The sequence below is a fragment of the Astyanax mexicanus genome, chromosome 10, assembly GCF_023375975.1.
Source record: "Astyanax mexicanus isolate ESR-SI-001 chromosome 10, AstMex3_surface, whole genome shotgun sequence".
Lineage (NCBI taxonomy): Eukaryota > Metazoa > Chordata > Actinopteri > Characiformes > Acestrorhamphidae > Astyanax > Astyanax mexicanus.
This window is the reverse complement of record NC_064417.1, coordinates 7863916-8003013: the sequence shown is the minus strand read 5'-3', so window position 1 is coordinate 8003013 and position 139098 is coordinate 7863916. Positions and strand designations below refer to the sequence as shown.

General features: G+C 37.0%; 8 protein-coding genes across 10 annotated transcripts; 4 read left to right on the top strand and 4 right to left on the bottom strand.

Annotated features, from left to right (window-relative positions):
* Window positions 1-9034: 9034 nt before the first annotated feature.
* On the top strand, window positions 9035-11579 carry LOC111195835 (C-C motif chemokine 14). The gene is made up of 3 exons (XM_022684342.2): window positions 9035-9271; window positions 10728-10845; window positions 11326-11579. Exons 1-3 carry the CDS (start codon window positions 9202-9204, stop codon window positions 11378-11380), a joined length of 243 nt encoding a protein of 80 aa, XP_022540063.2. The 5' UTR covers window positions 9035-9201; the 3' UTR covers window positions 11381-11579.
* A 3710-nt stretch (window positions 11580-15289) lies between these two features.
* LOC111195834 (C-C motif chemokine 4 homolog) lies at window positions 15290-18114 on the top strand. The gene is made up of 3 exons (XM_022684340.2): window positions 15290-15428; window positions 17374-17491; window positions 17661-18114. Exons 1-3 carry the CDS (start codon window positions 15350-15352, stop codon window positions 17716-17718), a joined length of 255 nt encoding a protein of 84 aa, XP_022540061.1. The 5' UTR covers window positions 15290-15349; the 3' UTR covers window positions 17719-18114.
* Window positions 18115-29605: 11491 nt separating this feature from the next.
* LOC111195762 (C-C motif chemokine 18) lies at window positions 29606-30650 on the top strand. Its single transcript, XM_022683900.2, has 3 exons — window positions 29606-29944; window positions 30198-30315; window positions 30539-30650. Exons 1-3 carry the CDS (start codon window positions 29872-29874, stop codon window positions 30591-30593), a joined length of 246 nt encoding a protein of 81 aa, XP_022539621.2. The 5' UTR covers window positions 29606-29871; the 3' UTR covers window positions 30594-30650.
* Window positions 30651-32375: 1725 nt separating this feature from the next.
* septin15 (septin 15) lies at window positions 32376-97984 on the bottom strand. Of its 3 annotated transcripts, none has more exons than XM_049483871.1 (13): window positions 97707-97984; window positions 79632-79731; window positions 64888-64994; window positions 57638-57738; window positions 56492-56626; window positions 50102-50219; window positions 49926-50018; window positions 48289-48385; window positions 41480-41531; window positions 40089-40214; window positions 38407-38542; window positions 37854-37999; window positions 32376-35541 (listed from the first exon to the last, which is right to left on the bottom strand). In XM_049483871.1, exons 1-13 carry the CDS (start codon window positions 97743-97745, stop codon window positions 35502-35504), a joined length of 1290 nt encoding a protein of 429 aa, XP_049339828.1. In that variant the 5' UTR covers window positions 97746-97984; the 3' UTR covers window positions 32376-35501. The 3 variants fall into 3 exon arrangements, with proteins under 3 accessions (XP_049339828.1, XP_049339829.1, XP_022539617.2); XM_049483872.1 differs by having other exon boundaries at window positions 79632-79728; XM_022683896.2 differs by lacking the exon at window positions 97707-97984 and adding an exon at window positions 84548-84739.
* Window positions 97985-105351: 7367 nt separating this feature from the next.
* On the bottom strand, window positions 105352-108228 carry LOC125804751 (regakine-1-like). Its single transcript, XM_049484152.1, has 3 exons — window positions 108029-108228; window positions 106700-106832; window positions 105352-106253 (listed from the first exon to the last, which is right to left on the bottom strand). The coding sequence occupies exons 1-3, from the start codon at window positions 108090-108092 to the stop codon at window positions 106103-106105; spliced, it is 348 nt and encodes a 115-aa protein (XP_049340109.1). The 5' UTR covers window positions 108093-108228; the 3' UTR covers window positions 105352-106102.
* An 8604-nt stretch (window positions 108229-116832) lies between these two features.
* Window positions 116833-118689, bottom strand: LOC111195854 (monocyte chemotactic protein 1B-like). The gene is made up of 3 exons (XM_022684350.2): window positions 118486-118689; window positions 118207-118327; window positions 116833-117093 (listed from the first exon to the last, which is right to left on the bottom strand). Exons 1-3 carry the CDS (start codon window positions 118547-118549, stop codon window positions 116967-116969), a joined length of 312 nt encoding a protein of 103 aa, XP_022540071.2. The 5' UTR covers window positions 118550-118689; the 3' UTR covers window positions 116833-116966.
* A 2089-nt stretch (window positions 118690-120778) lies between these two features.
* On the top strand, window positions 120779-123693 carry LOC111195825 (monocyte chemotactic protein 1B-like). Its single transcript, XM_022684337.2, has 3 exons — window positions 120779-121022; window positions 122111-122234; window positions 123415-123693. The coding sequence occupies exons 1-3, from the start codon at window positions 120959-120961 to the stop codon at window positions 123536-123538; spliced, it is 312 nt and encodes a 103-aa protein (XP_022540058.2). The 5' UTR covers window positions 120779-120958; the 3' UTR covers window positions 123539-123693.
* Window positions 123694-130400: 6707 nt separating this feature from the next.
* Window positions 130401-131564, bottom strand: LOC111195824 (C-C motif chemokine 13-like). Its single transcript, XM_049484231.1, has 3 exons — window positions 131410-131564; window positions 131144-131252; window positions 130401-130509 (listed from the first exon to the last, which is right to left on the bottom strand). Exons 1-3 carry the CDS (start codon window positions 131471-131473, stop codon window positions 130416-130418), a joined length of 267 nt encoding a protein of 88 aa, XP_049340188.1. The 5' UTR covers window positions 131474-131564; the 3' UTR covers window positions 130401-130415.
* Window positions 131565-139098: the final 7534 nt, after the last annotated feature.

Genomic DNA, 139098 nt, shown 5'->3' with positions numbered 1-139098 from the left:
AATATTTGCACCAGGAGTGGTAAAAGTTATAAAGTTAGCCAAAAGCAGCGTGTAAGACTGGTGGAGAAGAACATACCAAGATGCATTTTACTCAAACATATACCTATAAATAGGTACCTATAAACCTATAAATACCTATATTTTTTCCAGAACTATATATCAAGCAAAAATAAAACAAATATTATAATATACAGTAGCAGTCAATAGTTTGGACACACTTTCTTATTTAATGTTTTGTATTTTCCCCCTCTACGTTGTAAATGATTGCTAAAGTCATCCAGGCCACGAAGGAACATATAAGAAATCATATAGTAAACAGCCTGTGCAACAGTTTTGAATGCACTTGAGGATACTTTTAAAGTTCTTGAGTTTGTATTTGGATCGACTAACCTTCTTTAAATGATTTTTTCACTAATTAGTTCAGTAGTTCTTGCTATAATATGGATTAGAACATTACTCAAAAAGGGCCATTCATTGAATACCAACTCTACCTCTTCACAACTTTACAACTGATGCTCAACTGATTCAAGTAATTAACTCTTGACAAGGCACAGCTGTTAACTGAAAGCCATTCCAGGTGACTCTACCTCATTAAGCGTTTTTCCTTCACAGTTCGGATGACTTTAGTATCTTCTATCCATAAATAAATGAATAATGAAAAAAAATTGTAAATGACTGTATTTCTTTATATCCCAGAACAGCAAAACATGGCAATGTAAGTTCTTTCCAATTCTGGGAATTGTAAAACATATTTATTTGATTCAAATTGTGTTAAACTCTACAAAAATATCTACTATTATGCATTAGTAACATACACTTCTGTTTTTATTCCACATGATGTCAGTGTTTCTTTAGGTCGGTACTAAAAGTCTTCTATCACTGAAATTATCATCATGAACCAGTTCTCCACTCAAGCAGAATTCAGACTCATCTCTCCAACAACAATCATTCCCAAGATTACATAAAACCAAGGTTTCCTGGTAGAGCATCACCAGAGCATCACACTCCATCACGTCTCCATCTGGGTGTTTTCCTACCATAGTGCATCCTAGTGTCATCTCCTCTATGAGATAAGGGGGCAGTGGTGGCTCAGTGTTTAGAGCATTGGGTTATTTATTACAGGGCTGTGAGTTCAGTACCAGGGTCAGGAAGCTTCTGTAGGATCAGACCAAAAGGTCTAGCCTTTGACCCTCATGTACATCAATCCTCGACCATCCAGTGACACTGCCATTTCACCAGTTGTTCACTTTTGGTAGATACTGACCACTGTATACCAGGGATACCCCATAAGACATGTCTAAACTTTTAGAGATGTTCTCACACAGTTCTCTATTCCAAAAAAGTTTTATTCTTACGTTTGCCAATTTTCCCTGATTCAACACATCAACCTCAAAAATTGTCTTTTCACTTTATTAGGTAAAATAAAGTGGTAAATAATAAATATAATTTGTTACTTTATGTAAGTAGCTTTTTCTTGTATCTGTAGTTACTAAAATATTTCATTTGAGGGGATTTTTTATATCTACTACATTATGTAAAAGTCATTACCTTTGGCCCATGTGTGGCCCATATATATATATATATATATATATATATATATATATATATATATATATATATATATATATATATATATATATATATATATATGTGTGTGTGTGTGTGTGTGTGTATGTGTGTTTCAGCACAGCTGTTAACTGAAAGCCTTTTCAGGTGACTACCTCTAAAATTGAAAGAGAAAATGCCAAGATGTGAAAATCTGTAATTTAAGCAAGAGGTGCTACATTAAAGAATCTAAAATATAAGACACATTCTGTTTAACACTTTTTTGTTTACCAAATAATTCCATATGTTACAATTTATAGTTTGGATGACTTTAATATTAATCCACAATGCAAAAGAAATTGACTGGTACTGTATGTCTTTTTTGTTATTGTGTTTGTGCAATAGCATGTTAGAGAAGTACGCCACAGTTCTTTATGTGGTTAGAATAAAGGGCGTAAGCATCACAGCTTTTTATTCTTGCAAGCTAATCTGATCTTATTCTGCCCGCAAAAGCTTTCATACACATTTTTATTTCACATCATTTAGCCCAGGCTAAGTGAACCTTTGAACTATCAAAGTCTGACTTAGGAATAATTGTAAGCTTTTTTAAAGTTTGTGGATACCCCTGCTAATGAATGCATTCAGCTACTTTATAATGCATCCACTGCTGCCAGAGGTGTGCAAATGTACATAAACAGCTAGTCTGTGTCCCTGTAGAAATGTCCTGCCAAAAGATTAGTACTCTCTTATGCCCATATGCCAGGTGTGGGCCACAGCAGGGGTAGAGCTGTGGAGCAGTGGAGCTGAGTTTTACTGGAATGATAGTGGGTGCTCCATCTAATTCTTTCAGATATTGAGGCTCTTTGCCACTAAATGCAATTAAATCCTCAAATGAATGTTTCAAAATGTAATAGAAAGCATTCCCTGGACAGTAGGGACAGTTACTAAAACACAAATCAGGATTAATAATTTTATATTCCAGTAGTTTTGATTATCAGCGTATTAATAAAAGGGACAGAAAGGTAGATAGAGATATTGGATTATATGGCAGTGCTGTACATGATTATACATATTATATATCAATTATATAATAAAGCAATGATTATGATACTTATAATTACTGGAATGTAGCTTCATGTGTACTCATTATGATGATTCATACATTAATTTTTATTGTTGAATATTTTATATTTGTAATATTATTTAGAAATAATTTATTGTTAATATATTGTAAATATATTGTTACACTGTTAGATAAAGATGTTATTACATTATCCATACATGAGTTACTTTTACATTATAAACTTTTACTTAATTTTTGTTATTATAATGATTTGATTCTGTCCATCCAATACTTTTGTATGAGTTTGAGAGTTGGGCCGAGTAAACACGAGGTAACCGCATGGCATTCATCCACATGGTTGGGCACGTGCTTGTAAACACATGTATTGAAAGCTGTGCACCTCAGTCTAGCACAGTTTTGCACAGATATTTCCAGTTATAGCTGAATTCACACTTTTAATCCCAAAAAAACATCTTATTTACCTTTTAAAAAGCCATGTCGGATTACATGTTTAAATACCCTTTTTTAATGTGAAAAGCTACGATATGTAGCTTTGAATAAAAGTATACATTATTAAAACAGCTCTAAAACATATTATTTTAAAATCATATTCTTAAAAAAAGTTGTTATTTAACCACTTAAAAGCATTCAACTTAACCAGTCATCACTGCAGACGTGCAGCCAATGCCATGGCTGAAAAGTACAGAAAACCTCAACACAACAAACACTGAGATGATCAAAGATCTACGAAGCTGATAACGAGTATCAGTAAAACAGACAGGCTGTTTTCTAAGAAACAGAATGGGCCCTTTCTTACACCCCCCAACAGTCTATTTTCAAAATGTAATAGAAATCATTCCCTGGACAGTAGGGATAGTTACTAAAACACAAATCAGGATTGATTATTTTATGTCCCAATACCTTTGTTCATCAGCTTATTAATAAGAGACAATGGGGGACAGAAGGGAAGATAGAGATCCTGGATTATATAGCAGTGTTGTACATGATTATAAAATCAATTATATATGATTGTATAATGATTGTGATACTTATAATTATTGAAATGTAGCTTCATTTGTACTCATTATGAAGATTTATACATTATTTTTTATTGCTGTTTATTTAATTATTTATTTAATTATATTATTTAGAAATATTTTATGTAATAAAACCTTTATCTAACAGTGTAACAATATATTTATAATGATTTGCTTCTGTCCATCCAATACTTTTGGATGAGTTTGAGAGTTGGACCGAGTAAACACGAGGTAACCGCATGGCCTTCATCTGACATGCTTGTAAACACATGTGTTGAAAGCTGTGCACCTCAGTCCAGCACAGTTTTGCACAGATATTTCCAGTTTTAGCTGAATTCATGCTTTTAATCCCACAAAAAATCTCGTATTTACCTTTTAAAAAGCCATTTATATGTCGGATTAAAGGGCCGATTACTGTTGTTTTGCTGTTTTTTCTCTGCGCTGACTCAGTTCTGGATTGGTTGGGGGCGGGGCTGGTGACGTCGTGGGCCCTGCATTGTTTAATATCTCAATATATACAGCCGAAAAAAAGAACATTTGCAATGTAAAATTGTTCTAATGTAGTGCAGCTCTACTAGGCAGTAGAGACAGTTACTTCAATGAAGCAGGATACAAATCAGGTGTCTCAATACTTTTGTCTATATGGTGGATGTTTTGAACATTGCTCTGTGGTTAACATTAAAACTGTTTCCACAGTGCAGTTTCCTTTCACATGTGCCTGCAGAGTTACCTAGTCATCAGATCTGAGTGTATTTTTAAACCCTCACAGATCTAATCAGTCTACATGTACCACAGTGTCTGCCGTGCCGTGCCGCTGCTTGCCGTGCCGCTGGTCTAACAAGCCCACTTCCCTCGTTGCTCTGTGGGTGAGGGGACGATCACTTCTTCTACCAGAACATTCTGAATGTTCCATTAAAATAGAGCAAATGAACAGCGTGTGCTTATTGATATTTTTAATAATGCAGATTCTTAAATGTAGTTGAAAAATAATCTAATCTAATCTAATCTAATCTATTACATTAATAGCAGTGGGGGATGTTTCTGCAAAACAAATCATATTCATGTATGTAAATGTCATGTGAAATTAGAGAATTAGAATACCCCATGAAATGCTTTGTATTTTTTTCTACATTGTAGATTAATATTAAAGACATAAAAACAATTAAGGGACACATATAGAATTATATAGTAAACAAATAAAGTGTTTGTCCGCCCCTGATCTAAGCCTGATGAACTGAGATGGTGATTTGAGGTGATTTGAGATGAGCTGGAGCTTCACAGAGTGAAGGAAAAGCAGAAGCTTTTATTGTTTAGCACCTCCAGGAACTCCTTCAAGAAGCTGAGAAAACTATTCCAGGTGACTCTCCTTCATAAAGAGACTCTGATTAAAATATCAAGAGTGTTCAGATCTGTCCTCAAGATAAATGTGTTACTTAGAAGAATCTAAAGTATAACACATATTCTGGTTTGTTTAACGCTTTTTGTTTACTAAATAATTCCATGTGTTCCTGTATAGCTTTAATATAGTCTTCAATATTAAATTCAAAAAATCATTAAAAAAATCATAAAAAGAATTAAAACACATGCACATTACAATTTTATGTTGTTCATAATAAGTTTGTCCTGTATCACAGATACATTTTGGTTTTCTATCAAATAGTTTGAATCATGTAAAATTAATATTAATATCATTAATTGCTTTTAAAAGTGTGTTTTTAAAAATACAACACTATATAAGTTGTGATTTCACTGTTGTCAAAGGTTACTTTCTTAAAAAGGGTATTTAAGATTACAGGGTGGGCATTCTCTCAAAACATTCTTATATATGTTTAAATATCTTATATATTTTTTTATGTGTAAAGCTATGAAAATGAATAAAAGTATACATTATCAATTTAAAACATCCCTAAAACATATTATTTTAAAATCATATTCTTAAAAAAAGTTGTTATTTAACCACTTAAAAGCATTCAACTTAACCAGTCATCACTGCAGACGTGCAGCCAATGCCATGGCCGACAAGTACTGAAAACCTCAACACAACAAACACTGAGATGATCAAAGATCTACGAAGCTGATAACGAGTATCAGTATGACAGACAGGCTGTTTTCTAAGAAACAGAACGGGCCCTTTCTTACACCCCCCAACAGTCTTTTTTCATGCCTTCCTCCTCCGTTCTTGCTTATTCATGAGTGGAATTCAGACTGCATCACCTCTTTGGTGAATTCCTGCTGCTCCCACAGCGTGAATGAGCAGGTCAGTTACCTCTGCTGAGAAGCGTTGGTCATGTCCAGGTAGCTGCGCCATAGAAATAGCAATTCGGCTCTAAAAGGGAATACGCTGATTGTTTTTTTGCATGTTACACCAAAACAACACACTCAATATTAATTAACAGAATTAGTACGTGCCTTTTGTGTGTTGTATTTTTGACGCCTTGCTTATAGATTGCAGAAATAGGGCCTAGTGTAACTTCACATGTGTATGTGGGGGGTTCAGTACGCGTCATTTTACTGTGTTGACTTCCCACACAGAGTTCATTTGGATTAGTAATGAAGTTAAAGTCGAGTTGGTGACTCTGGGTTTTATTTTTACTGTTATTGAAGCTGATCATTTGTACTGTTTGAAGTGTTACTTAGAGTAGGTTTATTAAACAGTATGAATGAATCTTTTTGTAGACATCCTCTGCAAGAAAAAAAAATCCCCTGTTTTTTGAGCACTAGTTGGACCCTGTGTTGTGTACTGTTTTTCTTTTTTTTCCTTTTTTCTTTTCTACCTTCGAGCAGCCTGAGCTGGCAAAAAATAAGGTCAACAATATTGCTCACAGCTTAGAAATGAATGTACAGTTGAGTGTGCACTTGAAAATATTTAACCCCATCTGCAATTTAAGCTCATAAGCACAGTTGAGATAAAGCAATAAAACATAAACTGTTTAAATAGATCAGCATAACTAATATAACAAGATAGACCCGGGCAACATGATATTTTATCCCAATTACGAATAATGAATGATTAAATTAAAGGCAGACACTATAATATAATGGCAAATATGCATTTTTGTCTTTATTACAAGCTTCTCTGATTAAAGGTATAGCTGTGATTGAGAGAAAAACAAATGATCCATTACCTTATTTAAGTACAGATGTTGGTTTTATATAATTTACTGGAGTAATTATATTTTAGACGACTTTTTACTTCTACTCCTTACATTTTTACACAATTATCTAAACTTTCTACTCCTTTTATTTTAAAAATAGCCTTCTTCATTCCAGCTCCTCATCAAAAAAAAATCTCTCCATTTAGGGAGAGATTGTGGTTGGATTGTGGTTGGATGAGAAGCAAAAACATATATCATTTCATTACCTAGGGTGACCATATTTTCGTGCGGTGTGCGGTGTAGCGGTGTATGTGTGTGCTCTTACTGTGAGACTGCACTTGGGGGGGGGGGGGGGGGGGGGGTTTGGCTAGCGCCCGCTGCAGAGCGAAGGACAGTAACTGCAGAGCTTGTGTTCATCTCGGTGTCCAAAAGTCTCCAATAACACCACAAAAACTCGTTGTCGCATTTTTTAACAAAAAAAAAATTGGCAGCACTGACTGACAGTTACGCTGTCTACTGCTCTCACTGACGCGACTCAGGGATTATGTCACACGCAGCACCGTGCGCAGTGCCCTAGTGCCTGTAAATGTAATGGTCCAATGAAGGTAATTTAAAAACCAGGACATTTCCTCACTTTTTGAAAAAAAAAAACCGGGACGCCCAAGACAGGACGTGAAATACGGACATGTCCCAGGAAATAAGGACGTTAGGTCACCCTACATTACCCTGTTGGTTTATACTGTGATCCATCACACCTGCACACGTCATCCCCCCCACACACACACTCCAGCAAGAACATAGCAGATGTATGTAGTCTAGTATGAAGATGATCCGTGCAGAGACTCAAGAGAACTCGAGACAAACACATGTCCAACTAAGTTTCTTTAATATATTTTTACATTCTACTAAAATACATTCATTTTCAATGTGCATAAATGCAGCTGAAACATGGAACAGCCTAGTGCACCCCAAATTTAACAACATTAACATTTTAATAATATAACATTATGGTTATTAAAGCTTTTAGAAAAATCTGTTTTGGGGATGAGGGTAGTGCACTATTGGACTCTGTAGTGTGGCCTAAGTTTTTATCCTTAATTACTTTTTCCCCCTTATACTGCTTTTACTTAAGGGACTTATACTTATGCTTATACATTAAGTAGTTTTAAAACCAGTACTTTTACTTAAACAGTAAAAGCTTGAGTTGATACTTTAACTTTTATAGAAGTATTTTTAAACACTAGTATCTATACGTCTACCTACAGAGTAATAAGTGAGTACTTAATGAATACTTTTGACACCTTTGGCAGTACTACACTCTAAGAAATATAAGTACAGATTTGTACTTAAAAGAGTACAAAGCTTGTCGCTGGGGCTGTACCTTATATTGAGGCACAAAAAAGTACCTTTCAGTGAAAGTCCTTTTTTGTACCCATGGTTTTTGTGGCAGTAAAGATCATAAAGATTATAAACATTATCATCAACTAAATATGGCTCAAAAACTTGATGATACAAAATTGTCTGGCTTTCAAATAAAAAATGTGCAATTAAAATATATATAATTCATTAGTACAGTGATGCAGAATACTGAATGTACCCTTTGGCTGGTTAAATGGTACAAATTTGTACTTATTGCTGTTAGAAATGACTTTGTACTTCAGAGGGAACAAATCTGACCCCGTAAAGACCAATATTGTACCTTTGAGGGTACAATTATAAAGAGTGTACCTTCGAGTACAAAAAAGTACTCATATCGTACCTCTGTTTTTTAGAGTGTACTTACTTCAGCAGCCAACAGCAAACTCATGTCTGAGGTTTAAATAAAGGACATGCTTTCTTCTCTTTCTTGTTTTCTGTTAAGAGTATAGACAGGAATGTATTGCTTATGTGGTAACACAAAAATAAACACTCCACGACAAATAACTAAAGATACATTATTGCAGGATTCTACTACTAATGAATGTAGATTAATATTCATAATATGCTTTGGCACCTTTAGCAAAACCACTCACTTCAGCAAACCAAACAGCAAACTCATCTTAAGTTTAAATAAAGGACATGCTTTCTTCTCCTTCTTGTTTTCTATTAGTTGTGCAGACAGGGACATATTGATTATGTGGAAACACACAAAGACACACCCCAGGACAAATATTTAAAGATACATTTTAGCAGGAATCTTCTATTAATGGATGTACAGTAATATTTTTTTTTTATTCTCTTACTGTAAAGTAACAAGACAGGACATTCAGTAATTCACACCTTACTTACCAGATACAGTAGATGCGCTTATATTTTCACACTGCCCCACACTCTGGGAGGAAGAGGTGGTGAACACATGAGGCTTGGGTTGGGTACTGTGACAACCATCTTAAAATAAATGTTAGAGAAAAAAGTCATTTAAGTAAAGACAGAGAGCAGAAGAGAGAGAGAGACAGTCCAAGCTTCAGATTCCTCTGCAGAGATGAAGATGAGCAGTGTGTGGTGTTTGGCCCTGGGGCTTGTCCTGCTGACAGTGTCCTGTGGTGCAGAGCGTAAGTTTATAACTGTTTCTGTCTTTAAAAGCAGAGAGAGAGATAAAAAGACTGTTTAGAGCACAGGAACAATGACATCCATTAATTTATTAAATATCAGAATCAATATAATGTGCCAGTTGTTTAAATGTCATAAAATCACTGTTACAATACATTTTTAAAGATTTAATTTAAACAAACATAATTACATATATAAGAATGTTTAACCTAATTTTAAAGTATTTTAGTACAGTTTGTACAGTTTAGAACAGTTTTCATTGATGTACGGGGGTGGTTATTTTCCACAGTATAGCCTGATTAAGTTGATTGGGGTTAAATAGCACAGTTAAAATGTTTGAGAATAATTTAGGCATTTAAATTATTAATTTAGCTTTTTTCGTAAAAAAAAAAATCATATCAAATACCAATTCCCTGTAACTCTGACATCTTGGGATAAGAAATTAAACTTTAACATCAGTGACATCACAACCTTCTTACTAAATTCTATTTACAGGGGACTGAAGACACCGGCTACAAATAGAAATAATAATAATATTAAATTAATTAACATTTCTCATATTTTCTTAGCTGAGGTAAAGCTTAAGCTGTCAACTCTGTTGTGTTCGAATATTACAGAAAATGTGGCTTCGAAACAAAATAAGGTCACCAGGAACAATATAAAATATCTGTATATGTCAACCATGTTTTCAATAAATTCTAATCTTCGCTAAAATTTTCCACTCCATCACTTTCCACCCTTTTATGAAGCTGGCCATGCCAGGGTGGAGGCACGCATGACAGGAAATGAACAGTGATTAAAGGAAAATATTAGTGTTTTTGACAGAGCATTTTGGCCCGACAAATATATAATAAATATATAAATATTTCACATTATGTGGAATGTGCACAACATGGACACAAGTATTGGAAAAAACTCATTTCCTAAAATCAATAATAATAATCAGTAATAATAAATAATCCTGCCTTTGCTCTTCATTCTGACCAGGGAGAGGCTTTCCACTTGATTTTTTTTGAGCATTGCTTTTGGGGTTCTTGATTACATTTATGGACAAGAATATTAATGTAGTCAGGATGTTGGATGATCACCAGTCCACTTCACCTCCCACTCCCCATTTCATCCCAAAAATACTGGATAAAACACCATCAACCATCATTCCAGAGAACACAGTTCTAATGCTCCACAGCTCGATGCTGAGGGCTTTAAACCCCTCTAACCCAATGCAGAAATGAATAAGAGTCCTAATCTATTGGCAAAACGTTTCTACAGAGACTAGACAAGCTGTTTGTGTGTTCTTGGATATTTGTGTCAGTGTATTCACTAAAAGAGGTGTTCACAAACATTTGAACATATAGTGTACCATGTTTCCATGTTTTTGCTGTTGTAAACATAAAACAATTTAGTTTTTTTGCATACATTAAAATATAATCTAAAATATTTTGATTTCCTCTTCCTCAGCTCATGGCATTGGTCATCCTGATCAGTGCTGTTTCAAATACACCACTGTTAAAATTCCACCTAAGCAGATCGATAAAGTTGAGAAAACAAGCCTCCAGTGCCCAATGCCTGCTTTTGTGTGAGTATCTTGTTTACTCAATGGAACAGTGATGATTACGTATATATATATATATATATATATATATATATATATATATATATATATATATATATATATATATATATATATATATATATAAAATTATAGTCTGGAAGTGAGGTGTGTTCAGGTAAGATTCTGGCGTATTGCTATCTTGGCCTGGAAAACACAGGTGCACCACTGACTTAACACAGTTCGGAAAACCGTCAACAATCAGACATTCATTGCTATCTTTTCAACGCAGTTGCTCGCATCCCTGCTCATTACACATACAAGAACTCGCAGCAGTGCACAAACCCAACATTTACATCAGCAATAAACAGAATACACAATACAATAACATTACAATATCATTGCCCTATGTGTGTGTGTGCGTGTGTAGACAGGACCAGAACTATGTAAAATTAGGGCCAGTTCAAAGCCCCTATAGTGTCTAACTGTGCTATGTGTATTTTCCAGGGTTACAACAGCAGCTGGGAGAAAGTTCTGCGTGCAAGAATTCCCAAAGATCTAAAAAAGTCTGCTGATTATTTGTGTTACAGCTTTTATACAACCCAACAGCACAACTTTGTGTCTAACAAGCATTTCATCATGTTTAATTCAGCTTTTCTTTAATCAGTCAGTGTGTTGCTTTCTGTCAGTGCTAAAAGTAAGTTTTACACCTTTTAAAATTTGATGCTCATAACTTTTTTCAATACTTGAATAATAAAATTAATGACAAAAATGTGTGTGTGAATTGTGAATTATTTATATAGCGTTGAACAGTAACAAAATGTTTATCCCACCTGCGTCACTGACTCGATCACTCTCACAATCCACCTCTCATAGAGGAAAGCTTGCATATGATTATATTTGACCAAGATCGAAGCCCAGTGTACTCATTGTGTCTCTCCCAAGCAAGTTTGGTCCACCTTCACCCAAGAGGAAGAATCAGCCACAGGAGTCACACTGCTGCAGGGTTGCAGGGGTGGCAGGCTTTGTCCCTGTATGAATTATCATAGCCTTAGTCAAATTATCAAGGCTTATTCATATCCTCTACTCTAGTTCAAGTAGCCCTAGAACAGCCTTGTATTGCTACTAAGTTCACCAAATGTGGCTTCCATAGTGCACTCTAAGAAAAGTAAGTACAGATTTGTACTTAAAAGAGTACAAAGCTTGTCGCTGGGGATGTACCTTTTATTGAGGTACAAAAAAGTACCTTTCAGTGAAAGTCCTTTTTTGTACCCATGGTTTTTGTGCCAGTAAAGATTATAAAGATTATAAACATTATCATCAACTAAATATGGCTCAAAAACCTGATGATCGAAATTTGTCTGGCTTTGAAATAAAAAATGTGCAATTTAAATATATATTGTTTATTAGTACAGTGATACAGAATACTGAATGTACCCTTTGGCTGGTTAAATGGTACAAGTTTGTACTTATTGCTGTTAGGAATTACTTTGTACTTCAGAGGGAACAAATCTGACCCTGTAAAGACCAATATTTTATAATAATTATGAAGAGTGTACCTCTGAGTACAAAAAAGTGCTCATATCGTACCTCTGTTTTTTAGAGTGTGCATATAACCTAATTCAAATCAGGGAAGAAAAAAATATATATACTGAGGGGCATTATGAGGACTTGGTGATGCTGGTCTTGTTGCAAAGTGTGCCACTCATCTTCTAACCCTGCAGGCACATAACACTATAAGACAGTATCCTGTTGTACATTTTGGTCATCTGACATCATGACCAACATTAAACCTGAAATGAATGTCTATTGACATCGGTGGACAAATTGGAAAGCTTTCATAAAGTGAGGTAAGATAAAAGATAAGAAGCAGAGTAAAAGGCTTGTATAATGCTCTCACATTTTAGCTATGAGCATTCGCAAGAAAGAAGCTATAATAATCTGGCCAGTCCATGAAAGACTTTTCTAGATGTTACTAACTTTTACTAGAGACTTATTAGAAACTTCCGCTCTATGGCGGCACCCCTTACTGCTCTCCCTAAGAGAGGGGTCAAGAAACTTTAATGGACCCCACAGGTTGACCCCTTTTAGCAACATCAAAGAGAAATTCAGAAATTAAAACAGCCGGAGCCCTGAGAGAGCACAATTGGCCTTGCTCTCTCTGGGTGGGTATATGATCAGTCTTAAGGTGATATCAGTCAGTACAAGGCGTCTGTGAGCTGATGTATCAGAACCAAGTTGCTGCACTATTTTTCTCCGAGTGTGCTGTGATGCTACTCAGCAATGCTGCATCAGCAGCAGCTTAAAAAGAGGTGTTGGCTGACTTGGCTGACACATGTATCGGAGGAGGCCTTGTGTTGTGGCATCAATAGTGATGGGAAATATACACAGACATCCCAAGTTGCAAAAGTTGATTTAACCCCCCCCCCCCCCCCCCCCAAAAAAAAAAAAAATTGCACATAAACCAAAGGATAACAAAACTTTACTTTTATAGTAATTACTTTTCCTTTTTTTTTATTAAATTTAGAGTATTCAGAGGTGAAATTAGTTTTATCTTTTTTCTTTTTGGAAGGCCCTGCCTTTCCTTTTTTTTTTTGGAAAAAAATATTTATATTTGACAAAAATTGACAAATACAATATCACAAAAAATTGCACAACATCAAAAACATTTCATATCATGTTACAATAATTATTAATATTGCCTCCGCCATGATCTGCTTTCTCTCAACAAATCCCGTACGGGAGGGGGGAAAAACACTGCCCGCCCACACTAAAAACTGATTGGCTGTCTCACAGACTCTTTGCAGAGAACAGGCCAATCAGATCCCTCTCTGTTTTCTCTCTCTCCTTCCCACACGCGATTAGAGAATAAAAGTCTGTGGCCTGTGTGCACGTTTGGGGCACTCGTTCTGAATTCCGGGAGATTATATGTGACTCGCAGGCATCAGGGAGCCGCTACCGAAATGCGGGAGACTCCCGCAGCTTCAGGGAGACTTGGTTTGTCTGTATACAGCTGACTAGCAGCAACAATTTGCCTAGCTAAACTGAGCAAAAGTAATATGCGGCATTATATATTAAAAAGACACATTGTTATGGTTTTCTGCATAAATTTGTCATAAAATGTGATTTAACCTTCATCCAAGTCAAGCATTGACCAATATAATTTACCTAAATAATAACACAAAAAAATATGATCTTACAAATTGTGGAGTGTTAGTGTGGTTTTTTCAGACGTGCAGCAATGTTCTTTTTACTTAGAAGTGCTTTTCTTTGTGGTGTCCTGCCATATACACTCTGCTTGTTCAAGGTTTTATGAACTGTAGACACATTAACACAGACACTAGCCTTCACCAGTGATGCCTTCAGGTTCTTGTCTGTCACTCGGGGTTGTTTCTTTAACTCAGTGACTGGGCCCCCATTTCTTGGCAGCGAAGCCACAATCCCAAATGTCTCCATTTGTAGATTATTTGCTTTACAATGGACTGGTTAATTTCTTAAGTCTTTGAAATCACTTTGTTACCTATTCCAGCTTTGTGTAAATCAACAATTATTGATCACTGATCTTCTGAAAGCTCTTTTTGTTATTATTTTAGGCACATTATTTTTGTCAATACCCTTGACTTGAATAAGAAAAAAATGGTGATCCCCTGAAAGCTCTTTTTGGAGCAGCATGCCTTACACACATACACATATCCTTCTTGAGAGGACTATACTCAAAACACATTTGAGTGGTTTTTAATCAGCCCTGGTTGGTTCTAGATTGATTTGCTTGGGGGCAGTAAAACATAATGGGGGGCATGTTGATATATTTGTCTCTATATTTGTCCAGACCCTTGACTAGATAAAGGTTGGATCACATTTTTGACATTTTAATGCAGAAATGCATAAAATTCCAAAAGGTTCACATACTTCTTTTTCTTGCCACTGTGTATCATCATTACATTCACACACAAAGTTTCATTTAATTCAATACAACTCATTCTTGTTAGAGTTTGTATATTTGGTGGAATTAATGAAGCCTCCATATATTTCAGGCACTGAAATATTCGCAAATGTCAGCATCTAACACTAGCAGAGGCAGCTGGGAGTACTTACTGTTTGATGTATTGATGGTATTGACAAGATTTACCAATAGACCACGATGAGATACAAAGTTGAGATTTCAAAGCCTGACTTCCTACCATTGGGTATTTTTAAGTTTTTTTGTCCATATTTGTATGTAACTAAGCAGTTTATGTTTTAGTTACTGAGTGTAAATAACAATAATTTTACCATTCACTGAACATTAAATATACTGCAACCAATTAGGCCTTCAGTAACGATCTCGTAACTCAAGCACTGAGCTTATCAGGTACATCAGATCTGATATCAAGCATCATCTTCAGCTACGGCTCTGCTCTGAGAGGATGATGGGTTTTGGTGACATGTTTTACATAACTGATAAGAAATACAGTGATTATAAAAAGAGAGAGAGAGAGACAGCAAATCAAACTTGCTCCAGAACTTAAAGAGCGACAGCCAAAGCTTCAGAATGTCTGCGGAGAAGATGCGCTGGATGGGTTTGACCCTGGGGCTGGTCCTGCTGATTGCAGTCTCCTCAGATGCAGCACGTAAGTGTTACAACCTGATAACACATTTTATCATTTTGACAGATAGCCAGAGGTGGAAAACATGTAAATACATTGTTACTGTAATGTAGGATTACTCTGTTAGTACTGTTAATGATGACGAACACCTGAACTCTTAATTAATAATAGTTTCAAATGTATAACTAGAATCAGAACTGTCTTCACAACAATTTACAAAACTATGCTTGTGATAATTCCAGTGGTGTACACTGTTTGAATTTATTTGGGTTTATATAGCCTAAAAACTCTATTTTAATGATGTTATGGCTGCTATTTTTACCAGATCACAAGTGTTTTAGCTTTAAAAAATAATTTAAAATCGTAATATATTATGGACAGTTTTAATACTACAGGTATATTTCAAACTTTGACACAGGACCCATTATGTTACTTACACACTTAAAGGTGCTAAAAAAGTATTTGGTTAAAAAATCTATAAAAATATTTGTAAAAAGGGGCAAATTCAAACTCTTGAAACATCTGGGACCTAAAGCCTAAATCTACAGGCCAATGTTTGCCTCAAAGAATGATATTTTTATTTACAGCTAAATTAACTATTTTAGCCAACTAGTATACAAAATACAATACATTACTAAATGAACTATTTTAGAATAGAACAACAATAGCATACCTAAACAAATCTGAACATCTTATATGGCTCATTCTGAAGAGCAAAAATAAAAATAAAAAAAATAGTGGAGATTACATCATATTTTATATCTAACTTTTCTCCAATTGTCTATCATTCACCAAACCCTTACTCAGCAAATATTCAGGATGACTAATTTTAGTTTCTGACCCCTAAAAACAAACTAGTCTTAGATTTTCAGGTAATGATAAAGTTAGTAGCATTAAAAAAAGTACTGCATCTGACATTTAGTCAGTTCTGCACAGTTATCTGTGTTTAATATTAGATTGCAGTAAAATGTTTACCTGAATAATCAGCTACAGATGTTCTCAAATTCTCTGTTTCTGAGTTTCTGATTGGTTCTGCCTTGGTTCCTACAACTTTTTCACCCAAATAAAAGTTCTTTTATTGCCACTAGTACTGTGCTGTCCACTTTATGACAATATCTTTTTCACAAAACCCCATAGAAATGTTAACATCTTTATTATGTCTATCTATAATAAATCTATTGTTCTTTACCTTAGTATTTCATTTTAACATTCTCTATATTATCTTTATTTAGGCCAAATTTCTTTACTTGTCTCAGTAACTTGGATTGTACAGAGTAACAGCATGTTTCACTGTGTACAGTAACTGTGACAATAAACTCTTCAATCTTTAATCTAAGGATGACAATTACTACTTTTAAAATGAAAAGTGTTTAGAAAAATGAATAATTGATTAATTATAATGATTTAAAAATGATTTACATTTGGCAGATGCTTTTGTCCAACGTGACTTAAAAAAATGATATAATATTAATGATATACACAGAGTAATAGAAGTCCAAGGTAAAAACGTTTTTAGACAGAGCTAATAATTGGATAGAGTAGAAAAAGAGGGGAAGAAGGAAATGAGGTTAGAAATAGTTAGTCTGTTAGAGGTGTTAGGAGAGTAAGTGCTCTTTGAAAAGCTCTGTCTTCAGGAGTTTATTAATGATAGTGAGAGATTCTCCTGATCTGGTAGTAGAAGGTAGTTAGTTAGAGGTGTTAGGAGAGTAAGTGCTCTTTGAAGAGCTCTGTCTTCAGGAGTTTATTAAAGATAGTGAGAGATTCTCCTGATCTGGTAGTGGAAGGTAGTTAGTTAGAGGTGTTAGGAGAGTATGGGCTCTTTATAGAGCTCTGTCTTCAGAAGTTTCTTAAAGATGGACGCTCTTGATCTGGTAGTGAAAGTAGTGGATTGTTGTACAGAGGTGCAATTTAATTATTATTTTTCTTATAATGGAGGTCTAAATTTTTTCTTTTTTTTCTTCTTCTTCAGCTTTAGCTATACAACAGCCTGAGGAGTGCTGCTTCACCTTTGTCAGTTTTACAATCCCCAAACATGCCGTCGAAGAAATAAAAAGACTTTCGGTCCACTGCCCCAAACCAGGCTACATGTGAGTATCCTCCTTTAGAGAATATATACAGTAGCTATGTGACTGATTCTTTTATTAAATATATTAATACATTTGTTTGTATATTAAATCTGTTTTGCTGCTGATTATCAGGAGATGGGACTCCTGACTGAAAGAAAAGTGAGATAACTTTAATAACTGTGTCTTTCAGAGTTACAACTCCTAAAGGCAGGATGTGTCAGAAGACTCTCGACATCTCTAAAGACTGAAAAACTCAGCTTCAGCACGAGACGGATGCAGCACACTCTACATAATACTTTACTCATCGCGTACTTTCAGTATAATCAGAGCTTAATTACTGTCCTGTAATAAGATCAAACAGTGCATGACTTAAAATAACTGCAAATAAACGACTGATACGTCACAGTACTATATGGATATTATATAAGAGAGAGCTTTTATCATCAGCACATGTACCAGTGTTAAATAAACACTGTAATTGATGCTGTATACAGTGTGTATTCACTGTGGTAAAGAAGTCATTGTCACGTTTATGAACTCTGCTGAAGATGCTTTTGCTTTGTGCTTTAGTACATCATCATTTCAATGTACTGCTCTAGATTTAAATAAAACAATGCATGAATTAAAAAGCATGTCTGAGTAAATGGCTGATATTTTCTGAGTATTAGAGGAATTATACATTTTGTATTTAATTAAGATTGTGTGATTTCTGATGAAACACTTGTGAATGTTTTGTGTAGTGGCTGATCATGGCCAACAAGCACATGAATAACATCAACAGTGTATAAAGAGAAGAAGACAAGGATGCCACACACTGTTGTGTTTAGTAGAACCATCTCATCTTTAGACATAATGATTCACAGTTGAGAGTAGACAGATAAAAAAGAAAATTTGTGTAAAATCCTAAATACATCGTTAATCTTTAAAACATGCATAAACGTATCCATAATATATGTGGGCTTAACTCTATAACAACTTAAATTGTTCAGGTAAGGCTTTCCACAAAATTTAGGAGTGTGTTTATGGGAATTATTTCAGAAGGTTCACACTACAAAACTTTTTGAGACAGTCAAAACACACTGTTAACACTACACGACTGGTTGTGCTGTAATTGTGAGTTCTTCAGTTGTTGAGACTTTCACACTACATGACTGACCAGCGTCACAGGGTCACAATTTACACAATTTCTCATCGTGGCCATGCCATAGCGATGCCATGCCAGAAAGTGGCAGGAAGGAAGAATGACAGGAAGAAAACCATTGTTGAAAGAAAGACATTAAAAGTTTAACCATTTGGCCTAAATGCAATACGCTATGCGTGCTGGAAAAGTAACACTGCTCATCACCCTGAACAGACCATACCCACTGTGATACATGGTGGTGGCAGCATCATGCTATGGGGATGCTTTTCTTCAGCAGGGACAGAGAAGTTGGTCAGAGTTGATGGGAAGATGGATGGAGCTAAATAAAGGGCAATCCAGGAAGAAAACCTGTTGGAAGCCGCAAAAGGCTTGAGACTAGGAAGGAGATTCACCTTCCAGCAAGACAATGACCCTAAACATACAGCCAGAGCTACAATGAAGAGAATATTCTGTTTGTGGCTGTACAGTTGAAAAAGGTTGAGTAGTATTATTAGTAGTATTACTTTGAATTGTGATGCAAAGCAATGTTCATGTGTTCTCTAGAATGATGGAGCTCCATTCAGTACTTTTGTAATGAGCCATGGAGTTAGGGATGAGGTGGGGTGGTGTTCATTCAACATCTTATCCTTATCAACGGTCTAGTCACTAAATAAAACTAGATCCTCACAGCAATGCCCCAAAATGTAGTAGAAATTATTCTCTGGACAGTAGAAACAGTTACTTCAACAAAATCAGGATAAACTTTTTTCAATATCCATGAATTCAGAAGAAACATGAATAAGCAGTTGTCGCAAAACTTTTGTCCATATTTGTATGTATTAAAAGAAGCAGTTTGCGTTTTAGTTACTGAGTGTAAGCAACAATATTTTTACCATGCACTGCACTTTACATACACTGCAACCCATTAGGCATTAATTATGATCTTATAACTTAAGCACTGAGCTTATCAGGTACATCAGATCTGATATCAAGCATCATCTTCAGCTACAGCTCTGCTCTGAGAGGAAGATAAGGTTAAAGGAGGGGGCAGTGGAGGGCTGGATGACCAGCTTTACAGTAATTATAAAAGGAGAGAGAGAGGGACAGCAGATCAAATTTGCAACAGAAGTTAAAGAGCGACAGCCAGAGCTTCATAATGTCTGCGGAGAAGATGCGCTGGATGGGTTTGACCCTGGGGCTGGTCCTGCTGATTGCAGTCTCCTCAGATGCAGCACGTAAGTGTTACAGACTGATAACACATTTTCATATATTGATAAGTAGGATTACTCTGGAGTACTGTACTTGAGTAGTACCTATAGTGAAGACTTGAACTCTTACTTAATCATAGAGTAAAATGTACCACAATTAGAATAAGAACGGCCTTCACACCAATCACAAAACTATGCTTGTGGTGATTTCAGTGCTGTGCACTGAATTAGGTAGACATGAATTAGGTAAATACAGCATAAAAACACTATTTTAATTATGTTATTGGTGTATGTGGAGATATTAAGGGGTAGAACCGCTGATGGGTGAATGGCGTCCAATGGCTGGCCAAACTTGGTGAGACAAAAAAGATGAAAATGAACATGCTCAACCTTGGGTAATGGAATGTGCAAACCATCTTCGATTACACCAAGGCAGACAGAAGAACTTGTAGCCGCCTTATTTTAGAGCAGCTGTACCAGCATTGAGCGACGAGAGGCAGATGTTACCTTTGCCATCAAGTCCCATCTTGCCGAAGACTAACCAAGCTCCCAGAGGGTATCAATAATCACCAAATGACAAGTTCTATGAAGAACTGCACATCCGTACTGCAGTAGTCTCACTGACAGAGAAGCTTGCTGTCCTTGGGGATTTCAATGCCAGAGTGGGGTCCGATCATCAGATCTGGGAGGGTGTTCTGGGGCAGCATGGCTTTATCAATTGCAACACCAACAGTCTCCTGTTTCTGAAGCTGTGCACTGCCCATGACCTTATTGTCACTAACACCCTATTCTGACCTCCCTACCCAAAAAATACATCCTGGATATACCCTCACTCTAGGCATTGGCACCTGATAGACTATCTCATCACTAGAGAAAGGAATCGGCAGGATGTGATGAAGGCTGTGTGTGGCGCCGAATGCTGGACCGACCATCGGCTCATAGTGTCCAAGTTTAAGCTTTGCATACTGCCTGCAAGTAGACCTTAAGGTTAAAACACTGCTAAGCAGCTTAATGTCTCCAAGCTGAAGCTCAGCTCAGCTGTAGAAGAGTTCTCCAAAGACCTATGTGCAGTGAGCAACCTTTAGAGATGCTGTCTACTCCACTGCCCTTGAACACCTTGGACCAGCAACCTGCAGGTTTGATGAGCAGGACAAAAACGATCCTGCGTAGTGAGTAAAGAAAGATATCATCGACATTGCAGGGAAAAAGGTTAAGAGGAAACTCTGTAAGATGCAGGATGCTTGGTTTAGCAGAAAGGCTGATAAAAACTAGGGTTATGCTGAAAGTCACAATACCAAGAACTTTTATGATCCCCCGAAGGCAGGAGGCCCCATTATATTGCAGAAGCTGACTGAACATTTCCAGTCTTTGTGGGCCTCGGGAAAAAAGCAAAGCAACACATTAAAGCTTATTATTCTTCTTCTTCTTCTTATTATTATTATTATTAATATTAATGGTCTAAATGTTTTACAATTAGATATTAGACCAAGCTTTGAAATAGAGCTTAGATCGTGCCCAAAATATCCAAGCCGACCCAGCCCGAGCCTGACCCGATCTGTCCCATAAACTGTAATTAGGTTTTCGGGCTGTTTGAATGAGTGAAATCTGTTTAGAATTATGTAAATTAACACTGCAACACTGAAGAAGCATAGACCTAATATTTAAGAAAAATGTTTATCATAAATATTTATTATAAATGTTTTTTTAATCTGAAATACTAAAACACAAACAATGCGAACAATGATCCATAGGCCTACAAGAATGATGTCTGAATGACTTTCCTTTAAGCTATTATAATTGGATGGTTTAATTTTTTTTTAAACACAAAAAACAGCAATAAGGCTATGCACTGCAAGTCAAGTGCGTAATGCGGACAAGTAGAGGAGCTCAATGCTCAGACTGATTGTAACATTTTAACTTATGCAACTCTTTTTTTAAACAATTTGATTTGTTATTTTGCTACATTGCGATTATCATGCCATAGCTTTATATTAAATAAAAATAGCAACAAAAAATCTGACGCCTACGTCACATGGACTCGGGCAAAGATTCTAAACTCTACTTTGAAACCCTCTTTTCTCCTCTTCTTTAGCTTTAGCTATACAACAGCCTGATGAGTGCTGCTTCTTCTTCGTCAGTTTTACAATCCCCAGTCATGCCGTCGAAGGAATAAAAAGACTACCGATCCACTGCCCCAAACCAGGCTACATGTGAGTATCCTCCTTTAGAGAATATATACAGTAGATATGTGACTGACTCTTTTATTAAATGTATGAATACATTTGTTTTGTATATTAAATCTGATTTGCTGCTGATTATCAGGAGATGGGACTCCTGACTGAAAGAAAAGTGAGATAACTGTAATAACTGTGTCTTTCAGAGTTACAACTCCTAAAGGCAGGATGTGTCAGAAGACTCTCGACATCTCTAAAGACTGAAGAAAAACTCAGCTTCAGCACGAGACGGATGCAGCACACTTTACATAATCCGGTACCACTTTAAAATAAGACTACCTTTATAAAGGGCTTATGAACGGTTTCTAAAGGATTTTATTAATGGTTATTAATTAGGCTGTGTCACATGGGTTCCGTGACAAAATGATGACACAGCCAAAAGTTGCAACTCCAAAGCAAGGAAGGTGTTTATTTACAGTCCGAGTGTGCCAAAAGTGAGCAAATGAACACAACAAAAATGAACAAAAATAAAGTTGAAATTTCAAAGTGCTACAAGTAATATAGGCCAATGAAACTAACAAAAGGAAAACAAACATATAACTAACATAAAGTACAAACTTCCCAGTCTGAAAAACAAACTGCACAGCTCAGAACTACAACCCAAACTGCCGTTGCAAAATGGCCACCCCAATCCCCCTTTCTAAGGGCTTAAATACCAACTAGCCCCTCCCCTACAATTAACCCTAAACAGCTGCAGACCTACAAAACCCCATTAATCTCCCAATTTACAAAACAATGGCAAGATTTACAAATAGTCAAATTGTTACACATATTACATACAACACATCCGTTCACATTACAAAACCCTAGTCTCTTCACAACCCTTAATTTACTCTTAATTAACAGCAATTGGATGAGATCATGGATCATAACGAGGCAGGCACTACAAAGCCAGCTGGCTTCCAGAGTTCTGGTCCTTTGGTCACCCGGAAGTGCTGCAGGAGAGAAAAGACAGACAAACAAATGTGGCTCCCCCTCACCACGCTAAGATAAGTTATTAAAAACATTGAAAACCTGTGTGTGTGTGATTATTCAACTATATTGTGGTACTTTTGTTAAACTATTGCTACAAACAATGTGTGTGCACCCACAGAGCTGGTTAGCTTGAAATTAGCAGTAGCTCAACATGAAAGATATGTATGGCATTAACTGTTAGTGTATAGTGTGGTGTATCGGCGCCTGGCGCCGGTATCAAAAGAGCTCCGTGTGACAGGCTGCAAATACTTTAAAACTCATTAATAAACAGTTAATGAATAAATAACAACATGGATAGAAATGACAACAATAATACTTAATAACCTAGTTTATAAACCATTTATAAACTGTTTATAAGGGTAGTCTTATTTTAAAGTGGTACCCATCATCTTTTACTCATCGCGCACTTTCAGAATAATCAGAGCTTTATTACTTTTTGTAATAAGATCAAACAGTGCATGACTTAAAATAACTGAAAATAAACAACTGATATGTCACAGTATTATATGGATATTATATAAGAGAGAGCTTTTATCATCAGCACATGTACCAGTGTTAAATGAAAACTTTGATTGATGCTGTATACAGTGTGTATTCACTGTGGTAAAGAAGTCATTGTCACGTTTATGAACTCTGCTGAAGATGCTTTTGCTTTAAGCTTTAGTACATCATCACTTCAGTGTACTGCTCTAGATTTAAATAAAACAATGCATGACCTAAAAAGCATTTCAGAGAAACTTATCATGATCATCATATGTGCACATGCAGACCAACAAACACAGTGTGTAGAGAGAAGAAGATAAGGATGAGATGCACTGTTGTGTTCGGTAGAACCATCTCATCTTTAGAAGAAATGATTTACAGTTGGTTGTAGACAGCAATACATTTCAATATACACTCACCAGCCACTTTATTAGGAACACCTGTCCAACTGCTCCTTAACAAATATGTCGAATCAACCAATCACATGGCAGAAACTCAATGCAATTAGGCATGTAGAATGTCCAAGATGATCTTCTGCAGTTCAAATCGTGCATCAGAATGGGAAGAAAGGTGATTTAAGTGACTTTGAACGTGGCATGGTTGTCGGTGCCAGACGGGCTGGTCTGAGTATTTCAGAAACTGCTGATCTACTGGGATTTTCACCCACAACCATCTCTAGGGTTTACAGAGAATGATCCAAAAAAGAGAAAATATCCAGTGAGCTGCAGTTCAGTTCTGTGGGCTCAAATGCCCTGTTGATGCCAGAGGTCAGAGGAGAACGGCCAGACTGGTTCCAGCTGATAGAACGGCCACAGTAACTCAAATAACCTCTCGTTACAACCGAGGTCTGCAGAAGAAGAGCATCTCAAGACGTCCAACCTTGAGGTGGATGGGCTAGAGCAGCAGAAGATCACACCGGGTGCAGCTCCTGTAGCTAAGAACAGAAAACTGAGGCTAGAATTTGCACAGGCTCACCTGTAGACAATAGAAGATTGAAAAAACGTAACCTGGTCTGATGAGTCTCGATTTCTGCTGCTACAGTCAGATGGTAGGGTCAGAATTTGGCCTCAACATGAAAGCATGGATCCATCCTGCCTTGTATCAACGGTTCAGGCTGGTGGTGGTGGTGTATATTTTGGTGTATATTGTTGGTGTGGAGGATATTTTCCTGCCACACTTTGGGCTCATTAGTACCAATTGAGCATCATGTCAGTGCCACAGCCTCCCTGAGTATTGTTGCTGACCATGTCCTCCATCCCTTTATGACCACAGTGTACCTGTATTTTCTGATGCTACTTCCAGCAGGATAATGCGCCATGTCATAAAGCGCCAATCATCTGAGACTGGTTTCTTGAACCAGAGAGTTCACTGTACTCAAATGGCCTCCACAGCCACCAGATCTCAATCCAGTAGAGCAGCTTTGGGATGAGTTGGAATGGGAGATTCTCATCATGGATGTGCAGCAGCCAACAAATCTGCAGCAACTTTGTGATGCTATCATGTCAATATGGACCAGAGTCTATGAAGAATGTTTCTAGTACCTTGCTGAATCTATGCCACGAAGGATTAAGGCAGTTCTGAAGGCAAAAGGGGGTCCTACCATGTCCATTCAGCTACTTTATATTGCACCCATTTTTTACACCCACTCACACCTTATTGTCATCCCATTGATTGCTAATCCTGTTGTCAGGATTCTCAAAGTGGGCGTAGAACTTGTTGAGAGCCTCAGGCAGGAAGGGTCTTTGGAGCTTTGTGCAACGTTGGATTTGTAGTCCGTGATGCACTTGATGCCCCTCCACATGCTCTGTGGATACTGGGAGGAAAAGTGTCCCTGGATTTTCTGAGCATATGCAGCTTTTGCCTTCTTAACTCCAACTGTCAGCTCTCTTCTAGCCCTCCTAAGTTCATCTGAGTTACCGGACCTAAAGGCAGCTTCTGGTTCGGGTAGCAAGTCACAGTCTTGGTGGTAGTGACATCCTCCACGCACTTGCTGATGTACCCGAGAACAGCAGATGTGTATTTCTCCAGATCCAGCTCCCCCTCACACTCAGCAGCCTCCCTGAAGACCTGCCAGTCTGTGCAGTCGAAGCAGTCCTGCAGCGATGGGCCACACAGTCAGTGGCGTGCACAGACATTTTGGGGGGCAAGTGCTCAGGGGGGAAAAAGGGCAATTTTTAGCGCACTTTTAATTTTACTGCCCACCCCAAGCAAATCAGTCCAGAACCGGGACTGTATGTGGTCGTCCTCACGTTATCTATCATTGATTTGGGCTAGAGTGGCTAGTTTATCTGGTGACCAGTCAGCTAAAGATGCTTAGTAGTTTGGTGCTGTATGAGACATTTTACTGCACAACAAAATGATTTCACGTTGGGCTTAGAGGGCAAACGGTAGGATTTTACTTGATGTGTATGTTACCTGGCTGGTGGGACACGGGGGAGAAGAAGCCTATCTGTTGCCGTGCGTGCTGTGCTGAAGACTCGCTGAACTGAACGAGTCACGTGGGGTCACGTGACAGAGGAAGAGAGAGGTCGGGTGTGTGCGAGCTGATTTCAGGGCATTCTGTTTTTACTCGTTTTTAATCGCTCAGATTTTCAAAAGACAATTTCAAACCGGCCTCAGTAAAATCTTAATAATAATAATAATTACGACGTTTCAAAAGGGCACTTTGATAAAGGGCAGAGTTGGCGGTGCTTTAGCCTCTGCACACAGTGATGGTCTTCTGTGTGGGTTTGGAGCATCGCAGAGGGGGGTGGTATGTGGGGACCAGCATGATGGAGATGTGGTTGGAGAGCCCAAGGTGGGGGCGGGGGAAGGCCCTGTACGCGTCACTCACGTTGGTGTTAACACAGTCTAGCATGTTATTACCTCGCGTTGGGATGTTTACGTGTTGGTAAAATCTCGGCAGCATGTTCTACAATTCTATGTTGGACGCTGAATATCATCAGTATTTGTGTTTTCATCCATGCAATTGTTCATTAAAGCTTCCTTTAAGCCTAGTGCCATGATGATCTACAGCTAGAGAGTTCAGAGGTAAGATGGGAAAAGCGTTGTTTGATCCCTCACAGTACATTGTGAAAGATGAGCTGTATAAAACCCATGGCGCTTGGGGTGGATAGAAGTAGCTTGGTAAAAATTACAGTTTATTTTTTAAAAAGTTACCACCAGTTAGTGTCTGATGACTCATGCAGGTTCACACATTAGACATGCTATCACGGGCCATCTTCACACTGCAGCCTCTGCTCTGCTCTCTCAGAGGAAGATGTGGGGAACACAGAGGGCGGTAGGGGGCTGAGCGGACCACAATAAAAAAAGAATTACATATGAAGTGATTTTAAAGAGAGATAAGGGACTTCAGCAGACTAGGATAAAGATCAGAGACGAGAACATTCAAGGGTTCAGAGACCTGGAGAGATGAAGAAGATAAGCTGTGTGTGTGCGGCCCTGGGGCTGGTTCTGCTGATAGCAGTCTCCTCAGTATCCAGCAGTGAGTTTATTAATTTTTATTATTCGTATTAATCAATACTGTTATGCTTTATTATAATAATAATAAAAGTTATTTTATTTTAGTAATTCTGTTCAAAATGTGAAACTCATTATTATTTTAATTGGTTGTTTCTTTTCTTGCTGATGATTATGGGTTATAGCCAATAAAAACCCAAAAATTAGTGTCTCAAAAAAAATAAGAATATTATATAAGACCAATTTTTGGCAGCGTGGGGAGTGTGCCAAGTTCTGCTGGAAAATGAAATCCGAATCTCCATTAAAGTTGCCAGCAAGGGGACATTTGGTATAACAAAGTGGACCAACACCAGCAGATGACATGTCTCTCCAAACCATCACTGATCATCAGTAAATTTTACATTTTATTTGTAAATCAAGGGAGCAGAGTCTGGAGGAAGAGTAGAGAGACACACAGTCCAAACTGATTGAGGTCTAGTGTGAAGTTTCCACAATCAGTGATGGTTTGTAGAGAAATTTAATCTGCTGGTGTTGATCCACTGTGTTTTATTATCAAGTCTTAAGTCAGTGCAGTGTTTTCCTAGAAAATCTTACAGCACTTCATGCTTTCCTCTGCTACTGACAACTTTTATGTAGATGCGAATTTCATTTTCCAGCAAGACTTGGCACACTGCCCATACTGCCAAAAGTACCAGTTGGTCTTATATAATTTTCTAATTTTCTAAAAGAGACTGATTTTGTGTTTTCAGCACCATAATCATCAATAATAAAATAAATAAACGCTTAAACTAGATCACTCTGTATGTAATACATCTATATAATATATGAGTTTCACACTTTTGAGCTGAATTACTAAAATAAAGTAACTGTTCAAGGATATTCTAATGTTTTGAGATGCACTAGTAAACAAGTAACAATACGTACATATTGTAGCTATTAGCTAAAACAGAAAAAAATTGAAAATGTGCCTTTACTTAAATATAAGCTGTCGTGGAGATGATTGTCTTATTATGAACACATTTTTGCAATAATAAGCCTTAATTCATGGACTTAAAGGGTCTTTTGCTTCTCTTCTTCAGCTCACGCCGCCAATCAACCGATTATGTGCTGTTTTCACTTTGTGAAATTTAAAATTCCAGTCAAAAATATCCTTACAGTTGAAAAGACAGGTTCCGACTGCCCGATCCCTGGCTATGTGTGAGTACCTTTATAAGATTAATAATGATATGTAATAATTATAATCCTCATATTTATCAATACAATCATAGTCATTTTTTCAAATAAATTCGATTTTTTTTTTTGAATTCCTGATTATTAGCAGATTAAACTGTTCTAACTCACTTAAGTCTCAACTTTAAATTAAAATCAGGTCTTTAATAAGCCCTGAAATCGTAGCTCAACTGTGCTGTCTGTGTTTTCAGGGTTACAACACCTCGGGGCAAGTTCTGCAAGCAGGAAGATGTTCTTCAAGACTAGATTCAGTGCAGCTGCTTCTACACCACTAATCTGCAGCTCAAAGTGCAGCTAAAATACAGCTTAATATGCTTCTTTATATACTCATATATGCAATCTTAATATAATAAAAGCGATTTTCTTTTCTTTTCAGCATGTACCAATGCTTCTTTTATGCTGCAGATAAAAATAAAAATGCATGGCCTGAATCAGAGCTAAAAATTTGTCTTTCTGATTAAATAAAAGCATATTTATGAGAGAGCTGGTTTGCTAAATGTTGGTAAAGGTGTGCATTTACATACAGAACCACAAAACCAGAGGAAATAAAAGCAGACAAGGGATAAGAATGACGCACAAAGTTGTTTTAGCATAACCATCTTTAATCGTAATAATAATGTACAGTTAGGTAGACAGAAGAGTAAAATAATAAAATGCAATATGGCAATATGTTTGCATGTATAAATATTCATGAGCAAGAGCCAAAATCCTGTCTGATTCAGTAAAATAAAGCAGGGCTAAATAAAAATACCTTCTCTAGTGTTCTCTAACAACCCACTGAGGCCTTCACAGAACAGGCGTATTTAAATATTAGACTAAATAACACCTGGAACCTATTAACTAATTAAGTGACTTCTGAAGGCAGTTGACTACCTTGAATTTTATTTAGGGGGTTCAGAGTAAAGGGGAATGAAAACTTTTGTATATTACACTTTTCTAATTTTCATCTTATAAACATTTTGAAAACTATGCATGATATTTATTTCACTTCACATTATGTGCTACCTTGTGTTGGTTTATCACTTAAAATGTATATTAAATACATTTAAGTTTGTGTAAGGTGACAAAATGTTAAAAAGGTTCAAGGGGTGTGAATACATTTGTCAGCCGCTGTATATTTATACTGAGACCAAATCACACACAGCTGCACTCTATTAACTAATTGTTAAGTGACTTATGAGGGCAGTTGATTGCACTGGATTTTATTTAGGGGTTTTAGAGTAAAGGGGCTGAATACTTGAAAAATAAAATTGAAAACCATGTATCATTTTTGTTCCACTTCACACTTATGCAATACTTTGTGTCTATCTATCACTTCAAATCTCGCTAAAATACATTTAGGTTTGTGTTTGTAAGATGACAAAATGTGGAAAAGTTCAAGGGGTATGAATACTTTTGCAAGCCACTGTAAATAAGGTTACTTACCTGGAAAGAAACTGCACTTGCACAGTTGTCCAGCATTACTGACCAAAAGTTTGTGAAATATAGCACGTTTTTGTGTGTGTGTGTAAATAAGCAATCCTTTAAATCCTGTAAATCCTGGACATTTGGGCCACCGTAGGTACGTGATGTTGGACTCACGCGAGACCGGAGTTCCCAGAAAGTTGGTGAAAATAAAGTAAACGGAACAGACGCGGGGCTGAAGTCCGTGACTTTAATAACAAGAGAAGAAAACACTCCAGACCTGAAGAGATGAAGAAGATAAGCTGTGTGTGTGCGGTCCTGGGGCTGGTTCTGCTGATAGCAGTCTCCTCAGTATCCCGCAGTGAGTTTATTCATTCCTATTAATCATTAGAATTAAGCTTTATAACAATAAAATAATACTAACGTTACTTCTAATAACTGTCTATACGAATAACAATACATAATGTAGCTACTAGCTAAAACAATTTCTGTATATTTCAAATAGTGCTTTCTTCCTAAATATAGGCTGTTGTGGATGTGATTGTTTTATTATAAACAATTTGTTTTTTGCAATAATAAGCCTTAATTCATGGACTTCTGCTTCTCTTCCTCAGCTGAAGACTCCAATCACCCGACTCTGTGCTGTTTCAACTTTGTGAAATTTAAAATTCCACTCAAAAATATCCTTACAGTTGAAAAGACTAGTTCCGCCTGCCCGATCCCTGGCTATGTGTGAGTACTTTTACAAGATTAATATGAAATGAAATAATAATATGAAATAATTATAATCCTTATAATATTTGTCAATACAATGTCATTTTCTCAATGCAACATCAAATTCCTGATTATCAGCAGATTAAACTGTTCTAACTCACTTAAGTCTCAACTTAAAATTAAAATCAGGTCTTTAATAAGCCCTGAAATCGTAGCTCAACTGTGCTGTCTGTGTTGTCAGGGTTACAACCCCTCGGGGCAAGTTCTGCAAGCAGGAAGATGTTCTTCTAGATTAGATTCAGTGCAGCTGCTTCTACACCACTAATCTGCAGCTCAAAGTGCAGCTAAAATACAGCTTACCGTATTTTTCGGACTATAAGGCGCACTTAAAAACTTTTAATTTTCACAAAAATTGACAGTGCGTCTTATAATACGGTGCGCCTTTTGTATGGATTTTACTCGTCAGGTTGTAAGGAGCAGTAAACACACACTCCGTGCAGCGTTATAGAGAGTTTCAGTGCTATACAGAGTCCAGAGCCGTGCAGCTCCGAGGCTGAGCAGCAATAGCATTAGCTAGATGCTAACCGCTAAGCTAGCTAGCTTATTCACTGAGATCAGTATTATCTAAATTTTACTCGTCAGGTTGTAAGGAGCAGTAAACACACACTCCGTGCAGCGTTATACAGAGTTTCAGTGCTATACAGAGTCCAGAGCCGTGCAGCTCCGAGGCTGGAGCAGCAAATAGCATAAGCTAGCTTATTCACTGTTCAGAGATCAGTATTATCTAAATTTTACCCGTCAGGTGTAAGGAGCAGTAAACACACACTCCGTGCAGCGTTATACAGAGTTTCAGTGCTATACAGAGTCCAGAGCCGTGCAGCTCCGAGGCTGGAGCAGCAAATAGCATTAGCTAGCTTATTCACTGTTCAGAGATCAGTATTATCTAAATTTTACCCGTCAGGTGTAAGGAGCAGTAAACACACACTCCGTGCAGAGCCGTGCCGCTTCGAGGCTGGAGCAGCAATAAATAGCATTAGCTAGATGCTAACCGCTTAGCTAGCTAGCTTTTTCACTGTTCAGAGATCAGTATTTTCTAAATTTAGCACTTTTAATACTGCTGGAGCAGTATTATTAGAGTTAGATGCTAATCGCTAAGCGTTCACCGTTCAGAGGTGAGTTATCGGCCTGTAAGTCTGTGCTGCTTTGCCTGGCTAGCATTAGCTAGATGCTAAGCGCTAACTCTCTCAGAGGTGAGTTTTATCAGCCTGTAATCTGCTTGTTTAGCGTGTTAAAACAAGCTACGGGAGACGAATCGCTAGCTAATATCTCACTGTCTTACCAGAACACGCAGGATTACTCAGTGTAACGCTGTCGTTTAAGTTTGGGTTAACTTTACTAGTTTAGGTGACTAGCTAGCGTGCTAGCGGATAGCTATGCTAACGCTGGTGCAGCAAGCCTTAGTGGACATCTGGAAATCTAAGCTTACTGTAAATAAACTGAAGCACGTTACTCACCCAAATAAACAGTTTTCAGGAGAGGAATCTGTGTAGATTAATATCCAGCACTCGTTTGACTTTGAAAGAGCTATATTTTGTATACTGAGACGCTCCACCGGCAAGCGACCACCCCCGGTGGGGGAAGGGAAACATGGCGCCACCCCTGTTCACTTTGATATAGGCACCCTTTCTAGTGTCACTTAACGCGCCTTATAATGCGATGCGCCCTATGTACGGAAAAATAGCAGAAAATAGGCGTTCTTTGATAGTGCGTCTTATAATACGGTGCGCCTTATAGTCCGAAAAATACGGTAATATGCTTCTTTATATATTCATACACACAAGCTTAATATAATAAAATTGGAATATTTTTTCAGTATGTACCAATGCTTATTTTATTATGCAGATTAAAATAAAAAAGCATGGCCTGAATAAGAGCTGAAAGATTGTCTTTATGACTAAATAAAATCATATTTTATGAGAGAGCTGGGTTGCAGATGTTGGTAAAGGTGTGCATTTACATACAGAACCACAATACCAGAGGAAATAAAAACAGACATGAGATAAGAATGAAGCACAAAGTTGTTTTAGCATAACCATTTCATCTTTAATCGTAATAATAATGTACAGTTAGGCAGACAGAAGAGACAATAATAAAATGAAGAAAAAAAAAAGCAATACACTGAAAGCCGTATACATATAAAAAAAGTTAAAAAAAACACACACATAAGGGGTGGACTTGGGTTTTGGGCTCAGGCATTATGAAAACGTTATGAAAAAGTTTTAGGAATTGTTAAAGAAAAGTTTTGGAATGGTTTTGCGAGTCATAAGAGAAAGATGAAGGAATATTTTGGGAAGGAATAATGTATCGAAGGGTAAAAAGGATTTCAGAATGGTTTGGGAACATATTGGAAGTTGATAGGAAATGGCTATGGAAAGAACAGAAACGGTTAGAGGTAGACTTGGGGAAAGGTTTGGAAATGATTAGGGAAAGATCTTGGGAAGGTATAGTGGGAGGTTTGGGAATGTTTAGTAAAGTTTGGGAATGATTAGGGGAAGGGATTAGGGAAATTCTGATAAGGGTTATAGAAAGTTACTGAAAGGACTGTGAATATTTAGAGAAACATTTAGGAATATCAAAGGAATGGTTTTGGGAATGGTCAGGGAGTGTGTGGAGAATGATTAGAGTGAAAGGTTAACTCTGAACTCTGCTCTATCCAGAGTTCTGAGCGGTGGCTGTAGTGACTTTATATCACAGCCGGAAGAACGAAAACTTTGAGCTTGCATAGTGAATGACTGTATTTGTGTGTCTGCATTTGTTTTACTTCCTCTTGGTTGTGTTAAGAGTTGATGTTAGTGGCTAAATGTGTATGTGTTTGTGTGTGTGTTTGTGTGTGTGCATGCGTGCTAATATGTCCTAATATGTACTATTTGGCCTGTGGTAGTCTAGTCTTAGGGCCTGTTAGCTGTAAGCTTGGCTTGTAGAAACAAAATGAGCTAAAATATTCAATGTGTTGAGCAGAGTGTGTCCAACAAGTTTAGCAGCCTGGTATTAAATTGAGTGGGATGGACGCTTCCTCCAGTCTCACAAACAGAAAGATTCCTGATCCAGGGTCAGACTGTTACACTACCCACAGTTACCAATACTCAGCATCAGTGCAGTACTCTAATATACTGCACCACTAGCTGGTGTCTGCATAGCAAATAGATACAGGCTACAGAGAAAACTGCACTGAACAAAGTGCTGCACTAGATGAATCTGGATTATGTTTTACTTATAAAACATATTAACTTAACTCCACTAATGACAGTAAGTAAGTAAACGGAAAGGGATGTAAAAATGATGCTGATATAGATCATTCTAGAACATAATCTCTAATTTAATAACTTACTGAAGTTCTTAAAGACTGAATTATTGAATAAAACATGTCTAGCTTACAGTATTTTAGTATACAGTATCTACACTGTATAAGGCGTACAGTAACTAATACTATTATAAATACAAATTTATAGAACATTTATACACAAAGCAGTGGTTTTACATCAGTGTTGTCAACTTGTGACAATCTAGCTGTACTTATATTAAATTAATTTATAGTTATTATATTATAGCTAAATCAGGTGAGCTGATGATCAAATTAATTAAATACATCCAAATGAGTGCTTGCAACATATGAAGTAAGTAATCTTTGTTTCTTTTTCTGCATTTTTCATTATCTTTACCTGCATCTGTTCTGGTTAATGTTAATGTTATGGCTACTGGTAATTTGTATAGATAGTAGTATGCATTAGTGATAAAATCACTAATTAACAACAAACAAGGTATATGTACTGTAGCAATAATAACCTTTAAAGCTTTACTACTTTACTACAAGATCAGCAATCTTCATGTGAGGAGAACCTGGAGGAAACATCTCATCATCCTCAATAATGAGGGTCATGGGGGTTAATGGTAAAATGGGGGCACAGAATAAGAGTAATCACTCTACAGATAAAGAAACATAAATGGGGAAAAACACAAATAGAAAAAAAAAGAATTCATGCCCTTTCAGTTTGTGCTGTTTTGCAACAGAATCAGGGCAAATGGAACCGTTACATAAGTAAGTATCAACAGTACTGTCATCATAACCATCCACATCAGTCATCACTGTTATCATTGAAAACATTTGGACACCCATGCTGATGGTGCATTACACTATGTATTATAGGGACACTAATATTTGAATACATATTATCCAGCCAGGGTTTATTATTATTATTGTTATTATTATTATAAGAACGGCAAAATGAATTTATTACAGTTGAATCAGATGTGCTTTAACTGTACAGAGATGTGTTACTTGGGGAGGATCTTCAGACACTATCTCATGACTATATTCATGACCCCCTATTAAAAAACACACACTCACACATATACACTCAGACACACACACTCACACACACAAACCAGAGACACATGTAACTGTATCATCAATCTCCGATAATACCTCCTCTTACCATCTAACCCTTACATTACAGACCACAGTCCCACTCAGCCCATATTGGGTAAAATTAATACAGCTTTATTCAACCGCACTAAACCCTTTAACTCACGTTCACAGCCACATCCTCTACCTTCTGATTCAAATCATCTCTCAATATGAGCCAAACCCTTGAGAAAAACCTGACGAAAGTGTGTGAAAGCGGCTGTAAACAAGCCTGCTATGGTTAAAGCAGTCGCTCCCACCCAGCAGAGACAGATGAGAACAGATAAATGCCCGTTTTCACTGCAAGTCATCGGAGGGATGTCTATTACTATCCTCTTCGTCATGAGAACATCTACTACCAGACAGACATGCGCTCAGGACAGGAGTGCAGTAGCAGCCACTGTCCACAAAAGAGCGCAACAAACCAAAGATTAACTACGTAAAAAGTGTGTGTTTGTGTGTGCATGAAAAAAATGTAGCTTCATTTAAGCATTTAAAAACGTATGTACAAGAACTTCTGAACTGAATACAGCTAAAAATGATCTACATCTGTCCCGTTTTGGAATGTCAGAATGGAATGTGAGAAGAAAACTATGCAATTACAATGCTGCATGTATGCATGTGTGTGTGTGTGTGTGTGTGTGTTTAACAAGGGGGTCATAAATCAGGAGAGCATCAAAGGGGACGTGGGCTGTAAAAAGGAGTTTGTGTTGTTGGTCTGGAGGAACGGACACCGGCCTCGTTAAAAGATCTTCCCTTTTTTCTTATTCTTTTCCATGGTCCTGAAAGAAAAGAAAAAAAAGATAAAGAAGTACATTAGTTTGTTTGTTATCAGTACAGAAATGTCCTGAAGGAAAAACATACAAAACAGAACGAACCTAACAAAACTGCATTAAATACTGGATCTTGAAGATAAAACAAAGAGGTAGTTTTATAACATTTAAAACTAGAAAAGCTGGATAACTTAATATGTAAACTATAAAAACACGAGCAAAGGTTTTAAATTAAGGCATTTTTATAATACTGCAATTTTTTTATTAGACCATACCTGGTCCTAAATCACACTGTGTTTAAATATTTTTAATATTAAATAATATAAGAATATATTTCACACGGATATGTCTAGATCAGCAATCTTCATGTGAGGAGAACCTGGAGGAAACATCTCATCATCCACAATAATGAGGGTCATGGGGGTTAATGGTAAAATGGGGGCACAGAATAAGAGTAATCACTCTACAGATAAAGAAACATAAATGGGGAAAAACACAAATAGAAAAAAAAGAATACATGCCCTTTCAGTTTGTGCTGTTTTGCAACAGAATCAGGGCAAATGGAACCGTTACATAAGTAAGTATCAACAGTACTGTCATCATAACCATCCACATCAGTCATCACTGTTATCATTGAAGACATTTGGACACCCATGCCGATGGTGCATTACACTATGTATTATAGGGACACTAATATCTGAATACATATTATCCAGCCAGGGTTTATTATTATTATTATTATTAGAACGGCAAAATGAATTTATTACAGTTGAATCAGATGTGCTTTAACTGTACAGAGATGTGTTACTTGGGGAGGATCTTCAGACACTATCTCATGACTATATTCATGACCCCCTATTAAAAAACACACACTCACACATATACACTCAGACACACACACTCACACACACAAACCAGAGACACATGTAACTGTATCATCAATCTCCGATAATACCTCCTCTTACCATCTAACCCTTACATTACAGACCACAGTCCCACTCAGCCCATATTTGGTAAAATTAATACAGCTTTATTCAACCGCACTAAACCCTTTAACTCACGTTCACAGCCACATCCTCTACCTTCTGATTCAAATCATCTCTCAATATGAGCCAAACCCTTGAGAAAAACCTGACGAAAGTGTGTGAAAGCGGCTGTAAACAAGCCTGCTATGGTTAAAGCAGTCGCTCCTATAAAGCTATAAGAATATATTTCACACGGATGTCTTTTTTGTTTTACATAAAATGCAATATACATACATATATATTTTTTCAATTTTACAAATCACATATTCTACCTTTAATAAAATAAAATATGACACATTCACTGTACATTTCACTGCTTTATCACTCACACACTATAGGGCTGTGTACAGTGGTATGAAAAAGTTTGAGCACCCCTGATAATTTTCATGATTTTCCTTTATAAATCATTGGTTGTTTAGAACAATAAGGCAGGTCATAATCAACCCACTCTTCAGAGAAGATGCAAAGAGTAGAAAAACTTGCAATTGGTCACTTTAACTCTTTTTCATAATTGGATTTACCTGTGTATGTAGGTCAAGAGTCAATGAGCTTATCAAACAAATTTTGTGTTTCAATAATTAGGGCTAAAGTTGTTCAAATCAATAAAACGACAAGGGTACACACATTTATGCACCTGCCTAATTTAGTTTAAATAATTATTGCAAACTTTCTGTAAATCCTATGAACTTCATTTTACTTCTGTAACATCACTGTGTTCATCTGCTATATTATATTTTGAACAGAAATTGGTGATCCAAACAACCAATGATTTATAAAGAAAAGTATTGAAAATTATCAGGGTTGCTTAAACTTTTTCATACCACTGTATTATGTTGTGAAAGTAGCACAGGTGTAAAAGTGGAAGTCACTGTAAAAAAATCCCAGTCATGTTGAAGCAATTATATTTGTCTATGCATCCTAAAACAAAATACATACTTACATTTTTACCTTTTTATTAAATTAAACAAAAGAGTTAACAAGTGTGTGTGCAGGAACGTAAAAGTGATAAAAAAAGATAAAGATAAAAGATAAAAAGAAAGAAACAAAGTATCAACAAAAAATAAATAAAAGAAAAGAGCAAACAAACAAGAAAGGCAGTTGAAAACAAAAATAAAGAACAAAGACAACAAATGAGCAAAGAAACAAAGTAAAAAAAAAAAGAAAAGGAAGAAAGAACACAAACACTTGAAGAGAACAGAGAGAACATCTGAGAGAAATCCCTAAGGCAGCTGTGTGTTTGTGTGCTTTTAGTGTGTGTGTTTGTGTGCATGTTGTGTGTGTGTGTGCGTTTCTCACTTGGAGGCGTCAAGTTTCTGCTGCTCCAGTATGCGCTGCTGCATCTCCCAGTTGGCCTTCTCCTCCTCAAACTGCCTCCTCTTCTCCTCCAGCTCTTTATACTGCGCCTCCAGGTTCCTCTTCATCTGCTCATGCCGTCGCTCCAGCTGCACAACACACACAAACACACATACTTTCAGTCACTCTGTTTTACACCTCTTTTTTTTTTTTTACACAATTCCAACAAGATACATCATGGTTTCCAACTGGCATTTTTCAGCAGGACAATGCTTGCCCACAAACAGCAATGTTTACTCAGGAAGGTTTTTCACAGATGGTATCTCTTACTTGTATCAGCCAGTCACCAGATTTATCAGAATCAAATGTTTATGAGACCTCCTAGTGCTACAGGATACCATGTTGAACCTGCATGCGTTCATGCCCAACTGTATACTAGAACCTCCATTCAATTGTGATTTTTTTTTAATCAATATTTTTGTCCATTCTCTAATATTGTAAAAAATAATGTAAGTGACTACATTATTATTACATTTGCACATTTGCACATACACACCTCTGCTTCAGAGTCCTTCAACTTTTGTTTCTTTTCTTTGACCTTCATCTCGAAAACTTGCTCCATCTCGGTTTCCATCTTCTTCATCTTCATCACATGTTCTCTCCGCTCCTCCTCCATCTGAGCCAGAGGGCTCCTGACAAATAATACAGACCATCAGAAACTACCAACATACAAACATTAACAAAAAGAACCATAAATACTTGCATCCATCCATCTCTTGTATCTGTATGCGAACATATTTATCAAACTTCCTGTAGTACCAATGCTGACCCAAGATCAGGTCAAGTTTGCTTAATTCTTTTAGACAGCTGATAAGAAATGATCTTAGATCTTACGCTGAGATTCTTGATAACTGAGACCCACTGAGACCCCCCATTATTTACATTTACAAAAAAAAAGCTAGAATACAAAATAAAAGTCATAAATAAAAATTTGTATGACATTAAAACATATCTATGCAAATACAGAGGTAAGGTATTTGCCTAGGTTTTATTACTCAGGTAAAAGCACAACATTTTTCTAAAAGGCATAATGACTATCATGTTACAGGTGCATGTCAAAAGAAAATGGAATATCATTGAAAAGTTACTTTATTTCTGTAATTCAGTTAAAATATATCATATAGATGTGTTACACACAGAGTTATCTATTTTATTGTTTATTTATTTTATTGCCGATGATTATTATGGCTTACAGCTAATAAAAACCCAAAAATCATTGTCTCAGTAAATTAGATTATTATATAAGACTAATTGATACTTTTGTGCCAAGTCCTGCTGGAAAATAAAGCAATGTCATGTGCTGGTCCACTGTGTTATATTATACAAGTCCAAAGTCAGTGCAGCTTCTCTCTTCAGGAGATTTTACAGCACTTCATGCCTCCCTCTGCTGACAACTTTATAGAGATGCAGTCAGATTTCATTGTCCATCAGGAGTTGGCACACTGCCAAAAGCACCAATTGGTCTTATATAATATTAAAATTTTCACGAGACACTGATTTTTGGTTTTCATTGGCGGTAAGCCAAAATCATCAACAATAAAGTAAATAAAACTAAAATAGATCACTCTGTGTGTAATACATCTATGTAAACATCTATATAAATATGGGATCCACTAGGCTTCCAGTTTCAATTGCATATATTCCTTATTGAAAATTAATGTATTCCAGTAGAATGTAAATATATTAAAGAAGTTTAGTTGGACTGGAGTTTGTCTGGAGTTCTCTTGAGTCTCTGCACGGATCATCTTCATACTAGGCTACATACGTCTGCTATGTTCTTGCTGGAGTGCGTGAAATGTGCAGGTGTGATGGATCACAGTATAAACCAACAGGGCGTCGGAATGGTATATGTTTATACTTCTCTACATCTAATCACAATCAGATTCACTCTATCTGGATAGAGATATTTATCTGGATAGGGGTTTTATTGAACTATGAGAAAGCCAGAATTAAAACAAGCCGAAATGTATCAGGAGTAAAGAGGCTATTTTTAAAATATAACGATAAGAAGTAAAAAAAAAAACAAAAAAAATAATTACTCCAGTAAAGTTTAGAAAATCAAAATTTCTACTGAATTATTTGTACTACATTACTTGATACCTCTGAATACTGCATTACATATACTATACTACTCTATAATATTGCTGCAATAGTCTGAATGGTCAGAGGGTGGCGTACTTGGTCAGTTGACCCTTGCTCTTGCTGGCATCCACTCCGTTGCAGGTAACAGCAGCCAGCTTCTTGCTGCGGTAGTTCTCGTAGTGGACGTTATTGGTCACATCCTTCAGATCCTGCATGTGGGTCCTGAGGAGAAGCAAAGTGTCTCGGGTGAAACATTTACAATTGATAAAAACCAAGATTTGCATCTGCCTTTGTAGACAGTTGTGTTATAGGTGTTATGGGTATTGTACGCAACAAGAACATAAAAAACAAAACAATTAAAGAAATCCATAGTGACAAAAGTATATCTTGTATTTGTTAAGCTAGTTATTGTAAAGCTAAAATGGAATTGTTTGTATAGTTTATTTTTGCAGTTTACATACAGACACTAAATATTTTGCACTTTATGAGTGTGTTTCTTTTATATTTTCTTTTAAAATACAAAAATGATATTTATTTAGTTACATTAGATACAAAATAAACAGACAACAGTTTACAGATTTCCTAACCTGTACTGCATGTTTGAAACATCTATGCAAAATAAAACCTAGAAGTAATATATTCTTAAAATTCAGAAATATATTTTAGTATAAAATACATAGAATATTTTTCAGTGTTTTGTTCTATTGGGAAAAAAATCTTGTTATTGCCAAACTAGAGGAACAGCAGAATTTTTAAACAAATCTTGATAAATCACAAATTTCCGTCATTTTAGGATTAAGCTTTTAATAATGGGTATTTTGATGTACATAAAATTCTGTGTTAGATCAAAAATATTAGTGGTGTCAACCGCTTAAAACATGAATCGTATTAATTACCACATTTTTCTGTAATTAATCATGATAAAAACCATCACTAATCCCATTATTTTTATTGTTGGTATTTCCCTGTATTTTTGAGAGGGACTTTATATATTTTTTTATTTGGGGAGCAAGAAAAGAGGGAAAAAAATATTATTAAAATATATAATAATATAAAATATAATTAATAATAATAATTAATAATTAAACAGGAAGGTAGAAAAACAAGACAAATCCAATAGTGAAAAAAGAAGTGTTAACAAGAGCCAGTATAAAAGCCCAAAAATAATGACTAGAGATTTTTTACTCTAGTATAATACCTCAGGGTATTTTAGATGCTACTGAAATTTTAATCTTTTAATGATTAATTAAAAAAAAAGATATCTACCTTCTGAACTTGACAGTAAGCAACACTTATTGTATCGTTAAATTAAATTGCTATTGTACACCAGGCTCGGTAAACTTGATTAATTATTCAAATGCAAAATTAAAATTTAAAAAATAAAAACACAGCATTAAACTTCCCAAATTAATCCTATGCATTAACACATTATTGTAATATTATTTTAGAACAATATGTGCGATTGTATGTGTGTAGGTGTGTCTTACCTGATGAGCATGTTCCTCAGGACAGTGAAGTCACAGTGCTCTCCATTCTCCACTGAAACAGCACAGAAACACACACACACACATTAGCCTGCTTGTTGGGCATAACCATCATTACAACTATACATTAAACAGTTTTTCTGCATTAATATTCTTCACTGATCTTATATGAGAATATTATTCTGCTTTATGTTGTTGTGTAATATGTTGTGCAATGTCTCATGTGTGACACATGCATCACAACATATAACAATCGACCCTCAGGGATCTGTAAAAGCAGCCTGAGTTTTAAATCTGCTACAGCACTCATCACACACACACACACACCTGAACCAAGCCATCAGTGACTCAATAAATCACTGGCAATGACTATCACCTGGTCCAGGTGTGCCGGTCCTGTCTGAGGGTCAGTTAGAACAGGACTGGAAATGAAAGGTCATATGTCTGGCTTGTTATATCATGCTGCACACAGCAATTAAAGCTCACTCATTATTGATCTCTATCATGCATGTCAATGGTGACCTAAGAAAACACAGCATCTCCATAGTCAGTCATTTCAAAGGAGCCGTCGTGTCTCACTCTGGACTGCCTCTTCTAAATAAATAAATAAATATATATATATATATATTTTTTTTTATCGTGTCTTACTACAGTAAGTCTGTGCCACAGTACAGATAAAAGTACAACTGGAAATGTGGAAATTACATTTCAACACTTATTAACTAATTGTATTATCTACAGTACCCATCAAATGTCTGGACACACCTTCTCATTGAATGCTTGACTTTTTCCTTTTTTTATTACATGGTAAATTAATTCTGAAGTCATGCAGATTATGAAGGAACACATAAGAAATCATGTAGTAAACCTGTGGGCTCTTATTTAAGGTGCTGTTAACTTGAAGTTTCTGTGGCTGGTAACTCTGATGAACTTATCCTGTGTAACAGAGGTAACTCTTGGTCTTCCTTTCCTGCAGCACTCCTGATGAGAGCCAGTTTCATCATCATCGTTTTTGATGGTCTTGTCACTGCATACTTTTTAAATTCTTGACATTTTTCAGATTGACTGACCTTCATTTCTTAAAATACTTTTTTCTTTATTTAGTTGAGTAGTTCCTGTCATAATATGAATTAGAACATTACTCAAATATTCACTATTCACTGTATACCTGTAACCCTACCTCTTCACAACTTTACAACTGATGCTCTCAAACACATTAAGGAGCAAGAAATTCAAGTATTTAACTCTTGATGAGTTCAGCACAGCTGTTAACTGAAAGCCTGAAGGCTGACTGTAAAATCCAGCCAAGATGTGTAAAGCTGTCATCTACACAAGAGTTGCTACTTTGAAGAACCTAAAAAAAATAACTTCTTCTGGTTTGTTTAACACTTTTTAAATTAAATAATTCCATGGGTTTCTTCATAGTTGAATGACTTTAGTATTAATCTGCAATATGTGTTCAGACTTTTGACTGAAATGCACATTTATGTATTCTACAGCTGTTTTTTTTTTATTTTCAATGGTATTTCACGTATATCTTTTCCATTATCAACTGTACATTTGGATTGTCTTTTCCATTTATTGTTTCACCTACATTTCTAGTTCATTATATTTCCCTAAATGTATTTTATTTTTTTGTTCATGTCCAGTGGCACTTACAATACATTACAATACAACACTTTAACTGTACTGTGAAATCTTTGTAAAACATTCTGCGAGTTTAATGTTCGTGTGATCTCTTTAAGACTGGAGTCTGTAGGTTTTCTTAGGACGTTAACTGAAGGGGAAATTATCAGTTAAACTTGACAAAAGGATGAAGACACTGAAGACAAATCTTTAAAAAGACATCACACAAAACAAGAGACAGATCCTCCTTAAAGCAGACAAACATTCCACACACTCAGAGTTTACACAGCAGAAACGATTATTAGCATTTCAGACTAACGCAGGCAGAACCCCGTCCTGGTCAGGTGGTTAACAGGTAAACAAACAAACAATCACACACAGATGTTTACTGATTAAACGTTTAAACAGCTGTCAGCACAGAGAAACACAGTCACGTGGTTAAACGGTCAAACACAGACATCAGGGGCTCGTTAGCAGCAGTCTGGACCGTTAACTGGGAAACCAAAACAAACAGGAGGAAAAAAAGAGCAGATGCTTTCAGTCTTCATCTGGAATTCTGGAAAAGACCACAGATACTGTTTCCTTCAGGATGCTGGTATGAATAAACTGCCAGTGAACACCAACTCCAGAGCTTCTGCACTGATCAGACACTAGAGGGAGCTCATCACACAGTTAAAATAAATGGAGGTCTATGAAGCTTAGGTGCAAAACTGGTGTTTACAAATGGACAATTATTTAGTTTGTATTGACTTATTTTATAGAAAATTCAGTTACAGAGCTGTGTAATTTATATATTTTATGTCAGTGAGTAATATTAGAATTTAGTTGCCCTACTAATTACAGTATAACAATAGGAAGGGATTGATTATTAAAACTACTTTATATATTTTATTTTCATTTATTTAATTATTTGACTATATGATTTGTTTTATAAAATGTTGTGTATATGTAGAGAATGTAGAGAAATGATCTATATGGTTATTTTGCTGGAGGAAAATGTTAATAAATAAAAATGGAATAAAAACAAATATCAGAATTAATTAAATATATTTAATTAATTCTGATATTTGTTTTTATTCCATTTTTATTTATTAACATTTTCCTCCAGCAAAATAACCATATAAATCATTTCTCTGTTTTGGGAGAAATCTTTTTTTTTTTCTTTACTGAAAAATTTACTTGACTTCATTTAATAGATTTTATTTTACTAAACTAGCCTGTGCTTTATTTTGATTTTAATTTCTTCATTCTTTGAAATGGCTTAAAATAAAATAAATTATAGAAACTATTAGATTTCTCTCAAAAGGAAGAAATAGTTGATAAATCATTAATTATTGGACAGGGTTTATTTTTTTACTTTACATTGCTTTGCATTAGAGTTGGGAGATCTAATAAAAAATGATGTGTTATTTCAGGGTACCTCTGTGATAATATTCTTGGCAATATCATAAAACATACTGCAACAAAACATAATGTGACAAAAATGGAATGCAACAAATTTGGTGCATGCATTTAAACTGCACACATACATTATATACAAATTATACAAAAAAATGGTTTCTTTTATGTTTAAAAAATCTATAAAATGCACACCCCTACTTTGCATAATACTGTAAATTAAATTTTAATCAGAATTGTTTTGTGAGAACAACTAGAAACATTTAATATTTCCATCCATGCAGCTCCATTTACTCCTATTTACTTGTATTTACTGTTCAGTTGTTGCTATAATGAGATAATTAAAAAGTGTACAGGCTCCGCCTACACTGGCTCTGTTACACCCTAATCAAACTGCTTTACAGCTACAGTATACCTCCTGATTTACTGAAACTCTAACATGCTTTAAAGCAAGAACCAATCCAAGTGGACCACCTTACCCAGGAGGAGGGACATGTGCTGACTGATCATTCCGCATTACCCGTCCACTACAGCCACCTACCTGTGAAGAAGCAGGTGAAGGGGCGGGGCTGTGGAGCTCAAAGACTCTCCAGCAGGAGACCTGCGACCCTGATTGACTACTAAAGCTAAGAATGGTGGGGTTACATGGCGTGGCGATGACAAGCGGAGAGGAACCAGCCAGACTGATGGAGCCGGAAGGAGGCAGGTCAGGGGAGGGATCACAGGGCCATGAGGGATCATGGAATTTGTAGTTCTACTAAGGGGGTCACATTTGGATGGCACAGCAGCTGCGAACACTTATTTACTACTTGTTTATCCTCAATTATGTATTAAACATAAACAGCTGATTTAAATTAGTATGTGGTCGATTTTATGGTCAAAAAGAAAAGAACCTTGGAGTTTATAAAGGCCTGTTTGCCTATATACTGTTTGAAAAAGATGTTGATAAAAAAAAAAGCTATGTTCACACAGCAGGTAAATGTGGCCCAAATCTGATCTTTTATATCAAAAGTGTGGCTGTGTTAACAGCAAAAAAACCTTATGAATCTGACATTTTTAATTTCAAATCTGGGCCGGTTCAATTTGTGGTATTGATATTCCAATAGATATCTGATTCTCAGCAATGTGACTGTCTGAACGACCAGATCAGAAATTAGACAACGAGTATAGCGGACAATAGCTGTGAGGAGATGGGAAAATGGACAGCAGCGAGATAACAGAGCTAATAAATATTTTGGCAGATATTTCTATTTCAATAATATTCTAAGGCTTGTGTATCAGTCATTTGGTGTTCCTAATGAGCTGGTCGATAAATCTGACGGTGGCCGAATAATGTGTAAGTTTCGGCGAGCTGGAGTAAATTCTCAGTGATAAGCTCAGCTGCAGTCTGAACTCAATTAAGCGCTTGACATTCTGGCTGAGGTTAAAGTGAAACTTAACGTGAAGCATTGCTCTGTCCCGCATGTGTGCCACTTACAAAGCATGAAAAATTGAGAGAGATGTCAGATAAGGGTTACATTAAAAAGATTGTGTAAATCCCGGCTGTGTGAATGTAGCCATAGTGAATTTGCAAAGAGACCTAACATTAGAACCATTCTCTGAAAGATCTACAGTCCTGTGTAAATGTCAGAAAGCACCCCTTGTGTATTTCATTTCTTGACAAAACCATGATTAAGCATTGAAAGAATGACTAACTCCATTATCAGATGTTTGAATGTTAATGTGCCCACCATTACATTTATTATACCTTAAAGTTTCTGCTACATACCACCTCATCTTTTAAACATGGTGGTGGGAGAGTTCTACAATCTACAAGGAGATTATTAAAGACCTCCTTCTCATGATTCCAGTCCTCCCAAACCCTTTCAAAGATGTTGAGCTCTGGACACAAATGGTGGTCAAGTACATTTTGCAGGCTGTTATTGTTCCTCTTTTCTCTGGAACCAAAACAGACTGGTGTGATGATTCACACACACTTTCAAAAGATGTGGAAAGTTCTTCACAGCAAGCATTTAACTCAGAAAGTCCCCAAGTGACACACTGAACATCCTGAACGCAGTCACTGGATAGTATTTTAATGTGGATTTGCAGTCAACGAACCAATGTTAAAAGTGTAAAAGTGTATTTCTGTGTGTAGGAACTTTGTGTTTTCGGTTGCCAAGATGGCAAAAGCCAAAAATGTACTAAACACACCTAATTTCCAGACCACCACGCCCATCAGTGTGAATAAAAGATGCAGGCGCAAGGTGTGAAAATAGACTGTTGTCAGGGTGTAAGATAGCAATGAGTCCTGAGGTGCAGGTTGAAAGATAGGGCCCAACAAAAAAAAAAAAAAAATTAACTTATCTAGTTGATCAAGTCTGAATCAATATTCCAAACTTGATTTGGCCTAATATGGGTTTATTTTTTGAGGTCTAATTTTGAAAGTCCACATTCTTCCTTGCATAAGTGAATTTTATGTAACCTCAGTACATAAATATGCTGTGAAAAGTTAACAGTGTTTACCTAACAGCAGTTTTGACTGGAAATTAAATAAACAAAGGGTGCCTTTCCTTTCTGCAGAACTGTGAGCTTTCAACATTATTAAATTCCATCATAAAGATATTCGTCCAATCAAAGATTCTCGTCACAAATTAACACTGCCACACAATACACCATGATGTATTTTCAGTTCAATCTCTTACTGCGTACTTTTCATCAGGCACCAAATTGTAAGCTTTGTTAAATATCATAACCATATCCACGTGTCACTTGACTGAACAGGATGAATGTCAATGAGTGTCATCCAACTGAATTACCTCAAAAAAGTGTCAAATGAATGGCTAGAGTCCATTACTAACATCCTCATAGGACTAAATTATACTGAAATTGTGTCACCATATACTGAATACTGACCCCACATGTCAATGGATCTTCATGGGGAAAAATAAGGGCTTGAACCAAACATGTGAAAACGTGAAGCATGCATTTCTGAAGGGAGCAGGAGGGGTTGCTTGGGTACATGGGTAATAATTAGAACCTATAAACATGAGTTAGAGAGCGATCTTGCTCTACTTCTACCAGTCAGTGTTGTTTATAGGTTTCTCCATGACTAGTTTGGAAGAGCACCACCTTAACCAGCAGCACAAACTCATAGCAACAAAAAACAGTGAAGAGGGATGGGTGGGGTGGTTGGGGCGGGGCTTTAGGGGATGGGGAGAAGGGAGGAAAGTAGTATAAAAATGAAAAATGGTATTTGTTTACCAAAAATGCCCTCTGTCAGTCATGGAAAAGAACAGACAGAAAGAAAAAAAGAGAAAAAAGAAAGAATGAGACGTGAACGACTGAGAAAGGAAAGAAAGAAAAAGAAAAAACAAACAATCACCCACCACATAAGAACGATTCAAACTGAAAAAAGCAAAGTAGCTCGGGGAGAAAGGTTTGGGGGGATTCTTTGGTCAAGATAGAAAGTAAAAAAAAAAAAAAAAAAAAATAAATAAATAAATAAATGTGGGAAACATCAACACAACATCAAGTCAACTGTGATGCAAGAGGAGTGACCACCAACTATGCCCTTGTAATAGAACTACAATACCCAGGGTGCACTTGTACTACCTTTTTCCACTGAGGGAAGGGAGTGAGGGTGGGGCTGTTTGATTGTGTGAGTGTGAGGCTGTGTGCTTTGATTGCACTCGTACACTGAACTGCTCTTCAGCTGCTAGCCCCGGTGCACCCCTGTTTAGTTACAGAAATGGCACAGTCCAAACCACAGCCTCCATACTGGTCATTCACGCTGGTGTGGAACGTACCTTCTGCCACGCCCCAGGGGTACTGACGCCCTCTGACCTTCCTCCCATTCACTTCCACCACCACGTTACTGCCAACCACAGCCAGAGGCATCCGCTCCTACCACACACAGACACAGAGCAGAGTTAATTACAGACACCCAGACAAGACAGGTCATGGGGTATTATACACACTTTGAGCGCATAGATATCTTACATATGCAAATGACAGACAGACAGACAGACAGATAGACTTTTACAAACAAACAAGGTTCTCAGTCATGCACACTGATGGGGAAAGACAGTGTGAGTGACAGCTTTGGGGGATGTATTGATCTCTGGAGCTCAAAATCAATCAGCTGCAACCAGATCAGAGCCATAGATGAAAGAAAATCCATCTCAGAAATCTGTGACTCTGACTGACCATTTCAGTAGTCCAGATGGTTAGTGACTATGTTTAATTATATACACTACCAATCAAATCAATCAATACCTCTTCAGGTAAATGTGAATAACAAGAAATAGTACAAAACCTAGTGTAACAAATTTAGCAGAAAACTGCCTGTTAACCTGATGACTGAAAAACTGTAAAAGTATTAGTACATTGTTTGAAAAAGGAGTGTATTTCAGCAAAAAATATATTGTTTAACAGCTTACAGCTGCCAAGTAGCAACGAAAATAAACTGAGAAAAATGTCGATTTCCAAAGCCTTTGTATGTAGTAAAGCAGAGAATATAAAAAAACTTGATTTGTTTGTGTTTATTTTTTTATGTTATATAGAGATTTCTAGGTAGAAACACCCACAAATCATGGACTTTATGCTCATTACGGTTTCTTCACATCTTATAAAGAGTTTTACAAGCAGCAGTGCTGTTTGGCCCTGACAAGCTGCTCTTTTATTCTCTTCTCTTTTCAATGACTTTATTACTACACTTCACCTGTCAGACCTCTAATTCTTCTCTTCACTGCTGAAACTGAGACCTAGTCCAGAGTTAAACTGAGCTAAAGGTGCTGTTGCCATGTGGGTCAGCCATACCTGACTAAACAAACTTCATAAATTCAGAAATTGTTTGAAAAGGGAGTAATTTTCAGCAAAAATATTATTGTTTAACAGTTTCCAGCTGCTAAGTAGAAATGGAAATAAACTAAGGAAAATGTCAATTTCCAAAGCCTTTGTAACTGAACTCTCCACTGGTATTTACACACGTACACACAGCACATTCATCCATTATTCATAATACATAGAAAAAGACACAGAAACACAGAGAACTCTGTAACTACTAAATGTATGAGTCTTTCCTTTAGAGAAATTACAGATGAAGCCAGAGAGCAATAAGTATGATTTCCTACACCTTCAGAAACTCTTGGAAACTAAAGAAAACTGCTAAAGGAAGACGTCTGGCTGACCCACATGGCAACAGCGCCTTTAGCTCAGCTTAACACTGGACTAAGGCTCAGTTTCAGCAGTGAAGAGGTCTGGAAGGGGGGAAGGGCAGTTATAAAGTTGTTGCTAGGACGAGTGTTGTTACAGAACTGAGAGGATAAACAGACTCTCAAACAAGTACATTTTTGTTTATTTATGTAATTAGAAATGTGATTAATTGCCCATTTATGTGACTGAACCTGTGTGGAGACACGGATCTACCTCTTCAGCTCCATACCTTTATCTTGCGGATGAGCTTACTGTCCTCGTCCTCCTCTGTGTCTGGAAACTCATAGATCTTTATCTTGTGCTCCTGAATCTCCTTCATAATCTACAGCAAATCAATAAAGAGGAACATTTAGAAAACAAGCTAAAATACACTTTACACTCATATATACACACACACACACACACCTGTTTCTTAAAGAGCTGGCACTCCTCTGGTGTTAGTGTGTCAGCCTTGGCGATGAGTGGGATGACGTTGACCTTGTCGTGCAGACGCTTCATAAACTCAATATCCAGAGGCTTCAAACTGCACAAGAAAATACACAAATAATAATGCATAGTTTATCCTCCACAAAGAAAGAATTCTGTATATTCTTGAAGAGTACTTGCTGATAATTTGATAACTGACTATCAAATCACATCAAAAGTTCTTTATTGTTAGTACTATACATATTTTAATTGATACGAGCAGATGGATGATGCTGTGCTGGTTAGATTAGTAGGTTCTGGGGTTTGATAACAGATGGATGGTGCTGTGCTGGTTAGATTAGTAGATTCTGGGATTTGATAACAGATGGATGGTGCTGTGCTGGTTAGATTAGTAGGTTCTGGGGGTTGATAACAGATGGATGGTGCTGTGCTGGTTAGATTAGTAGGTTCTGGGGTTTGATAACAGATGGATGGTGCTGTGCTAGTTAGATTAGTAGGTTCTGGGGTTTAATAACAGATGGATGGTGCTGTGCTGGTTAGATTAGTAGGTTCTGGGGTTTGATAACAGATGGATGGTGCTGTGCTAGTTAGATTAGTAGGTTCTGGGGTTTAATAACAGATGGATGGTGCTGTGCTGGTTAGATTAGTAGGTTCTGGGGTTTGATAACAGGTGGATGGCGCTATGCTGGTTAGATTAGAAGGTTCTGGGGTTTGATAACAGATGGATGGTGCTGTGCTGGTTAGATTAGTAGGTTCTGGGGTTTGATAACAGATGGATGGTGCTGTGCTGGTTAGATTAGTAGGTTCTGGGGTTTAATAAATGGATGGTGCTGTGCTGGTTAGATTAGTAGATTCTGGGGTTTGTCAAATTTATATTGGTTTATGTAGAAATCAGATGTTTTTGAGTCTGCTGTGACCAGAACACAAAGCTGATGTGTTGTCTGATGTGGAGAGATGTGTTCAGAGTGGATCCATGATACAGACACACACACACACACACACACACACACACACTGAGCGCTTTCTTTTGAACACAAAATGACGTCACTTTGGAAGAGCTAGCGCCTGGTTCACATCACTGTGCCTCGCACGCTTTCTGTAGGATATAAACAAAGAGACTGTTCTTCTCTTCCATGCACTCTGTGTGTGTGTGTGTTTATAGCAAAGAGATAGAGGGCAATTGAGGGGCAGTTTATGCATCCTGGGAATGTAAAGGAGCCACAGAGGTTACAGAGACATGGAAGCAGCTGCGGTACACACGGTCACGTCAAAAATGCCTTTGTGGGGAAAACTGTGCTCTCAAACAGCCGCTCAACATTTTCCACAGCATAGCAGAGTGAAGCACTTTCTGCCTGAAGAACAGATTGATGTGGGGCTCAGTGGAAGATATTGATTTTTCCACATTTAAGCAGTGCTTACAATCACAAAGTATTAGGAACTGAGCTCATGTTCCAAAAACACTACACGGGTTCTGATGCTGCCTAATGTGTCACACTGACACTGAAAGCAGAGCAACCACTATGACCAAACTAAAAATTAGGACACCCCATTAAAAAAACACTTGCCTTGTTTCCTTAAAAAAGTCCAGGACAAAACTAAAGTTAGCTAGAGTACACCTTGTAAAAGACCTTGATAGCAAGGTTTTTTCTTTGCAACCTTGTGCAGTGAAAATCAGACTTGGTCTTTGTCTGATAGCAGCTGCTCTATTTTGGCATCAACTGTGGTCCTAAAGAAGCAACTTCTAGGAGCTGTGATGACATTTAAAGATTGTTGAAGACTAGGGATGCATAGAATATTTGGCAACCAAAATACTAGTCTGAAAATTTCAGATGGATAAGTGAAAGATTTGTTCATACAAAAAGAATACAAGTTTATTTGATGTCATTTTGCATAGTTTCTGCTTACATTGGGAGGCTTTTTAAATATAGCTGCTGATGTATACATGTATAAAATAAATTAATGATCAAAATAGCACTGCTGAAATAAATTCTATTCTAATAAAATTTCTACAGTGTAATATCAGGGTTCATACACTTTTTAACCAATACATTTCCATGATTTTTTCATGACTTCTCAATGCCTTCAAGGCAAATTTTCATTTCATTTCACCATACAATTTTCAAAAACAGTGCAAACATTGGACAATAAAACCAAAAATTAACTAAAACTATAATTTAAATTATAGTAGGCCTAAAATGAATCTGATAAAATGTTGCCACACATTTTTTAATAATAAAATGTGTTTCAGATCCTGAGAGCTCCATTCTGTAGGGCTAAATTACCAAATTAACTCTAAGCTGATGTATCTGTAAGCTCAAAATATATTTGTATTTGTATGAACCCTGTAATGTGTATTTCTTAATTGTAGTGTTGTATTTGCTTTCAGTTATTCAGTGGTGAAAATATGAATCATGGCAAATTAAAGGAAACTTTTTTTTCAGTTTTGGACTTTAATTAACCTACAGTATGATGGTTCTTGTTCTGAACAGCCTGGTCTGGCCATGTTAGCAGATCCTCCAACTTCAACAACAACCAAAAGCAAACCAAACTCAGGATATGTTCACACCGTAGACAAACTGGATCGGTTTCTCAATACAGATCTGTTGCGATGACAGCCTGCACGGTTATTGCAAGCAATCACTGAATGGATTTGCATGTCTGGACATCACAAACATATCTGCATGGGTTGCTGTGGTAATAACCGAGGCATCAGTCGCCACACTGGCTTCTTCCTTGAAATGGGTTTTGTATTTGCAAAAAGTATCAAAAAAAAAAAAAAAGTCTAGATATGACAATGTTTAGGCTGGAAGTCGGAAACGTAGCTGGAATGACTGTGGTTTAATAAAACAGGCTCCTCCAAAATTCTTTCTAACTGTTTTATTATCTACAACTGACTCAAATTCTGCTCAGACATGTTAAGTAGTAATAAAAGTGGAAAAATATATTTTTAAAAAACATTATTATTACCTCACTTTCTCATGCATGTATACATACAATTCCCGGGGGTGTCCTTTTTTTTTTTTTTTTACATAACCGCAAATATAATAAACAGCAGTCACCCTTGAATGCTCACATATCTTCAGCTTTCTCAGCTAAAAATAAAGCATCTGCGTGGACAAGGCTGGCCCCTGATGATTCAGGGAGAGGCTGCCTCTGATTGGCTGATTATCTGAATAAGCGCAAGCAAGGAAGAGTCATCATGTCTCATCCTTTATTCTGCACAGAGTGCACTTAGTTTACAGACCATTGCTTAATGTTTTGGGGCAGGCTGGCAGACTCGAAACACAAAAACATGTCTAGACTACTTTAGTAAGTGGAGAAACTTTTTTTTTTTTAACAACACTACAGTAAAACACAGCCTGGAGAGTTCATGTTGGTTGAGTTTGATGGTTTAGCTGACCAAGCTACACAGCCAGTATGACTGAAACCAGCTACCAGAATTAGCTGGATTTGAGCTGGATTTGGATTTTTGAGCAGTGAACAATAACAGAAATGTGTTACGATATAAATCATTTTCCATTTATACTGTTACAATTAAGTAAAAGATTGAGGATAGACAGTAGACTTTAATCTGCATGAGTAAAGGAGGCTGCTTCTTCAGATGTGCTGTTCAGCTCACAAAGCTACAGTTTAATGGTTACAGTACTGAAGGCTGGTGATGACGTATCATCTACTACACAAAGTCTTTTCTCCTCAGCTGATGATGTACCAACATGCTGGTTTGTGTTTTCACTGCTTCTGGGCACACATAACATCAGCCAGACTTAATACCCTAGTTAGCACAAACCACTGACTTTGAACACAGTTGGTATATTTATACACACACTAAACGCAATGCTGTTTCAGTAGTATTTTGGTAGCGTAGCATGTTAGCAGCATTGTCACTCTTCATAGTCTTCATTGTTAAAACCTGAATAGTTGGTCTATGTCTCCATGACATGAAAAACAACATATAGTTTAATTACTGAACTGTTCCGTTTTTTTGTTTGCAATATGCAAACACTTGTGCAAACAACTATGCAAATCTGCAGTCATGTGTACTGCTGTGCTCCACACTTTATACATGAAAAAAATCAATAAAAGCATTGTGACATGACAAACCCTAAATAGTAATTTCAGTATTTAATTATTTGCACTTTAAAGAGTTACTCAACTTGAATTCTCAAATCTAATATCTTGTAATCACTTGTAGGTTTGTTATTGGTGAACTGCACAACTGAAAGGATGTTCTAGTTCTCTGCTGTGCAACCTCTAGCTTAGATACAAAATGAGGCACAGTTTGTCATACAGGCACATAGGTTCTCTATGAGTATGTATATCCTGCACACTCATTGGTTGCTGAAGATAGTGTTAAGTCAAGGAAAATGTTGCAATTTGGATTCATTTCTGAGTAACACTTGCTGTGTTTCTGCAGATTTGTTGATAAAGATGATATGGTTCCTGTCCATAGCAGTCCAGGTTTCATGTTCATGACACCACTGCAAGTTAAGATTATGGTGTCTGGCTGACAGAGAGATGAGGGGTTCTCAACTGGTCTCAGCCAAGGACCCACATTTTCTAATGGTCATTAAGTCACGAACCCATTTAAACATTACATATATATGTGTGTAAAAACCCATTTAAAATATATATGTTTAAATGGATTTTTGAAGCCTATGTTACAAAAATCAATTTGTTTGGTTTGGATTCTATATATATGAAGCTGAGTTCGCGCAGACGACGGTAAGTGGTTGATCTGGAGACGTCAGCGCCGGTCTGCTTGTTCCACAAGTCGGTGAGCTCGGAAGTGGACTTGAACCGGTTGCTGACTGCGATCTTTCTCAGCTGCTTGTTGTCGCGAGCAGAAGTTTTTCGGACGCCGGAACAGTTGGTGCGCTTGCTGCAGTTTTTCTTGAGAGCTTTGCAGACGGAAGACTGGCTGATGCCGAGCTGCTCAGCAATTTTAGTTTGGGTCAAGCCTTGTTGGCGAAGGGCTTGAATTTGAGCCACTATTCCGGTTGAGAGGTTGCGCTGCTTACCCATGATTGATTTTACAACTTAGAAATTCTACTCAACCCTGACTTTATACTGCACAGTGAACACTCTTCACAGAAAACAAAAATTCGAGCATTTATTCTAATTCAATGAAACGGTTTCTCCATTATTCTAATTCAATAAAACAACAGTGTCACAGTTAAATGGCCTAAATGGGCCTTTTGGAAAGCTCAGCTGAGCAATTTTTTCCAGGTAACGAGTTCTGTGATTAGTCTAACGAGTAGGACAGGTGCGGTGAACACCTGATTTGCTTTCTGCACAAAAAATGCATTCAAAGAATTTCATGATTGCACTATTTCAAATTATTCTAATTCGTTGACCAGCACCTGTATATATATATATACATATATACATATACACATATACATATATATATATATACATATACACATATACATACATATACATATATATATATATATATATATATATATATATATATACATATATATATATATATATGTATATATATATATATATATATATATATATATATATATGCAGAGTGAATTTAATTTTTAAAGAAACTCAAGAGGCACATGATGACTATAAAAGTTACTACAATAAAATTAAATATAAAAAGTGGACAAAAAAAAAATTATCTTTCTGCATATACCTGCATTCAGAGCACATTATTAAGAAACCCTGTCTCTTTTTCCCCCCCAATATAAAGGTCGAAATTAAATGAGCATGAATTATTTGCTAGCCATTAATTATTTACTAGTCAAAATTAGCCTTTTTTTTTTTTTTTGCAAAATCCAGTGTTTAATCAGACCAAATCATTATAAAGTCATTAAAGTCAATAAAGTCATTATTTTGCAATTTGGCAGCAATCCAGGGTACGTCATATTAGATCAATGACTATATTATAATACTATCTAACGTGCATGTTCCTACAATCATAATAAACTGATAAACTAATTAGAATAAACTTCTGGGGCTATTATTGCACCACAAGCCAACAAAGGTCTGCACCAATTTTATTTCCTTTCTGCTATTATGCACAAACAAGAGCTGGTCTTCCCATTTCTCATTTTGCATAAGTGTCTGTACACTGTCCACATGTGTGACATGCTGATTTAAGATGCTAAGTACTAGTTAACTGTTAGCAATGTGCATTAATAAACTGCACAACACAACAGTGTTCAATTTTGTTAATTTGTAAATGGCCGCTGCTGATGAATGATAAATGTAGCCCCATGTGCACCTTGAAACTATACTTAGTTCCTCACTCAGCTCTTCTGCGGTGAGACAGAATGATGATGCAGTTGACTTTGACTTTAGAGAGGAGAAAAAGGAAGTGGAGGTGGATTTGTGTCACTCTGCAGTACTTACCCGTGACCAGAGGGGGCGATGAAGTACAGACAGCAGTGCACCCGGTTGTCTGGCATTTGTCTTCGGTTAACCCGCGATTCAGCGTTTAGGAAGTCCTCACACTTACTGTCTATATAATTGATGACTGGCTGCCAGCTGGAGGAATGAGAGAGAGAGAGAGAGAGAGAGAGAGAGAGAGAGAGAGAGAGAGAGAGAGAGAGAGAGAGAGAGAGAGAGAGAGAGAGAGAGAGAGAGAGAGAGAGAGAGAGAGAGAGAGAGAGAGAGAGAGAGAGAGAGAGTGAGTGAGGAGGGCAGTAAACACAGAGAAAGGACGTGTGTAAAGTTTATGTACATTTACTAGCTTCCCCAGAGTTTGGACATTGGTTGTCACTAGTGCTGGGTAGAATGACCAAAAAAAAAAAAAAAAAAAAAATTAACAGTATTTTTCAAGATCTTGTTGGTTTCACAGTATATCACTGAATTTATAGTTTATCTTATTTATTTATTTTTGCATGACTGTGCTTTTTATATAGGTTTGTAACTTACTCTGCTGTTAGGAGTACATATACTATAAACAATAAGGATTTAAATTAAGGCTTTGATTACTTTTGGGTTTACTTTGTCCCACAAAATTACACAATATATGAAGACATCAGACATCATTAGCAGAAACACAGCTAAAGAATGTAAACAATAGACCTTAGAAAGAGATATGTTAACAACTTTAACACAGCTTCCTTTTTAAATAGTTCCATAAACACTATAAATGGACGTAATACTGTTATTGTTATGCTAATGTTACTGCTAGCATTATTAGTGCTTCTTTGGCAGCACTCTACACTGTGTGCTTTTACCAACGCAGTGCCTCTAGTGGTATGGTGGTATGTGAAAAATGCATACCGGTTCTAAATTCCCCTCCAGTATACCGTATGAACCGCTACACTGCACAGCACTAGTTTTCCCATGTCCCAACAAATTCTCACACAGTCTGACTTCACTTTCTGCTATTTTTTAAGACACACCACACCATTCACTTTAAATCCCACATTAAAAATACATTCTCATAAACGTCCCATTTGTTTTACAAGCATCCTAAAAACTCTGCAAGGTCCTTAAAATAGTCCTCAATCCAAGAATGTCCACCCATGGTGGCCCAGCCTGGCTTACCAGTTACTGTTGTCCACAGCGTCGCCAAACCCTGGCGTGTCCACGATGGTAAGCGTGAGCTGGACTCCGCCCTCCTTAATTAGCACTTTGGATTGCTCCACCTGAAGAACCAATCAGAATAGCTTATTACACCAGTGTTTCAGACAAATGCGGTTACATTTTCTTAGTTTCAAAGTGTTTTAAAATAAAATGCTAAGACATGAGGATATGGTGCTAAATTCACGACAGAGACGTTCATGGAGCATAGAATCAAGGTTCAAGTAACCATGATAAAAACAGATCAACTTCACACTGATCATTTTTTATTGAATATTTACCCATAACATTAAAACTATATGCCTAATAATGTTTAGATCCACCCACATTATTGTCTTTACCATATTATTGTCATTTAAAGACCATTTAACGCTACATAGTGATGATATAATAGCAAAACAAAGCATTCGTACCCTTAAAGACAACTATAATAATCATAGTTTGGGAAATATATACTTTTTTTATCCACCTACTGCAGTCCACACTGTGTGTAGGGAGTCACAGTTTTTATAGCATTGGTCATTGCATAAAAACAAACACAATAGATAATATCATGATTATTAAATATTATTAAAGGTCTCATTCAATTGTTTTATTCATTTATTTTAAAATGCCTAGTTGTGGTCACTAGTATAAATTAATGCATTGTGGGGGGAGAAACTATAGGATTTTGGGTCTTGCTCATGAATATTCATACATGTAAATATATCTCCTCTGCGACACAGCGGGACAGACAACATTTTAAAATAAAGACATTTCTACACTAATAACAGTATTTGCAATGTCATAACATGCAAAGTATTACAAATTGTGTAATGCCCTGCTAAGTGCAGTTCAGCCACTGATCTTCTGTAAAACGTGAAATCCACTGGAGATCCTACGTAAATCTTTGTAAAACACATGGAGGTGGGTAGTCCAGATCCAGAAATTAAAAATGCAGTGAACAGAACTGTTCTAAAGAGACTTGGATTTTAAGAAGGACACCCTTAAGGTTATGTCTAGTTGTTGTATGATAAGTCCATTAAGTAAATATCCTTACAGGTCTAAAAGGGATGACAACCACTAAAGTGGACAGAACGAATGCTCACAACTCAGAACCTAAATCGTAGCTTATCTGACAAAAAATTTATGGCCTGAAAAACAGCCTGTATGTGTGTATATGTGTATATACTGCAAATATATGTGCGCTTGTGTGCGTCTGGTCGAAGTGACCCAAAGCTGGAGTGCGGGCCTGAGGGCGAGATGGTTATCTCTGGTTCCTCATAGAAAAACCTCAGCTGCATCATTTCCTGCAGTTATTTCAGCTGCTGCTCTCTCTTCAACACACTACGCTCTCACAGGCACGGTTATTTTTGGCTGACCCCTTACAGCACAGTCTCACATACTCTCTCTCTCTCTCTCTGTATGTTTTTCTCTCTCTTACACAGGCATGCTAACAAAAATAATGTTATCTGATGGACAGACCCAAGCAGACATCGCTTTAACAGCAACAAAGAGACAATGCTGCAAGACTTTAAAGGGCCCATATCATGTAGATATCTGTTCTTTTTTAAGTAAGCGATTGATGTAATATTTACTTTTTTTGCATGTTTTTGTATTTACACTTCAGTCTCTACTGCCCCTATAAACACTCCAAGCTTAAAAAATAACATTCAACTCTTTTCTGTGAATCAGCTGAAAGACTTTGTTGTCAGGAATATTATGCTTCTTGGTGTACCCTTAGTGTGATATCACAATAAGAAAACCTGTGTAAAACCACCCTAGCACCACCCCTCACCCGTCAAACCCCACCCACCCACTAGATCAGTTGAAGATCTGCCATTTTGGTCTCTGGTTGAGAACCTCAGCCACTACAGAGCAGGATTAGCCAGTAGACTTTGTCTGAGGGAGGGATCTGTACCTACTGTCTGTGGCAAGTTAACAGTTAATGGAGATGTAAGTACATTCAAATAATGAGTTCTGTACTTCTATTGCAGTTCTAAATCTAAACTAATCCAGCACAACAACCCGTGCAGCTTTTCCCCCATGTTCTCCCCAATTTACAAGGCCAAACCCACTCACCCTTTGGAGTGATGTGTGGTGAGAGTGCCATCTACCCACCCAGAGAGAGCAAGGCCAATTGTGCTTTCTCAGGGCTTCTGTAGCTGATGGCAAGCTGCATGACCAGGACTCAAACCACCAATACCCTGATGAAAGTGGCAGCGCTTAGCCAACCAAACGATTTACAGCAAACTATCCTGAGGTGATTTAAGCCTGTTGAAGACCTTGTTTATAATAATAAAAATCTCAGAATCTCCATGAAACCTAACCCTAACCCTGAAAGCTAACCCTCCAGCTAGATTTATTGTTCATGTGAGTCTACTTCAGACTCTACAATAGAAAGCTCATACTAAATACTAGTGCATCTCAAAAAATTTGAATATAATTGAAAAGTTACTTTATTTCATAATTTGAAACTCAAATTATATGGATGTATTACACACAGAGTGATCTATTTTGAGCGTTTATTTCTTTTATTGTTGATTATGGCTTACAGTCAATAAAAAACCCAAAATCAGTGTCTCAGAAAATTAGTATATTATATAAGACCAACTGATACTTTTGCAGTGTGGGCAGTGGACCAACATCAGCAGATGACATGTCTCTCCAAACCATTACTGATTGGTGGAAACTTCACACTAGACCTCAAGCAGCTTGGACTGTGTGTCTCTCCACTCTTCCTCCAGACTCCAATTCCTTGATTCCCAAATGAAGTGCAAAATTTACTGATGATCAGTGATGGTTTGGAGAGACATGTCATCTGCTGCTGTTGATCCACTGTGTTTTATCAAGTCCAAAGTTAGTGCAGTGTTTTCCCACAAAATCTTACAGCACTTCAGGCTGACAACGTCTATGGAGATGTGGATTTCATTTTCCAGCAGTAGTTGGCACACTGCCCACATTGCCGAAAGTACCAATTGGTCTTATATAATATTCTAGTTTTCTGAGACACTAAGTTTTGGGTTTTCATTAGCTGTAAGCCATAATCATTAACAATAAAATAAATAAATGCTTAAAGTTGATCACTCTGTTTGTAAGGATTTAGTAGGGTGCCATGACCCACAAGTTGAAAACCACTGATAGACTAACCACTATAGATCTTTGGTTCCTACTGCACTTTGTACCTATTCTCAACAGTGCAGTTCTGAACACAGAGGAGAGGCTCATAAACTAATTCTTCTGTTCCTCTTTATTATGATGCATATTTGCATATATGCAGGAACAATGAATGAAAAAAGGAAGCATGAAAGAAAGGAAGGGATATTTTAACTGTAGTTTGCTATATTAGCCAGTATGCTAATCAGTCACACTGATAAACACCCACACACAAAAATGCAGGGTTACAAAGCAGAATATAGTTTAGCCAATCATAACATATACATATATATATCACTCTAATAGCCCAGTAACAAACTGTCTGTCTGACTCGTCAACGTGTCAGCGAGAGAGATACAGAGACAAAGAAAGGGAAAGACAGACAGACAGAGACAGAGACAGACAGACAGACTGAGAAAGAGAAATAAGCAATCTTAAGTATGCTCGCCCCCTCCTCCCAGCCTCGCTCCACGGTTATGGGCCATGTCTAACTACGTGTTTGACTCACGCCAGCAATGAAAACACCACAAAAATGTCCGCCTTCCATCCACGGCCATTCCAGTGGCCACAGTGCGGCTGTTTTGACAAACTCAAGAGATTGTTTGGGAGTAAAAATACACTCGCTGCTGTCTGCACATGCTGACTAAATGTACTGCACACACACAGACAGACTGAGATACACACAACTCAAAAATATGAAAGAATTTGCTAAGTAGAGCTTTATTCTAAAATAAGAAATGGCAGCAAGAGACAGCCAATTTATTGAAAACAACAATTTAACTGAAATGGGATGTTCGTCAGCTGATCAAAGGTTTAAGTCCATATCTAGAAAACCCCGAAAACCAAAATAAAAAGGTCAAAAATCCCTCAGCATCTCAGTAGCTCTTCCATTCTTGTTGATCACTTCAAAGTGTTTCAATGAGGCTAGTTGGAACATAGCTCAAGTATTGAAAATGGTTTTATGAAGGGCATCCACTGTCTAGAACTTCTTTATGAATAGAAAAGCTGTGCAAGTGTGTTTATTTGTGTATTTGTGTGTACATTTTTGTAAGCAAAGCGTTGAAAGAAGCCAATTGCTGTTCACAAATATTTGGACATATAGTGCGTAAGTATCATAATGCTGCATAGAACTATAATGTCATATACAGTACCAGGCAAACGTTTGGACACATCCCTTTTTATTTAATGTTTTTTTTTTTAGTTTAATATTAAAGGGATTAAAGCTATACAAGAACATTATGTTGAATAATTTTAGAAACAAAAAGCTTTAAACAACCCAGAACCCATATTTTATACTTTAGATTCCTCCAAGTAGCACATTTATCTTTGAGGACAGATCTGCACACTCTTGGTATTTTAATCTCAGTGTCTTCATGAGGGAGAATCACCTGGAATAGTTTTCTCAGAGTCTTGAAGGAAGGAGTTCCTGGAGGTGCTGAACATTAGTTGCTGCTTTTCCTTCACGCTGTGAAGCTCCAACTCATCCTAATTAAATCACCTCAAATCACCATCTCAATTGTTTAGGTTCAGATCAGGGGATTGTGGAGGACAAACCATTTTTGTTTACATTTTCTGTATGTGTCCTTCAATTGTTTTGATGTATTTAATATAAATCTACAATGTAGAAAATAAATTAAATTAAGAAACAAACAAACACACCCTGAATGAGAAGGTGTGTCCAAACTTCTGACTGAAACTGTAAGTGAAGAAAACGCTGAACTCAAAAGCTCTCTAGAACACATCCCAGAATCATGTGGGAATGGTCTCCACCAGGAATGCACTTCAACCTCCAACCACCAGCAGCTGCTCTGAGGCCGCACCGCTGGGTCTGATGGTCACGGTCATCAGAAGAACTGGGCGTGTCTGGTTGCCACTCTCACCCATCTAACCAGAGGAGATCACAGGGCGATCGCGAGGAACGCCAGCAGAGCCAGGCTCCCTCACTGTGCTGGGAAAGCTGGGATAGTGGTCGTCGCTGGGTGTTTGGTTTCGTGGGAACATTCTTGACCTCTCACCGAACCCCGCTGGCCACTGCTGGAATGTCAACTCCGTCACCCCCTCCCATCCTCCTCGAAAACACTCCAACGACAAAAACGCACAACTCAAATCCCATCTCTCCTTCAAACTCCCAGCGAGTGACCCCCCTCAAAACCCTCGGAACGCCAGCTCCAGAATCCATCCTCTCTGTTTATCTTCTCCTTATATGGGCAAAAGTCTGTCCTTCTTCTTTCCCCAAGTCTATGAGCGTTTGCTCTGGCCTGTGTTCTCCTCAGGCAGCAGCAGGAGCTCTGTGAGAGTTTAATCTGGCCTGGATAAAGGCTGGAAGTGCCAGCTGTGACTGGTTTTATAGAAGTTACTGACAGTAAAACCCTCTATCATCATCATGAGCGCCAGAAGTGACAGGATATCTTTGGCCTTTTTTATGGCGTAACAACTCTCCTACTCACTGTATCTCTGCTGGTGAAGCAGCAAATACACTGTGACTATGTCAAAACTAACATATTTAAGCTTTTATGTGTCAATTTTTCTCTTTCTTAATGGTGTCCACACTATTTTAGAGTTTTCAAGCTTTTAAACAGATGAAGTTTGAAAGCACCTCTATTCACCTTTAGTGTGAACAGGCAGAAATAGAGGCTATTGGAAATGGTAACACATACACCTAAGTTCGATCTATATATATATCATACTTAAATACATCTTCTCATTCAATGTTTTTCTTTTTCCCTACATTGTAAATTAATACTGAAATCATAGAGACTATAAAGGAACACATAAGGAATCATGTAGTTACTGTTAAACGAGTGTTAAACAAACCAAAATACTTAGTGAAACATTTAGGTGCTCTGTTAACTGTGCTGCTGTTAACTTGCGGTTTCTGAGGCTGGTAACTTTGAAGAACTTATGCAACAGAGGAAACTCTTGCTCTTTCTTCCCTAGGGCAGTCCTGATGAGAGCCAGTTTCATCATAACATTTGTGATGGTCTTTTGAATTGACTCACCTTCTTTTCTTAAAGAGTTTGTTTTTTCTTTATTTAGTTGAGTAGTTCTTGCCATAATATGGATTAGAGCATTATTTAAATAGGTCTATTCACTGTATACCTGTAACTCTACCTCTTCACAACTTTACAACTGATGCTCTCAAACACATTAAGAGACAAGAAATTCAAGTAATTAACTCTTGACAAGTTCAGCACAGCTGTTAACTGAAAGCCATTCCATGTGACTCTACCTCAAAGCTGACTGAGAATTTGTTTATTAAATCATTTTATATGTTTTTCTTCATACTTTAAATTACTTTAGCATTAACCTACAATGTTGAAAATCATAAAATAATAATTAAAAAAAAAACACTAAATTTAGGTTGTGCCATTTTTTATTAAATTTTATTTCTTTTATTTCTTTTTTTTCTTCCAATTTGGCCGTCCAATTGTCCCACCCCTTTGTGCATTCCCATCACCAGTGGCGCCTGCGACCCTAGGAGGGTGCGGACGAGCACATGCCTCCTCCGACACATGTGAAGTCAGTCACCCCTTTTTTCAAGCTGCTGCCGATGAATCATTGGCTGAGAGACTAGCGGAGGAAAGCACAGCGACTAGGTTCCAGGGTGTGCCAATTTTTGACTGGTATTGTATATATAGTTTTTTTTGTATTTTTATTGTGTAGAAATAAAACTAATTTGAGAATTGTAGGCTGAAGTCATTATTCTGATCATTTCCATTTATTATACCTGTCAATATTAATAATTATTTTCTATATTGCTTTATAAAAATGTACATTTTAAAATGCTATAAAAAGCCAGCAGTGCCAATGTTGTTGTTAAAACAGTACAGTGTAGGCCCTGATTTCCAAATCACAATTCCTATTCGCATTAAGGCCTGTTCAGCAACATTCCTGATTACCCAAGGTTTTTTTGTGTTTTAATTCTGTGTTTAAAGTCAACATTGGATGACCAGGGGCAGACCAAGAGAGCGTGCTAGCAAAAGAGTACAGAAAGAGAGAAGAGAGAGAGAGAAAGAGAGAGAGAGAGAAAGAAAGAGAGAGATAGAAAGAGAGAGATAGAGAGATAGAGACCTGCGTACCTGTACTGTTTTCTTGATCCTCTGGGAGGGGCCGGGATAGTCTTTGGAGTACAGATCCGTCAGGAAGAGGGAGTTGATGAGTGTGGATTTACCCAATCCGGACTCACCTGAAAGAGGAAACAGCCAATCATAAAGATTAACCACTGAAACCCATAAACCTATAAACATACATTTTAAAACTTTTTACTCAATTTACACCACTGTGATGGATATATACTGAACATGTTTTATTTTAGGTTTTCATATATATTTCCCCCCAAAATTGCCCAGTTATATTTTTATATTTTCCTTGGATCCATCTTATTTTAAAGAAAAGACAACAATAAGAAAAGAACTTGAATATATTTATGGACTGTTGTACATTTTTAAATGGTAGAAGACATACTATACCAACAAAAGTACAACATTTCACAAAAAAAGTTTTCTTTGACATTATTATAACTATATTTGAAGTTACTGCTACTAATACACTAATACTGTTTAAAATAAGTTAAAATAATAATATCATGATCACAAAAAAAATATGCTTCTGTAAAAACACCCATAAAAAGTCATCTAAAGCACTGATTGGTCAGAATGCATTCAGTTTATTTACATATTTTTAAAAAAGTCACTGACATTAGTGTTACACACAAACAATACACACACACATGCACACACGCACATGTGTTAACCTTTAGAGAGAGGAGGAGGGGCGTTTACAGCCATCTCCCTCACCATCTCATTTTACATCTCTCTCTCCTTTCTTTCCCCACTTCTCTCCCTCTCTTTTTCCCCCAGGCCAGTCGGTGACAGACACACACACCGCCTCACCCCTGTGTGTTCTGGTAGGCCCCATTAGCCAGAGGGTGTGTGTGTTTGTGTGTTAGAAAAAAAGAGAGAAAGAGAGAGAGAGGGAGACAGGGAGGGTGTGTGGAGGTATACGTTTACATAGTAGACAGTGGGAGGGTTATATGTCTGTGTGTTATCTGCTGACTAAACAGAGGATTGAAGCCAGTTTGTGTGTGTGTGTGTGTGTGTGTGTGTATTGGTCTCATGTGTACTGAGTGCATAACCTTATTACGAATTGTTCGTTTAAATACACACTATTGTTGTATATTCAAATCAGATTTAAATGTTCCTAATACAATGCTGGACTGGGGTCTGAGGTCCTCCAGATGCAGCCTGGTACAGTGCAAATAAACCATATTAGTGTATTCTGACCACCAGAGGTGTAATAACCATCAAAGATCTGGTTCCGTTGGCTTCTGTCAAGGGGTGGATATAATAGACAGCAAGTGAATAGATAGTTCTTTTTATGTTGATGCGTTGAATGAGGGATATTGGCAAGGTTAAGAATCTAAGAAACTTTGACAAAAAACCCTAAAACAATCGGTGAAGGCTGATTACTGGGTCAAAATATATCTAATGGTGTTTTACACCTAAAAGTCCAGACCAAGTCTGAACCGAGTTCACACCAAGGTCCATGTCTTTGTTACACTGTGTATATTTGGTCCGGCTAGTTTTGGTTTCACACTGCAATTTAGTGAGTCATCAGTCTTTCTATACTTCATATTAACTGGTTTGTAGAATGTTACTCATAAGTTTAACACGTTTATAAATAAGGGCTGATTTATACTTATAGTAAATAAATAAATTCCTAGTTCAAATGTTTGCATTTATACTGCTGCATGAGGAGCTGCACACCAATGGGAATCGGATTTTGGCACAACACCATTTTGTTATTCCTCTGTTTTGTTTAAAGACTGACTCAACTTTCTGCTATTGGTCCAAAAGTCCAAACCACATAGAAAAGTGCTTAAATACGGCAGATGAACCGAACCATGATGATCTTTTGGTCTAACCAAACTCTGGTCCTTGGGTCTGGACCGTGGTTCATGTCCCCTTTCACACCAGCTACTTCTGTTTAGACTGAACAGAAAAGTCAAAAATTCTGGACCAAAAAAAGGCAAGTGTAAAAGACCCCTAAAATAATATGCAGTGGACAACCAGTGCACCGGCAACATGGTCAGATCACTGGTACCTAAGAGTCACTGATACTCATTGAGGCCCCGCCTCACAATTTGGTATCACCCACCTATTTGATATGTTCCTAAAATAATATCACGATATTTCATGGATTTTTTTTTGCAATAACGATAATCTTGGCGATATGACAAAACAAACAAACAAAACAAAACATATTCCAAGAATACACTACTGCAACAAAATACATATTTTTCTTATTTTATTATTACATACATATTACACACTCCTAAGTGAGAAATAAAAAATACAAGAATTTTATCAGATTTGTAACACAAACCAATCATCCAGAATGTCATGATACTAATAACAATGCACTTCAAATATCTCCATATATCCAGGATTAAAGTAAAATAAATGATACTGAACAGATATAATCTGTCTCTAGTAGATATATAATGGGAAATGAGAACAGTGTGAATTTTTATTGTGCTAAAAACAGCAAAAAAGTAGTACCCTGATGTGATATTTCAGGGTATAATATTGTTCACAATATTCAAAACAGTTGGCAATATTATTGCGTACAATATGATATGGCACACCGCTAGTACCAAATACCACAGGACACCTTCAGTGGTCTTGTAGAGTCCATGCCTCGATGGTTCAGAGATGTTTTGGTGGCACAAGGTGAACCTACACAATTTTATGGCTGAATGGTGTACATTAAAACTGCATTCTCTTGGCAGAAGCACTGTATGATCAGAAAGTATGTCACTGAATGTCATGGGAACTACCATACTACTGTGTAGTATGAATGCTGATCTGTCCTTTGGGATGGATGTGTGTCCGGGGGGGGGGGGGGGGGGGGGTTTTGCATTAAATATGGACATGATTTCTGCTACAGCACTGACAATTCTAATCAGATGTTAACTGCCACAATAATTACCACAAGTGCACTGTCCAATCTGGTTGTTAATAAATGCCTTCTGTTCTAACAAATCTGAAATGTACAAACAACTCACTCAATGACTCACTCAAGCTCTGAAAATTTGCACTGACTTACCAAGAGCATGAGGGCCAGAGCTTAACCTTACTCACAAGAGAGTACCTCACAACTTATACAGGTGTGGGCATTCTTAAGTCTTGCCTTGAGGTAACACTTCATGATCAGTTTGCATACTGTGATTCCCATGACTTTAGGTGTGTCCCAATTTCATACACTTAAACTCTCCTCCTGGTTTCTGTTCACAGTTCTGCAAACACAAATGCAGCTAATTTGTGCTGATTTTTTTTATTATTGTTGTGTGGATTATAAATCAGCATGAGAAAGGCATTAAAGTATGAAACTGACATTAGTAATTTAATTTTCTACTTATTCTCACAGTTGTAAGAGCTTGTTTACCAGACGATGAGAAGCGTTGCAACATATTTACAGCTGTTTCTGACTATGAGATTTTCTGAGTACCCACCCCCCCCCCTCCCTTCCTCCTCCCCTCCATGACCTCCTGCTGATACACCCTGAGGGTTGAGAGTGACCCGATTAGCCTGGTCCTCTCTTTTAATTAAATATCGGCCTGCGTGATCGCTCCGAACGACACACACTCTGATCACTCTGAGAAAACAACACACTGAACTAGATCACAGGGGCAGATCCATATCAGATTAGGACAAACACACTTTCCATTCCATTTCTCTCAAACAGATCCAACTGCATTGTTCTCTCTCCCCCCCTTCCCTCTTTCTCTCTCTCTCTCTCTCTTTCTTTCTCTCAGTCAGCAAGTCAAGATACTGCTGCTCAACCTTAAACCCAATCATCTGGAGAAGCTAAAAGGGCTCTCAGTAGGAACAGCTGGAGAAATACTTGTAATCTACAGTATGTTGTAAATTATACAACTGTATGTGTCTTTCAAAGATCTTCACAGAACTAGAGACTCTATGCTGTGCTATAGGTCAGGGAGCAGAAAATATGTGTCTGATTTTACTGACTCATTTTGTAATGAATTATTATTAAGTATGCATTCAAATTATTATAGACATTATTTTAATATCACAATGTTTCAAAGGTCTAAAAACTCAAATATGCCTGTATAAATATGATGTGCATTGCTTCAAAGGACCAACATGTATTATTTTTCAATTTCTAACTGATAAAATGAGCAGAAGGTGTCATCAGATATTAAGAATACAAATGCTAAATTTAAGCACTGGCATGTCTTGACAACAGTGCAGACCCTGGGTTGCCAGATATGATTTTAGTAATTTCAACATCTAAGTCGAATTAACAGTCAGTGATCTGCATGCAACCAAGGCATTTAATATCAAGGCATTTGATATAAGGTATTTGAGTATTTGAGGCAGATAAAGTGACCCAGACTAGTGCTGGGTAATGCAATCATGCTACAACATGCTAATGTGAACGGCTATTGGTCACAATGGAGGACCAGGCAGTTAACAGCTTTTTACTACCTTGGCAATAACCAGTATGACCGGAATTTACGATAGAAACCAGACGTTTGATTCTATATAGACTCAAATTAGTCATGCAAGTGATCAAATGTTGCAATTGCAAAAAATCTCGAACTCGTCTTGTGCTCGTTTGTGTAGGTTTATTGTCTTGTCACTTGGCAACCCACATGAAATTCATGTCTGAGGAAGAGGGGGTGGGGCAGAAAACTTTCTCCAGTTTTTGGAAACTGGACTGAGGTACGATTTGCTGTCATTTAGTACATTTTGTTCCTTTAAAAGGGTTAAAAAAAAAGATATTTAAAAACACATTTATATTAAAAGCTTTTCCAGGGTATCATTATTGGCAGGTATCAGTATTGGGGAAATAAAAGATCAACAGCTGAAGAGTGTGTGAACAGCCAAACTGAGAAAAGACAGGTCAGATGTGTGTGGAGTGTGTGTAAGACAGGATCAGACACACAGCTGAAGAGATGAAGAGCAGAGTGAGAGATAAATGGACATGTTAATTTCACGAGGGATTCCACGCATTCCTGCCTTTTATCTCCTCTTCCTCTTCTTCCTGTCTACATGCTAATGGATATAATTTAGCTCAGGGGCAGGGGCAGGAACCAGAGCCAGGCCTTAACACCCCACCGACCTGTCCTACTGCCAGACACACACATACACACACACACCAGTAGAGACACTGCAAGGGAACCACCTTCAATTCTGCAGAAAACTTAACTAGGATTGCAACAATTCGTCGACATAATCACTAAAGTCTATGCTGGTCTATGCTACACTATAGTCAATAAAAATAAACGTGGTTGGTGTGGTTGGTGTGGCGAAGTGGATAACACCACTCCCTGCTAGTGAACTACCCTATCATGTGGGAGACTGGGGTTCAATTCCCAGTATGGGTGACTATACTGCTCTACACTAATAAGAGTCCTTGGGCAAGACTCCTAACACTGCATTGGTCCAACTCTGTAACAGGAATAACCTTGTAAGTCGCTCAGGACAAGAGCGTCAGATAAATGGCATATAAAAAAAATGAAAAAATGAAAAATTGTGGCAATTGCTGTAATTTTAAATTTGCAAAAAAAAAAAAAAAAAAAAAAAGTTTTGGGGACAGAATCACAATGGGAAATGTGTCTAAGGCAGTGTTTTTCAACCTTTTTTGAGCGACGTTTTACATTGCAAAAATCCAACGGCACACCACCAACCAAAAATGTTAGAAAGTTACACTTTTTATGTCACTAATTATGACAATATGGTCACATAATTCATCTACACTCACCCAGTATATCACTGAGTAATTTCACTTTTCGAGCAGGGGAACAAAATAGTCCGTCTGCTTGTTTTGAAGCATCAGTTGTTTCATTTGGTACCACGGCACTGTTAGCTAGCTTTTTGCCACTCACCAAGCACAATGTAGTTGGTGTCGCCACATCCCCAGTGAAAGTAAACCCAAATGCAATTAGCTATCTGCTGCCCCTACTGACACGGAAGAAAATACAATACTTTTAAAACACTTTCGCTTGACAATATGCCAAAAAATGACCCATTATGGAAATTGGATTATTTCCCACGGCACACCTTACAATATCTCACGGCACACTGGTGTGCAGCGGCACAGTGGTTAAAAAAAAAAAGTCTAAGGGTTGCTCACTTACTCAGTTCAGTGAACTCAGCCTCTGTCTCCAAAAGGGAACAAACACAACAGATATACACAATATATTTACTTACTAGGTATCAGAACACAAAATATTTTTCTTAGTATTTAAAGGGCTTTTAAATCACACCTTCATTATATTGATTATAAGACTTTGTCATGTCCAAATTTCAGTGTTAACTAACTGTTAAGATGTAACTGCACTAAGCTTCACAGACTGCAGGGAAGAGAAACACAATGGGAGAGGAGTAATTAAACATTCTTGAAATTGTTCAGATTGACTAACCTTCATTTCCTGAAGTAGTTTTTTTTTTCTTTACTTAGTTGAGTAGTTCTTGCCATATTATGGATTAGAACATTACTTAAATAGGTCTATTCACTGTATACCAACTCTACCTCTTCACTACTTTACAACTGATACTCTCAAACACATTAAGAAGCAGACACTGCAGCACTCAAGCTCTCAGGCACTCAGGCACTCAGTACATTGCTCAAATTTACCCCAGCCATAAATGCTCCAAGTATACTGCTCCTTAAGGGAATTGAACCGGTGACCTTCTGGTCCCCAAACCTATTTCTTGAGCCTCAACTGGCCCTTGGTCAGAGCAATAAAGCTTTAGTGAGAAAAACTGACCTGAGAGGGAACCTGAGTGAGAAAAAGAGGTGAGAGAAAGAGAAAGAAAGAGAGAAAGGAAATAAGACAGCCAAGCAGAAGCAGCAAGAGATATGGAGAAACTCCAGCTCACCCCTCACACTGAGAAAACAGGAAACTAACTGGGAATTCTGCAAATATGCTGAACATGGAGTTTTACCACCGCTCGGAATTATGTGATGCATTAACAAAGACACAGAATTGCTCTAACCATACTGTGTGTGTGTGTGTGTGTGATGAATGAGTGGAAATCCAGCTGTTGATACTAAAGACAAGACTGCATGCAAAAGGAGAGAGAGAAAGAGAGAGAAAAAGGAGAAAGAGAGAGGGAGGGATAGATAGCAGAGTGTGGTTTGTGTTGTGATAAGCTCACTGTAATGCTCAGAGGTCAAAAGGTTATCCAGTAATGACCTACAGATATAGGCCGATAAAAATCAACACACACGCACACACGCATACGCGCACACGCATACGCGCACACTTCTAATTAAATAAAATTGGGACCAGGGGACAAACAAAACCACAAACAGCTGAAAAGCATGATGGGAAAGTAAGTCAGTTATTGGTTCTCCCAGGAGGCGAAGAGTCAAACCACTATCTGATACAATTAGCACACAAGAGCATACATGCTAGGGCTGCACAATATTTTGCTTAAGCATAGTCATTGCGATATGCGCATGCACAACTGTCACATTGCAGGAAGTGCAATGTCACTTAAGGCAATTAAATCAAACACGTCATGCTGCAATATTTCCAGTTAGAGCTGAATTCACACTTTTAATCCCAGAAAAATGCTCTTATTTACCTTTTAAAAAGCCACTTAAATGCCTGACTAAAGGAGCGATTACTGTTGTTTTGCTGTTTTTCTCAGGTTTTAAATGCTCGACGCTGACTCAGCTCGTGGGTGGGGGGCGGGGCTGGTGACATCCTGTGCCCTGCATTGTTTAATCATGCGATATATTTTGTTGAAAAAAGAACGTTTGCAATGTACAATTTTTCCAATATCGGGCAGCCCCAATACGTGCGCACACACACGCATGCACGCACGCACGCACGCACACTGACATGGGCAATATTTACTGAGATACATAGAGAAGTAATGTCTCTTAGTATGGGTCGGGCCGCACCCTTAGCTAATGAAACATGCCAGATGTTTCGGAATTGAGTTGTTGAGCATCCTAATGGTATCCTGCAATAATACATTCCACTGTTGCAGATTTGAAAGTTAATTTTGTCTCTAAACACAGTGCCTCTGCACATGGATATGTTTGTTGTTATCACCAAAACAAAAACGGGACTCGCCACTGAAGTTAATCTTGCTGTCATTCTGAATCACTTCATGATAGTTTAGCACGATATCATTGCACTCTGTGGTAATGTTGACATGGTATAACAGCAGTTGTCGTAACTGTTTGCCGTCTGCCAATAGTGTTGGCACCCACAGGATGTGCACTTATGGAGGGAATTATTGCTCAATGAATGTCGTGGATTTTGGGGGACCTCTTGCATGTCGAACAAAACTTCTCAAACTCTTTCAACTGCAGAATTATTTTTCAACTTTTCTCAAAAAGGGCATATTTTGCTTGTGAAAGATGCTTGCAAGACTACAGCCTGGGTTAGAATAGAACACATTTGCAATGGGACAACCTTATATGGTCAGTCAGGTATAACAATAAGGACTTTATCATTTTATTTCTATTTTTTCACCATTTCCTCCCCAATTTACACGACCATTAGGACTCCCGCTATCACTTGTAATGCACCAACACCAGGAGGTCTGAACACCAGCACATGTGAAGTCATCCACTGCCTCTTTATGAACTGCTGATGTAGCTCTGCAAAGTAGCATCACAGCGCTCGACATTACCCTTTGGAATGATGCAAGGGAGAGTGCGCCACCTACCCACGCAGAGAGAGCAAGGCCACTTGTGCTCTCTCAGGGCTCCAGTAGCTGATGGCAGGCCTTGCTTACTTCTATAATAAATGAACATGATCTTTAAAAGAGACTGTTCTATAAAGACTAAGTATGCCATTAAAGGGGTAGTTAATCCAAATAGTAGTAGTAGTAGTAGTAGTAGTAGTAGTGTTTGACCTCCTCAGTGATCTCACACACCCACACAACTGTGTATGAGTGCTGTACTGTAGAACACTGGAAAAGGCACCAGATGTGATCCAGCACTTCTCACTAGCAGCAATGAGCTAATGGAGTAACTGAAGCTTCACAGAGTCACAGGGTAGGTTTAAACATGGCCTGAATGGGAGGGAAGATGACACACACACACACACACACACACACTTTAATCTTGTGGATTACTGAGCTGAAGCTTCCCTCCTGGACAACAGGTCACCAGGCAACCCGGCCAGGACCTGGAGGCTAAGCCTGTCAGACAAAATAATCGGATACACAAACAAACACACACTCCAAGTTGAAAGTTGGTCTATAGGGTAGGGTTGGGTATTGGAAAGAGTCACTTATATTTATGAAAGGAAAAAAAGAAAAAGTTAGCTTTGTATCCAATCAAAACAGAGGAATCTAACAACAGAAAACAACATCGCTATCAAGTGGGCGGAGTTCAAACACAACACAAAATGAACCACTGTCCACCAACAATCTTTAAACGTAAACTAATATGAAACGAATGGTAAACTATTAAATACTGTGCTTTTGAAAATCGATACAGTACTGCAAAGCAAAATATTGCAACACAGAACCATATCAGTAGCTTTTAGACTGCAGATTTGCTGCAGACTGCACATATATTCAAACACACATTCACATATTGATTCTTTCCTTTCAGACACAAATAACACACCTGCATGAGGACAGGCACACCTACGCGCACACACACACACTTTGAAGACTTTATTGGTTCTAAAGCTTTCAGCAGAAATCAATATGAAAAATGTTAACAATGCATGCAATGCTAAATGTGGACAAAAATCTTGACAGAAAAGACGGAAAAGACTTGTAGAATATTACTGTCAGCAGCTGTGTGTGTGTGTGTGTGTGTGTGTGTATGTGTGTTACAGACTTCAGGAAACACTTTTATTACAGGTTGAGACCGCTACTTGCTATCAGAATCTTTCAAACAGCTGAATCACGAATGCATGCACGTACACACACCCACGCATGCACACTATTAGTAGACTATTTTGTCTACTTGAGAACTGCAGGTGTGATCACTACAGGCATACCTGCTGTGATGATTTAGGCCTGTAGTTATCCCCATGCTAAGCTTCCAATTCTTTACTCTTGTACTAAAGAAAAAAAAAATTACTAAACTTTACACTCTCAACAGGTCTTGACGGACCACCATCATTTTAGTGAAAGTTTGATTTCTTGCAAAATGTCCCTCCATCATGTTAATGATGTTTGTGAAAGTGTGCTTCTCTCCGATAGCAAGTCTGAACGTACAGCTCAATAATCTGATCTTTAAGCTCAATAAACTCTGCACATTTTCCCACACCAGCCTCCCGAGCGCACCCCGGGCCAGCTGGCAGGAGGGAGAGATAGAAAACCAAAGAACGGAAATGCTTGGGAAGGGAAAAAAGAGCGAGAAAGAGAGAGAGAAAGAGGACAGGAAACAGATTTTTTCCCTCTCTGAAGTTTTGGAGGGAAAAATGTAGAGCGGAGCCAAAAAGCCGCGGCGTCCATCTCCGTGAGCGACAGCGGGACTCTAACCGACTACAGAACAGTGTGAACACTGGTTCCTCTGGCTCTGTTACACACAGTCTCTCTGCTGTGGGGTCAACAAGGCCTGCACACACTCCCCTGCACTCCTCTATATATCATCACTGTCATACAAAACTTAAAAAAAGTCTCCAAACCAGCAACTTTACAGGAGAGGGAATCTTTCAATGTATGTAATTGCAAAAGTATTTCTTTAAAGGTAATTTTGAAGCATTTATAATTGGTCCAATCGTCATTAAATGTGGACAAAACATAAGGAAAATTTACTACATGTATGTTAAAATGAGAAAAATGGGAAAAAATGGATATACATGAATTTTTGACAGTGTTTTCAAAGTGACTCCTTTAATAAAACCTGAAAAATCTTTCCAAAGTCTCAGAGAACAGTTTCTGAATGCTCTGGATAGCATCCTCTAAAGCTTTGGATTGCATCCTCCGAAAGCCAATGAGAGCATCCTCCATGGATAAGATCCTTCAAAAGCCATTGAAAGCATCCTCCAAAGCATTTCATAAAGCCCCAAAAGGTACCTACCAAAGCTCTTGGAAGCATCATCCAAATATCTGATGAGCATTTTCAAAAGCCCTGAATAGCATCCTCCAAAGCCCTGGAGAGCATCTTCCAAAAGCCCTGGTGAGCATCTTCCAAAAGCCCTGGTGAGCATCTTCCAAAAGCCCTGGTGAGCATCTTCCAAAAGCCCTGGATAGCCTCTTCCGAAGCCCTGGAGAGCATCTTCCAAAAGCCCTGGAGAGAATCTTCCAAAAGCCCTGGATAGCCTCTTCCGAAGCCCTGGAGAGCATCTTCCAAAAGCCCTGGATAGCCTCTTCCAAGGCCTTGTAAAGCATCTTCCAAAGCCCTGTAGACCATTCCTTCCCCCCACGCCACCACTAAGACCAGCACCAGTTTAATGATGCCTGCAGATCAGACTTCAGCACCCCAGATCCCGATAAACCCAGAGTAGACGTTAGTCCACCTTGAAGTCAAAGAGTTAATACAACCAACACAAAGTATCCAGCCTGTAAAAAAATGAACAAGTAAAATGCTCAGAATTAACTAATTAACTACTGCATTGCACTACTTTACACTAACAACGGCACTATTACATAATTCTTCTGATTGCTTAATTCAAAGTAGGTATCGTGGAGTACAAAATAAATGTACTCGAACTCGGTTGAAAAACAAATGTATTTATGCATCCCTAGTAGCAATCAACCAACATCTTTAATGAAGTGAAATGGAAGTAAAAAGCATCTTTTTGTAGCACCTTTATTACCTATATATAATGCATTATCTATTTATGTACTAGAAGGTTTTAGTGTAATTTGGTCATGTGTGTGTGAGTGTGTGCATGTTGAAAGAAAAATGGTACGATTGTGTTAGAAAGCAGTAAGAAAACTTGAGGGAGAAGGGGTGAAGAGAAAATGAAGGAAGAGTGAGCGAAAGAGTGAGAAAGAAAAATACGGGGGTGGAAACACATTTCAAAAGCTTTGTGGGAGTGTTAAAATAGCACACTCCACAAAGTGTCAAAAAGAGTACAGAAGTGTGTGTGTGTGTGTGTGCCATTTCTCTGACACGCAGGCTAGATATGGGTTAGGCACAGCTAAAACTAGAGTGAACTAAAAAAGAGGAGGAGGTAGAAAAGAGGAGCCTGCAGCATGGAGAGAGAGCTATTTTCAACAGAAATCTCTTTTTTCCAGAAATATCTCTCTCTCTCTCTCTCATAATGGATTCATATTGAGTCAAAGTTTGTAAAAGCAGTAAACGAGTCACAAAAAATTACTTTGAAAGCTTATTTTTCTGAGTGTATTCCTTAGGATATCTCTAATTAAATTCAGTTCAAATTATTTAAAAATAATGCATGTAAACGTAAATGCCTGAGCCTTATTTTAGGAAGCCATTTACAGTTATATTCGAATCTTCCATCGGTAAACACCTGAACTCACAAACGGACAACATAAAAAACATCTAATATAAATGTAGAATACACTGTTAGAAGTCCTGTAAATGTTTAATTGTTCTTCAAATGGAATTTCATGAACATATTTTGCTATTTTTTCTAAATCAAAAATGGCTGTTTTGTGCCTAATTAGAAACTCTGTTATAAAGAGGGTAGATATGCTCAGTTCAGAAGCAGATAAGAATGATTAAAAAAAAGAAACAAAGCCAGGGCCAGAACATTTGTAGGCTTTTTTTTCACTTTTAAATAACTGTTCAAACTAAGCTATCCATTTTTTTTATATGGCAAAAAGTGCAACAGCAAAATATATAAATAAATAAAAAGTAGACCCTGACATATTGTACGAAAAAAAAAAAAAAAAAAACATTAGATACAGATAACTGTTTGAGTGTGCTGCCGCTTTGCGCTCTATAACATCCGAAAAATTAGACCGTTCTTGACGCAACAGGCCACCCAACTCCTGGTGCAAGCAGTCGTCATCTCACGCCTCGACTACTGCAACGCCCTGCTAACTGGCCTCCCGGCCTGTGTAGTAAAACCACTCCAGATGATCCAGAACGCAGCAGCACGTCTGGTCTTCAACCAGCCAAAACGGGCACATGTCACCCCGCTGCTCATTGAGCTCCATTGGCTACCAGTTGATGCTCGCATCAAATTCAAAGCTTTTACAATCGCCTACAAGGTGATGACAGAACAGGCTCCTTCCTACCTGCACTCACTCCTGAAGACTTACGCTACCTCCCGGCCGCTGCGCTCCTCCAATGAACGTCGCCTCGCTTTAGCAAACATTCACACAAAGCAATCCAGACTGTTCTCATACAGAGTTCCCCAATAGTGGAACAAACTACCTTCCACTACCAGATCAGGAGAATCTCTCGCTATCTTTAAGAAACTCCTGAAGACAGAGCTCTTCAAAGAGCACTTACTCTCTTAACACCTCTAACAAACTAACTACTTCTAACCTCATTTCCTTCTTCCCCTCCTTCACTCCTCTATCCTATTATTCCCCTTTGACCTCCTTTTATCCCTATCCAAAGTTGTTTTTACCTTTAAACTTATTTTACATTGTACTTGACTATTGTAAGTCGCTTTGGACAAAAGCGTCTGCCAAATGTAATGTAATGTAATGTAATGTAATGTAATGTGTGCTTAGTACAGAGAAGATGCAAGAGGGGGTAGAATGTGCGACTTGCTAGAGCATAGATCGGGCCCAAAAAAAATTAAACCCGCCATTATGAGCCCGAGCCCAATTTAAACACATCATGTTTTTAGTAAGTACTGCATTAACTTTTAATTTTTTTTTTCTACAATTCTGATTTGGTTGAATGAATAAAATCTGTTTAAAAAGATGTTAAGGAAACAGTGCCAAACAATGTGAAAAATGACCCCACAGACTTAAACATCAGCAAAATAGGCTACGAGGATGATGTGTGTATTATATTAGTTTATTAGGCTACACAAAGCACGGCAATTAAATTGTAATGCGGATGAGTGGAGGAGCTGGCGTGTGAGCCCTAGCAGGCCAGTGCTGCATGATTAGAATATTTTAACTTGGGGATTTTTTTTTTTTACGGTCAGAGTGTGATTTTGTTACTTTACTTTACCATAGCTATATATACACACAATAAAAAATAGCATTAAAAAAGAAGGCCTACTTAACAGACCATATTCTTGAATCCAACCCAAAAGGGCCAGAGCAAAGTGGCGGGCTCGGGCAGACAATCTAAACTCTACCTCTCTCTCTAATGGTGGGCAGTTTAAGTAAGTCTCTCCTGTGTAGTAGGGAGTAGTGGTAGATTTTCACGACAACAAAAAAAAAAAGTCACTAGATTTGTTGCTACCCGCTTTTTTGGAAAAAAAACAAATGACAAAAAAATATGACGATGAAAGATGGAAATTATGCTAAACTGGCAACCCTGAGTTTAACTGCTGTTGTTGGGGAAGGGAGTTGGAGTGCACATTTTGTTACAGTGCATGCTGGGGACTGTAGTGCAGCATAATAATACTAAACTCTAGGCTGTGTTGGATTTTGCCACAGGCAGGATGTGGCCTACGGGTCCTGTGTTTAATATGTGGGCTTTAGAACAGACATGACTTAATAAATTCCAACAGAGCAGCTGCATCTAACAAACATCCACACTGACAATCTAAACACAAACCAAGCCTAACAAACAGCCTTAACCCTAACAGACCAGAACACACACAAGCTTTCATCTGCATGCACACACACACACACACACACACACACACACACACATGCGAGTAAAGAATGTGTCACTTAACTATGACCACCTGTGCACTCCCTCTCTCTTTCCCACACACACACACACACACAGTTAGACAAACAGGTGTGCGACTTACCAACCACCATGAGCGTGAACTCGAAACCCCTCTTGACGGATTTGCGATACACCTGGTTGGGCAGGTTGGCAAAGCCCACATATCCCTCCAGATTTCTCTGCTGGAAGAGAACAATCAGATGATCAAACACACTCCATCACACACAAACACACTCTGTAATCATATTATAATATAATAATTATGACAACATTATAATAAAATGGATGCAAGTGCTGCACCAGAATCTGTCCAACAACCTGGAGTACCATTCCATCAGGACAATACTCATCCACACTCTTCTGCCATCGCAGGAGCTTGCTCAAATGAAACCAATTCTATGCCATGGTTCGGTGTTTTGTCAGACCTGGCCCCAAATAAAAATGCGCCATCAACACGCCACTCCCATCACAAAATCTGCAGGAACTGTGTACTGTATTTTTCAGACTATAAGGCACACCTGTTTATAAGGCACACTATTAATACATGTCTATTTGCTGGTCTATTTTCATACATAAGGTACACCGGATTATAAGGTGTATTATGCGACACTAGTAAGGAAACAGGGGTGTTGCCATGTTTTCTCTCTAATTCAGCAGGTCTCTCCACTGGGTAAGCTAAGTTAAGTAAACAAAACTGCAATTCATAAAAAAAATATATATTTTAGTCAAACGAGCGCTGGATGTTAATCTACTCAGATTTCTCTCCTGAAAACTCTTTATTTAGGTGAGTTAAAAGTAGAGGTGTGCCAAAAAATCGATTCACATAAGAATCTTGATTCTCATTTACTACGATTCAGAATCGATTTAAAATGTCCCAAAATCGATTCTGAGGGGCGGGTTTTAGACTGATTTTGGGCTGGGTATTTTTGTTGGACCTGGCAACCCTGGGGATAGCGCTTGTCCTTTCAAACGGAGATCTTCCAGACACACACAGAGCGTAGGTGTTTGAGAATCACCGGTAAGATGGCAGAACAAGCACTATATTACATTAGATTAACGTGTAGTTTCAATGTTTTATGGCAGAATGCTTCATAACAAGCATAAAAAAGATCGCTAGTAGTTAGTTTCAGTAACTGTTAGCTAGCTAACTAGCTAACTTTCCAGTTCCACCTTAAATAACGCTACAGGTGGCAGCGGGCTGCAGCATTTAAGGCGGAACGGAAAAATACAATAAGCTAATCAGAGCTAATTTCAGCTCCTCATCACAGAGGAATTAAGGAATGGACCATATGAATTAATTTCTCCACCTCCTGCCCCCTTTCTGAAGAAATACAACGACCTTAAATTAACTAGTTAATCAGCAGCTGCTCCTGAACTTTAGCGCTCCACTGCTATCATCACATCAGCCCAGCAGCGTCACCTACACACCACCGCTAGTAGCCTGGTAATAAAGCAGTGTTATTTATTATTTATTTATTGTTCATTAACGTCATTGTGATATCCCAGTGATTCCTCTGTCACTGAGGACCCACATTCCTGCACATTTTATTGTTTTTGTAACACATTACCTGCTCCAGGACCAGTGTATATTATGGAGGTTTTTTTTCAATAAGATTCATAAGCCAGAAGCAGAAATTTTTATAATTCAAATCGTTTTGAATCAAAAATCGATTTTGAATCGAATCGTGGCCCCCAAAATCGGAATCGAATCGAATCGTGAGATAGTAAACGATTCCCACCCCTAGTTAAAAGCTTCCACTTTTTCACAGTAAGCTTAGACTTCCAGATTTCCACTATAGCTGGGTGCACAAATATTAACATTAGCAGCTAACCGCTAGCTAAGCTAAGGCTAATGCCGCATAACAACGCAGAACAGCGGTAAGCCAGGGAGATATTTGCTAGTGGTTCGTCACACGTAGCTTGTTTTAACATGGTAAACACACAGGCTACAGTCTAATGTACTCTACTATGAACGCCGAAAGAGCTAGCGCTTAGCTGCTAATGCTTATACTGCTCCAGCATTGCTAGTCGAAGTTAGAAGCAGGCTGCAGGCCGATAACACTCAACCTCTGAATAGCGAAAGAACTAGCGCTTAGCGCGGATAGTGGCTAATGCTAAAACTGCTTCAGCAGTGCTAGTCAGGGTTAGCAGCAGGCTACAGGTCGATGATTCTCCACTCTGAATGGCAAAAGAGCTAGCACTTTGCAAGGTTATCTGCTAATGCTAATACTGCCAGAGAAACTTTACTGAAACTCCTGTATAACGCTGTACCTAAGCAGAGTGGCTTTACTGCTCCTTACAACCTGACTGGTACAATTCATACATAAGGTGCACTGGATTATAAGTCGCGCTGAAGATTTGGGGGAAAATGTAAGAATTTTCAGTGTGCCTTATACAATAAAGTATATTAAAAATACGGTATAAGTATATATAAAGTATATTAAAGCTACACATGCTAATTAAGTTATACATGTTAAACACTACTGCTGTATGTGTAGCTCAATAAATATTGCCCCTATTAGCCTAAATTTGTAATCATTTATTGTTCCTGGTAAACAAACAGCACGGTACTCTCAACCATCTCCTCATCACTCACTCAATCATCATGATCCCTCTCAACAGAAGCAGCCACAAAACAGCATTACCCCTCAAACCCCTCCCCTGATAGATCCTCCTAAAAGCATATAGCTCCTCAAACAAAGACACAGCTTTTCACACCCGGTTTAAAGCTTTAAAGAGCATTATCCTCCCCCTCAAAACACCCAAACAGCCAAACACATTTACCCTGCCCCCCATTAATTGCCTCTCACACAACCTGAAAGTGATTACCCCAATCAAATAGCTCCCACCTATGACATCGCTCAAAAAAGCAACTGGGATAAAAGAACAGACGGAATATAGGATAAGAGTAGGGATGCACTGAAATTTCTGCAACATAAATTAATTAAGCACTTATGTTCTGCCAAATAAGTGAAGAGAATGATGTTTTTGATTAGGTGATTAAATCATGGAGTAAGGCACATTTTTTAATACATGAAATGGTAACAAAAATGGGCAAAATATATGAAAAACTAACATTTACAGTATTCAGTCAAATGTTTAATTTTTTTAATGTTTTAGCTGAAACATTCCATTTTGGTGCATCCCTAGATAAAAGAACATGGGATAAGAGAGCGTGTGATACAATAACGTTGGGTATAACATGATATAAGACAATGTGGCAAGCATCAAATAAGAGAAGGTGGGCTAAAAGAATATTAGCTAAGAGAACATGAGACAAGAGCAGGGATGAACTAAATATCCTGCAAACTACATTTTTTTTAGGGCTGGACCCGAATATTCGGGTATTCGGATATTCGTTCGTTGAGTAGGTATTCGGTTTTTAATTTTGGTATTCGGATATTCGTTTTTTTTCTCCTTTCCAGAGTTCCACCTCACTCTAACCACTTCTGTTCTCGCGGGTCCCGTCAGAATATCTTGCGCGCGGGACAGAACTGAACTGTTATTGGCTGGAGCGGGAGTTTAATCCAGACGATGCGGGAGCAAATTAATAAATAGTTAAGAAAACTGTAATAATTGTAAAAAAAAAAAAAACCTAAAGAAAACTCTCAACGCGCAGGATGGACCGACACACACGCACACACCGATGGTGTTTGGACTGGGGTAAGGAAAGGGACCGCACTATTCAGCGCTGCTGTTTTAATAAATATATAAGTAAATTTGAAGCATTAAATGTAGTTTATTTAATTTATATTAGGAACGTGGGGCGGGAGCGGCAGAAATGTGTATGTGGCGGGCGGGCGCGGGATTAAAAGAAGCAATTTTTTTGCGGCGAGGTAACGAGACAGAAACGCGGGAGCGTGGAAGAGTGGGTTTAAAAATCAGTCTCGCGCAGACCTCTATTATACATGATAAAAAAAAATGCAGGCTCTTCGAAACTGATTTATATAATAAAACGTAAGGGGTAATGTGGCAACAGTAGGGGCTAAATCGGTTACAAAAGCCTGGCCTACAAAAATGATGTCTGAACGAATTTCCTCTTATCTAATATAAATTAAAATGGTTTAAAAATATTAAATAATTTCGAAGCAAACGAAATATTTAATATTGAGCTTATAGCCCAAGTGCAAAAATACAAAATCAGTAATATGCCCTGCACAAAACCTTTAACCGAAATAGACCAAGTACAGTTTACAATGACTGTCCTCTAATATAATCAACAATGTTTAAGAATATAAAATACTTCCTGAACAAACGTTTTTTTGTTTGTTTTTTTTAAGCAAATAGCCTAAGTGTGAAAACACAAACAGCAATTTACTGGGCTGGCTTGCGCAGCGGAGAAACCGTGCAGCAGCAGCCTCGGTGTGGAGCAGCAGAAATTCCGGGATGAAAACACAAAGAAATCTGGGCTAAAAACACAGAAAAAATATGGGGTGAAAACACAAAAATCCGGGATAAAAACACCAAAAATCCGGGGTGAATATGTCTCGTCGGTCAGAGCAAATTGAACATTTTTCAGTGGATTAAAGGGGCCGTGATTTGCTTTTTTTTTTTTTAACCTCTTTTTTTAAAAACGAATATTCGAATATTCGCTTCGAATCAGTGCCGAATATCCGGAGCTCAAAAAACGCTATTCGGGCCAGCCCTAATTTTTTTGTTAGAAAACTGTTAAAAAAAAGACTGAATAATTTATACCAGTGCATCCCTAAATAAGAGAATGTGGGATAAGAGAATGTGGGATAAAACAAAGCATTCTGATGGATCCAAGTGTTTGAAAAGGCAACACACACCAAAACATCTGCAGAGACAGAGCTCTGAACTAACGAAGGAGGAGTTAGCCAGCTAAGATAACAGTGCAGGAGAGAAGATTTGGGGGGGTGGGGTTAGGGCAGGGGGTGGGGGAAGTAAGAGTTAAAGAGAGAGAGAGATAGAAAGAAAGAGAGAGAGAGAGAGAGAGAGAGAGAGAGAAAGCCACAGATGGCGGTCTGCAGTATTTACATTTCGTATCAAGTCCATGATGGAGTCGATGTCGTCATGGAGACAGTGGATTTCACTCCAGATGACGGCGAGAGCTTTGCCAAGTTGCATACTCTCTTTCTCCAACTTCTCACAGTGCATTCGCTCTGCCTCTTTCTCCTCATCCCATCCTTCCTTCTGTTCCTCCTCTATCCTCATCCCTGAAGCTGCAGATTCAACCAAAACCAGCCGACTGCCCAGCTCTGAACAGAGCGAGGTGCCAGTGCACACAGGCCTGACTGAAAACTGACTAACCAGCAGTGATCAATCAGAGAGAGAGAGAGAGAGAGAGAGAGAGAGAGAGAGCGAGAGTGTGTGGGTGTGAGAGGCATTCTGAGAAAAGGGACGGGGCATTAGATTGTCAATTAAACCATCCAGGTTCATCTGATTGGATGTGACAGTATTTCACACCAGTACACACCACACTGATTGACATCAGTTATGGGTGATGTAACATCATTGTAAACATTAAAGCCTCTTTCAGGAGACCCAAGAGAGTAACAATGCCTCTCCATCAAAAACAGATTCACAATAAAAGCAATACTTCAGGATTTGTATTCTGAATTATATCTGATGCTTCTGAACAGAAGAGTCAATTATGTCGCTGCACTGCACTAGAGAAGAACAGGAAATCAAATCAGTTTGGCTCAAAATTTACTTCAGCATCTGCCTACTGGCTTACATTGTAACTGCAGTGCAAGGCAACAGATTTTATCGTTTTACTATGTCCAGAAAAATGCATCCACCTCTATTTAGCAACTGACTACAAGCTTTAGAAATACAGCATTCCACTTACAGTGCGAGATTGGCTTGTTACAAAGCAAAAATTTTAATTTTAACCTATTACTATAAACCTTTTCCACACAGCAGGTCAGAACACTGTTCTGATAAAGTACTCCATTCACCAACCATAAGTTTATGCATCTATCCAGATGCAGTAAAAAAAATGCAAGTGAAACTTGCCTAAAAGTGTCGTTTCCCTTCAGAAAAATTGTGACAAAATAGTGTGAAATCTCAACAAATAAGATTTCTTGTGGTATTTTTGGTGCAATATGCCCCACATGTAATTCTCCTTAATACATGGTTTTTAAAACACAATTTAGTCCCAAAACGTTCTCAAAACTGTGGCACTATACTCATTACATTTCATGTTTGGTGTTAAAATTTTCTGTGAAGAAGCTTTTAAAGGATTAGACGTGTGGTACACCACTGGAAACAGTTCTGACTGTGCAAGTTTCACTAGAATGGAGCTTTTCACACCTAACCAAGTCTGAATGCATGTATATTATAAACCAACGTTTTGTAAAAACAAAATGATGGAATTCCCCTTCAAACAAAGTGACTGCAAAACATTAAGTAATATAAAAGGGTCAGATGTGTGTAAATATTTGACAGCTTTTTTGGGCTTGTTTTTAGATTAAATTTAGTTGTTTTAACATGTTTTCTCAGAGTGAGATATTTCCTTGTACTAGAGGCCGACCGATCGATCGGCCAGCCGATTTAATCGGCCGATTTTTGTTATTTTTTTATCAATCGGCATCGGCCGATTTTCTTATTTGGCCGCGCCGATTTTAATCCGGCACATCTGCGGGCAGCTACTTGGAACGCAGCGCAAGGTTTCAAGAGTGAGCAAGACTTTCAACGGGTAAGGCATCCATTTTTACAATCCAGTGTCCCAAAGTCTATATTTTCTCTCATGATTAGTAATCTGTGATGTTGCTTCATTTACTGAAAAAGAATAGAATTTCAACTGCATCGGTGTTGTAGCATTTCTCTCCAAACGAAACTATGCTTAGCGTTGATGGCAGGAGTGCATTTGGAATGTGCCCTGACTATGCAAGGCAAGCCCTATCTATAAGCTCTAGTATAAAATAACTGACGTCTCTTCTTCAGAAACGAAAATCTAAGTAAATAAAATCAAATTAACACTTGATATTTTCAGTATTTAAATTATTTTTAGACGAAATGAAAAAGGGCAGGACTAAAACTGTTTAAGGATATTTGCAGCATCAGCTGCACTGAAATAATAATTACTGGTTAGTCAGGATTATTAGAGGACTGTACTTCTCCTTATATATAAACAGTGTTGGGCACGTTACTTTGAAAAAGTAATTAGTTGTAGTTACTCGTTACTTCTCCAAAAAAGTAACTGAGTTACTAACGGAGTTACTCCACTATAAAAGTAATTAGTTACCAGTAAAAGTAACTATCGCGTTACTTTTTATTATTCGCCCGTCAAAAAAAGGAAATCAATTATGCATTTACTATTATTATTAGAAAAATAACAAAAAATAACAAACGAAAATAAACCCAAAATGTTGACAAAAATATAATCTAACGAATTTCAAAAAAATAAAACGAAATTCTCCACACAACCAAAGAAAATTACTAAAACTTGTAATACTGAAAAAAGCGGAAAAACGCGTCTGGGGATGAAATTTAACAAACCAAGCCACACTCAAAAGAAATATGTATATATAAAACAAAATAATGGACAAAAACAACAATTTAATGCCCGTTAAAATGGTATTAATATAACAGCTTCACCAAAAGAGAATAGAGCTTAGATCATGCCCAAAAAATCCGACCCAGCCGGAGCCCGTGCACATTCTGCCCAAGCCCGAACCATAAACTGTCATTATGAGCCTGACCCGATCCGCCCCATAAACTCTGTTTTCGGGCTGATTGAATGAGCGAAATATAATCAGAATTATGTTAATTAACACTGTAACATAGAAGCATAGAACTATTATTTAATTCAAATGATTTTTAAGAACAGCTACACACAATGCTGCAAGTCAAACGCGGAGGCGTTCACGTGCGCCCAGAGCTACGTGATTACAGTTTTCATTTTTATTATAGTTTAATTTTATTTTGTTTTTATTTTTTCTGTTCATTTTAGGGTGGGCTTGCTAGCGCGAGCGCTTTACACAAGAACTAACGGACCACGAGTGCCGCGCGCTCGGCACAACACCGCCCGCTGTACAACTCCGCTGTACAACAGCGCTTATAAATAAATTAAACACAAAAATGAGGGTATTCTATCAGTAATTTCAGCTCGTTTTAGTTAGTTTTATAAACACAAAATACAGTTCGAGATAGTTATGTTTTTCCTTTTAATTACCGTTTTTATTAGATTCAGTTAACACAAATGTTTTTCACTTTCAATTTTCGCTATTTCGTTCGCTTTAGTGAACAATAATAATTGGTTACTTAGCAACATTGTGATTATCACACCAGAGCTTTATATAAAATAAAAATAGGAGCCTGATTTCGGGTCGGTCCTCAGGTCAGGTGGGATTCGGGCAGAGAATCTAAGCTCTAAAATAGAAAGCAGCAGCACCACAAAAACCGGAGCAGCTAAAAAGAGCTTAACGTCCTTAATTCGGAACTTGGGTTGTCCACGGCAATCACTGAATTGATTAGAGCACGCAAATCGTCACAATTGTGCCTCACTTCACCACGCCAAACCACAGGCACAGCGGGCAGAAGCTCAAGTTCACCGGACAGAGGAGGGGTTAACCAGGGCAAAGCGAAATAAAAAAAAAAAGTTCATAGAGCTGCTAAAGTAACGTGCAGTAACGGGGTGTCGGAAATGGTAACGGCGTTATAGTTACAGTCATAGTAATTAGTTAGATTACTCGTTACTGAAAAAAAGTAACGGCGTTAGTTTCTTTCTCAACTCATTTTCCGCTCACGCACCGAACCTCCAGTACAGCTGATGAGACGCGTTTCTCTGGCTAAGGAGCTCATTTGAAGAAGAAAAAAAAAACAGATAAAGCTATATTTAAATTACAGCACCTGTCTGTTTTTGCATTATTTATAATTTTATTCTTAATTTAAACGTCACCCATTTTTGTAAAATAATAGCTGCAGCCCTAATGTGAACATTTTATAACATTGTCCTCCCATGTCCATTCGTTTTCAACTGCATGGAGTTGAAGAAGAAATGAGCTTTGTCGTTTTGGAGTAACTATCTAAAGTTGTCACATTATGGAAGTCTTCTTGCACTCTGTTAAACATATTAAAATGAATAATTAATAGACTAACAGACTGCAACAAGTCATACATTTGTTAATTAGTAGGCCCCTACAGTAAATTTTATATAATAGCCAACATAATATTTCTACTATAAACATGAATATATAGTGTATATAGAACATATGTTATATAATGAATAAAATAAAATGTTATGGATAATACAATCTAAATAAAATTAATATTTTTTTTATTAACATATAGTGATATAGTAACATTAAAGTCACTATAAAATGCTAACCTTATTTTCAATAAATTGTGTGAAGTTTACAACTGTTGTGCCTCCTCTTACTAGTATGATTTTAAGCATGCCAAATAAGTATAATACGATAGCATATCGGCCCTAAAAATCGGCAGGTCACATCGGCCATCGGCTGACCCTGACCACTAATGATCGGTATCGGCATCGGCCTTAGAAAAACCCATATCGGTCGGTCTCTACCTTGTACAGTATATTTTAACCTATAAGGGACAATTAAAATCCGGACAATTAAAAATTATAATCTGGTATATCAGTATATCAGAAAACACATGTTTATTGATAGTGTGCTTTATAATATGGTGCATGCCTTTTAGTCCAAACAATATTGTGCTTTATTTGCCTTGTATTATCTAATTGGCCACAAAAACCTAATTAAATCTGATCTAATGTGAGGAATGAAACATTACTGAAACACAGAACATAAATAATGAAACACAGTAGATGTATTTGCAATTGAAATTTATTTAAAACAATGTATTTACACAGAAAAATTCAAAGCACACTATTTGCTTGTCATTACACAAGCAGTGTCCTTTTTTTTGGCTAAAAGAACCAAATCTGATCAGATTTACGTATAAGAAACCACTAAATCCAAACACCAACAAAACATCAATTCACAAGGACAAAGCAGGAAACTGGCAGCTCTGTTAAACCCAGCACTATTATATCCCGATCTATAGAGAGTGCAGCCTATGGAGCTTTCTATTCATAGCACTGGCCCCGTTCTCCACACTGCCCAGGGCATTTTCCACACTTTTCCTCTGCATAGCACTATTACATAACACAACATTGATGCTGCTACATCGACATCATTGCATCACTTCCAACACCTGAGGCCGTGGCACAAACTACAGCCAGTCTACATTCAAAAGATGCCATTACAAACAACTTAAATACAGAGGGTTTACTTTACAACACAAGCCACTGATAACACTGATTAGGCTAACAGAAAACATCTAAAAAATCCACATTAATTATATCTAGACTGATAATTAAGGCCCTATACAGAGGCAAAATTACATGTATTCTGTCTTATGTACCTGACTATATAATAAATCTTGGTGTGCCAGAACATATAGTTTACAATAAAATAGCCAGACCTAGCCAGCCCTGGTTAGCAGTACTAGCCAGCCCTGGTTAGCAGCACTAGCCAGTCCCTTTCAGCAGCTTTAGCCAGCCCTGGTTAGCAGCGCTAGTCAGCCCTGGTTAGCAGCGCTAGCCAGCCCTGGTTAGCAGCACTAGCCAGCCCTGGTTAGCAGCACTAGCCAGCCCTGGTTAGCAGCACTAGCCAGCCCTGGTTAGCAGCACTAGCCAGTCCCTTTTAGCAGCTTTAGCCAGTCCCTTTTAGCAGCTTTAGCCAGTCCCTTTTAGCAGCTTTAGCCAGTCCTTGTTAGCAGCACTAGCCAGTCCTTGTTAGCAGCACTAGCCAGTCCCTTTTAGCAGCACTAGCCAGTCCCTTTTAGCAGCACTAGCCAGTCCCTTTTAGCAGCACTAGCCAGTCCCTTTTAGCAGCACTAGCCAGTCCCTTTTAGCAGCACTAGCCAGTCCCTTTTAGCAGCTTTAGCCAGCCCTGGTTAGCAGCACTAGCCAGTCCTGGTTAGCAGCACTAGCCAGTCCCTTTTAGCAGCTTTAGCCAGCCCTGGGTAGCAGCACTAGCCAGTACCTTTTAGCAGCTTTAGCCAGCCCTGGTTAGCAGCACTAGCCAGTCCTGGTTAGCAGCACTAGCCAGTCCCTTTTAGCAGCTTTAGCCAGCCCTGGGTAGCAGCACTAGCCAGTACCTGTTAGCAGCTTTAGCCAGCCCTGGTTAGCAGCACTAGCCAGTCCTGGTTAGCAACAATAAAAACATATGATTTTTCTGCAAGGATTCACAGGGATACAATGATATCGGAATTACATATTTTTCAGCTGAAAATTGCCTTAGCCAGCGTTAGCCATCCCAAGTTAGCAGCGCTAGCCATCCCTGGTTAGCAGCGCTACACCAATAAAAAATAAAATAACAATAAAAAGAGAGCTTTGCATATGTCCCCTTTAATATGACACTAACATCTCTGAGAAATTAAAACTGTTATTGTGACAGAACTACCAGTGCAAATATCTTACATTATAGCATAATATCTCATGTATACTTATTTAATTCTACAGTCATTTTTATAGTTTATCTATTAATAACTATTATTCACTGTGTTTAATATCTGTCTGCTGCATATTGCTATTTAAAATTAATTGTAGCACCAGGTCTTGCGAAGACATCACTGCACATGTATGCGTGTCTGTACACATACACAGAAACCACCACGCAGTTCCCACTGGGACTTCTGCCACTCCATATCCGCCTCTGAGCAGGACAGAGAACAGAGAACATCCTGGATGACATCATCCTCGGTCCCGTTCCAGTAGCCACAACATCTTTCTGCTTAATGCGTGTGTATATACACTTTCCACTATATACACAGAGACATGCAGTGTTGAATTAACCCTTACCAACCCATAATTCTCTACAAATGCGTTTTAGACAGAGATCTTCAGAAACATGAGATGAAAGTGTCACAGACAGGCATTTATAACAATTTGGTGCAATTAATTATATATTTTACATTATTATTATTATTATGGCATGATATTAATTTAAGCCAATGAAACAATAAAAATAGAAAATCACAGTAGTGTAATTTAGGGGTGGGCCAAAATATTGATATTGCGATATATTGTATAGTTTTCATTTAACATTAACCACATATGGCATTAAATATGGATTTTTTTTTTTTATTCGCCAAGACCCGCTCTCCAATTTGACCTAAAGTTACTGCTTCATTGCTCCACATGGTTGCATTAATAAAAAGAATAGAGTAAACCTGAGGCGAAGAATGTTGGTGGTCAAATTTTGTGAAACTGACACCAACAAATCCTCTTCAGTACTTGAAGGTAAATACCTCTTTCAGCCATGAAATATTGTAGTAAAAATGTCTTGTGATATATTGAGTAACGCAGAATCTCATTGTTATTGTGGGCAACGCATAATGATAATATTGTATCCTAAGATGCCCCAATTACACCCCAAGCAACAAACTGGTAATTATTTAGAAAAATCAGACATTGGAACCAACCAAAATATAAAATATATAAAAAATATAAAAATGCTCTTTAAAAGAGTTAACATACCAGGTCAGACATGTTAATATATTCTCCTTGCTTAGAAAAACATCCGCAGCAAGTTATTGCGGTTATGACCATAGACTGTTCGATAAGTTAAGAACATAATTATCATGACAGGCCTACTCTTATCAGTGCTGAATTCACTGACATCATCCCCATTCCCATAACACGAGCTACAAAGGCCTTTTGTTTAGCTGAGAAACATGCTAATTTTAAATTCATGGCTAGTGACAGACTTGCCATCACACGCCTAATGTCAAGACTGCAATAAACACCCAGAGAACTAAATAAACGCTAAAGCAACGCTGAACTCAACGTCAAGTCGTCATCCTCACTCCCATAACAGCAGTTATGACGGCCTTTTGTTTAGTGAGAGCTGAAGAGTGCAGTAATTTTAGCTTAGCACTGGCTGCAGGATTAGACTCACAGTGACATATACCTGGCAACAAACTCCAAACTCCAGGAGCTTAACACCTGCATTGTTGAATGAACAAGTACGCTGTTATTATAACCAATTTTACAATGATGAATTCATTATTCCAGAGATGAATCACCTTCATTCATTCTTAATACATGAACTTTCACTTGAACACAGAGCAGTGAGCGAGTGGGCGATATGGAACAAATATATTATGGTGCTTTTGCTTCAGTGACCTATGAAATACATGTGTGGTGCGTTTAGAAGCGACTTTTTGCATTGACATTTCTATCCAGACACCGCTGGTCACAATAATTTGATCCAGTGCTGCACTTTTTATCAAGCACTCACTTTATCAGACCTCAATAAACTCTGTTATAATTTACACTGCCTTGCCATTAGCACACTGCCAAGTGTTCAATACACTCTCAAGATAACACCTCAAAACTTATCCCAATCCATCCCCCAAGATAACGCCTTATGATTAATTATATGCTGTTATGCCACGACTTTTTAAAGTTAGTGTTAATGGAAAAATAATGGGACACCTGCGCATTCATTGTTTAAATCAAATTAAAAAAAGTTTATCTTGCATTTGTTGGAGTAACTGTCTCTACTTTCTGGGGAAGACTTTGTACTAGATTAGGAGCACTGTAGTGAGAATTTGATTGCTTTTAGTGACCAGGCTGTTAGTGAGGTCAGGATGTTGGATGAACATCGTCCCACCTCCTCCCAAAAGTATGGGATAAGTAGTAATAGTAATAGAGGTTTAATTTTCCTGGCAGGAGCAATTATGTGTTTTTTTCTTCAGTAAGCAATAAGAATTTTAACAGCAATCCAGGATTGGTTTGATTAAAAACGTATTTTATAGTAGATGTTATATGCAGTTGACATCTGTCCTGGTGGTACAGTTTGCAGTCTAGTAATTAATGCTTGACTGAAAGGGGATTTTGACAGGTTTTACATTTTGGAGAGACCACTTTCTCGTCATTCTGCTATTTATATTGGAGTATTGCTGCACGATATTGGAAAAAGTTTACATTGCAAACGTTCTATTTTCTGACAATATATACCGTAATATTAATCTCAAAACCAGAGAAAAAGAGCAAAACGACAGTAATCGGCCCTTAAATCAGGCATTCTTAAAAAGTAAATAAGAGCGTTTTTTCTGGGATTAAAAGTGTGAATTCAGCTGTAACTGGAAATATCTGTGCAAAACTGTGCTGGAATGAGGTGTACAGTTTTCGATACATGCGTTTACAAGCACGTGCCCAACCATGTGGATGGAGGCCATGCGGTTACCTCGTGTTTACTCCTGGAGGACCACTCCTTTGGTTTAAAGAATGGGACAAAGCTCCAATATGGTGTCAACAGCTTAGTGTATATTTGCTCCAGAGAGTCCTATTTTATTTGTAATACATCTTCTCTACAGGGACTAAACAAGCTGTGTGTGCACATTTGCACATCGTTGGCATCCATAAACATTTGGACATGATTTTGTTACATTATCATAATGCTGTGACACACAAAATGCACTTTTATTCAAAATTAAAAACAGGACAAACTGTGTTTCATACATGAAAACGTCGTTTTTACGCTTAGATACCATTTAACATGCTTAGAAAAGCATATTTTGCATTACATAAACAATAAAATATAGCAATATCGCAAACCCCTGAGTCCTGAAATATCTAACATCTACAGCAGTGGAGTCTCTCTTATTACGCTGAATTCATTCCTACAGCGACATCCGCTTCATTCCCATAATGCCAGTTATGACATCCTTTTGTTTAGTGACTCAGCGTGTGCTAAGAAGCGAGCTATTTTTAGTTTAGGACTGGATAAAGGTTCTGAATTATACTGAGCTCCACACAGCTGAATTATCTGCTGCAAAAAAACAACCCAACATGGTCATCTTAAGGTGTTTAAACAGGTTAACCTCTTTGACCAGTATTACCTGCATGACCAGCAGAACTGAACTGCTGCCAAGTATGACCCACATTACTTGGATAGCCAAGTATTATGATGACTCAAGTCATCAACCAGCATGAACACCAAGAAAACCATCTTAGTAGACCAGCTGATCCATCAAAATAAATCACATCAATTCTTGCACAATCCTAGACCAAATTAACAATCCTAACTAGTTGGATTATCAATATAGGATATGTTTTGTATGTGTGCCTAGCTTGACAACGATCTTGACCCTCTTAAACCATCTGGAACCAGTTAACTGCAACATCCAGTTCTGTGTAGCTTTTCAGTGGTGGACAGTGGATTATATAGAGTATTATTTTGGAGTATGTTGATATTACTCTAGGTTTACACTGGGGAAAAATTGGAATTCACACTTTATAATAGATTTCGCTATACACACCCAAATCCCTAGTGTATTTAATTAACACCTTCAGTATATTGGAGTGAACAACAACAGTGTTAAACCATGGCTTTGCTCCAGTGCTAAATTTACTGTTACTGTCCTTATTCTCAATACATAAACTAGGACAAAACCTCATTTAGGTTGGTTTATTTTTTTGCACTGAGTTAACGTGCTGTCTACGGCATGCAAAAGTGTGCGTTATACTTCAGCATTGCACTGCACTGCAGTTTAAACTGTGAAGGCAGGAATGTGTGACCAGGCACACAAGGCTCAATGGACCAATCTCATAGCTGCCCATCAGGCTATGGCGTAGGTTCAACGCGTAAGTAAAAACTGGCCTTTAGTGTCTGTGTACATTGAGGAGTGTGATCATTTTACACTGACCTGCAAAAAAAAAAATGGAACTGCAGTTGGTAAAATGATCGGTAAAGGAGAATCTGGCGTGAAATGGACATGGGTTGTAGTTAAACATGAATATAAGCAAAAACTTTTGTCAACCAGCCCACCTCCATTCACCCCCAGCATTGTAAAATACAGCGCTTTCAGCCAATGCTCCCAACATGCTTACAATGCTAGTGATAGGGGCATGCAATGAAATTGCTATTTGTACACCACTAACAAGCTCACAGTAGCTCCACACTTCATTGGTACAATTAGAAACTGGTTAGAAGTTTTAAATGCTTTCTGTAATAACTACTATAACACAATATTGTATTTTTACTTTCAAGTATAGTGCTTAAAGAACACTTAAACTTCTACACAGGTCACTTTTTGATAGAGCACTCATACTTTCATTCAAATGTGGGACAAATATAGACAAACATACATGTCTGGTTTGCATAGACATGCATTCATTCCTTCACTATAGGTGGTAATGACCGTAACCGGTAGCATCTGGCTAGAATTGACTGAGTAAATAATCAAGCAACTGTCAGAATTCACATCCACATTCAATGCAGGAGGTCACAAACATACATCCCACAGGTCAACGAAGCATTTAGTAGCTTTCTTGGGACGTGACACAAAGTAAAGGCTCAGATTTAAACTTAGATGTCTCAATACACAGCAATCTGACCAGTGTAAATTCACATTTACAGCCCTATTCAACAATCACCAAAAATACAGGATGAGCAGGAGTATTCTGAAAGCTAAAAGAATCACATCAAACATTATGAAGCTTTTAAAGCTAAACAAGCAGCTTTTTGTTTGCTTCACTTTTAGATTCACATTGATGTAGCTTTCAATCAGTATCAGCATTTGACTGATTATATCAAAAGATGATCAGCATTTCAGTACCACCCTCAAAAACACTGACCTGTCCATCTCTTGTGTTAAGAGTACAATAAACACAGTGTTCCACATCTGGTGTGAAATCTTATCTATCTTAAAACAACAGTGGAACAGTGTAGTGGATAACAACACTGCAGACCCAGGGCAAACAGGGTTTCAATGACAACAACCACACTAGCTACATAATAAGAGTTCTTTGGCAAGAAAGACTTTTAATGCCACATTTTTCTATCTGTATAAAGCAATTCCAATGTACTGGGTGTGCATCAGACAGATTCTGTTATGTTAATTCATTACAGAGGTTTATTGCATTAATTTGTGAATCTCAGTAGATAGTAGGGGTGGGTAATATGGCCTTAAAATAATATCAGCAGTATTTTCGCAAAGACGATTTCATTATGGAACGCCCCTAACTGAATTTTATCATAGAAGTCAATGATCCAGAATGTCATGATACTAATAATGAACTCCAAATATCTCCATATATCCAGAATTAAAGTAAAATAAATGATACTGGACAGATATAATCTGTAGTAGATATATACTGGGAAATGAGAACAATGTGAAATATTCTTCTGCTAAAAACAGCAAAAAAGTACTACCCTAATGTGATAATTAGGGGTGGGTGATATGGGTCGATATTTCAGAGTATTATATCGTGAACGATAATTAAAAAATGTTGACAATATTATTGCGTAAAATTCGATATGGCACATCTTTAATAGATAAACATTTGCTTCTTCCAGAAAAAAAAAAAAACATATTTGTGTGTCAGTGATTTTTAGATTTTATTTTTTTTAGCTGAGATATAGGAGGTTGTTTTTACATTGTGTTTGTTGTTACGCGAGAACTGAAAATTTAAATCATAATCTCACATATTTTGATTGTTTTATTTTTTGCAGGTTGCGGTGCTCGTGCACGGTCACTTAAACTGGTATAAAGTGTGTATTTATGTATGTAGTCTACAGTTCCCATTACTGTTCTTTCTCTGTTTTGGCTTGTGCTGGCTGCTCCCTTTCTTTCTTTCTTTCTCTCTCTCTCTCCTTCTTTATCATCCCCCCATTGATATGCATCCCCACTCCTCCACAGGCCTGCCTGTCATTCTCATTAGCCACAGCAGAGAGCAGGGCAGCCCACCACCCCACTCAGGGCCACATCCTGCAGACCCACAGCCAGCCTGCCTGCATCTGCATGGGCTTAGAGGAGAAATGTGTAAAATGGTTGGAGCTGGGTTGGTAGATCTACACGAAGCTCATTCACCAGGATATGGAGGATCTATCTCACTTAGTTAGTTAGCTGGATCTGGATGCTGATGCCCTGCTGTGGGGCTGCCAGACAGTTTCTCTCTCAGCAGCTGTAGCCAATGTCTGTAAATGCAACCAAGCAGCTTTGAATTAAGCCTTATAATAAAATAATAGAGAAGAGTAATTACTAACGTTAGCTGCTGCTACAAGCTCCATCAGATCCATGAACAATGCAGAGAAACGCAGCTACTAATGCACCGAATGAATGAACGAATGAATGAATGGAGGAAAGGTTTCTGGTTCTGTTTTGTTAAATATGTGTATAAAAGCGTTATTTATATCAGAGCGAGACTCACCGCAACGCTGGAAACAGCGGATTCTGGTCTCTCGATCATCGTGCTGCCGTGCTGCCTCCGCCCAGCCTTAACGCGAACAGATCAGGCATAAAGCACCCACAGCCTCGCCGATAAAACCGCGTATCTCCAACCCTGCAGCTGTACCGCTCCGTGCCGTGCCCTGCTGCCTCCAGACCGGGCCTGCTCGCTACACCGCTCGCTGTGGACGGCAGGACGGTATGAATGCCATGCAGCCCGCGGGGGCAGTCAGCAGCACCGCAGTAAAGGCCGCCGGACTGTGGGCGGGATTGTGGAGGGGTTAATTTCCCACCCGTTTTCATTCAAGCACCGCCTCCTCAACCACCATTGGCTGATACTGCGAGCTCTAACGCAGCCTAAAGCAGCCGATTGGACAGTTTAGAAGTCAGTCACGTCACCTTAGCAACCGTAAAACGCCGTAAAGAGGAAAAACATTATACTAATTTTAAAAATGTATTTTTGTTTTCATTTTTGTTGCCCTTTAAGTTAGTCATATTTATTTTAATTTATTTATATTTCCATTTACTTATTAATTACATATTGATTTCTGTTTTTGTGATCACTAGCAAAAAAACACGAGTAGTAATATTTAAAGTTTACCAAAAAAGAGTATATAATAAGTATATAAATTTCGTATATGATATTTAATATGTTTAATGGTTATGATATGTTTATTTATATGTGTATTTAAACAGTACAGTATGTGGTCATGTAATTTAAAAGGTAGGATAACAACAACAAAATCAATAGATAGATTATTATTATTATTATTATTATTATTATTATTATTATTATAAATATTATTGTTATTATTATTATTATTAGTAGTAGTAGTAGTAGTAGTAGTAGTAGTAGTAGTAGTAGTATTGTTTTTATATAAATAATTTAGCTACAGTTGGTTTATATATTTTTATTTTTTTTATTCTAATTTAATACCTACTGATTCTCTCAGGCTTTTAAGTCCAGAGCGGTTTATGTTGTTAGTTGTCTGTTTTGTCTTGATCTACTCTGTCGAGTCATCAGAATTTTTTTTGTTATTTTAAACTAGGTATTTGTTGTACAGCACTTTAGTCGACACTCGTTGTTATTGTGTTGCTAGTATTATTCATTTGATTTTTTTTTTACATAAATTATAGCAGAACCTTTTTTCTTTGATTATTTTATTATATGCTGCCCCGCCCCTTTACGCCTCTTCACTGTCCAATCAGTGCTCCTCTTTCCGTACAGGGGGCGGGATATTCTACGAAAACAGGTGGAAGAAAAAAATCTGTTTCATTGGAAACTTTGCGTTACGTCATGTGGGCGTAGACCGACCTTCGCTTTGTGATTGGTTTAAAATTCCAGAAATGCATTGTGGTTGTTGAAGTTTTAAAAACAGAGGCGGAGAAACTCTAGCGAGGAGAATGCCAGCATACAGTAGCTGTGCTAAGATCTATGTTGTCCAAAAAAAAAAAGAAAAAAATTAATAGTTAATAATATTTAATAATATATTTAATGATATAATCGGATAAACTGATCCAGAACCTATAGTGGTCTCTTATTTTTTTCCAGAGCTATATATATATATATATATATATATATATATATATATATATATATATATATATATATATATATATATATAAGAGACCACTATAGGTTCTGGATCAGTTTCTCTATAATCGGATAAACTGATCCAGAACCTATAGTGGTCTCTTATTTTTTCCAGAGCTATATATATATATATATATATATATATAAGAGACCACTATAGGTTCTGGATCAGTTTCTCCGATTATATCATTAAATATATTATTAAATATTATTAACTATTAATTTTTTTCTTTTTTTTTTGGACAACATAGATCTTAGCACAGCTACTATACTATATGCATGTGCATGTATCAATATACATGTGCATGTATCAATGATGTACAACGTTGAATTTGTGTACGAGCGCCCTCCAGTGACCTGATGTTGTAATGACTTCAGAGCATTAAATGATTAAAACAGCTTTTTCCTAATAACACAGCTCAGATCTAATAATATAAAATTATTTATAAAACAGCAGAGAAATACAGCATCATTTATAGCTCAGAATAATAGTAAAACACATATAAAGATCTCAAATTAACAAATTAAAAACACCAATAAATATACAGGCCAATATGAGATATAGCTTATAATGCATAAAATACAAGGTAAATAATAAGATGCAAATCTATACAGCATCAGCAATACAGCGTCTTTAACTTTAAGATCTTTAGTACAGCATCTATGTATATGTATAAATGTATAAATTTATACATTTATAATATGTATGTATATAATATGTATTATATATATATATGTATTATATATAATATGTATGTATGAATGATCGTTCATCTTTAATACACAAAATATACAGATTTACACATTTTGCCTTTCAAGCAAATGTTCAAATATAAAGGAATATCCCGCACAATTAGTTAGACATTATTTTTCAGCTCTTTTGCTCCATTTACTCCATTTATTGAGGACTCGCTCGCGCGCTCCCTCTAGCGGTCCATAATAATATTCTAGTATATCGGGAGACATACTGTATGATTTATGATACATAATACAATGCAACTTTGTATCATTGTGGATCTTTAACACATCATCTATACATGGTAAATGGTAAGCCTGATTCCCTGAATGCATCAACATTAAATAAAATAATTGAACTGATAGATAAAATGCATATTTGACAATATTTTTTAACATTATAGCGTAAACATGAGATTGATAGATAGATAGATAGATAGATAGATAGATAGATAGATAGATAGATAGATAGATAGATAGATAGATAGATAGACAGATAGATAGATAGATAGATAGATAGATAGATAGATAGATAGATAGATAGATAGATAGATAGATAGATAGATAGATACGTTATTCATCCCGAAGGAAATTAAGGAAAGTTAAGGAAATTAAGGAAAGAAAATATATATATAATATGTTACTTAAATCTGTATCTGTATGACACTTGGTATCAGATTTATAACTATATGATTGTCAAAGTTAAAAAAAGACAACATTCATACAACCTAAAGGGGACGTATTATTTAAAACTCATGTGCTTTTGAATTTCCAGTTTTGTCACTACAAGCATGTAGAAAAACCATCAGTTAAAAAAAAAACTCAGCCAGTTGAAAGAGTTTGGTATCAGGAATCATATGGTTCTGTGAGCCGTTAAATTAAATACATTTGCATAGAACCTCCCTAGCACCACCGCTCACCTGTCAACTCCTATCAGAGCCCCACCCACAGATCAGTTGAGAGTGCTATGGCTTTTGGCAAAACATGGCCAGCAACAGCCTATTTGCATAAAAATGACAGAGCCCATTCTGCAACAGCATCATCAATACTGCAACTACGAGTCATTGTAGGGTCTTTAATACAGCATCTATATGGTTAATGGTAAGTCTGATTCCCTGAATGCATCAACACAAAATAATTTAATTGATAAATAAAAAGCATAGTTTACTGTATTTTTTCATCTTTATAGTGTAGGTATATAATCTGAATCAGTACTTGTCCTGGGCCTCAGCGCTCAGCACAATCGCCATAAACTGGGGTTAAGGTAGCTGTTGAGAGCTGTATACAGTCCAATATAACTGCTGACACTATAATTTTCACTTTTTTTCTATACAGAAAGAGCCATAGAAGTGTCCAAGTAATAAATGAAACCTTTCAGTTCTGTAGGCATGGCAGACACATCAGTGTTGTCAGAGCTGGACTGGACTTCCCTGGTGACCTAAACAAATTTCTGAAAATAGGCTCCTACCTGAATTCTGTGAGCCAAAATATGAACATTTTTAACTCTTATAGACTAGGGTGACCAAACGTCCGTATTTCACGTCCTGTCTTGGGCGTCCCGGGTTTTTTTCAAAAAGTGAAGAAATGTCCTGTTTTTTTAAATTACCTTCATTGGACCATTACATTTACAGGCAGCCTAGAGGGGGTGGCAAATCAAAGCTCCACATAACTTTCCGGAGAAACAGCTTGCTCATTTATGTAATTCACGTAAAAATGAAGTTATTGTAAAAAAGTGATGGCCTATTTAAAAAGCAACAGAAGTTGTTCATTTGTAACATTTCTAACATATTTAGGATGTTTTTGCACACTTTTTTCATTCCCACAACCTTAATCCTTTACAGCTTCAAAAACATGTATTATGCAAATTAGGTGTTGACGTCATTTAGCCAGGTGTCCTGGTTTACCCAAATAAAAATATGGTCACCTTATTATAGACTGCTCTTCAAAGAGTAAAAACAGTGTATATTTATGTACTGTATCAATGCTTTAAAGTGCTAGAGTTTTATTTAATGCTGGAGATTTATGCAAATATGAACAAACTTGACCATGCAGATTTAGAATTTAAGCTAGAATAACTATAACGGAAATAAAACAAGTTGTAGCACTTGAATTTCATTCAAATTTCCCCCCAAAAAACGTTTCTAAATACACCACGTTTCTAACTGTTCTCCCTCTCACTTGCTCTTGGTGCTCTCAGCCAATCCGAGGCTATATGTTTTAATGTATGAATATTCATGAGCAAGAGCCGAAATCCTATCATTTTTCGCATCCCACTCCTCCACTGGACTAAAGCAGCATTATACTGGATCACCGGAGCCCTTTTTTTTTTCACAAAAGCCAGCTCACATGGCTTTCATTTATATTAAAGACCACAACTAGACGTTTTAAAATTAAAGAAAAAATGATGGAATGACACCCTTATTTTATTTGAGTTTAAACTAATTGTGTTTTTACAGTGTAGAGCACTCTCTACTGACGACTAAACCCCAGTAAACTGTGAGGTAGGCACACTCGTTTCTTTCTAAGAATAAACACTACTCTAACGGTAATATCACTTCCTTCTACTTTTAGTGTCTGGTACACGACCTATGAAAAGCTCTTCAGTGAAACTGCTCACTGAAAAGTACCCTTGGTGTGTTTTTGTTTATAGAGTTGCTGTAAGATCAATACTGCAGCGTCAGCTTTCAGTTTGTATAGGGACTTTTCTGAAAATTCCATAGAAAACTGACTTGCTGTCTTTGCATGCGGTGTGTAAATGTCAGACAACACATCAGCATGTTCCTCAGATCACAACAAAGGCCTACACTGACACTGCGCCCAAAAGCATAGGAGTGAGTTTGATATTGGGGGGGACACATTTGTTAAAATGAATCAAAGCCCACCCTATAGTGACTTAGAACAACATTTCTGGAATTACAGTTAATCACAAAAACACGAAATATATTTCTTCTGTACTTCTGTTTATTATTAGATAAATCCAACTAAAGGTCCCTTAATAACCTAAAACCTGTTATTTCACATTACATTTACTGTTGTTAGAAGAATTATGTGTGCAGTGTCCGAATTATATACATTTGACAAAAACTAAACAGTTATGACGTAATATTTGAAATATTATAACAGATTTGGTTATTATTATTATTATTTTGAGGTAGAGTCACCTGGAATAGTTTTCTCAGCATCTTGAAGGAGTTCCTGGAGGTGCGGAACAATAGTTGCTGCTTTTCCTTCACGCTGTGAAGCTCCAGCTCATCCCAAACCACCTCAAATCACCATCTCAGTTCATCAGGTTTAGATCAGAAAGGACCAAATCCTATTTTTGTTTACTACATACTGTAATTCCATGTGTCCTTTAATTGTTTACATGTTTTAATATTACTCTACAATGTACAAAATAAATTATATAAATAAATAAATAAAACCATTGAATGTAACATTATTGTTGAATAAACTAAAGTACATTTTTATTTTCAGTAAACTTACTGAATTTTGAACAGTATGTAAATAGATGGTGCTAGGAGCAAATCTGGGACAATCTGGGACACAAGATATGTTGATGACGTCAGATGCTGTATATCTTTGTATATTCCTAAATAATAATGTAGGTGCTAGTAAACATATACAGGGGTTGGACAATGAAACTGAAACACCTGTCATTTTAGCATGGGAGTGTTAGTTTCATGGCTAAATTGGAGCAGCCTGGTGGCCAATCTTCATTAATTGCACATTATTGCACCAGTAAGAGCAGAGTGTGAAGGTTCAGTTAGCAGGGTAAGAGCACAGTTCTGCTCAAAATATTGCAATGCACACAACATTATGGGTGACATACCAGAGTTCAAAAGAGGACAAATTGTTGGTGCACATCTTGCTGGTGCATCTGTGACCAAGACAGCAAGTCTTTGAGATGCATCAAGAGCCACGGTATCCAGGGTAATGTCAGCATACCACCAAGAAGGACGAACCACATCCAACAGGATTAACTGTGGACGCTGTAAGAGGAAGCTGTCTGAAAGGGATGTTCGGGTGCTAACCCGGATTGTATCCAAAAAACATAAAACCACGGCTGATTAAATCACGGCAGAATTCAATGTGCACCTCAACTCTCCTGTTCCACCAGAACTGCCCGTCACCACAATAAATTATTGTGGTCTAAAACCAGGTGTTTCAGTTGTATTGTCCAACACCTGTACATAAAGACAAAGTCAGTTTTGGATTTACAGTGTATAGTAAACCCTGCTATGTGGTAATCCCTATCATATGTATTTCCTCATTAAGAAACACTGAATACACATTAATACGGAAACAAAAATGCTGAATCTGGGTTGTTGCTAAATCTGGAGGGGAATCTAAGTAAAAGTCCATCTCTCCTCATAATAAAGACTCATTACTCATGTGGTGTTTATTTTAAACCTCTCTCAGCTAAGCCAACAATTCAGCAATCTTCTTTTTCACTTCTTCTTCTTGTACCACACACGACCATTTAATGACACCTATAGGCCCAGTTCGCCCACCATGTTCACTTAGCGGATTTAAATGGTCTAACCCCCACACAGTCTTTACTTCTCTGCACATGACACTTACAGTGGTCCGGGTTCTTTTTCCACTCCGCCCACAAATATTCAAGTACAGTTTTTATCTGGCGATTGTGTTGTTATGACATCACCTGAATTTCCTCATTTCTCTACCGACTTCCACCTTGTATATATACACTGCCTGGCTAGAAATATAAGGTCAAACAGTTCAATATTTGGTTGCTAAACATAACTAAACATTTTTGGTAACTGATAAGTATTCCTGCACAGCAGCATAGGGGAATTTTAGCCCAATTCTTTGTAAAAAGCAGCTGTAAGTATTTAAGTATATAAGTATTTTGGTGGGATTCTTCCCATGAACTTCTCGCTTCAGGTCCTTCCACAACAAGGTCAGCACTCTGACTTGGCCATTCCAAAACCTTATTTTGCTTTATCATTCTTGATTAGAAAGGCTTAAATGCATAGGTTCATTGTCTTGCTGCATGACCCAGGTTTTCTTGAGATTCAGCCGACTGACAATTGACATAATCATAAAACATTTGCCATAAATCAGAATTCCTTGTGATAGCAAGCCATCCCAATAGGCCCAAACAGTGTTTTCCATTTTCCAAACACAGCACCTTTTTTTTTTCATAAAAAAAAATATCTAATAATATTGGACTCATACATCCATAAAATTGTTCTAATAACCTTCTCGGTTTACATGTGATCAAACTGCAGATGGGCTCATTTAAATGCCTCACAATATATGTCACACAAGACCAAGGTAAAGATCCAGAAGAAGATTTTATTTACAAAAGCAGACAAGGGGATATACAAAAATCAAAAGGTTGAAAAACGAGAGCAGAGTTATAATACCAGAAAAAAAAAGACAAGATCAACAAAGTTCTTTGAAATGCAAGGATAACCAGAAAAGATGTTGCACTAGGATCCATTGCGAAGACCATATATACACAGAGTAAATGATACCAGTACAGGATACAATAGAACACAGGTGTGCAAAAACTAAAACTAAGGCAAGAGCGACCTCCTTAGGTGTGGAGGTGCAACACCTGGGCTATTGGTAACAATATCATCTTTACATTATTTACACAATTTTAGCTGATTTGACTAAAATGTGCACAGGCAGGCCAGAATTAGAAACAGAATTATCATTGGCCACAATTCTCATGGTAGACTGGTCTTTTTACCATTTTTGCCAATTCAGCAAAAGAAGACTAAGTTGAGAAGTTTTATAAATGTTCATGTACTAAAAAGCTTGCTGTTTTTATATATAAAGTCATAATATTGTTTATTGTCTAGTCTTAATATTGTTTGTTAGTATGTTATAGATTCTTTAAAAACCTTCTTGCATTTGCATCCTGCCTCAAAGACTGAGTCGTTACACTCGCCATGGTCCTAACATCAGCAGCTTATAAGATCAGTATGAGCCTAGGAATATAAACATGAAGATTTCTTACAAATAAAAATAAATTATTATATTAATTTCATACAGTATGGATGTACATTTATACAGTATTAAACAGCTTTAGCTCTGCGAGCTTTAAGATTGTTTAAGCAGTTCTGATTATTAATAAGGTTCCGTCCAGCATCCACTCGTTCCATGCGATTCTTGACCCAATCAGCCGTCGCATTCACACAGACTTGTTTTCCATTGACTGTATGAAAACTGAAGAAGACAAGAAATTCTAAGGTTATCTTATAAATCGTTACATCTTACTGTACATCATCGCTGCTTATTTTTGGACTGTAACATTACAAATACAGGTTGTCTTTTTTCCACTGTATTCAGTTGAGTTGCTTGTAGATAATTTATTAATTTAATCAATCAATTAAATGGAAAAAACATTTAGGCTGTTAAACCTTTGCATATACAGATGCCTGTGGGAGGAAATTCTATCAATGTCCCTGAGAGAGAAAGGCAAATTGTGCCTTCTTGTACTTCTGATGACACAACAGCATGATCCAACATCCAGTGATCTTCGGATCATGGTGTATAGTTTTTCATATAGTATACAACCTACATGACCAAATGTTACCAAATGTTTGTTGTGGCCTAAATAATACAAAAATTGTACAATGCTGTTTGTTTCTGGTTTGACATTAGATACTTACACAACAGCTTTAATGGCGCAGTTTCCGCTGGTCCTTCTGTAGGATTTGATGCATCCTATGGGAATTTTTGCTGAACTTTTAAAGGTCTGAAGTCGTTCACAGCACACGTTCATGCTTTTGATGCCTTCAGTACCTAAGAGTAAGAAAGAGGCCATAAGACATAAAATAAGGATTGCAACACCTTTAAGGAATAATAATTAACCCAAAAGAGTCAATGATGGCGTACAGGGCCAGTCAGTGTTTTTCTAAAAAATGTTAAGAACTTTAAAAGAATATCCACAAGTGCAGTCACAAAGACCATCAAAAACATTATGATGAAAATGAGTCTCAACAGGACCACTCCAGGAACATAAGAGCAAGAGTTTCCTCTGTTACACAGGATAAATTCATCAAAGCTACCAGCCTCAAAAACCACAAGTTAACAGCACCCCCGATAAGAGCACCTAAATACTTCTAGTATTTTGGTTTGTTTAACACTTTTAAGTTACTACATGATTCCTTATGTGTTTCTTCGTAGTCTGGATGATTTCAGTATTCAATTACAATGTAGGAACAAAAATAATAAATTAAATCATTGAATGAACAGGTGTGTCTAAACTTTTGACTGCTGCTATGTATGTATAACAGACACTTAAAAAGCTGTATAAAGCTACTTACAGCATTCTGTCCTTCACTTAAAATCATGAATAAAATGCACTGCAAAAGAGCATCTCAGGACAGTTTGTGAATGTGTGATCATGTGACTTTATTTAGTGTAGTTGTGCTGGGTTAGTGCTGGATTAATAAAATATCTTACGGTCATTATTACTAGTTCTGACCTGACCTGATGAAGATGTGAACTTGGTATTGTTTCATTTATACAATACATAATGTGCCTCACTGTTAAGATACTAATGCGCCAATGTCTGTGCACACCTGCCTCTTAGGGGGAATAACAACTGGCACACTGATTGGTTTATTTCATGTTACGCCCAAAACTTATTTTGCAGAATTTGAGCAATGCAAGGTGTATTTTTAGCTATAAATTATTAAAATAGGGTCTTTAACCTCAGTAGTATCTTATATGTTATTTTGGTGTAATACTGTTTCTCCTAAGCACTGTTTGAAGAAACATCTGTGACAAAGTTGATAGCTAAATGAAACCTAAATCCCATATACATCTTCCAAGACATCAAAAAACAGAATTTGAGCAAAATAATTTTATTCTATTGATGATTCAATTTGTATCAATATTCAAATCTAGTTCTGGTTGTAGTCAGTCTTCTCTTTGCACAACAATAATCAGTGACTGATGAATCCTATACTATAGTTTGAGTGATGGACACTCACCTTCACAGGTCATCATGATAGCGCAGAGCAGCATCACCGACAGCAGAGCAGATACACTCCTCATTCTAGCAGAAGATCCTGATTCACAGAGAGAGAGAGAGAGAGAGCGAGAGGCAGCTGAGGAGACGAGAGATGAGTCCAGTGCATTTCTAGTGTCCAGAACAGCATAATTTATACAGAGTGAGAGTGGGATCACTGCGTGGCCGAAACCCCCGACACCTCAGATTTTAATCACGTTTCTAAATATGTTCTGTATGTTCTTTCCTAAGGCGGACCGACCACTGGAACACCTCTTCCTCTTTTTTTTTCATCACCAACATCATACTGTGTGGGTGAAGGACACCTGCTTTTTTCAAATGGAGAATCTCCCCCAGTGACATACAGACAGAGAAGGAGGATGGATAGATCAAGAAACCAAGAAGATATTGATCTTTGTGGTTTGTTTAATAACCAACCTACAGCTTTTCTAATCTGATATTGTAGCTTCACTGGTCTAATGGAAAAATGGCCACGAGTCATACAGAGTTTGTTTGAAGGTTTATTTCTCTCTCTCTGGCTGTATTATGTAGTATATGTAGTATTATGTAGTTTATAGATATATAAATACTTATATTTTAATTATAAATATTGTTTATATATTATATCATTAATGTTATTTTGTTTATATGTATATATATATAAATATATAAGTATTATTTAGTTTATATATGTAGTATCATGTTTATGTTGTTATATGTTATTAGTTTATAGATATATGTAAACCTTTTATTTGTTTATGTTCAGTTCCACCTGTTTAAAATATTTAAGTAACTGTACAGTTAATTAACCTGGAATCAATTAGTTTGGTATTTTGTGGTCTGAAGCAAAACTAGAATCAAAATCTGTGGCTCATTTCTCAGCTCTGACTTTAGTTGTGGCGGGTAGAATTTCAAACAGGAAACAGGAAATACTCCATAGGATAGACTGTCCCATTTCAGTACTGCCATCGCAGCCTACCCATCCTTCAAAGGACACACCTTCGTAGACCGCGCCCTTCGAAGGATGCAGCCCCTGAATTGGGACACACTGAAAGCTTCCGTTCAGCATTTTCTTGTGTCTTTAACTAGTGTCCATTGCTAGTTATACTCAAACAAGTTAGCTAGCACAGCAAAACTCAAATTACACAAGATTAATCACAAAAAAACACATTATACAATATAAACAAATATAAACATTTACCGTGTGCGCCTTTTAGACCTTGTATTAGCTATGGTTGTTGTAACTTCCCACTCTACTGCTAAGTTAGTTTATCTTTCTTCCACCAAGTTATTTCTGGCCCACAATTCCTCAATTCGTGTCACATGACTCATAAAACTCCACAGTAAGGCAACACTGAACCAAGAACTCATTTTTGTTACCAATATTTTTATTCTTATTTTTAAAACTGTTCTTATTGGGGTTAGCCCTTTTTTAATAACTGTATGAAATTAAATAACATAATATAATTAACATGTCACTCTAGCCATTTATATCTAATATCTTGAAAAAAAAAGCTGTAGCCAACAGCTAGTTCATACATGCTGTCAGGTCTTTTGTCTGTCTGCTTCTCATGTCTGTGTTGTTCTCAGGTCTGTGTTTCATTCCCAGTGTTTTTCCACTCACCTGTGTTCTTTTGTAGCTCCGCCCCTTCGTCCCAGGTGTTTCCTGTTTCCTGTGTGTGTGCACCTCTATTTAAGGTCCGTGTTCCATTTCCCCGGTGTCGATCCTTGTACGTTTATCGTCTGTCAGTGCTCCATGTTTTCCCCAGTTTCTTCAGTCCTGTTTGCAGTAACTCCCTGTGTATTGTGTATCCTGTTTTCGTTAATAAATCCCTTTTTGTTTGCATTTGCGTCCGCCTCCGCGTCCTCCCTGCACCCGCACCTGACACATGCAAAAGAATCACATTTATGAAATGCAGATTTAGATTCAGGCCACATCATTTTAGACAGCTCCAGAGGTGTCAAGTAACAATGTACAAATACTTCTTTAGTTCAATTACGTAGAAATGTTGGTTATCTGTACTTTACTAGAGTAATTATTTTTCTACAGATAATTTACAGATAATTTACAATTATCTGGATAGGGCTTTTTGAACAAATTTTTCAAAAAGCCCTATCCAGATAAATATCTCCATCCAGATACAATAAATTGTGATTGGATGTAGAGAATAAACATAAACCATTTTGACACCATATTGGTTTATACGTGGTTCACCACACGTCACGCCCAACACTCCAGCAAGAACATAGCAGATATATGAAGCCTAGTATGAAGATGATCATGGAATAAAAAAAGTTTGGGCACCCCTGATAATTTTCATGATTTTCATGATGATTTAGTCCTCAGCTCACAAACTTCTTCCATTAGGCCCATGGGTTTGGCCTGCTTTTTGGAAACTTTGCTTATCTTCTCAGGCATAAAGTTAAGAGATTGCTTAATCTCTTCCAGTTCCTCTGCTAGTTTTTTTATTGTTGTCGCCATGCCTTTCCAGGATTATCATAAAAAAGAAGCAAAAAGAGTTCTTCTGGTTAGACTCAAAAGATACTCTGCGTCCAAGCAAAACCCATGTGGTCCCAAGCCTCCAGTGTCATGTCTTTGCCCCGTTTCCTGTCTGTTCTCATGTCTCTGTGTGTGACCCCCACGTGACCCGTGCTCCTCTGTGTTGTTCCCCAGTAATTTTCCATAGACCACTGAAGTCATGTCGTCATTTTGTAGTCGGCGCCGTTGTTTATGCCCTTGTTTGGAGTCCCTTTGGGGTTCCGTGTCTAAGCGGTTCAAGTCAATACGGAGTTTGAATGGGCTTTTCAAAAACTGGCCTCTGTCACATTCTGTGGTAAATAAATATGTTCAGAACCCTGTACATTTTATTCTGTGTACATTTACCTCCTAAATATCACTGGATCCTCTGAATTTCGAGATCGCTTAAGGGTAGTAATCAGAAAAATGCTAACTTTAAGCTAATGCTTAACTGACGTCACAGCACAGCGGCTGGAAAAGACCCCGGACTGGATTCTGCATAACAACAGCGAACTCCGGTCAGATCACGTTTTGGATTATTATGCTTCTGTACAGAGAATCATTAAAGCATTTAAACAGGTGAAAACTCTTTCAGTAATGTTGAGCAGTGTGATGTTGAGCAGTGTAGTCTGTGTTAGAGCTTTAAAAGGCAGATAATAAGAGAAAGTTCAGCAGCGCTTCCCAGAAGGGTTTAGTATTTAATTATGGTCATTAGTTTATACTAATTACAACACCTGACCCAAATAATCAACTAATCAACTAACTACCTGCCCTCACTGAGGCGACAACCAACCAGAAACACCAATTTATTTCACTGCATAATAAAGACGTTAAAAGTTAAAACGTGTTAGAGCTGGTTCTGGAGTATCACTGACCTGTTTTAGTGATTTTATGCTGTGAGACTCTCAGCTCTCCTCAGTAAGGGCAGTTAGTTCTTTAGTTGGATCAGCTGTGTTTAATACGCTGTACAGTTATGGCTGGAGTTCGCTGGTGTTGCGCCGAAAACAGTCCCCTGCTAATCTCTGCAGCGGCGCTGGGAGTTTAGTTCAGTCCAGTGCTGTAGCATTAGCTTAAATCAGAATCAGAATCAGAATCAGAATCAGAATCGGGCTTTATTGGCCAAGTATGCTCACACATACAAGGAATTTGTGTTTGGTTTCAGTAGCTCACAGTGCACAATAATTGACAATAACATTACAGAAGTAAAACATTTACTCACATAAACACACGCACACACATACAAACATACCTGTAACCTAACTTTACGTGTGCAGAGTTGTATATTTACAGTAAAGTGCTGAGTGCAGCAGTAAGGACACTGGTGCAGTCTGAATAAATAATTAAGTTAAACTGAGTTAAATAAGGCATATAAATATGAGAACAGAAGAATTACTTGCAGAGACAGTACAGTGTGTTGTAGCCACTATCACCAGATTAATAAAGTGCAGTACAGAGGGTTAACAGAGTGAGAGGGATGACATGGATATGGATGTATGTAACAGTCTTGTGTGGATGTAACAGACTGTATCCTGGATGTTATGTTGTAGTGTTCAGCTATTCATGAGAGTGATGGCGTGTGGGAAGAAGCTTCTCTGTAGTCTGGTGGTCTTGATCTTCAGTTGGCTAAAACGCCGTCCTGAGGGGAGACGCTGGAACAGGTGGTGTCCAGGGTGTGACGCATCAGAGACAATGTTCTCTGCTCTTTTCCTGGTTCTGGAGGTGTGTAGATCTGGCAGGGTGGGTAGCTTCACACCGATGGTCCTCTCTGCAGACCTGATGATGCGCTGCAGTCGGTGGATATCATGTTTGGAAGCTGAGCTGCCCCACACTGTGATGGATGTGGTGAGGACAGACTCAATGGTGGCGGTGTAGAACTGCACCATCAACTCCTGGGGCAGGTTGAACTTCCTCAGCAGACGCAGGAAGTACAGTCTCTGCTGGGCTTTCTTGATGATGGTGCTGATGTTGCAGTCCCATTTCAGGTCCTTGGAGATTGTTGTACCAAGGAACTTGTAGGAATCCACAGCCATCACAGTACTGTTGAGGATGGTGAGTGCTGGAAGGGTTGGGGGGCTTCTCCTGAAGTCCACTCTCATCTCCACTGTTTTTGCTGTGTTCAGCTCCAGGTTGTTGTAGTTGCTCCAGAGCACCACCTGCTCAACAACCCGTCTGTAAGCAGACTCGTCACTGTCCCGGATCAGACCAATGACTGTCAAATCGTCTGCAAACTTCAGGATTTTGACTGAGGGGTCTGTGGAGGTACACTCGTTTGTGTAGAGTGAGAAGAGCAGAGGGGAGAGAACACAACCTTGTGGAGCTCCTGTGCTGATGGTCCTGGTTCCTGAGGTGATCTTTCCCAGCCTCACCTGCTGCTCTCTGCCAGTGAGGAAGCTGGTAATCCACTGGCAGGTGGAGGCTGGCACGCTGAGTCGGGTCAGTTTGGTGTGTAGATGTCCAGGGATGATCGTATTGAAGGCAGAGCTGAAGTCCAAGAACAGAACTCTTGCGTATGTGCTAGGACGGTCGAGGTGCTGGAGGATGTGATGAAGACCCATGTTCACTGCATCGTCCACCGACCTGTTGGCTCGATAAGCAAACTGCTGGGGGTCTAGCTGGGGGTTGGTGATCTCCTTCAAGTGAGTGAGTACCAGCCTCTCGAAGGATTTCATGACCACAGAGGTCAGTGCGACGGGTCTGTAGTCGTTCAGTCCTGTGATGTGAAGCTTTTTGGGGATGGGTATTATTGTGGAGCGTTTGAAGCACGACGGTACGACACACAGCTCCAGTGATTTATTGAAGATCTTTGTGAAGACAGGAGCAAGCTGGTCTGCACAGTTCCTCAGACAGGAGGGTGACACTCCGTCTGGGCCTGGTGCCTTCCTCACTCTTTGTTTTTTGAAGAGTCGGTGCACGCCTTCTTCACAGATCTTCAGGGCAGGCTGGATGGGTGACTGAGAGACAGAAGGGTGTGAATGGGTGCTATCAGGTTGGGTGGGGGTGGGCTTTTCAAACCTACAGTAGAAGCTGTTAAGGTCTTCAGCCAGTTGACGACCCCCCATTGTCTGGTGGGGGGTACTTTTGTAGCCTGAGAGACTGTGCAGGCATCTCCAGACGGCTGATGGCTCGTTTGTGGACATCAGTCTGCTCAGCTTGGTGGAGTAGCTCTTCTTAGCAGCTCTGATCTGATTAAAGTTAGCATTTTTCTCATTAGGACTCTTAAACGATTTCATAATTCAGAGGATCCAGTGTTTTTAATGTGATTAAAAACCCTATTCATTTTTCTCATAGGGAAAAAACGCTGAGACACGGAAGCCGTACGAGGACTACAGAATGACTCACGACTTCAGTGGTCTATTCTCCTGTGTGTAATTTGTAGCTCCGCCCCCTAGCCCCAGGTGTTTCTACTTCCCCTGTGTGTTTCCTGTCTATTTATAGCCCTGTGTTTCAGTCTGTATTCTTCGGTCTTTGCACTATAGCCCTTGTTTATTTCTCCTTGTTTATGGTCCTTGCCCTGTTAGTTTATTCTGTCGTGTTTTAGTTCCTCGTTTATTAGCCTCCCTGTTTGTTTTTTTCATTTTCTCTCATTTGTTTTGGTTTACTTATTTGTTCCTTGTTTGTTTATTTGTCTATTTGTTATTTATTTAATAAAATTCCTCATTACCTGTGATTACATCCGCCTCCTCACCTCTCTGCCTGCCCCTCTCTGACATCCAGTAATATCCCAGACTCAAAAAACACCAAAGTTTCAAAATTCCAAAAAAAAAAAAAAAAAATAGAATGGTTTTGAGTCATCAACATCACTTTAGAATAAACAAAATACTTTCATTTTCTAAAGTATTACAAAGGATTGTAGAAGGACTCTGTATAGGACCCTCAAACTGTTTGCTACAATTATTACCCCATTTAAGTTGAATTATTTTACCAGTGTACTATGAATTTCTACAGACATACGTAATGGCACAGTGGCTTTTTTCAATACTTTATTAATAGCTTTAAGCAGAGTAAATTTTGGTTCCTCCAATGGTTTCTTCCTCCAGCGTTGAGGGTGTTTTTTCTTTGCCACTTTTCCTTTGCCTAAATGATCATCGTGTGAAGCATAGTAGGTATTTATAAACACATCTATCTTGTACACAGTGTAGGTGTGGAGTTAATGATCAAAGGTCATGCCACTTTGCATGACTACTTTATGGTAATCATCTGCAGGCTCTTGTTTAGTGATAGGCTCCTCAACGCAGATGCTCTCACGTTTAAATTTAGTTTTGATGTGTGAACTATTCTCATCTCTATGGTCACACTGACATGCGTAAAATACCCCACCAACACCACTGCTGCCATCACACGAGTGACATCTCACACACACACATAGACGCCCTCAGGGTTTTAAACCAGACCAAACCTGTTTTGATTAACTTTCCATTAAGTAAATCACTTTATATTAAGTTCATAATAGTTATTTTATAGTCTTAATAGTAATCATTGTGCTCTTATCATGTTTACATTCACACTTTTTCGGCTCTCTGATAGATCTTATTGCTGTATCCCTCAACTGTTACTGACAATTTTCCTTGTATTTACAATTGGAGACTAAAAATATTTACTGCAGGAGTAAAAATCCCAGTAATAAAATTAACAGTCAAAAAAGTTTTTTTTTCTTCATTTTATAGATTTTTCTGCATTGTAGATTAATACTTAAGATATATTTAAGATTCCTTAGAGTAGCACCTCTTGTTTAGATAACAGCTTTGCACATCTGGACTGGATTTTCTCAGTCAGCTTTATGAAGTAGAGTCACCTGAAACGTCTGTCAGTTAACAGCTGTTGTGCTGTGAAGAGGTAGAGTTGGTATACAGTGAATAGCCCAATTTGAGTAATGCTGTAATCCATATTATGGCCAGAACTACTCAACTAAGTAAAGAAAACAAAAACAATTTAATGTATTAAGGTCAGTCAGTACAAAAAAGTTCAAGAAGTTCAATCTTCAAGTGTAGTCTCAAAAAACATTTAAAAAATTGTTACGATGAAACTGGCACTAATCAGGTCCGCCCCAGTAAAGGAAGAGCAAGAGTTACCTCAGAAGTTTACAGCACCCCCAGATAGTAAAAGCTTTAGAGAGTATTTTGGTTTGTGTAACACTTTTAAGTCACTACATGATTTCTTATGTCTTCCTTCATAGTCTGGACGACTATAGTAATAATTTAGTATATATATACATACATACAGTACAATAAATGCTTGTAAAAGTCAGTAATTTTCATTAACACTTTGAGATAAATAATGAAAAGATTGTATGAAACTGCAGCAAATAATAATATGCAGTAAAAAGTGAGTGTTGAGTGGTATACATCCTAAAGGTCAGCCTGACCTTAGATCATGACTGGTCTCATGTTTAATTCAGTCAGTGGCTGTAGGTTTCTGTCTGTTGATGGGATGCATAGATACTGCTTGTGAAGCATTTACATATATCAGATTGTCTACATAATACTGATTAAATGTTTTCAATTCAACTCTGAAAAGAGGCCTTAAAGTCAGCCAAAGTACACAGCACATATTAATTTGTACCCCTGGTCACAAAACAATACTCAAAAGAATTAGTTGAGTGATTGTGGTGAAGGAGGTTTGGTTAATTTGCAACAGAGACACTTTCTATCAATCTTATATTGACCAGCAGAGTATTATGACTCATATGCTGGTAAGGCTGCGAATAAAATCCCCCATATGACTACCAAGAACCTGCATGAAATCTTTTTTTAGCCGGTGTTTAAAGCCTGGCCCTGAAGAGACACACACCAGCAGAGGTCAGCGTTCCACTCTTCTAACACTGTGAATTCAGTAAATAAATTTGCTTAAATTAGATAGAAACTTTAGAAACGGAAGTTTATCCCTTTTTAAACAGTCAGATGAGCTCTTTTTCTCACTGCAGACTGACTCATACTCCACGTGTACCAGAACAACACACACTAACACACCACCACCATGTCAGCATTACTGCAGCACTATTGACTCACCATCCAAATAACACCTGCTCTGTTTCTGTTTCTTATTATCTGGGTCTTTTATCTGGGTTTCAATCTAATCTTGAGGTAATCTTTACTGTAAAAAAGTGCTATACTATAATGATACACTTTATTTACTTCCGATTATGTCACTCAGAGGAGAGATTGTAATCTAAAAATTGAGGGATTAAATTTATGTGTAATTATTTAATTGTTTGTCCACTTTTTCCAATATTTGCACACATCACTGCACCAAAAAAAAAAACAATTAGGACATTGAAAACAACAAGTTTTATTGTATACATAAAAACATATATTTACAATAATATATTAAGCTGTTTTTGTTGCTTTACAAAGGTATGTACATTTTCATCGAGATCATTTAAATAAATGGATTTATTTTTAATATGTCAGATAGCCAGGTTGTTCCATCCCAGGGGTTTTAAGGTGTTTTGGTGCTTTAGCTTCTTCATGTGTTGTTTAACCCAAGAGGCCGAAGGATTCACACAGAATCTGTTTCCAAGAATGGTCTTAAAGCTGTGACAACAAAAACAGAACACTTCTGTTAATTACAGCACTATAAAAAAATGTAAAGTCAGTACAATTTAAAATGTAATAGTTAATTATTACTGTGTTTTACTGTATATCAGTACAGTAACTCAACATAGTTTAGTCAGAAGTTCTTCTACTGCACATTCTCCAAAAAAAAAAAAAAATGGTAAAATTGATTTAGCTTAACCCTTGTGTGGTGTTCATATTTTTGTTACTCGTTTACTTTGTTACTTGTATTTAATTCAGCAAAATTAAGCAATTCTACATTAAAATGCTTTACACATGCTTGCTTCACCTAAATTGCAAACAATATAAACAGCTTACATGGTTAATATTTGCCCTTTTATGTTACATTTCTTTCAAAAAGTGCTACTCTTTTTTTATTAGTTTTTTAATAAAATGTAAAAGAAAATGAATTAAACTCAAGATATGAGTAGAAAATTTGTTTAGTTTCAAATTTACAAATGAAGCAATGTTTATTAACCCTTGGTCAAACATACTGTACGTAATATAAATGCGTAGGGGGGGGGGCGGTTGGGGGGGTGTACAGTGTGTGTTTATCGAAAATGTGTTTTGATATATATTTTTCACAAAACAATGAGCCAATGCCAATATTTTTTTTGTATCATTTGATGAAAAATGAAAACGGGTCCCACAGACCCGAACACCCCACAAGGGTTAAATTGATAAAATATTGTTGTAAGATTTTTAGCCTGTGGCTCCTCTCCTTCACTTTATTTGATATGTTTTAGTCATCTGCTTGTTAAAACCCCCCAATTACATGATGTCCCTGAATTGGGAGGCTTTTGATTGTGGGATGCTTAACCCATACTGGGATTTAAATTTAAAATATTCCCACTTACTAAGCAGCAGTTAGACTGTAGGGCCACTCTAGAGCTGTGAAATCACACTATATAACACAAATCTGAGTAAATTCACCCTTTCTTCTTTCTTGGACACATATATTTACATGGTTTCAGAGCTTGAGAGTGGAGCAACTGTCTAACTAACTGCCTGTTGATCAAGAGAACAAGCTCATGAGTTAAAACCACATCATCCTTACAGTAAGTTTAGCAAAACTGAGTAGATGATACTCACACAACTGCTTTGACTGGGCAGTTGCTCCTCGTCCTCCAGTAAGATGTAATACGGGCCACTGGAATCTTCCCCTTAGTATATTTAAAGCAGCACTCTAACGGGACGTGGGCGCCCTGATAGTCTGTAAAGAGTCAACATGCAAGGTTTCAGACTCATAGCAGCAAGTTACAGACACTACAGCCTTGTTGATAATAAGATCAGATAAACAGGGCTACAGCTGTTAGTCAGACATCAACTAAAACATCATCATCAGACATCATCAGTCAAATGGATACTCACCACAAGAGGCCAGCTGGACAGAGCAGAGCAGCAGCACTAACAGCAGAGCAAACAGACTCCTCATTCTGGCAGCAGCTCTTAGTGTATTAACGCAGCTGAGAAACGAAGAGAAATGAGTCCAGAGCAGGATGAGTGACCAGACCCCCCATTATTTATACAGAGAGAAAGCTGAAATTCCCTACACATCTGACGCTGCAGCCATTTCTCAGCATGTTATGACATCCTTCCTCTTCTTACTTTCCTGATATCACTCACTGAAGGTGTGAATGGCTTCTCTAAGTAACAGAAACATTTTTTTTGTTTGTTTTAGACATTATAATTATGATTTTCAGATATTAAACAGATTTATGTCTGTAATTATGAGTCAGAGCCTGATTTATATATGTAATTATGTTAGTAATTAAATAAAACAAAAAGTGTGATTAATCACAGTTAATTTATGGGGGGCAAACTCTTTTGCACAAATAGCTAAATTGGTTTGGATAGTTATTATATACACACAGTCCTAAATCAGAGTTGGGACAGTATGATACTGTTAATATGATATTATTTATAATAATTGCATTCACATTTTCTATAAAGTGGATTTAGAAGCCTAGAATTTTGTCTGTAATTATAAGCCAGAGCCTGATTTACGTCTGTAATTCTTTTAGTAAGTAGAGCATTAAAACTGACCTGTGTGGTTGGGACACAAACACACACACACACACACACACACACACACACACATAGTTTCGTGAAAAAGTATTTGCCCCTACAGATTTCTTTTGTTTTTGCTTTTATATCATACATACATTTCAAATTATCAAACAAACTTTAATATCAAACAAATATAACTTAAGTAAATATAAAAAGCACTTTATAAATTACAATTTTATTTGTTTAAGGGAAAAACAAATATCCAAACCAATCTAGCCCTGTGTGAAAAAAGTGTTTGCCCCTAACCCTAATAACTTGGTTGTGCCACCCTTGCCATCAAGCTTTACCAAAGTTTTTTTGTTCCAGTCATATGTACAAAATTGGTTAAATTCAGCCAAATTGGAGGGTTTTCCAGCATAAACATCCTGTTTAGGGTTATGCCAGAGTATCTTAATTAGAAATTGATTAGGTCAATCTATTAACCTTCATTTTGTTTTTTAAGCCATTCAGAGGTGGACTTGTTTGTCTGCTTTGGATCATTGTCCTGCTGCAGAACCCAAGTACGCCTGTGCTTAAGGTCACAAACAGATGACCGGATATTCTCCTACAGGATTTTCCGGTAAACATCAGAATTCCTGGTTCCATCTATTGTAGCAAATTGTCCAGGCCATAAGGCAGCAAAGTAGGCCCAGACCATCACACTACCACCACCATGTTTTCATTTAGTATAGTGTTTTTTCTGAAATTATTTGTTAGTTTTACACCAGATGTAACAGGACACACACCTTCCAAAGTCCTGGGGATCATCAAGATGTTTTTTTTTGGCAAATATGAGATTGGCCATTGTGTTCTTTTTGATCCACAGTGTTTTTTTTTGCCTTGGAACTCTCCCATAGATACATCTTTAATTTGTATTATATAAAATACAACTGAATACCAAATGGAAGGTTAGCACTAGAACTAAGGTAAAGTACTTAGAAAAGAAAAATAATTCAGAAACTGTATCGTTATACCTTTAATAACATATACATTAAATTACTTACTATGTTTATGAACAAGTAATGCACTGTTGAATGAAAATAACACAAGATGCAAAAAGGTAAGACAGCGCTTCGCACTACCAGTGTTTTTTTTTTTATATGAGCTGCTAGTTAGATACTGTAATTAGGACATCCATATGCTGGTGATGTATCAACCGCCATGTTATTCATTTGATTAAAAGAGTTTTTACAGTTTAAAAGAGTTTTATTTTTGGTTTATATGTGTGTTTTCACTGGGTCTCAGTTAATGAGCTTCATCAGTAAGGTCTCATGTGCAGTGTATAACCCAATGGAGTCTATGTTTAATCCCTCCTGGTCCCATCGCTAAAATAATATGTGAAGTTCTGTGGTGTCCATGTGGAACATTGTCCTTTGAATAAAACGAAAGAAATATAAAGTAGAAAGTATGCAGATAAACAAATGGAAAAAATGTGAACAGTGAATGTAAAAAATGTGGGAAACAAGGGTGCTTCTGTTTCTTTGAGCAGATTCTCAGGCAGTGGGTAAGACTGAAATATGCGCTTTAAATAAGCTTTTGTTTCTCCACACAGGAGTGATGTCAGTGAAGACAGAAGGGGAAAATTATTACTGTTTTTGGACAGGAACCATGTGGGTGTTCGCCCACTGCCCTCACTCAATATAAATAACCAGCCACTGGCCAACCATCCAGGACTGGACCCTCCACTACATATATCTTGTCTTCAGCTACACTTCTCCATCTCTCTCTCCATCTCTCTGTCCAGTTCTCTCTCCAGCTCCAGCTCTCTGTGTGTGAATCAGGATCTTCTGCTAGAATGAGGAGTGGATCTGCTCTGCTGTTGGTGCTGCTGCTCGGCTCTCTCCAGCTTTCCTCTGGTGGTGAGTGTCCATTGATGTGTTATACTGCAATATATATACTGATGATACATAGGTCAGTCAGAATAGTGGAGCAGTTAATTGTTGGCCTCCGTTATTTTAAACAAATTATTATTTTTTGTGCACCTAGTAATAAACTTTTCAGTGTTAGTTTGAATCCTGGTTATGTAGCTTGCCATCAGCTGCCAAAGCCCAGAAAGAGCACAGTTAACCTTGCTCTGTCTGGGTGGGTAGATGGTGCTCTTTTCCCTTATCACTCTTAAAGTGATGTCAATCAGCTCTGAGTCGCTGTGTTTTCCTTCGAGTGCAGTGTGATGCTACTTTGCAGTCTGTGGTGACTGACTTCACTCTCCTTGTGTCGGGGCGTCACCTGTGATTGGGTGAAACACAGCTGACTAGCAGCTGAATGGGTGGGATAATTGACATAGCTAAAGTGGGAGAAAATGGGAAAATTTTGAAATTAATTTAAAAGAAAAAAAAAATAAATTTCAACAATGTATGGTGTAACCCTGGTTGGTAGTGTGTTTAACTCTAATAGTCATCTATGAATCAGATAGACAGACATATTACTCACCTTCTCATTCAATGTTTTTCTTTCTTTCTTTAATTTGTTTTTAACATTGTTTATTAGTATAAAAGGCATGAAAACAATTATAGGACAAATATGGATTTGTGTAGTAAAACAGTAAAAATAAAATACTGCTTGTCTTCCACAATCCCCTGATTTAAACCTGATCAAATGAAATAACGATTTGAGGTGATTTGGGATGAGCTGGAGCTTCACAGCGTGAAGGAAAAGCAGCAACTATTGTTCAGCACCTCTGAGAACTCCTTCAAGACGCTGAGAAAACTAAAGTATAAAATTGTTAAGGAATTTTCTGGTTTGTTTAACACTGTAATAATTCTGCACGTGGTCCTGTATAGCTTTAATGTCTTCTGTATTTAACATTACAATGTACAAAACTTAATAAGAAAGAAAACACATTGAATGAGAAGAGGTGTGTCCAATTTGGTGCTTAAATGCTTAAAACCATTATTTTGCAGTGCTTTATTGTGCTGTTTATTGTTGTTGTATATTCATTTTTATTCAGGTACTGAAGGCATAAACCACCAAAGTAAAGAGTGCTGTTTTGAACTTTTTCAAATGAAGCTCCCATTGAAGAAGATTGTATCCTACAGGCATACAAGTAGCAACTGCCCCAGTAGTGCTGTTATGTGAGTCTGACAAAATCTTTCCTTTCTACTGTATATAATGCCATTACTATATTATACGTAATAAATTAATTTAACACTTAAAGCAGATCAACACTGCACTGAGTATAATACATTAAAATCACCTTTTACTTCACTCACTTTACACTCCTAAAAATAAAGGTGTTTCAAAAGGTCATTTGAGTGAGTAGAAGAACCACTTTTGGTTCCATTTGTTGTCCAATTGTCCAATTTTTGTTGGAAAAAGTTTCCTTGTTTAAGCATATTTGAGAAAAAAATAGAAATATCAAAACAACTGACAAGATTTAAGATGATTTAAGAAATTTACACTACTAGTTAAAAGTTTGGACACACCTTCTCATTCAACGTTTTTATTCTTTTCCCCTACACTGTAAAAGAGTACTGAAGTCATCCAGACTATAAAGGAACACATAAGGAATCATGTAGTAACTTAAAAGTGTTAAACAAACTAAAATACTCTGTGAAGCATTTAGGTTCTCTTATCTGGGAAGCTGTTAACTTGCAGTTTCTGAGGCTGGTAACTCTGTTTAACCTATCCTGTACAACAGGAGGTATCTTTTGTACTTCTTCTTCTGAAGCAGTCCTGATGAGAGCCAGTTTCATCATAACATTTTTAATGATCTTTGGGCCTGCACTTGAGGATACATTCAAAGTTCTTGATTTTTCCTTAATTTTTATTTTTATTTTTTACTTAGTTGAGTAATTATTGCCATAATATGGATTAGAACATTACTCAAATAGTGCTATACCTCACAAAGATGACTGAGAAAATCCAGTCAAGATGTAGAAAACTGTCATCCAAGCAAGAGGTGCTACCCTTAAAGAATCTAAAATATAAAACATATTCTGATTTGTTTAACACTTTTTTATTTACTAAATAATAACATATGTTTTTTTTCTATAATCTATAATACATAAAAATAAATAATGAAAAACACTGAATTTAAGATGTATCTAAACTACTGTAAATATTTGTATTATGTATCAATATTATTAAAGGCCAATTTACCAAGCACACTTAAATTAGCGTTTATAGTACTAAATTGTTAGGCATTGTGGGACACATATAAAGAGACACACACTACAAACACTTACCAGGTTTGAGGGTTTCATATTTGTATCTTGTGTTAATTTTGTTTTACTCTTCTTTTCTTTGTCACAGTTTTAAGATGATGTCTGGAAAGTCAATCTGTGTGGATCCTAAAACGGAATGGGTCAACGTTCATATGAAAGAAATGGACCAGCGGAAAACAGCATCCTCAAAAGAAAAACCCACCACACCCTAAACATTTTGGAACCAATCACAGAAAGACTTTGTAATACAGTAGACCTATAGGATGTACTTATGTTGCATTGTAATTCAATAGAAAATACAATGTATTTAGTATATTTACTGACATGTGGCATCCCCATTTAAAATTTTTCAATAAAGTTTATTTTTCTGTAATGTCTCTCTTGTGATTATTCTTTAGAACCAAAGGTGTCAAAAGTATTTACATTCATTCCTCAGGTAGAAGTATAGATACTAGGATTTTAAAATGCTTCATGAAGCATAAACTCAAGCTTTTCATTCCAATAAAAGTGTAAAAGTACTGGTTTCAAACTACATAAAGTATAAAAGTAAAAGTATTGTAAAGGAAAAAAAAATGCTATTAAGAACAAAAGCTTAGGCCCCACTAAGCTTTTTCCCTCCTCAAAACACATTTTTCTAAAAGCCATAATGACTATAATGTTATATTAAAATGATAATATAATTTAGGATACACTAGGCTCCCTGTTTCAGCAACGTATGTGCCCATTGAAAATAAATGTATTTTAGTAGAATGTAAATATAGAAGCTTAGTTGGACGTTTGTCTCTGCACAGATCATCTTCATACTAAACTACATACTTCTGTTCTTGCTGGTGTGTAATGTGACCTGGTAATTTATTGTCCTCTTAATGTGTTTGAGAGCATCAGTTGTAAAGTTGTGAAGAGGTCGAGTTGGTATACAGTGAATAACCCTATTTGAGTAATGTTCTAATGTTCTAGACATTTGAGTAATGTTCTAATCTATATTATAGCAAAAACTACTCAACTAAATAAGAAAAAATAGTTTAAGATGAAGGTGAATCAACCCCAAAATTGTCAAAAACTTTGAAATTATTTTCAGGTGTAGCCAAAAAGATCATCTCTCATCAGGACTGCCACAGAAAAGGAAGAGCAAGAGTTGCACTGTTGCACTGGATACGTTTATCAGAGTTACCAGCTTCAGAAACTGCAAGTTAACAGCTCCAAATGCTTCACATAGTATTTTGGTTTGTTAAACACTTTTAAGTTACTATATAGTGTGTTCCTTCATAGTCTGGATCACTTCAGTATTCAGTGTATTACAATGTAGAAAAAAAAAAGAAAGCCACACATGTTTACTTTTCATGAATAAAAGAACTGAAAGTACTCAATAAATACATTATATGCATCTTTTTTAACACTGCACTTTTAGCTCCACCCTTCCACACCACAGAAGAGTTTCTAAAGTAAATCACTCGCTCTTATGATAAAGAGAGCGACTGCAGGAAACCCTAACATCTGCGAGATGTGGTTTCCCTGCTTTCTAAGAATAAAGTCTGACTCTGTAAAGTCTGTAAACAAAGTACTGCGCTCATTCAGCCGAAGCCTGACGTAGTGAAAGCTCTTCATGAACACATTTCTTCATTCTAGTACTTTCTGTTATTCAGGGTATCAGTTCATTTGTGGAGTAACTTCCTCTTCTGTGAGAGATTTTACATGATTACAAAAAAGAAAAAGAGTGCAATGTTAGGTCAGGGGCAATTTTAGGGTTAAAATTTTAGTTGTGCTGCTGAAAGAACCAATGATTCTGGACCCCCTCTCCAACTTTTCTTACGAAAAAAGAAACGAACTAACAGACAAAACATTTTTACGTAGCTTTTGAACTATCAATGAAATTCATAAGAATTGGGGCGAGTGTGTAATTCCAGAAGGTTTAGATAAATGTAGACTTAATTTACACTTAATTCAATCAAATTAAGATTGAAACTTAATTTTAACAAACTCATTTGGAATAATTTAGAGAAAATTTTATGCACAGGTGACAGGTGTGTTATTTTCATCTATTTTTGAAACATCTTTTCAGCAGATAAGAAGATACCCTAGCATTTTAAACTGGGATTAGACCTAGTCTTTCCAGCATTTGGAATTCAGATTTTTCATTAAAAGCAAAATATAGTCTACTATATTTATACAACAATAAACTGCCCCCTATATGTCTTAATGTAATTAGTTGCCACTTCTAATAAATGCACTCAGCACTCAGTGTTTTATCAGAAGTGGAACACTGGAACACTGATTTCCACTAATTTTCTCACAAAAAAGATCCTCTGCCCATGTTTGCTGCTCAAGACCTCTAATAGATTCTGCTTTTGTATAATCACCTATTGACATCGCCCCATTATTCATCCTAAATCCCTTTTTTTAGAATGTATTGCAGGCCTGAAATGCAGGAATGGATGTATTTTAATAGACATAATGAAGTTGGACAGAAAATACATAACATATTTTGGGTCACTAGTGTTTGCAATTAAATTACACTGCCTGACCAAAAAAAGTCACCACAAAAAAAAGGTCACATACTTTAATATTTGGTTGGAGCGCCTTTAGCTTTGATTGCAGCACACATTCACTGTGACATTGTTTCAATACGCTTCTGCAATGTTAAAAGATTTATTTCAATCCAGTGTTGCATTAATTTTTCTCCAAGATCTTGCAGCAGCATTGATGATGGTAGAGTCTGACCACTGCACAAAGCAGCACTTCTCCAGCACATCCCAAAGATTCACAATGAGGTTAAGATCTGGACTCTGTGGTGAACTCTCTCTCAATCCATGTGTGAAAATGATGATCTCATGCTCCCTGAACTCTTTCACAATTCACATGAAACCTGCCATTATCATCTTGGAATATATGATCATGTCATCAGGGAAGAAAAAAATCCATTGATGGAATAACCTGGTCTATATTCAGTATATTCAGGTAGTCAGCTGACCTCATTCTTTCAGCACATACTGTTGCTGAACCTAGACCTGCAGACCAACTGCAGCATCAACCTCATCATCAAATTTACTAAGTTTAATCCAGGTGATGACTTTCTTTTTGGCTAGTCTGTGTAGAATTCAAAGTAAATATAAGAAGCATTGTATTTTCCATACTATTCCATTTAATCTGATGTGGGGTTGCACATTTGTCCATAATGTCTTCATCAAGTATACCCAGAAAGGAAAATATAAATAGCAACATATAAATGGAGATATGCTGCATGTACAAAACTGTGTTAATTGGAATTTTCCAATATTCATAGTTCATAGAAGAGACCGGGTCATTATACAGGCTGGATGGAAGATGCTTTACAGGACATCCATGCATTCCTGGCTGTGTCTGGGTGCTGCGATCTGCCTGAAACAGTTTCTCCTGAATTCTCCTCCATTATGAATTTGTCTATATTTGCCTCAACTCTTCTGTACTTTCAGTTCTTCTTCCTTTTTCCATTTGCATATTTATGATAATCTTTCCTATCTGTCTGCCTCTGGGCTTCCCCATCTCAGCTGTTGGATTTCTCAGTATTATTATAAACTTGTGAACCTAAGTCTAGTACAACTGAGAAAAAAAAAACACATTCAGGCATGTTCCTATACTACTTTAGAGCTGGAAAAATGAACATTGATACAGTATACCTTTGCTATTTAGGTTAGCACTACAGTACAATGGTGAATGGTAAAGAAGAACATTTATATTTAGATACAAACACAAATATTTCACTTTTGACTGTTTTTCACTGTCACTGTTGTTCTAATGCTGTTCTACAGACAGTTTAACAGACCTCAGTATCAGACCAAATAATGTCAGTCTTTCAAAAGATTGGTGAACCAAGAGTGACACTCCTGTCTTTTACGGAAATTGAGATGATTAAGGGTGTACTCACACGGGGCACACATTTGCTCATACTATGGAGGAGCACGATTATTATGGAGGATGAAAAATGACATAAGTATAAATAAATAAATGCACACATGAATGAATGAATGAATGAATGAATGAATACACACATAAATCATTGTATAGACCAATATATACAGTCATATGAAAAAGTTTGGGCACCCCTATTAATCTTAAACATTTTTAGTTCTAAATATTTGGGTGTTTACAACAGCCATTTCAGTTTGATATATCTAATAACTGATGAACACAGTAATATTTCAGGATTGAAATGAGGTTTATTGTAACAGAAAATGTGCAACATGCATTAAACCAAAATTTGACCGGGTGCAAAAGTATGGGCACCCTTATCATTTTATTGATTTGAATACTCCTAACTACTTTTTACTGACTTACTGAATTACTGACTTACACAAAATTGGTTTGGTAACCTCATTGAGCTTTGAACTTCATAGCCAGGTGTATCCAATCATGAGAAAAGGTATTTAAGGTGGCCAATTGCAAGTTGTTCTCCTATTTGAATCTCCTCTGAAGAGTGCTCATCAAAACAACTCTCAAATGATCTAAAAACAAAGATTGTTCAATATAGTTGTTCAGGGGAAGGATACAAAAAGTTGTCTCAGAGATTTAACCTGTCAGTTTCCACTGTGAGGAACATAGTAAGGAAATGGAAGACCACAGGGACAGTTCTTGTTAAGCCCAGAAGTGGCATGCCAAGAAAAATATCAGAAAGGCAGAGAAGAAGAATGGTGAGAACAGTCAAGGACAATCCACAGACCACCTTAAAAGAGCTGCAGCATCATCTTGCTGCAGATGGAGTCACTATTTATTGATGTATGTATTTCTACATTAGTTTATTTCTTTCGACATTTATTTATTTATTTCAACATTAATTCATTCATTTATTTATTTTAACATTTATTTGTTTATTCATTTGTTTCGTCCCTGTCACAAAGCAGGCCAGTTTCCTCTGCTGCACCATTAAAATAGTAATCCGCTATTCAGAGTGCAACTGGCTCTTAAAGTGAATGGCAACGGACACAGTGATTGGTTTATTTCACTTTACACCCAAAACACACCCATGATTAATTAAGAGAATTACCACATGCCGTTTTGCGCATTTCGAGCCACACAAGGTGTACTTTTCCCATCATTACGATAGAAAAGACACACTAACACACTACAATACATTTGTTCACAAAAAAAATGCTGGTCTAGAAAAGGGAGCATTCTTCTGAACATTATTTAAGATTCAGATGTAAACACATAGAATAGAATAAAAGCTGAAATGTTGATCTTTTGTTTTATATTCATTAATTGGTCTCACTTTTCCAATACTGTAGTTGTTCTGAACTTATCTTCTTCATAATGGAAGTGGAAATGAATGTCACTGACTGTATAATGCAGAATTTGCTCAGTGTTTCTTTCGTATTTGGTGCACAAGTCTGACATTTACCTCAGCTGTTTTAATGTTAAGTAATATCACACCCCAATTTATCCACTAGATCATTTTACTTCAGCTCAGCTTATATAAAAACAGAGCCTGAACTGTTTTTTACGTCTATAAATAAATTAAATTAGAAAGGAGTTTAAGTTGGAAGGATGCATAAAGGGGTATTTCCAGTAAATACATGCTTGTCATACAACTTTTCATATGGACAATCTATAAACCCGCGCACGCTCACCAGTGCCAGTGTTTTTTTTAAAGCAGTTATTTATACTCTAACAATGTTGTCATTTCCTGATGTGTGTCATCACCTGCTGACATGACATTTACATTACTTGGGAAACTCCATTATTTTACAATGCTTGTTTTTTATGGAGTTCCTCAGGGTTCAATTCTTGTCCGCTTTTCTCTGTGAGATATTTGCTAACATTGCTAATGTTTTTTACCAAATCATTAACCATTATGCTTTAATTCATTTATTCTGATAAAATCAAGATATTTCACATATTTGAAACTTTGAGTAGTACTCCATGTACATTAGAATCCCATATAATAAGACTGAACACGATAACTTTACCCGATATATAATGACTGTACCGTTTTTCTGTGAATTTGTCTTGGATTTGGAATAGCTGTTTTATTATTTTTTTATTTTTTTATTTCTTTGTATTTTCATACAGCATTTATTATATAGAATAGCATGTATTTGTGTGGGACATCCTGCCAATATTACATGTTAAAGCACTTCCTCTCGTGTATGATTGCTTAATTAAATAAAATATTTAAAGTGAATATTTAGTGGGTTTTTTTTTAATTTACAAACCATCCCAAACATCATTTAAAAAGTGTTCTAACTCATTCCAGTTTTCTCTCCATTGTAATAAGCAAGGCTAAGCTTTTTAAGTTTTATTTGCTTGTTCATTGGCTGGTTTATGATCTATACTGATGGACAACATGGTCTCAATTACTGTTATGAGCAACAACAAAAAAATGCATGATGTCTATTGTACTTGATGCAGGGTCTGAAAGGATTAATATCAAAGTCAGGTAGTCTCTAAGTTTATCAAAGTATATTTTATCTATTTACACATCTTTACAAATTATGTATAATAATTATGTAAAAAATTATGTTAAGTGCATGTAAATAGCAAAAGTTAGCCTGGGGGAAATGACTACACAGTGATGGTGAGTAAGGGGGCAGATATGCATGCAATTAAATGGTGCCAGAATGTGAAAAGTGTGAGATCTACTCATTAAGGTTAAAATACCTGAACATGATTTCTTTACCAAACATCAGAAAGCCACAAACCATCAGTGGCCAATGAAATTAGGTGTGGGTGTGGCCATGCTATATCATATCTTGTGTGCAGATGTTTAAACTTGGATGTTGGACAATGTATTTGAGTTGATGCAAATTTAATTGATTTATGTCATGCCAGCATATTTTCTACATGTAAAACCAAAAGCCCCTGATGCTTATCTGACAATTACAGCCATAAATGAATATAATAAAGTAAATGAAATTGACTTTTATTGACTTGATTACAACAAATAAATTACAGTAAAAAAAACATTGACATACAAATGAATACTGAGTTTTCAGTATTTGGATGTGCAAATCTCTGCTATTCATTTCACAGGTAAATAACTTATATATAACTTAAATATAAATTAATGCTGCTTTACAAAGCAGAACACTGTAGGATGTGTAGCTGAAGAACTGTGGCTCATTGTGTGCGGTTCTTCAAAGACTTCAAATGACTGCTGACCCATTTAGCAGCTGGATCCACACAAAACTTTCGTCCCTTTACTGTTGTAATCCTACAGGATGTGGAAAAAGGGACATTTTTAGCATTTAAAACAACTATTAAGGTATTTTTGATTATACATATCTGGAGAAAAATAAGAGACCACCTCAGTTTCTGAATCAGTTTCTCTGATTGTGCTATTTATAGGTATGTGTTTAAGCAAAATGAACATTGCTGTTTTATTTTATAAACTACAGACAATGTGTCATTTAGAGCATTTATTTGCAGAAAATGACATGGCTAAATAATAAAAAGATGCAGAGCTTTCAGACCTCAAATAATGCAAAGAAAACATTTTTCAGAGTTCATTTTCATGAAGTTTTAAGAATTTAGAAATCAATATTTGGTGGAATAACCCTGGCCTTTAATTACAGTTATCATGCATCTTGGCATGTTCTCCTCCATCAGTCTTACACACTGCTTTTGGATAACTTTATGCTGCTTTACTCCTGGTGCAAAAATTCAAGCAGTTCAGCTTGCTTTAATGGCTTGTGATCGCCCATCTTCCTCTTGATTATATTCCAGAGGCTTTTAGTTTGGTAAAATAAAAAAAATGCATCATTTTTAAGTGGTCTCTTTTTTCCCCAGAGCTGTATACGTGCAGGGGCTCAGGTAGTTAATAAATATAAAGGCTAGAAGCTACTCACACAATGGCTTTAAGGGCACAGTCACTGCTCGTCTGTGTGTAAGATTTCACCATCTTCTGGGGGATCCTCATTGTAGTTAATTTGAAACAGCAGTCAGGTTGGTTTACAGCTGGAGCTGCAGAAATCAAACACAATGCATGAACATACATCATTATGTCACATATCAATAAAAGCCTTGACTTTTTGTAGACAATTCAATTCAATTTAATTTGATTTAATTTAATAGCTGCTTGTATTCACAGTGTTTTTGGGTATAGTTCACTCACCACTAGAGGAGAGCTGGAGAGAGCCGAGCAGCAGCACCAACAGCAGAGCAGATCCACTCCTCATTCTAGCAGAAGATCCTGATTCACACACAGAGACACTGAAGACTCTTCTGCTGTGGAGGAGAGAGAGAGAGAGAGAGCAGTGTGTGTAGACTCAGAGTCATCTACCCCATTATATAGGCAGAAAGAGAGCGAGGTTCCCCTAGCTGAGATCCATGAAATCTGATTTTCTAGGTATCATCTAAAACCTGAAGGTGTTCTGGTAACTCCATTTCCTCTTTTCTTCACTTCTTCTCACATCATCATTCCTCTTAAGGCCTCTCTGAGCTTAGGATTCCAAGCCTGACATCACACAAATCATACAATTACAATATTTAATATTTATTTGTTTTTTTGTCTGAATTTATTACACTGTTTGCTAATTGAAATCAGTTGACTGTTGTGGCTTTAGATACTCAACTCAACTAGTCTCCAACTAACATTATCAGATATTATAAGTACAGTATATTCATTTACTATAATAATACTCTTCTTCAATTAGTATTATCAGTCATTATCAATACCTCCAACTAGTATAGTAATACTCAGAGGTGGAAAAAGTACTGAAAATTGTAATTGTAAAAGTTGTAAAATTATAAAAAGTACCTTTACTTTGCTAAAATTCTACTCAAGTAAAAATAAAAGTACCCATCTAAAAGTCTACTTGAGTAAAAGTAAAAAGAACTTAATTTAAAATTTACTTTGAGTAAAAGTTACATAGTTAATTTATTTTTTTTCCAATGTAGCGAAGTAAATTACTTGTGTCAAAATGTACTTGAGTAAAAGTAAAATTGTTTATTTTAAAAACTACTTTAAAAACTAAAAAATACTCATAAAATCTACTCAATTACAGTAACTTGAATAAATGTAATTCATTACTTTCCACCTCTGGTAATACTTTACTCCAGGTAATATTATCTATTGTTATCAGTATCTGCAACTAGTATAATAATATTCTACTGAAACCAATAAAATCAAGTATTACCAGTATCGTCAACTAGTATAGTAATAATTTACTTTAACTAATAACAAATATTACCAGTCTCTCCAACTTGTATAATAATATTCTACTAAATTATTAATACCAAGTATTATCAGTATCTCCAACTAGTATGACAAATGATTACCACTACTTCCAACTAGTATAGTAATACTCTAGTCCAAGTATTATTATTAAGTGTTACCAGTATGTCCACTTAGTATATTAATACTCTACTCCAACTAGTATGATCAATTATTACCAGTATCTCCAACTAGTATAGTAATGCTTCACTACAAGTAATATTATCTATTGTTATCAGAATCTCCATCTAGTATAATAATACCCTTTGGCTGGTGAAATGGTACAAATTTGTACTTATTGCTGTTAGAAATTACTTTGTACTTCAAAGGGAACAAATCTGACCCTGTAAAGACCAATATTATACCTTTAAGGGTACAATTATGAAGAGTGTACCTTTGAGTACAAAAAAGTACTCATATCGTACCTCTGTTTTTTAAAGTGTAGCATCAAATCCTTTTAGTCCTGTGGGTTATGAGGTAGGACCTCCATGAGCATTAAAGGGCCATAGGCACCCATGACTTTTTCTCCAGGGTGTCAGTATCGCCTCTTTTAAGCAATTGTGGTAGATACTGACTTATGTATACTGTATCCCATACTGCCTGTTACTGCCTAATACTCCTGTGTCCAGTCTTTAACAGGAGCCACTGGGTCCAGGTCATCAGTGTTCTTCACTTTAATTTGATCACAGCTTGTAAAGATGTTTTACAGAAAGTAATTTCATTCTAAGCTTTTAATTTTTTTAAACTAACTGAGCTAATTCATTAGAAAACTGCTCATTCCTGAGTTGCGTGTGATTTGTTCTCATTGGATTAAATGGAATGAGAAGTTTCCTCTTTTGTATGAAATATGAGCCAATATTTCCGAGCCTTTTTCCTTTTTAGAGTATTTCAGGTTTGCTGACATCTGCCTTTTACTTTCATCTTGCCATCTGTCTGTAATATCTAAAACAACATACAGTATGCTGATTTTAAGTGATGACTGGCTATGGTCATTCTTTTTAGCAGGTCCAAAAAAACTTATATACATGAAATGTATTAAATTAAGCACTTTTGCATGCAGAAAGCCCAAAACAGAAAAGGTTGGGACAGTCCCGAATAAAAAAACATGAAAAACAGTGTCTCTTACATTTACTTTGGGTTTTATTTTACTGCAAACAGTGTGAACCCATGAAATGTGAACTGGTCAACATTTCAGGACCTTCACACTTTCAAAAAAAGGACTGGGGGAAATATTGGGCAGTAATCAGGTAAAGTAATAAATAAATAAATAAATAAATAACATATGGTTTTCAAATCATGATTTGGTACATAAACAGTGTACACATATGTCATGGTTGTAGAGAGATGAAAGACACAAAAAAAAGCAAAACTAAAGCAAAACAGAAAGCAAACACAGATATGGTAAACACAAATAAACAAGACAAAGAAATCTAAACTAGTCTGGGTAAACATGACTAAACATATGACTTAGGAAACAAGACTAGGGAACAGGGTAACAATAAGACTAAGGAAACCAAGACTAAGCAAACAAAACTAAGGAAACTGCTCAAAATCACCATCAAATGCCAGTGAGCTACTACATCATGTGGAAGACTGGGGTTCAATTCCAGGTCTGGGTAACTGAATGATGTGCTACACAAATATGAGTCCTTGGGCAAGACTCTTAACACTACATTGGTCCTCCTCTGTAATAGGAATAACCTTGTACATCCCTCTTGATAAGAGCATCAGCTAAAATACTGTAAAAATAATTAAAGAAAACAGAGAAAAAAACATTAGAGAGAGAGACAAAAAATGAAAAGTCCAGACTAAGAACAGAACAACTGTGATCAGACATGGAGCACAAAAACCTTTCACATAACTGATTAAAGCAAACAAAAGACTAGACAAAGAACACTGAAACACAGGAGCTCTAAAAACACTTAGAGAATGGGAATACCTGGGGAAGATAACAAGGGGGAAGGGTAACAAACAGATACAGGTAAGAAACACTGATGAGCTTTGGGCTGAGACAAGACAACAACAAAACAGGACCATGTGCTTGAAGAGAACATGGAGGAGGCAAACAAACAGGCTGGGGAGAAGACAGAAACAGGTAGGCAGAAAAACAAAACAGAAAAAGAAAGGAGCAAAAATGTGTGATCAAAGACTGTGTATAGCTGGACAGAGCATCGTCTCTCAAAAGTGAAGTCACCACAGGTCGGGCGCCCCCTGCTGTTTGGTTGCAGAAAGCTGTGTAACCCCACCCATCCCCATAGGTTTCAATGGCAAAACAGACAACTTTCAATCATGTTTTTTTTCTAATATACTGTAATTCTACCTCCATTATTTAAATGCAACAGCTAGTGTAACCTCTGCTTATATAGTTAATTGTTTTATGTTCCCACAAAATTCGTTTTTTAAAACGTTATTCAGCTCTATTCAAAAAAGGTGTGGTTCTTGCAAAAGTGCTGGTTATGGGCGGGACCAATAACAGACCGTCAGCTCCGCTCCGCTTCGCTCTGCAGCCTGTGACCGCGAGGCAGCCCTCAGGGGCGGGGTTATTTAAATGAGTAGGCTGTCTCTCCACAGTCTTTCTCCCTCCTCTGGTTTCTCTTTTTTTACAGTCTCTCTGTGTGATACTCTCTTGTTTGTAACAAATGTGTAAGGAAATGATTAAAATGTTTTAAAAAATAGAGAAAGTTTATATATTCACTCTAAAAAACAGAGGTAAAATATAAGTACTTTTTGTACTCAAAGGTACACTCTTCATAATTGTACCCTTAAAGGTCCAATATTGGTCTTTACAGGGTCAGATTTGTTCCATCTGAAGTACAAAGTCATTTCTAACAGCAATAAGTACAAATTTGTACCATTTCACCAGCCAAAGGGTACATTCAGTATTCTGTATCACTGTACTAATAAACAATAAATATTTAAATTGCACATTTTTTATTTGAAAGCCAGACAATTTTGTATCATCAAGTTTTTGAGCCATATTTAGTTGATGATAATGTTTATAATGTTTATAATCTTTACTGGCACAAAAACCATGGGTACAAAAAAGGACTTTCACTGAAAGGTACTTTTTTTTACCTCAATAAAAGGTACATCCCCAGCGACAAGCTTTGTACAAATCTGTACTTACTTTTCTTAGTGTGTTTTATACACTGCCTGATTGACCTTTTTTGGCCAGCTTTGATTACGACATCTGGTATAAAGAAGGTACTTCACATCACCATGAAAACATCCCAACTAAAGGTTTGGTGGAGAAAATATTATGATTTGGGCCTTTGCTACATCAGGGCCTGTTCAGTTCACAATCAATAAGGGGATTCTTAAGTGTATCAAAAAAAAAAAATCTACAGGACGTACAAATGAGAATGTCTATTTGTCAGTTGAAACTCTGTAAGTTGGGTAATGCAACAGGACAGTGACCCAAAAGAATGTCCACAATAGAACGGCTTAATATTACGGCCTAATAAAAGCTGATAGAACCACATGAACCACGTGATTTTTTTTTTTTGGCAAACCTTGGTCAACCAAGGGCGCAAAACAGAAATCTTATGTTTACCATGTTCAGCAGCTTTGCTAACTTCTCTGTGCTCAGAGGAGTCAGGGCATGGACAGTCACACAATGGAAACATGGTTTGTGGAGAAAACAGATGTCAAAAAGACAAAAAGGACTATCCAGACTGTTTTTAGCAACAAGTCCAAAAGCCAGGTTTCAGTCATGGTATGGGGGTGTTTCAGTATTCTTCTGTGATGCAGCATTAACCTTTTGATGTACAACATATGCACACCCCCTCTATTTTGCAACATGGATTAAAAATATCCTGCATTCTTTTCCCATTTTATTTCATGCTGACTGAGGTTTTCTTTGTTCTATCTTTTGAAAATCTTTTTATTTTATGATCGAAAATTCCAAGAATTCTTTAAAATTCTTGTTTTTGATCACCATGGATCATTATTTAAATTTTTACCTTCATTAGAAAAAGTTATTTTTATATTACAACATCAAATTTTCACACAAGGGTCAAAAACAACCCACATTCATTGTCTATGTTAACTCATGCATGTGTGTTTTTTAAAGCACAAATCTTTGTAAAAAATTGTATTTACCTTTCTTACTTAATGAAGAAACACAATTTTTGTATTTCTGCATTAGGTTTACACACATGTGTCAAACACAACCCACATGCCTTTACCATATAGTTCAGCACAGCTCCTGTCTCACAGCTCAGTATTGTTTTTAAAACTGTTAAAACACACACACACACAGTCAGGTTTTTATGGTCATAAAGCAGGTAGAAATGCAGACACCACAGAGGGAGTTAGAATAAAGCATCTTTAATAAGTTAGAAAGATACAAGTAATTATTATTATTTTGATTAGATTTATTAGTTTAGTTTATATTAGTTAGCTAAATCTACTGTAGTTAGCTAACTATAACTAAAAATAACTTTTAGTTATAACTACTTATCTAAGTACACCAGCAGGCTATTTTTGGAACAAAAAAAATCATTTTGTATTTGTTTTTGTAAAGTTTTTTTGTATAGTTGTTTGTTTGTATAAATGTATAACAATTAGCTAACTACAGTAGCTTTAGCTAACTAAAATAGAATATGTTAACAGCTAATAATAATAATAATAATAATAATAATAATAATAATAATAATAATAATAATAAAAACTTAACATTCAAATCAATGTTATCTCTTCTCAAAATAGTGTTTTTTTGTTTTTGTTTTAGATGAAACACACAAACCATCAGTTGAATAAATATTTATAAGAACCAGTTGAACACTGATGAGCTCAAAGTAAAACACTATGATGAATGTAAAACACTTCTTCTCCATTCACCATAATGGCTTAGTCCTTTTTATGTTTAGTGTTACGCTTTACTACACACTATACCTACATAAATGTTTTGTAAAATATTTTAGAATATTGTTTTTACACTCAGAATACACAATTACTCTATATAATATATTGTGTTTTCCCACATAAACAATGTAGACAGTGTGCATCCCAAACAACATACAGTTCCATGTACAGTGTCTACATACCAAACAACAGAAGAATTAACTTAGTTAATTCTTAAATTAAATTAGTCTACAGTTACAGTAAAAAAAAAAAAAAAAAAAAAAAAACTATGCTGCATCAGTTTCTGTCTGGCCACAGCACATCTTCCACATCACAAGCACTGTTTTCCCTGACCAAGCAGCAGGGAAATATCCCCTAGCATGACTAATCCAGCCATGAAAAGAGTCAACTGTACAAATAGTAAAATACCGAAAATACTGTGTAGGAACACAAATCATTAATACAGTACAGTGCAGTAAACTAAAAGTTTGGACACAGCTTCTCTTTTTCAATGCGCTTTCTTTATTTTCATGACTATTTAAATTGTAGATTCTCGCTGAAGGCATCAAAACTATGAATGAACACATGTGGAGTTTTGTTTTACCAAAAAAAGGTGAAAAAACTGAAACATGTTTTATATTCTAGTTTCTTCAAAAAAGCCACACTTTGGCATTCTCTTGGCATCATTCTCTTAATGAGCTTCAAGAGGTGGTCACCTGAAATGGTTTTCCAACAGTCTTGAAGGAAGGAGTTCCCAGAGGTGTTTATTAGCACTTGTTGTCCCTTCGCCTTCTTCACTCTGTGCTCCAGCTCACCCCATATCATCTGGATTGGGTTCAGGTCCGGTGACTGTGGAGGACAGCTCATTTTTTGTTAAGTACATAAAACTCCACATGTGTTCATTCATAGTTTTGATGCCTTCAGTGAGGATCTACAATGTGTTTGCACAGTAGGGTAATTAATTTTAAAGTTCCGTGTGAAAACCAGAGATTTTCTTTCATGAAAATTGTGTGTAGTGTTTTACAAAAAGTGTGTGTTTAAAACTGCAGTTTTAGTGTAAAGCAGGAATTGTGCTTGTAGTTTAGCAGAATTGGTTTGGGGGGTTGGTGCCTAAGCTACATGTTGTAGTCATTGTGCCTCAAGTACCAGTATTTGTGTTTAAACAATCGAGAAAAACTGTAACATAGAACATTGAAAAAAGGTATTTTTTGACCATATTGTGCATTAGATGTGTTTAATCAAAATGTAAGAAAGTAAAATAAAGAAAGAAAAAATAAAATAAGGATGAATGATGATCAACAACACATTACTTGAGAAATACCTTAAATATTGAATGACTGAATTAATTTATTGCAAAGACATTTCATAGAAACCCTCTGCCATACATAAGGTTACATAGACAATAATTGCATTAGAGGAGTAGTGATATGTAAAGGGCTTTTGGTAACAACTTATAATAACTTTTATTAAAATATAATTAATATTATTCATATATATTTAACGATAGATTAATAACTATTATTTTTTAAATTTGTGAATACTACTTAACACATTGGCAACATTAACTGCAATTAACTGCAGGTTTAAAATGTTTATTACTAGTGATGTATTAATGTTTAAATTCTGATGAGCTAATGATTTGCTAAAATTATTAAATATGAATATACAAACTGATAACTAATTGTCATGTTTAAACATGTGTTGATATACAAATTCTGATGAACTAATGTTTTATTCATATTT

What these genes read in the sequence shown, in the direction of transcription:
- septin15 (XM_022683896.2), bottom strand. Translation starts at nt 84,724, where the DNA reads ATGAGGATAGAGGAGGAACAGAAGGAAGGATGGGATGAGGAGAAAGAG. An exon ending in TCATGGACTTGATACGAAAT is followed by an intron (nt 79,732 to 84,547) that starts GTAAATACTGCA and finishes GTTCTCTTCCAG; the next exon opens with CAGAGAAATCTGGAGGGATA. An exon ending in GCCAGCTCTTTAAGAAACAG is followed by an intron (nt 50,019 to 50,101) that starts GTGTGTGTGTGT and finishes GATTTGCTGTAG; the next exon opens with ATTATGAAGGAGATTCAGGA.
- LOC111195825 (XM_022684337.2), top strand. Translation starts at nt 120,959, where the DNA reads ATGAGGAGTGGATCTGCTCTGCTGTTGGTGCTGCTGCTCGGCTCTCTC. An exon ending in TCTCCAGCTTTCCTCTGGTG is followed by an intron (nt 121,023 to 122,110) that starts GTGAGTGTCCAT and finishes ATTTTTATTCAG; the next exon opens with GTACTGAAGGCATAAACCAC. An exon ending in TGCCCCAGTAGTGCTGTTAT is followed by an intron (nt 122,235 to 123,414) that starts GTGAGTCTGACA and finishes TCTTTGTCACAG; the next exon opens with TTTTAAGATGATGTCTGGAA.
- LOC111195834 (XM_022684340.2), top strand. Translation starts at nt 15,350, where the DNA reads ATGTCTGCGGAGAAGATGCGCTGGATGGGTTTGACCCTGGGGCTGGTC. An exon ending in AGTCTCCTCAGATGCAGCAC is followed by an intron (nt 15,429 to 17,373) that starts GTAAGTGTTACA and finishes CTTCTTCTTCAG; the next exon opens with CTTTAGCTATACAACAGCCT. An exon ending in TGCCCCAAACCAGGCTACAT is followed by an intron (nt 17,492 to 17,660) that starts GTGAGTATCCTC and finishes TGTGTCTTTCAG; the next exon opens with AGTTACAACTCCTAAAGGCA.
- LOC111195835 (XM_022684342.2), top strand. Translation starts at nt 9,202, where the DNA reads ATGAAGATGAGCAGTGTGTGGTGTTTGGCCCTGGGGCTTGTCCTGCTG. An exon ending in AGTGTCCTGTGGTGCAGAGC is followed by an intron (nt 9,272 to 10,727) that starts GTAAGTTTATAA and finishes CCTCTTCCTCAG; the next exon opens with CTCATGGCATTGGTCATCCT. An exon ending in TGCCCAATGCCTGCTTTTGT is followed by an intron (nt 10,846 to 11,325) that starts GTGAGTATCTTG and finishes TGTATTTTCCAG; the next exon opens with GGTTACAACAGCAGCTGGGA.
- LOC111195854 (XM_022684350.2), bottom strand. Translation starts at nt 118,549, where the DNA reads ATGAGGAGTCTGTTTGCTCTGCTGTTAGTGCTGCTGCTCTGCTCTGTC. An exon ending in TGTCCAGCTGGCCTCTTGTG is followed by an intron (nt 118,328 to 118,485) that starts GTGAGTATCCAT and finishes GACTCTTTACAG; the next exon opens with ACTATCAGGGCGCCCACGTC. An exon ending in TGCCCAGTCAAAGCAGTTGT is followed by an intron (nt 117,094 to 118,206) that starts GTGAGTATCATC and finishes TTGTTGTCACAG; the next exon opens with CTTTAAGACCATTCTTGGAA.
- LOC111195824 (XM_049484231.1), bottom strand. Translation starts at nt 131,473, where the DNA reads ATGAGGAGTGGATCTGCTCTGCTGTTGGTGCTGCTGCTCGGCTCTCTC. An exon ending in TCTCCAGCTCTCCTCTAGTG is followed by an intron (nt 131,253 to 131,409) that starts GTGAGTGAACTA and finishes CTGCAGCTCCAG; the next exon opens with CTGTAAACCAACCTGACTGC. An exon ending in TGTGCCCTTAAAGCCATTGT is followed by an intron (nt 130,510 to 131,143) that starts GTGAGTAGCTTC and finishes CACATCCTGTAG; the next exon opens with GATTACAACAGTAAAGGGAC.
- LOC125804751 (XM_049484152.1), bottom strand. Translation starts at nt 108,092, where the DNA reads ATGAGGAGTGTATCTGCTCTGCTGTCGGTGATGCTGCTCTGCGCTATC. An exon ending in TATCATGATGACCTGTGAAG is followed by an intron (nt 106,833 to 108,028) that starts GTGAGTGTCCAT and finishes TCTTACTCTTAG; the next exon opens with GTACTGAAGGCATCAAAAGC. An exon ending in TGCGCCATTAAAGCTGTTGT is followed by an intron (nt 106,254 to 106,699) that starts GTAAGTATCTAA and finishes TGTCTTCTTCAG; the next exon opens with TTTTCATACAGTCAATGGAA.
- LOC111195762 (XM_022683900.2), top strand. Translation starts at nt 29,872, where the DNA reads ATGAAGAAGATAAGCTGTGTGTGTGCGGTCCTGGGGCTGGTTCTGCTG. An exon ending in AGTCTCCTCAGTATCCCGCA is followed by an intron (nt 29,945 to 30,197) that starts GTGAGTTTATTC and finishes TCTCTTCCTCAG; the next exon opens with CTGAAGACTCCAATCACCCG. An exon ending in TGCCCGATCCCTGGCTATGT is followed by an intron (nt 30,316 to 30,538) that starts GTGAGTACTTTT and finishes CTGTGTTGTCAG; the next exon opens with GGTTACAACCCCTCGGGGCA.